This window comes from Spea bombifrons, chromosome 5 (assembly GCF_027358695.1).
Source record: "Spea bombifrons isolate aSpeBom1 chromosome 5, aSpeBom1.2.pri, whole genome shotgun sequence".
Classification (NCBI taxonomy): domain Eukaryota; kingdom Metazoa; phylum Chordata; class Amphibia; order Anura; family Pelobatidae; genus Spea; species Spea bombifrons.
The window spans coordinates 61788972-61911923 of record NC_071091.1 but is presented as its reverse complement, the minus strand read 5'-3'; the positions used below and the strand labels follow the sequence as shown (position 1 = coordinate 61911923).

General features: G+C 37.4%; 1 protein-coding gene across 1 annotated transcript; it reads right to left on the bottom strand.

The window, feature by feature from the left end:
• Window positions 1–9318: 9318 nt before the first annotated feature.
• On the bottom strand, window positions 9319–83997 carry ADAMTS16 (ADAM metallopeptidase with thrombospondin type 1 motif 16). Its single transcript, XM_053468280.1, has 23 exons — window positions 83518–83997; window positions 83279–83384; window positions 76062–76387; window positions 58997–59291; window positions 57474–57673; window positions 55912–55995; window positions 51882–52041; window positions 51229–51334; window positions 49260–49397; window positions 45593–45746; window positions 44884–44979; window positions 40529–40677; window positions 39859–40031; window positions 38502–38632; window positions 37403–37526; window positions 35116–35360; window positions 31041–31179; window positions 24888–25014; window positions 16583–16784; window positions 15566–15760; window positions 14826–15050; window positions 11241–11385; window positions 9319–10541 (listed from the first exon to the last, which is right to left on the bottom strand). The coding sequence occupies exons 1-23, from the start codon at window positions 83569–83571 to the stop codon at window positions 10426–10428; spliced, it is 3690 nt and encodes a 1229-aa protein (XP_053324255.1). The 5' UTR covers window positions 83572–83997; the 3' UTR covers window positions 9319–10425.
• Between the last annotated feature and the right edge of the window lie 38955 nt (window positions 83998–122952).

Sequence of the window (122952 nt, the reverse complement as noted above, 5' to 3'; positions counted from 1 at the left end):
GACCTACATAATATTTTATTTGAAGCACACTGCAGCACTTCTTGATCCCTCCTCATTCACTCACCTGATATATTTAAGTCACATCAATTATCGGGATACAAGGTACTTGTAATAAAAGAATCACAAAAGTAAAGTATAAAATTATATATTTAATTGGTAACTGGGAGGATAGTGCTTAATGCAAGCTTTTTGGACATGGACAGGGCTTACTAGGATACCAAGAAAATTTCCTGGTGTGCTGCCTCACCTGGGGCTGGTCTTGAGGCCATGCATCCATCGACTGGCTGTCCTGGGGTGCAGGAGGACAACTGATCCTCCAGTCGAGGAGGTGGGAACATGGCAGGCTCTTGCAACGTGATGTTACATGACCCTGCGGTGAAAGTGCAGCTGAATGAAGCCTCTGTGAAGGTGAGATGAGTATGTACTGTATGAATGTATGTATGCAAGAATGAATATTTCTGTATATGTGTAAGTGTCTGTTAGCACGAGTGTGTAAGTATGTTTGTGTGCTAGATGGCGTGTGTGTTAGCATGGATGTGTATGTATGAGTGTGCCTGTTAGCATGAGTGTCTCTTCAGACTTTAGTGATCCTGGCGGTGAATCCCTCCATCAGGTGCTTAGGTCACCTATATGGTGGTGCCAACATTGAGGTATATTAAATCTATCCACTTTTGTTCATCAGCATACAATTTGAGTGTTCTTGCATTCTCTAAAGCCAGTTTTGTTGCATTTAGGAGTGATTCCTACCAGGGATTTTTTATTCTTGGGAGGTAACTCAGAAGCATTAAAATGGAGCATACCATCCTATAAATCCTGTAAATTAATTTGTACATAAAAATAAAACACTAAGTAACTTTTACCCAAATGAAACATTAAACACACAGCAGTTGCAATTTAGTGCTTGGCAATAAATCAGAACATTCCTAGGTAATGCCTTTCACCAGTAGTGTGGCTTTATCTAATGCATGGCTTTTCTTTCTGGTGCCAAATATGTGTTCTTTAACGTTTTATCTTAACGATAAAAATGTGTGAAACATCTTTATATGCCAAAAACGATATTGCAATAATAAGGATGTTTGTGCCACTCACATACAGGCAAGTGGAAATTGTCTCTAAGGTCCATAAAATTTTAAAGATATTAATTACAGGATATTAAATAAATATTTTATACACGGATTCAAAATACTGTCCTGTAGATTGTAAAACCTTTCGATGCACGGTTCCAGAACTTTTCTCACAGTGTTTGCAAATTGATAGATGTTGTGGTGAATGCCCTGCAAAAATTCTGGTTGCCCTGGGCCCTGCAACTCCTAGAGAAGAATATTGACTGGCTTGTGTGCATAAGCATTTTTTTGGACAAAATAATTTAGTTGGGGTGGGCTAAGTTGACACTTTAAACTAAATAGTGAACATCTGAAGATACTTTCATCACAATTTGGAGGCCTACTTTGCAAAATCAAAGTCTATAAATGGTTTATCCACTATAATAGTTGGAAAACTCCAGTATAAATAATAGACAATTACCTTATTGACCCCCTTATTGAACCGATATTCCAAACCAAGGGTGCTGGCAACTTTTAGGTAGATGAGAAAAATAAGACAACATTCCTGTTATACACTGTTACGGTACATATTTGGGAGAGTTGTGTAAAAATGCATCAAATAATCTCTGAAAGATCCCAATCATGCTGCCATCTTGCTAGATAATCTTCAGGGAGTGGTCCATAAGGGCAGTTCAGAAAGAAATTGTGCCCTTATTGCAAGCGCACCATTATGTGGATTTAAATAAACAGCTAAGATGAAAAGAAATCCATCAAGTCTTGGAAAATAAAATGAAATCAGCAGAATCCAAAATGATGTCATATAACTAGAGAAGGAGAAAAGTTAGGCAGATCTATCTATAGTTGGAGTAGATATCTTTCACCTGGACACAGAAAATGGAGGGGGCACAACAATGCCACTGCATGTCATTGGAACATATTGCAAACCATGTATCTCGTTTGGTTGGTACTTTAAGGGTTAATGAACTGCCCATAATTTTAAAATGTAATGCTAATTGCAGACATGCTGTATATCTTTATGACTATGCACCCACGCATGGCATTTGTTTATCAGACGAGAGAAGATGAAAGGCTGAAAGATTTGCCAGAGTGAGGAAGCAGTTGCTCAATATTCTGAGTTTAATTTAATTAGTAATCAAAAGTGTCCTCTAGGTCTAGGTCAAATTAGGTTGGGGCTTTAGCGTGCAAATTTAAGGGAGAATGGCATAATTAAAGAGGAACAGTCACCAATGCAGTTTAATAGAATAAATATATAAGTTAAGTAAAATTAACTAAAAATTTTGTTTTTTTGTTGTGACCCGTCAACAAGGGAAATCCCAACTGGCCCTCTGAGCTCCTCTCTTTCCCTTTCTGAATTCCCATCTTTTATTTTTTTATTTTCCTTTCTTTTTTAAATCTAACCACAGTCTCTCTGTTTTATCCTTTTAAGGACAGATGAAACTATGTGCAATCTTAGGAATCTGGACCATAGCTCGTGCTCTGAGTTTAATAAATTGAATAACTAGTTTAAAAGCAAACCTCATGGAAGCGGACGTCAGTGGCAGCCTATGGCAGGGCCGGTGTTATTTGATTAATTTCCTGTCATTGAGTTTTCCCCTTCTCTTATTTCCACCTTTTCGAAGGCTGCCTGACCAAATTAACAACAACCAGCAACTCAGCAATAGAGGAAAGATGAAGGAGACATAATGACCATGAGAAAAGGATGTTAAAGCAGATTTGTCACTTCACCCAATTCCCACCTTTTACACTTTAATACATCATAAAATAAAAATATGTATTATAAAAACCCACTTTACGTTTTTAACATGAAGAAGATATCCGAAGAAGATATCCTCGTTTCCTGGTCAGGGTCTGCGTGTTTATTGTTCACACTATCTCTGTCCTGTTGTTAAGTTGCTGATTGTTTTTAATTGGTTCAGAAAGTGTTTCTCCTTCTGCTTACACTTCATGGTTTCAGCAAAAGCAACCAGGGAGGACATGTATGAGACTTAACTCCAATAATTAAAGAGTTCATATGCCAATTTGCATGCAGTAAAATGCATTGGCATGTAGTCTGTGCAATATTGATTCCAACATGCATTCAAAAATAAAAGTACAATTTTGGGGAGTAAAGTGTATACAAAAAAATCTTGAAACACCATGGACCCTGCTATTACACATTGCCCTGTCCACCAACCATTCCGAATATATATATGGGGGGTTGACAAACAGCTGGTTGACTAGTATAATTCTTCACCACATCTCTATCTAAAGGTCATATCTCCTTGGATTCAGTCTGCCTGTCACAGCACATATACAGGCAAAGAGAGAGGTTGTATGTAACTGCTTTAATTGGTTCACCGCGACCTCCATCAGCCTATCACAGCAGGTTTCATACATTCTTACAGACACTCTGTGGGTGGCGATACGAGGATAGGCCAAGCATTTCAATGGGGGAAGTTGCCCACCTAGCAATCCCAGAGATACCCTTGGTCTTAAAGACAAATATCATTGCCAGCTAAGCAAATTACATTTTAAACGAAAATACTCAATTGTATGCGATGTAGTTTTAACTGTTGTAGCGTTTTACTGATAAATATGTTAACAATGGATTGCGTCTCCAAATAAGGGAACGTAGAATCACACACAGATAACATAATTTAACACTATAAATCGATGTCAGTGCTGATACTGAATATGCTGAGGGTGTAAAGTATAGTAGGTTGAAAAAATCCTTCAGTCCATCAAGTTCATACCTATTTCTAAAGTTGATCGAAAAGAAGGCATAAAAACCTACTTGGGGCAAATACCAATTATGCCACGACAGGGGAAAAAAAATCCTTGCTTGATTCCATAGCAGCAATCATATTACTCCCTGTGAGCGCCACAAAAAAATATTGTTTTTCCTACTGTTAGGTTCAATGAAATACAATAGCATGTTATGACTAAACATTATATCCTTCAACCAGCCCAATGAGTTATAAGGGGGATACATAGAAATATTTCACATTTCTGTCCTCTGCAAGGGTTAAACATGAGATTTTTTGGGTCACAAGCATTTTGTCCTAGTGTTTTAGTTACATAGCAGGAAAACAGTAATGTGATCTGGAAAGACATTCTAAAATACGAAGTGTTATACCCTTTCCAGATGGGGAAACCCTCTATCAACTCATATTTATCATGCAGCTGAAATAATAGAACATAATCTTAGATTTTACAGTTTTCACGAACGAATATAAAAGGAAGCAATCCATATGAGTCAGATAAACACAATGATACCTTTTTATTTCCTTAAGATTACATTTTGTTGGGCACATTCCTACTCCCTTTGGTGTGCATGCATATTGATAATGCACACTTCTAATGGTGCCTGAAATGATTAATTCTGTATAGCTACTGGCTGTATGTTCTTAGAGGTACAAGACTGCTAAATCGCAGTTTCAAATAACTAAACAATAACATGTATGAATGGAGTTCATCTAATTTGAAATGGAAAAACATGTACAAAATAATATTTGTTAATGAGCTAGGAATCTTAAATTAACATTTGTCCTTGGTACAAACACCTTTCTTTCTGAGTGCTTAGATTTGCAAGTCAGAGGTGTAGCTAAGAAACTTAGTTGTCTCCATACGCCTGACCGGAAACTAGCTGCAAATCCATGGAACTGTACGGGGCTAGGAACCACGGAGATGACTGCCGACAATTGAAACTGCTATGGACACCTGTTGTCCCACGACGTGGCTCTTTTGAGGTTACACTATGCTCATGGTGGGCAATACTCAGTGGTGGTTATGGAGAGAAAGCTCATTTGGAAACCCTGTTTTTTTGTTACCAATCTATGGCTAAGGAACTCTGGCCCGGCTTCCACGTGGACTATTTCCGGGGGACGTTTCTGAAGCTGTCAGGGTCCCGAGGTCGGATCAAGTCGCTTTTTGGAACATAACATCCTTGGACCCTGAGCTCTCCTTTGGTATGCCAGGATTGATGCCGCTCCCTTGGGATCACCCCAAAAATAGTGACTTTTTGTTGGGTGGGCGTTGCTTGCCATAGAACTGTATTGAGGCGCCGGGCTGTCTCAAAGTTGATGGAATTATACTCCTGATCCAATTATGTTATCTGTATAAATATCTGTGCTGTTCCCAATAAAGTCAGTTTCTGTTTTACCCCAATACGAGTTCAGGACAATAAAGCACTGTATTGCTATGTTACAGTGCCACCAAGGTTCCTGGGGAGCGGTGTTTCCTGCTGTCTTCAAAGCTATTTCCACCTAACAATTGAAGTTCTGTATTCCTGGTGGATATGGGCAAAAGGAAACAAGGTCTGACGGGTGTACCCAGTCGGGGTACAGGGCGTCCTGTCACAACGTGAAACTGTCATCTGTGAGATATCAGGAATGTGAGGTAGAAGGTGGTGTTCGAACATGGATGAGGAGATGTTGGATAATTTAGAGACAGTACATAGTTGTGAGAAGACAGGCCAATTTGGTGGCCATATCACATTGAGTAGGGGAGGTCAGAGGCAGTTTTTAGGCAGCAGGGGCTGGTGAATTATCAACATGTCTAAGAATTAGTATGTAAATGTTAGAGTAGATAAAGAAAGACAGCCTTGAGAAACAACAATTTTTACATTAGGATGTAGGACTAGATGGTAAGTAAGTCTACAATCAGTTAAAAGGATCGGAAGGAGGGAATTGCTGGTATTTACTAAACATTACAGTGTAAGGAGAGAGGGACTCCAACCCTCTCTCCCTTATATGCCTTTAAGTCTCAAAAGTAGGCCACCATATATGAGTGCAGTAAGAAAGGATATGATGTAAGCCCAGGTTCCTTATAGCAAGGTGGGTGAGGAGTGTAGAAATGAAAAGGTCCTGAATATCTTGAATCATATCCATTCCACTTTTTTGCTCACTCAGAAAAAATGCATCAATTGCTGGTCTGAGCGGGCAGGTTTATGTTCTTTGTTATATACATCCAGTCCAGGAGTAGAAATCTTAATGTCATAATACTTCATATATACAGAAGTATTAAACTACAAAACCGTAATTTACCATTTAGTGTTTAACATAAAAAGCTTCAACGACACTGTACAACATTTACTTGGAACATAGTGTATAGTGTACAAAATGTATCTTCCAGATGTTCAAACAAATGAATTATATTTTTATTATATGCATTTAAGATTGAAGAAGAATTGTTTTCAATGTAATGCTTATTTTTTCTAATAAAATCATGAAGTTGAAATAGGTGCCAAAATGGCTCCCGCTTATGCAAATAATTTATGTGCTAGAATGAAGGATGGCTATTCTTGGACAACACTGAATATAAAGATAAGATCATTTCCTGGCTTAGATTTTTGGATGTGTTTTGACGTGGAGGGTTAGTATTGCTTATTTTAACAGAATCATTTTCATTATGAACATGTTTTAAACCATGAACTGTGTCTATAACTTAATAAAATGATAATTTATCCTACTTGCACTCAGGAACTGCATATTTTTTCTGTTCTATTGTTAAATTCTCTCCCCGATATTGTTAAATTGCTAATTGCTGTTAATTGGCTTAAGCAGCCTTTGTAAGAGTGGGTCGAAGAGAAGGGCACTTATTTTGGCACAGGAAATTGATTAAACAGTTAACGTGGAAGAGCTCATGCTAACTTCCCTGCACAGGGGGCCTGTTTTGTTCAGAGTTCCTCATGCTTGATTACACTTGGCAAATATCTTACTTTATTACTCCATCAGGGGTTGATACCTAGAACGTCTTCCTCAACACAGCATCCGTAAACTTGACTTTGAACGCCATTGCTAGGTGTGGTTTTGCATCTACCACTCATTTCCACAACTTCTCTACCACTAAACGTTTTCAAAATGCATGTTCTCTACATGTGTTCCTACATGTTTTCTAGAACCCACAATGGCATTTATTCAACAAAGCCAGAATTGACAAGAGAGCTGTGGTGTCAACTGCTTGCATTCACCACGGCTTACAAATGACCATCCCTGACACATTTATCTGCAAGAAAGGTTGAATTAAAATATATTAGCTAAGCCCAATGCTTCTTTCCAGTTTCTATTATGCTTTATATTGATATTGGGTGTATTCTCATGGATTGTAGACAGACAATAGATATTCAAATTGTGTTATCTCTGTCCAAAGTGGTTAATGTGCTGGTGTACCAGGAGGAGGCACAAAACTATAATGAATATAGTACCATGATTAAGCTACAAACCAGAAGAGGGCATTTGTACAAAACCCCCCCCAAAAAAGACATCTGCTTTCAACAATTGATGATATCCTGGAGAAAGAGGTGTGGAATAACAGAACAACTATGAACCATCATTTGTCATGGAGAGCAGCAGCCAGAAGATTACTCCAATAAGTAATAAGTATGCAGATACAAAGATGGACTTTTCGCATGAATATGAGGTAAATCTAGCTATAGAAATATTAAAAGTAAATATATATATATCACTATATGTAAATTCCACAATTCTGATGTGGTAAGTTTTTCTTAGTGGAGTGGTTTAGAAGGGTTAACTTGTTTACAATACCCAACAACACCTGCATTTATGGAAACCCCAGTTGCTCTTAACTATGTTTGGTGTTGACAAGAAACTGGATTGTTGCTTTGGAGATCCAGTTGCACACATTGAATGGTTGCTGTAGCAAAATAATTGATTACAGTTTACCAGTTTCTGTGGTTTAGTGGTTTATTTGTAGAGCATTGGTAGTACACATAGAACATACCTTGTGTTTTATTTTGTGGCGTTTTTACACTCTCTGCAACTGCTACAAGTTCCACGTAGTTCATATTGTAGATGGTCCAGTTGCTGATCAAGAAACTTCAAGTGCAGTCATTTACTATTGGGATTCAAGATTTAAAGATATGTTTGGTCTTTCCCTGGCGGGGATATTATATGGACCATTCTGTTAAATTTGTTTGCTTGGATAATTTTGGCAGATTTTACTATCTGGTTCATGCAGTTTCACAATGCGTAAACCTATGTGAATAGAAGCAAAGGAGCCTGTGTGACTTAAAATGGAAACGTAGCTGTGACGGAAGCCTCCATCACTGGGACCACTGGAGAAGCCTGACTGCCAGCCTCCTCCCTATTGACTATGGGCCCTGAGTTTGTAAAGACCTTTGTGGCTGCCCCCAGAAGTATCATCTCCTCACTGGCTGAGGGGATTATCTCCAGCAGACAGCCAGGATCTGCCACCAGGGAGTGACCACCATTCTTTCAGTTTAATGTTGTATAAATCAGTCTCCCCCACCTATTGTATGGTTAATCTCGTTACTGCCCCTGTTGTCTCTGGGAGGCAGATTAAGGGGCCGGTTTGTGTCCCAATATCTTGTTTTATGTAAATGTGTGTTTTGCTGGATATATCCAGCTCTGTGTGTCCAAAATAAATCAGTCTTCGTTTGGTTTTACCCTACACTGAGTCTCGGCTAGTGACTGGGGAACCGGGGAAAGTGTGTTGTCCCAGGCTAAGGGAGCACAAGACATTAATTGTAAAGATCTATGAAATGTTGGTGAATGAAATGCTTGTGGAGGAAACAGGGCAATGAATAATGGGACTGCACATTGTTATGACATCACTTTATGTTGCACTGAAGTATAAACTGCATTATAGTGTTTTGAGTCTTTGTATGTGCATCTGCCATTCTCCCCTTGTATCTCTCTTTAGTAGGTACAGTTTATCTTTGGTAGCCATTTGTCTTTTTCTTTTCCACATCCCCTGAAACAAGCGTCCCTTTTTGACCATTTGAAGCTTTGGGAGGTATTGTTTCTACTCTTGCACAATGGCACAACTTTAAATGTCCATTTCACAGCAGCCAACTCATAATCATCCTCGGCCTCACTTATCGTCCAAAATTAATAGAACCCTCTGCCACATCCACACTTTTCTCACCCCTTTTCTCCAGACAGGTATATTTACAAAAGTGCAGGTGCTTGTAAGTTGGCTATAAATGTGACCGTTAACTCCGCTCAGCTAACATGGTTACTTTGGTAATGGAACCTGTATTTCTCGTTGGGGAGGTCCAGACACATAGTGCAGGACACCCGGGTGTAACACAATCAACCTATTTTGATATCCGGGCCTTACCTCCATACATTCTGTGAATAAGTCTCATTTTGATAATCAAACATATGGAATACCATGGAATTTAGATCAACACTATAATATCAGAAAATGTTACTGTATTATGGTTATTTATTAATTTTCTTAGCGATTGAAGGTCAGAAATAACAAGCACGTAAAAGTTTCATTAAAAAAAGTTTATTAAAAAAAGAGTTCATAAATATATAGCAAAAAACTTTACAAGATTACCCTTTGTAGGGGATCACCAATCAGTAGGAATAATGTGCAATCCCCTTCAACGTAGGTAGGGTTTAATGAATCTATTGCAGCACCAAAAATGAGCTCCAGTTTGTTTCCAGCACCACAATACACAGAGTTTAAACTACAGAACATAATAAATTCACATGAAATTTTTTACTGTTTGGCATATAAGACATTACTATGAAGCTGTTATATATTGTAAAGTTGTAGTACCTTAATGACAACTTGTTAAAATTGCTGTTATAAAGGAAAAATGTAAAAATGCTATTATTTAAGTGAAAGCTGAAGACATTTTTAAATGGAAGCACCTTAAAGTAAAATAGAATATCCCCATTTTTATCTGCACCCAAACTGTGTTTTCTCACTGGGCAGGTCTATGACATTGAGCAAACGTTAACCATGAGACCAAATGTAGAGTATGGAGAGGAAATGCTAACACAATTAGGAATATCTTGTTCTCTCCTTAACTCATCCAATGGACTAAATAAAACCAGTTTTAGAGTCCATTTTTTCAGTGAGATAATGACCTTGAGTATGCTGTTATAACACAGAATTAAGTTTTACAATGGACCGGGGTGTTCCAAGTGTTTAACAGCAGGCAATAAAATCACCAGTGCTGAAACATGCTTACGGCTGCCTGGAACCAGCTGTCGGAAGTGTTCTTTTATTGGCATGCTGGAAAGGGAAACTCACTGGTTTCTCTTAAGTGGAGTCCTTGTAACAGAAGGAGTGAGGTAAAACGAGCCACAAAGCTTGTTCTGCAATTCTTCCATGCGCCGATTTCTTCTTTTTTTTGTGTGATCCAGCAAGAAAGATGCAGTATGTTTTTCCACATAACAAAATAAAATGCATGTGTCCTCTGACAGCATAAATTAGGATATCAAGGGCAGTTCATGGATGATGCGCCTCAATGCTAATACTGTTCAAATAATAAAATGTTTGAGCCTTTGAGAATTTCTCAAGCACAATACTGAAAAAGCACCTTTTAATAGTCATAATGTTTTGTATTTTTCCCTTTTTTTTCTCCTAAATTGACAACTATTTACACGTTTGACTTTGAGCAAGATCTGCAGCACTGCTTGCCATAAAACTTGTGACCACACACTCCATGCTGAGGTACCAAGTAACACCAGTTGAAGTAATCCTTGCAAACAGTGTCTGTATTGAAGAAAGAATAAAAAAGGCAAAATATAAGTTTAAAACTATAAAGAGTTTAGGAACAATCCTCTGCATTATGCATTGACAGTCTTAGTGGGCAGAACTAATTCCAGACAGAAGGCACTGCACCTAGAGGTGTATTATCTTACTATAGGTGATACTGATTATCCTGTCTCTCAGCTGACCAGTGTCTGTGAAGCTTCCAAAATAATACAAAAGGTGAGACAAAACTCCCTTTCTTTCCACCAATGGCACACATTGGGGTTTTTTCAATGGGCATTATGATATGTTCACATTGGGATGAGGGGTGAGGGAGAGGCATGGCTGGAGGTCCACACCTCTAATAGGGGTTTTCAGAAAATGTAAGGGTTAATTACTTCTCACCTCACTTCACATAAGTTGGGAGCAAAAGGGGGCTGTCACTCTCCCAGTTTGTTAAAATTATACATGGAGACGGGATGTAATTTTGTGAGTTGGAAGGGCATGAAAGTTCACATTGAACTGCCTATCACCTGTACTACACAACATTTAAAGCCACACACACAGCTTAGTGAATCTGCTAGTTTTGCAAGTGTTAGCATGCAATTGTACTCAACAGGAGTCTTTGTCAGTCAAGGTGTCTGCTCGACCTCTTAGTGAATAGACCTAATTATAGTTCTGATGTCTCCATAAACAGAAAATTATCGTGATTGAATTTACCTTTCTTCTCTGGAGGACAAAAGTCGGTATTGCAGGCCTGTGACACTGCTGGTTTTTGAACAGGAAGACATCCTGAAGCAGGTCTTCCATTAATAAGACATTGTACTGTACGGACCTGAACTCCTCCTCCACAGGTAACTGAACACTGTAAGAACAAAGTTTGTTAATTTAGAAAAATAAAAAAAAACAAAGTGTAAGCCATCCCTAACATGTCTGAGTACATAATTGGATCATGTTCGAGTTCATGCGTAAAAGATCACTGAAAAAGTATTATAAAAGTATGATAGAAACATTAAGCCTGTCACTTGTTGCTAAGTTCTCATCTTAGTGTCCATCAACAATGGTACTTGCTTCAAGGTGGTGTTGTTGCACAACTCTTGAGTAATTTGAGCCCCAAAGGAGAGTATCCCCCATCACCTTAGGAGTCAAACTAAAAGCTATAATACACCAAGACCAAAGAGGTCCGCTCTCGAATTGTTTTCTTAAATAAAATGCGTATGTTAGTTTGCCAAGAGATTATTGTATAGGCAGCACAGTTCTCAGTATCTGGCAATGAGTAAGCTCTAATTTAGTATAAAGCGTGTTAGGCATGGTCTATTCATGTTTGGTGTATGCTGTGTACTCCAGCATTAACACTTCTATTTTGGAAGCAAATTTTCAAGCTGTGGAGTGTCATTATTTTGCGCCTATTCTTTCGTGGGTCAGTTCTCAGTATCCAGGAGTTAACAAAATTAACAATATAAGCACATGTTGATATGGTACAGTAGAAGAGTATACAGTATACTGTCTGCCTGATAATATTAAGAAAATAACAGCTTGCATGGATTTTGTTCACAGTTATCCAATTCTTTATCTCATGATAAATAAGGTAAACCTGGCCCACTGTGTTCTCAATAACTTCTTCAAACAAATGGTTCATAAGGCACAACTGAAAAATATATCCATAGAAACCATATCTGTTTCTAAACAAAACTCAAACATCAGCAAATTACCAGATAGAGGACAAGACGTTAGAAAATAAACAGAAAAATGATGAGGTTGCTAAAAGTTGTTCGTTTAATTTATTAGACAAGACACAAACAATTAATTACCATTTCTCCACTAGAGCACAATATACTTTACTATTGACAACAACTCCCCAGGGCAGGCTACTCGGAGCTCTCCCTCTTGTGAAGGAGTGACTTTCTGAAGGAGCGCAGCTAGCCACACAAGGGATGGGGTTAGCTGAAACAATGGCAGAGCTAGCCCCAAGAAGCATTTTACGGATTGTGAGTGGTAGTGGAACTGGGTAGGAGAGGGCATGGCATGACACCGCTCCCCTGCCCCGAAACAAAGGGAAGGGAGATCAGGAGACTCCTGAGGTACTCCTGCAGAGAGTACACAGGTATGGTCATTTTATGTCCTTTTATTTATTACGCAGAAAATGTTTCAGGACACTATACATTAAGGACAGAATTGACTGAGTTGTGATAATGCCCTGATGAATTTGTAGGAGGTTGCCTACACAAAAACCAATCTTGGGTATTTGGTAAGATTTGCTTGAGCTGATGAGGATAGCTAATGCCAACAAGGACTTTGGTCTGCTTTGGCTCTGATACACAAGTATAAATCGCTAATTGTCTTAATGCTTCTCAGGTTGAGTACCTAAGATGCACACCATTGAGTAGACCATTAGTTAAAGCTCAATTTTGCCTGGAAACTACTCATTCAAATAGCATCTTGAACAAGTTATCAAAAAACTAAATAAAACCGTCCCTTCCCCAAGGAACAGGACTATCAAATAATGGCATAGTTATAATTAGCACAGCTAAAAAGTTATATATGTATATATATACGTGCAGATGACCAACTACAATCTTATCGGCTGCTCAGTTACCATCGATTTAAATCTTTGTAACGTGTTTCACAGATGCAAGCAAAAGTAAGTAGGGGGAGGTTAACACTAGGGTCCAAACGCAAATGTATTCTACATATATATTCTATACATAACCACCACACAATGTATTAAATATGTGCAGAACACATAGGAAGTTTCTGTAGGTCCTATTTCTCTTTAGTAGTACAATCAATTTAGGGATCCTTACCTCACAAGATTACATTTTTGGATGGCAGTGTTTTTCTCAAAATAATAAACCTTCAAAAATGTTTATTGGTTTACTTAATTGACCCAGGGCTTGATTTTGTGTGTGTGGTGCATGGCTCGCAAATGATCTAACCCCCTAGCGACCCACAAATGTAAGAAACAATCCGAGTAAAAAATGGCATTACAGATTTCAGATTTCTTCAGTACTACAACATTGAACAGGCTTTTTAAAATGACTTGGATTTTATTGGTTTTCCTACACAGTGAAGAAATTGTATAAAAATGATGTAAAACGCCAAACGTACATTTCCAGATCAAGCCAACAATAGGAAAACTGGCAATTGCAAGGTTTATAAATGGGTTTATAGGGTGATTAACCAACTTGAATAAAATCATGGTGGGCAAAGTATTTTGGCTTAAATGCCTTGTGAACTATACAGAGTACCGCAGATATGTATGTAACAGATGTACTTAGCATTGTACACTATAATAAATGAGGTAGTACAATTTCAGCCATATAACAATCGACTACACTTTGATGGGCCATTTGATATTATTCATATGTTCAGGACTATTTCAGCAGCTCTTGTGGTAAGCTCTTGGCCCGTTTTTTGAGTGTTAAGAGATGCTCAGATGGGCAAAGAGCAATCCATCATTGTTTTCTTGAAGACGTTCAAGTGAAAAAGAAAACAGAGCATGCTTAGGAGGTGTAAAACAGAGGGCTAAACTCTAGAAGCTCTGCATACGCAAATTCTGATTCTGTTTGAGGTTTAAAGGATATACATATATATATATATATATATATATATATATATACACATACACACACACACTACTTTTCAAAATGTTTGGAGTTAATTAGCTGTTTTTATGGACAATAGACATTTCTAGCTGTGCTAACATAATAGTGTTTTCTAATGATAAATTAGCCTTTAAAACGTAAACTTGGATTAGCAAACACAACGTGCCATTGGAACACAGGAGTAATTGTTGCTGATAAATGGCCTCTGAACGCCTAAATATTTTATAAAAAATCAGCTGTTTCCAGCTACAACAGTCATTTGCAACATCTGCTCTGCATTTCAGGTTATTTTAAATGGACCGAATTTGCTTTTCTTTTAAAGACAAGGACATTTCTAAGTGAGTTCTATATATAAAAATATATTTATATATATATATATATAATTGTTAGCCTATGTGTTATAGATAGGATAGTGATATCTGCCACATCAATGTTTACACTTTCTTACTACTGAGAGGCCCTTTCATGTTGTACCTATACGCATACTGAAATACATCTAAGATTCAGACTACCTCGTTTCAGATTATCCCGACCCCTCTATGTAGTTCTGGGAAATACGTTTATGTATCACGATGTATGCCATTTACGTATTTCACATGCCAAAGTAGGATTTTATTTCCCCACAGTAAAGGATTTCATGCTGTTGCAAAATACTAGCTGAAGCTATGCTGTACCCCAGTACCTTACATCATAAACCTACCTGAGACCAAGGAGACGTGTACCAGGAACCTCTAAGCTGTTTAATCACGGGGTAATAATTGTATCTTGGGCATTCCGCCTTTTGACATTGTTTTTCAAGATCTAGGTTTGGCTTCTCCAGATGTGAGCATTTTTTGGGGGCAAGATCTCTGTTCTTTCCAGAAGCATACTTTTCTGTACATGTCAGTGTCCTTTTCTGAACTCCTGGTCCACAGGTTGCAGAGCACTGCAAATACAAAGAGTATTCTTTATTATACTTATAACATAACCTATATACACACACACACACATTCATGAGCTGCATTTGATAAAAGGCCTTGCACCTAATAAAAGTATTGCACACATCATCACCTTGTTTATATTATGTGTATATTATACCTTTTCTGGTATAGTTATATCACCATGAGTGGTTGTGCTTTAGTCACAGAGCACGTCAGTCTCCTGATATGACCAGGTGATTGAGTTACTTTACCTTAAAAGCCAAACACTAGCCTTGTAGGTTATAGTACAATCTTTTATTGAACGGTGCCTAATAGTTTGTCTCTAAATAAAGTATAAGGCCTTATAACACAGTTTTCTTCAATAATTACATGTCTGTAAAATACAACCAGTGATCAGGCATTGAAGAGTTCAAGTGGATGCATAAGGGAGATTTAGAATGATTGAGAAAGTGTTTCTATATGAACGTATCAACCTCCTTCTAGTCACATGAGCCATTTAGTATCATATACATTCACACACCTCTGACCAATCCGACACAACCCACTGAAGCTTCTTAGGTTTGTTGCAGCGTTTAACCACACAGGTTTCTTGTGTTTTTGGCTTGAACTCTGATGTGCAGGCTGCATCATTAAGAATGTGAGCACGAGGAGAAGGATTGGTACTCTTGCAAACCACAGACCTTTTTTTCCATCCTCTGCCACAAGTTCGAGAACACTAGAAGAAAAGAAATTCCATTATATCTCCGTGATCTAAGGAATGATACTAAATATAATGATCAATGGATCAACTAAGGTCCTCAGTTTTGTCAAAGTGGTAATCATGTTCTTTTAGCAACAGTTTGAGAACCCAATAACATATCAATCAATGCTTTCATGAGCATGCAGCCATACACAATAGCTGAAAGCCCATTTCCAAGAAAGGCTGCAGAAATTTGGGGGAAAAGAGAGACGGGGAATTCAGTAAACACATTTTTTACTCTAGTTTAGCAATCATAAGTATTGCCCAAGAAGTTATTGTTGCCAGCGTGCCATTTAGTTAAATGTCCTTCGCATGGCTTAATGTTAATGCTGTGGTATTATTACTATTTATCACACAGTGATAAACCTGCGTGCAGGTTTGTGTATCTTACAAATAACCATCTTTTTCAATAGAAAAAAAAAGCTTACAATGTAAGTGGTGTTTAATGTGTGCATATGATGTGTGGTTACAAGGGGTTATAAACACTTCTTAAAGGTAAATGAAACAGTATTCCTCAAAACTCACCATTAGGTGGCAGATTTAGACAAAAAGTCACAGCAAATAAAGAGAAACACACTTGGGAGTTGACTCATACAGTGCTACTGTGTAACCCGGTAAAATTATTTAAAACCCCAATCTAGCCGAGACTACTATCAACAGGAAAATTCAATATTTTAGGCTTTTCAAGGTTCTGCCGATCTCTTTGGCACTGGAAGGTTAAAGATTAAAGTTGTTAAAACTAAAGACAGACCTGATTGCAGACTTCCATCGAAAGTTGCATGCTTTTTTTCAACTTACCTCCGACCAAGGCCCAACACTCCATGCTGGTGGACAACTCTGAGTGTTGCACGCCTGTCGGTGGGCAGGAGCCGGCAAGGGACATAATTTGTTTGCCACCGTTCCCATCTTGTAATTTGCTTTTTGGGTGCAGTGGATCTGACGATATTGCTCTCCAATCCCACAAGTTTGACTGCACTCAGTCCAATTTCCTACTGACCAGCTAAAGACATAGGAAGACAGAGGATGAAGCCAACCATGCAGTCAACTCACATTGAAGCAGAATCTAACATACGCAGATAATCTCTAAAATGATTTTTCATGGGTAATTCTTCAATGACAAAACTTTCCATATCCTTATTAGATTGTGTGCTCATCAAGACAAAATCGCTATGTGATGCAATGTTTATGTCCTGTTCACCTATGGTACACAGCTGTGGAATATGAAGGTGCTATATAAATTAACGGATAATATTAGTAAAAATCAGAGTGGAAATTTTTGCGAAAAGCCTGTTACTACATGATAAATTACTCTTGTTCATTGATTCAACTTTAGGCTACCGTAGCAATTCCTATCTTAAGACAATATATAACATATATAAAAAAATTTTTTAATACTTTTTCTCAAGCTAGGAATTCTATCACAAATGTTTTAGATCTCTTATACCCACTGCTAAAAAGTGAACTTAGAAAAGCGAACTCAGCCATATAATTGAAGAAGAGGATTATCCAATTCATTTTGTAGACATACGACCAGATTACGGTGGTACGCTCATGTGATACAGCTTTAATTCTATGCAGTTTTGTTATCAGTTAAGCATTTCATATTGTGCTTTTCTTGCTAATAAATCATGCTGGGAGCAGTATGAGCCAGCGCTGGGCTACAGCCCCATGCCTGGTTTATTACAAGAGGAGGAACGTCAGCTGAAGCTGGACTAGCCAAGACATCTCCTCCCTTTCATAAGTAAGTTGGTATGTTTTTATTAAAACGAACATTAAATAAATATTGAGGATGACTGAGCAAAATAATTGTAAGATCATGTAATGGAGAGAAACTGACATACACCTCATCACTTATACCAGACAGTCAATAACTATTTGTTGTAGGACCCTACATGTAATATAAATCAACTATATAATCCTAAAACAGTTGTTGCAAATTCTTCAGCTGCATTTTATGTTGTAAAATAACACACATATAACCTAGTCGTCAGCTGTACAGAACAAGTGTCATACAGAGCACATGGCTATTTACTTTAAGAAAAAAAAATCTATTTATTCAATGTAAGATCATTTGTGTCCAATACAAGAAACCTTAATATAAAGTTAGAATAAAAAGTTAACATAACTGTTTTAATTTTAAAGCAATGCATTTTATGCAGTTTTAGAAGCAGTCAGTGATGATCAGCTGTTCCTTTATCATTTTCTCTGATCCACTCCCAAGCAGCTGCAAATACCCCATACCAGCAATCAGAAGAAATCCCTAACAATGAGCTATTTGATTTACGCCTACAAATAGGTATATAAAAAGGAGAGTTTTTACAAATCAATTAATATAAATTGAAGTACCAGCAAAATATATTGCATGCAATTTATCAACAATTAGCCTAGATCTACCTAAGTACCTGCTAACTTACAATATTCACCACCGAGACATTGTAACTATAATTTGAATTTGTATTTTAAAAGGTAAAAATATTTCAAAACGGAGAGGACATATTGTACTAATGTTATCGGATGGCCCTTTAATCAGTTCAATGAATATAACCAAATACCGGTATATTTTGAGTAATGTGGTTTACGTTGCATTTTCTTTGCATTATAGGTATAGAATTACTACATTTAAACCAAGAGTTGCAAACATCTGTGAAGTTTTAAATTCCATGTCAAAGAACCAGTAATCCAGCAGAGTACACCAGGGGATCTGTCATCACAGATTTTATTAACACAAATTTCATGAATTAAAATAAATATAGCTTGTGTTTCACAGTAGCTGATATATGTGGCAGAAGGTAACACAACTACCATGTCTAGGCAATTTCCCGATGTTTTTTTTTTTTCTGCTCCTTACTTTTACAAAGGCTTGTCTGAATCGGAGCAACTTAATAGATAAATAAAACTTAATGGTAAGGAATAATCATTTAAGTTAAGACAGCCGCTCAGATGTGAGGATGATTTAGTTTGTTAATACGTATTAAAAGTAGAAACAAATATTCTGCCAGTAATAAGTTATGAGCCATAAGATCAATTTCTAGATACCGGTTGAAGTCCTAGCACTGTTGTACAAAATGAGAGTCAATGACATCTCGCGTTTCAAAGAGTACTGTATCAGTTACTAGTGGGGTCAATATTTCTACTACTGTTATAAATCAAGTGTATCGGCTTTTTTATGCAACATTGGCCTGAAGACCCAGTAACTACTACTTACATGCTTACGTTAAATGATTCTGAAAAGTATATTCCTTATGCCGTTAAAAAGTTGATTTACCAGTAAGCAGTTAACTTGTATTGATACTATAACATCAATGATCGAGCTACTGTTTGAGTTACCGTATATTCCGGCGTATAAGACGACTGGGCGTATAAGACGACCCCCAACTTTTACAGTCCAAATATAGAGTTTGGACTATACTCGCCGTATAAGACTACCCCTCTACCCAGCGTACAACAACCAGCCAATCACGGCAAGCGATGTACCTTACCGGTGATTTGCTGGTTGATTTGCTGACATATACATACATGCACTGCCCTTACACACACACACACACATATATATAATATATATATCTATATATATATCTACACATATGCCTGTCCATACATACACATTTATACACTGCCCTCACCACACACCCCTGCCTTTACACACACATGTATATGTATATGTATATATATATATATATATATATATATACACACACACACGTATGTATATATATATATACACACACACACACACACACGTGTGTGTGTGTATATATATGTATATATATATTATATATATATATATATATATATATATATATACACACACCAATATATATATATATATATATATATATATATACACACACACCAGTGTATAGATATATAAATACACACACCAGAATATATATATATATATATATATATATATATATATATATATATATATATATATATATATTTCTCCCCCCTTTCTCCCCATCTCTTACCTTATCTTCTGTCTTCTTTCTTCCATCCAGTTGTGGGAGCCCGAGGTCTGGCACTTCAGACCTCGGCTTCCCTGCTCTCTAATCACTAGGCGCCGGGACATGACATCATCCCTGCGCTCGGCATCAATAGCCGGCGCCTAGTGATTAGAGAGCAGGGAAGCCGAGGTCTGAAGTGCCAGACCTCAGGCTTCCCTGCTCCCTCATCACTACGCGCCAGCAATTGATGCCGGGCGCCGGGACATGACGGCATCCCTGCGCTCGGCATCAATAGCCGGCGCGTAGTGATTAGAGAGATTGGTGGCTTCGTGGGAACCTCCGGCTTGGTAAGTACCCGGCGTATAAGACGACCCCCCACTTTTAAGAAGATTTTTTGGGGTTAAAAAGTCGTCTTATACGCCGGAATATACGGTATTTGTATTAATTTAAAAAATGGACAAATAACTACTTATGACTAATAAGAATACAATGTATTTTTAATAAAAAGGTATTTCCTTCTGAGAGCTAGCTATACTATAATACACCCATAAATACCTTCCCCTCCAGGCACGTGCTCGACTGTCAAGCGCTACTTAAACGGGATCCAACACTCACACACACTACATATAGGACACCCGACCATTGCACCAACAGGGACTTTTATGACACTGCATTCTATATACATAGACATTAATATGTAGTTGGTCCCTCCACTGCATCTATAACAGCTTCCACTCTTCAGGGGAGTCTTTCCACAATATTTTGGAGTATTTCTTTGGGTTTTTTTGCCCATTCATCCAGTAGAGCATTTGTAAGGTCAAGCACTGATGCTGGATAAGAAGGTCTGACTCGCAATCTCTGTTGCAGTTCATCCCAAAGGTGTTGAATGGGGTTGAGGTCAGGGCTCTGTGTGGGCCAGTCAAGTTCTTCCACACCAAACTCATCTTGCTTTGTGCACATTGTACACACACACACACACACACACACCTATGTGTGACAGGTGTCTGCTTAAATGCAACCAAGGGAAGGCAAGACACTGCTTCAGATTAGCTGTCCTAATAGACAACTGAGATTAATAGTGTAAGGAGATGCCTAAAACAATTATGTATCTCGGGTAATATCCGTGTCCTGGTTTAAGGCCTCTGGGGCTCCTCACAAGGACAGTAGTCCTGGGAAGCTCCTAAGGTATTCATTCTCATGTAATCCAAGCAGCAGCGGCCCATGTTACCTAAACTGTCAATCTTTAAATTGATTGTTTTATAAGACTTTAACCTGTCAATAATACTGTTATTCCATGCACCACCCAGTGATCTAAAATTTAGCCCTGTCAATTAGAGCATTTAAGCTTTTCAGAACACGTCTTACTAACTTTGAAATACGGTACTAGAGTTATGGATCTCTGTGACTCAAAATGTCCAGAGAGACTCAAAATGTAATTGGAAAAAACTTGTAACTGTGGCCGGTTAATCCTTCTAGTGTTTTAAAGAATCCTGATATTAGTTGTAGTATAACAGTGTACTATTAGTAGTATACTGTAGTTCATCTATTGAAAACATACTACCATACAGTTGCACATAGTAGCAAATTGTAAAACAGTGATGACAAATCATTTATTTTAGATGGCACAAATAGAAAATAATTATCAGTATAAAATAATCACACCACAAAAGTGGCAAATGTTATATAAAAAGTATATAGATAGAATCTGTATTTTTTCCCAAAATCCTATAGCTGAGAATACATTAAAACATCACGGGTCTGTTACATTAGTTATAATTATATGTATTATAAACCTACCTTACGTACATACTGCTGGCCCCCTTTGTTAACATATTCTTACCCTTAGGTTCTGGCACCCCTTTGTAAAGGTAGGCTGGGGAGGGGGAATGATCTCAGAATAGGAAATTAACAAATTGTGATTTGTATTGTCACTTTTTGCCATTTAATGCAGATGTCTCCAAAACAATTACACTGATGGAAAACCAAAAACTGCAGTCACCTGGTAGGCAGCTTTAATAAACAAAATGTAATGAAGCTCAGATATGGTATAAGAAACTGAACGTCTTTAGAATTCACATGGTTAAATAACCCTCATTGAAAGAATCGTGTCCCCATATGATATGGAAAATCTCAGCATACGTCTAAAAGTATATGATTTTCCAAAATCTCACTGCCTTGCCTGAATGTGTTCAGCTTAAGAAAAGTCAGCAGTATGAGGCACTAGAGAAATCATGTTGGTAGCCGAGGGGAATGATGCAGTCATCAGACTCATATCCATTACTGCTTTGGCTGAGCTTTGCAAAGTTTAGACAGTTCTGCTCAGTTTTAAGATTATGACATCAGTTGGATTTATTTAAAAATGACAAATGTATCTGCCTCAGGTGCATTGTAAAATATTCTGTGAAACACTGTTAGAAAAAAATATAGTATAGCTACGGTGTTTCTAAAGGCTACAAAAAGAGTGCTTGCGGATGTGTTATTAGCGACAGTATTTGTCCATTTTGAGATGCCTACTAAAAACCAAAAACACATGCAGCCACTGTTGGCTTATGCTGCCCAAGCAGCTACAGTGAGGGTTTCACAATATATTAGAAATGAGTCCAATACCACTGTTCCGTCTTGTGAAATACTGCATGCCCTTCTTAAAAAGGCAAATGGAAGGGACCACATGAGAGATGTCTGAGGCATAGATGTCATGATGTTGAAAATTAAGTGCTACGGTTAAAACTTTTTATTTCCTTTTTTTGGACACAGCGCCAGCGTGCATTTGTAAACTTTCTTCATCAAAAAAGATGTGCAAATAAAATTTGCAGTAGACAGTCTGCATTATGGCTGGGCATGGGCAAACTGCCCTCTATGAAGCTAAGGCTAAGTGAAGTTGAGCAGATGTTGGCAAACCAGATTGTAGCACATGGTGGCCATAGATGTTTGTTTAATAACCAGAGGTTTTACAGGAAAATTGGGATTTCAAAATGAAGCTATACGGGAGAGTAGACTTATGTGAACAGTAAACTGGTAATAAGCTAGTTGCCCCAGTAATGCTGGAATTTCACAGGGCATTATATATTGAGTTCTGGGCCTTTTACATGAACTATGAACTGGATGACCTCTGTTTGCACTTGAGGAGGTTAAAGTGGGTCATTTAATAATCCAGATTCCAGAAGAATAGTATTTTTTCTGTATGGGATGCTAGTAAGCGAAATGTATAGACTTGTAGAAGTGCTAAGGAAACAAATTATCCATCTTGACTGAGGATCTTTCCATTCAAAAATGTATTTGGCCATGCAGACCAAAGGTACATTTGTCTACTAACAGTAATTGTGCTTGTGGATATTGAGAAACAATAGACAACACAAATAATATTTAAGCACACCCAGTAACAAATTGGTGTTCCCAAATTTGTACCCAGATTTGCTCATCCATATCATAGACTTGCCAAAAACATTAATCTAGTTAAATAACCATTGAAGTTTCTAGGGAAAAAAACATGTTTTCCATCAGTCTATTTATTCCAAAAGGATTGTGGTGAAATGTGATGAAGGACCAGGCAACATATGCCAAGTGTATTTTTGTGTGAGCCATTGTTTGCAGGCTCTTTGGGTCTAGGTTAAACATTTTTTTCTAATTTATGGCATTGCGTAGCCAAATGGACTGACTGCAATACACACTACACCATAAGTATTGGCCATTTCTCACAAAAAGCTGATGCAGTGATGCCCATGGTGAAAATATTGCTGTCAGAGGTCTTAATCTGACAAAGACATTCATCACTCTGTTCACACAGAAACGGCATTGTTTCTTTTTTCCAGAGGAGTATAACACAATCACTAAAAACGTATGATTAATCACATAGAAAGTAAATGTGAACTGAAATTGTACTTAATAGAGCTGGCCACATCTTATGCTCTTGTTGAATCCCTGGCAATACGTTACATCACATGCTCCCCCGCAATGAATTCTTATACTACGACACTCAGCGGATAGTTATTTTAAAAAGGTCTATAAAAAATCACTCATTTTATTGAAAGAGTAGAACATGCTTGGATTAGCGAACACAACAAGCCATTGGAACACAGGAGTGATGGTTGCTGATAAAGGGCCTATGTACGCCTATGAAGATATTTCATTTATATTGAATGCCATTTTAATGGCCAAAATTTGCTTTTCTTTAATAAACAAGGGCATTTCTAAGTGACCTCAAACTTTTGAATGGAGGTGTATTAATGGGGAAATTCTAAGCCTGTCTGCCTACCCTACCTATGGGCATCTTGATCCCTCTGTGATCTTTAGCTTTGGCTATTCTTAAAGGAAAATATTGCAATAGCATTACCCTCTACATTTTTATAGTAGGAAACATTATGCTGCCATGAAAAATCTATATGTTAATGTTTCCTATGAAGTGCGGATTTTAGGTTCATCTCTAATTTTAGGTTCCATCTTAAACATCTAATGGCTTAATTCATAGTGATCCAGTTCACATAATGCTCTATTCTAGTCATGCTAGTACATATATACTAGTACATATAAAATGCTACTATAGGATATATCACATCCATGCAGTAATGCACAAAGTGGCATATTTTAATATGCAAATGATATAATTTTACCGGTAGACATCTTTATTATGGCAATCAAATGAACCTTAGCAGATCTGTCATTGTATTCACACCTTTGAAGGATTATTCACATATAAATCAACAGAGACACTTTTTATAGCAACAATGACATGACAATTAAGTTCCCTGCAAAACTAGAAATTACATTTTTAATACTGCATTTTGTTACGGAAGTGTTAAATTCAGCAGAGTAAGTGGAATGGTACTAGTAAACCTGTTAGCATTAAGGTAGCATTGATACTTATCCAGTGGAAGAATTACTAAGATTATGAAAAATGCATTTTTGTAACCAATTTCCATACATTTCTTTATACCTTTGCCCTAATAATAAATATTGTTTTATGTATATGTACACAAGCAAAATCCCTACACGCAAAAACACAGCAAAACATGACAATCGCTCTGCTCCATCAGTGTAAAATAGTCATGAAACAATAGGTAACATTGGATAAAAATGCTTCCAGAATAAGACATGCTCCTTCATCAAGAATATACCATGCATATTAAATACATTTAAATGTTTTTTTACAGGAACCTTACCTTGGAGGACAAGCTTGCAAATTACAAGGAACAGGTCCTGTAATTGGGCGATTCTTGGCATTACAAAAGGAAGTATTTACTTGGACACGCATGTCTTTGTAACACCCTTCCTTTGTATTCATGTAACCTGCAACCATAATACAAAAAGAATGAAATATGTTCCTCTTGTAATTCCTCTTGTAATTAAGTAATTTGCAAATTGTAAAGATGTTTAGGGTCAATGCCGGGAAGCCAAATCAGTTTAAAGTAGGGGATTTAAGAAGGTTTCTGGATGATACAGTAATGCTAATAAGTAAGGTTGATTAAGAGAAATCCCAAAAAGGACAAGTTGATAATAACAAAATCAGGATTTAATTCCCCAGTCTAAAGCTGATTTGTTGTCCCAAATCAAATGTTTTACACAAAGTAAACCTCTGTGTTCTCAGGATCTGCATGACTGTCGCTTTGTGTTAAGTCACCTCTCCCCAATTAAGCCATTGACTTTCAGGCAGCCGGATTTCTGGAAGTTTAACTGAGGTGAAGAGAGATAACTTCAGGAAAAAAAATTGATTAGCTAGTGATGAGATAGTGCAGCCACTACCCAGCTTCCAAAAGTCCAAGCCATAGGAAGCTTTGATACATTAATGTAGTTATGCCACAAGGCAAAGTGTCATAGAATCAACAAGGGGCAGATTCATGATAGGATATCACATTCAATCTATTTGATTTAGGACTGAGGAAAAACAAAAAAAAAAAACATGACTGCCACACTCACATAAAAATGATTTTAATTATAACAACTAAATTCCTACGTGATGCAAGTCAGCCATTAGCGACCACTCTTTCTGGAATACTTTTGTTTGACTTGATTTCAGCTATTAGGACTTAAGCTGGTCTTTGAAGGAGTGACTGTGGTTTGTTTTCATTCACCACACTCATCAAAAGGTAACCTGTTCTCAAGTGTCTATAAACACCTTCCTTATCACAATTAGATAAACGAGGATGTAATTATGTAAAATTGGGGGTCCTCTCCAAGGCATTCTTTTGTTCTTTTATCATGCAATTATCTGAGTCCCAGCTCTTCAGCTGCTGTGTTTTAGGATCCCTGCTTTTAACACAGCAGAAAACTGATACATATCATCTGTGTCCACAATCACAGTTACTGGTAACAAAGGATTGTTGACAGATTTCAGTATAAAAGAAGCCATCAAAGGTAATTCATTAAACAATACGAGAGCTACAGAAAATACCCTGGACAAATAGGCAAACACAGACTTAAAAAACAACATGCCCATTTCCTGCACTCCAGGGTACCTTATACCAATACTATCAACAAAACCTTCACATACCCATCTTTGCATCTATTTTAGAACTATCACTACTTTAGTTACTTTTAGCTTCAATGTTTTATTAAGACATCCAGAGTTACGCAAAATATATATTTATAATGAAGATGTTGAGCAATTTTATTAGTTATGCCTTTATAAACAACGTCACAAATGATGGTTTAGTGTTGTTAACTGTTTTATTAGAATAATAAACCCAAATTAATAATTATAGGAGTAAGAGGGTGTTAGCGTGCTTGGCAAGTCCTTTTGCATATGGGTTTTATTCTCTATTGTTTAAACAGGCACTGTTCTCTATCAGTTTGCTTTGTATTTGCTTATTTTACCCATTTGGGCATTTTTGATAGATGTGTATATTACTTTGCATTGGTGTTTAGTGTCCCATTAGCAAGTCTGTTTTCCCTAAACACATTTTGGTTTGTAACCACTGTGTAGTTGTTTAATGCGGAACAAGAGGAAAAAGACAAAAAAGTGGATTTGGGATTTATCCAACTCAACTCTACAGGGAGAAAGAACCATTAAATTCCCTTACATTCCCATAATTTTACAGCAGATAAACAACTCCAGAAAATGAGTAATTATATGGCTGTAAAAGCATGGAGAACCACTATAAGTCTCTTTCAGCTGAAGTTAAGATTTATCTTTTACACGGTTGCTTTGTAAGTGTGCATATCATAAATATGAGTCAATGTCTTCATTTATTAACCTTTGGCAGAAGAACATTTCAGTTTGTGATTTTTTTTGTGTGCAATTTGACAGATTTATGATAAAGCACTTAACTAATCCAGCAGGGAGGCGTGTGAACAGAGGTAGGTTTTGATCCATCTAATGCAAATTTCCACACTTGGTCAGATGAAGATTGGTAACACACTGGTTTTTAAATCATTAAACAATTAAAATGCTAAGGCATAGGAAGACATGTAATCCCCCTCTATTTGAAGGACTGAAATTAGATGGAAAAACTGATAATTAAAATATTTTGTCCACATGCCAATTGCAATTTTCTCTATTTCTACTTAGACACACAGCAGTTATAGGATTCTGTTACAGACCTCATCCACTTAAGGTCCTCTGATGCACAACAAACTGACCCACAAGTGTTTATAACAACTTTCCAGCTGCTATTCAAAAAACTAGAACCATTATGGTAGCAGCTGGAGGGTCACCTCGGTCTACTGCTGTAGAGCATTTCCTCTCTGGGTACAACGTAGCTCCATCACCACAAATACACACTTTTAATTAGATCGCACTGATCCAGGCAGGGGTTTTCACTCTTAACACTGATCCATGGCATAGTAGTTAAGTGTGTTGTGGAGAACATTATATATTTAGCTTTAGGTCATTTGGTGCCAATACATACATTCGATTTTCCGAATTGTGCTATACAACTCCAGCACAAAATCCAAGAACCAGTTGAATGATAGTAAAGGGATACTAAATGGAATATAAAATGGGGCAATAACCACTTAAAGTAATAATAATAAAAAAGTTATACTATAAAATATGTGGAGATTTCAATTAAGAGAATACAACTGATTTCCCTTCTAAAGAGCAAATGGATAGTCTGTTTAACTGGAGCGGTGAGGGGTTTGTAAAAAGTAGCATATTTGCGGACCTGTTCGGCCAAGGACAGTTTCCTTAGATAACATGCTTGTTCATTGACACTAGGTAACTTGTGTGTGCCTGCCTTATGAATGTGCAATTGCATGGGCTGCTGCCTTATTTTTTGATAATGTATCTGCTAATTTAAAAAAAAAAAGTTTTTAAAAGTTAAAATGTATCCATCCTATGCTTTCCAATTACCGGTGTCATCCATTTTTGATGCCCCACCAGATCTGTCCACATTACCCTCACTAAAAATCCAACCCAAGGTGTCCCTACTATAGATAAAAGACAACACAGAATGAGCAGTGGAAAAGCTGGGAAGACTGGGATCCAGTCTGGCTGGGATCCAGGAAATGTTTCTTTATACAAAGTACAGACCCACATACGAAGATACAATCCACTATATGTGAATGCAGAGGAACAAGTTAGACACAATGGAACATGCTACGAAATCTTCAGTTCGCCTACCCTATCTCTACATAACTTTTAATAATGTACCGGAGGAGTTTTGTTTTTTTTTACTTCTCAAATATGATCTTCCAGGCTTTACCCTATGGACAAATATGTCATTTTATAACAGAGGTACTTGCCACAAAATTGGACTACAGGTAGTAATAAAACACAAGCATTTAATAGCGATGGAACATAAAGATACAGATGCATATTTGTTAATATGCTAATAAAAGGCCACATTTTATAAAGGATAGATCATTGGTTCCCTCTTTTTTTCTTGTCCTCCCTGTACACTAAGATGAATATGTTCATGTAAAGATTTCCACTTGTGACCACTTAGTATTCGTTGCTCTCAAAATAAGCGTTTCAATCCTGCTTTACACAGAGAACATACTCAGTGTTTTTTTTTTTTTTTTACAAATGTTAATTTTCTATTTTTAACACGTGTTTATGTTTTACTAAAAACAGCAAAGTTTATGAAAATGCTTGATGAACTCATTTCCCAGAAATTCCCCTATGACACAATACAGCAGATGAAACACATTGGTCTAATGAAATATTTTTAGTATTTGAATTTGACCATTTTTCCCAATGCATCCACACCATATCCCTCATAAGCATAAAATTATCACCTTATTGTAAGTTAGGAGGTCACAGTAACCATGCAATAAAATGTTTTATTTTGGCAACTGTGCCAGGCCTGCTAAGGAAGTGTTACAGACATGAATTAAACAGTTCTCTGCTGGCGCAGTGCTATGTTACAACTCTTAGGAAGGCAGCGAATTTCTCTTTGGTGCTGATAATGTACATTGAGCAGAGCAGAAAATTGCTCTACTGCATGTCAACCATTGGTGAAGAGGTGCTCTAAAATGACATGGCTTATTATTATTTATTGATTTACAGAGTGCTATTATACTCCAGAGCACTGCACAATGGGGCTAATACAATACACACACCATTTTCTGCATCCGAGCAGAAAAGTTGTGCTAAGCCCCCTCCATACCTTACTGATGGGTGTCGGGATATGACATCACATCCACGTGTACCACATCTTAAGGATGCACGGCATGGAAGGAGCCGGCAGAGCACTCCATAGCGCTAATTTGCTGGTCGGGAGATCAGGGATCTTTCTTTTAACCGGCTCATTGAGTAGTGGCGTTGCAGAGATGTTATGTCGGAGGCCGGCTGCAGCGCTCCTGGACCCGGCACCCTGGATGAGATATATCTATTTAAACTATTATTTCTGGAATCCACCAGAGTGTTTGCAGTGCCCCTATCAACAGACTCATAAAGGTTACGCATGAGAAGCAATTCCTGTTGAAATTTGATAAGTAAGGTCTAAATATTGTTATATTATTGACCTTCCCATTGGCATACCTTGGTATGGGGTGAAGCAGATATATATTTTTTGTACTGATTTTTTACTTGCTTTTGTTTTATTTGTTAGTGTGAATTACCGGTATTTCAGAAAACAGAAAAAAATAAAGATAGAAAATAATTTTGTTATGGTAATAAGATTAATCATTCCACTGGTTGCTAAGAAGATAATACCACTTTACTAACTTGGTACCACAATCAACATTTCTACGTAACAACTAAAGTCTCTTTTACTAAGTGAAATAATGCCTATTTTGTTACTTTCATATAGTATGGTACGATGTAGAAATCTTCCAGCAAAGGCAAAGAATGAGAGACATTTGGAAGTCTCATTTTTTGACTGGGACATGAAATAGCTTACAGTGGTTTACTTGTGCTCTACAGAAACTCCACTGAGTAGTACACTTTTACTCAGTCTATATCTTAGTGTACTGTATAAAAAAAATATGGACTCTACTGATTAATATCCACCTTTACTGTAGTGCAGTTATAAAGCCAGAAGTATTTCTTGTAAAGGCATAAGCAGTGATTAAGACCAAGAGCACAAATCTATTTTGGAATTCCAGAGTAGGATAAAACTGATAAGTTAGAAATACACATTTTAAGGAAAAAAAAAAAAGTGTCATCCACTGGACATTATAACCCAAGCTCAGTTACAAACCGAAGAGAATTATTTAAGGCACTTTTGCGGTTTCTGTGTGGAACTATTTACAGATGCTCTCAAAAATCCCAAGTGAATAGTCATGGCAACTGTAAAGTGGTATGCGGACTACTGGCAGCAGGTGCAAATAATAGCTTTCACTTCCAGCACATTCCTGGTAGTCACACATGAAGCTAAGGCAAAAAAATGCTTTCATAGGCTTGACATGCTAAGAACAATAAAAAAAAATAATAATTTCTTATTTCTGACACATGTATTTGTTGATATTCCCATTCAAGCAATTCTTTTATAGAACCTCAAAAAAGTAGTATCTAAACAATCAAAATTTCATACCGTCTCTGAGTAAACCATTGACTTTGCGAAAACAGTAGGTGCTTGTACTTTAGATGTATATCTTCATCTTTTATAGCTCGATTATTTGTTAAAACTAGCAAAAGCATATGTTTTTTCTAGTCATTGATTGTTTAAGCTATTTTGTTTAAAAGTATTTTGTCAATAATGTTTTCGGTGGCTAAAGATGACAACATTGTTGTGTCATGAATACAAAAGGTGGAGTGGATTGGAAGGGGGTAGTCTGCAGATCCCGAGAACAGGAAGTTAAGATGGTTGGTTCATATGGCTTACAAATAGTAGGAATTTGCTTTATACACATTTTTAAATCAGTAAAAGACATCACATGGGCTTAGGTAGTATAAAATAATAACATCAACAAATTGCATTAATATACTCTACCTCCTCCACAAGAAGCCGAACACTCAGACCTAATGATAGCCCAGGTGTAGTTGTGTTTTGGGGCTATTTTCTTCTCACTGTCAGATTTGGCCAGCGAGAATTCCCATGTGATTCCAGGGTTTTTACCTTGTAGCAGTATCTAGAGAGAGAGAGAGAGATAGGGGAAAGACTGCATTAAATAGTTAAAAATACGGTAATAGTGTTATGTTTCATTTTAGGTGCTACATTTGATAATTGAAGGTATGTAAGCTAGCTGAATACCAGTGGTTTACTCAGCCCACTGTTGAATTGAGACAAACTGCAGCACATAAACTTCCAATGCCAATAGTGGCTATTTTTTCCTCAATAATGGCGGTCTAATAAGCAAAGAATAAAATGTGAAAGCATATTGTGCCAAAATCAACGCGTTGAACTGTTAGTCTCTATGGATGTATACATGTAAGATTAGGCATTTTCTTTGGAAAATTGAGATTTGCTTGTTGAAAATAAAAAAAATGTGTTCATTACAGTAACACATAGTTCGCTCCAGGACTCATTTATTGAATAGTACTATTTAATTACATTTTAGATACTCCTATATGCATTACTTTTAATTCCTTGTTTTGTCCATACTGTTTCATGCAAAGTATATTTATGGTCTATTCACAAACTTCAAGTTGTGTTGAGTTTGTAGTGAGTCGTAAGGGCTAACTTGACCAAGTTGGCTAAAAGTGAATAAATAGTATACTCAGTAAAGTGAACTCAACTGCTATCTAGAGTTTAACTCTACTGTCAACTATCAGTAAAAAGATAGAATTGCTATTTTTGAGCAACCGAAATACATGATCTTGGCATGGCATACCTTGAAGAATGTTGGTGAGGCATAAAGAGCGGTCAATGTAATTTTCCAACTATCACAGCTTATCGAAAAGTTTGAGTTGCAGTTTCTGAATTGCATTTAATGATGTGCCTTTTACTGGTTATCAACTATTTATATATGATTTTTATTCATCAATGATGACAGGTGTATTACATACAAGTCTTTGCCTTTGCCCTTCCACAATGTAATATGGCTTCCAAGAAACAGATGCATGTTGATAGACGAAGGGCTGTATTGGACTTAAAATTAAAGCAAGGTAAATTTGTGGCCTCGGGGGAAACAATCACATTTTCACTGTTGATCAACTTAGATCTTAAACGCCAGATCAGTTTCCTGAAAAAACATATTCCTAAGTGAAATCTGAGACTAATTTTTGGTGAATGTCAGCCAGATTCCCCTTTAACTCGAAAAACGGGCCAAAGAACATGGCTGTAATGTTTATTGGGTAATTCAGCCGGATATATTGAATCCAACATTTCTAATTATGTTTTGCATTCCACCTGCCAGTCTGCTTCCCCAATAGTTCAATTAAGCGGAAAAGGTTACCTTTAAATGGCATTAAACAAATTAAATTACTTGATCCATATAGCACCTTTTATACTGGGGCAAGGACAGAGTATAAAATGTAAACGATACATGGTAATCCACGATAACACACCTTGTGTGTTCCACCTCATCGGGCAAATGTTCTCCAAATCTCCTGAGCACAGATTTTGCATCAGCACAGCTTTTAAACAATTTAATAGCACGCAGGTCATCAAATCTCTGGCAGCACTAAATGTACCTAATATGCCTAATTCCATGGAAAAATTTACCTTATGTAAGAGCAATGGAAGAAAGTGAAAATTTAATTCCGACTGTATTTGGAAGCTTTTCAGAGCATCATTATTAACATTAATCAAATGTCACCAGAAGTCCAATCCAATACAATTTGGGATAATAAAACATACATTATATACAATATGTTTTCGCCATGTCATTAAAAAATCACTCCGATCTATCAGCTTTGTATATAAAAATGTACACCTCTGAAGCCGTGACCATTCCGTTGTGTAATTTAGGTACCTTAAAATAGGTTTATCTATTTAAAAATTTTCCCTCCTGGCATACCAAGGAGTCGCAATTATATCAGATAACACACATTATGTTGACAAGACTACATGCAATTATATTATTTCCAAAGAAGTGGAGCTGCAGAATCTAGAGAGCATCGCCAAGAGAATGCAAACATATATTTGTTGCTGAAGTTGTCTATTTATAGCCTTTCCTCTCGGTTGTTAAAGAGACACTCCAGTGCCTCATGCAGCCCCCTTCATCGAATAATGCATATTACAGTACTTTGCATTCTGTGAGCTGAAAAAAGAAAAAAGACTGCCCTCCATTTCGCCTGAAGTAGCCAATCAATGTCAGGAAAGCATTCCATTAAAATAAATGGGAATGCTTTCTGTGCATGCATGTAGGAGGTATAGCTATAACACCTAGAACCAGGGCCATGGTCTATGGCAGGGGCGTCCAACATGCGGCCCGCGGGCCAAATGCGGCCCGCGAGACCTCGAGGTGCGGCCCGCGTAAGATCGGCAGTCAGGGCAACCGATCTTACGCGAGCCGCACCTCAAGCCCTGCTACTTACTTGTGGGAGGGTCTTCTGGACTGCACACAGAGGAAGCGGAGTTCACGTGACATCCTACTTCCTCTGTGCTTTAGCAGAGAAGGCAGAGGGAGGCCGCGCCCCCTGCTGAAGTCTGTAAGCGGCATCGAGGAGCTGCCTTGCAGGTAAGGAGGTGGGGAGGGTGTTTGAATGAGTGTGTGTGATTGAGGGAATGAATCTGTGAATGAATGATTATATGAATAAATGAGTGTGTGTGTGTGTGATAGCATGGATGTGTAAGTGCTGGAACCTAGGCATTATGGGACTGTGATTGCTGTTAGCAATCACACTCCTATCATGCCAAGTCAGCCAGTACATGCTGAAACCTGGCCAGCTGCCCCCCTTGTGTATTGATGCTGCCAGCAGTATGGGGTCTGCACTTACAGCCACCCTGTACCAGCATGTACTGGCTGACTTGGCATGATAGGAGTGTGATTGCTAACAGCAATCACAGTCCCATAATGCCTAGGTTCCAGTATTTACTGGATGGATGTGTAAGTGCTGGAACCTAGGCATGATGGGACTGTGACTACTGTTAGCAATCACACTCCTATCATGCCAAGTCAGCCAGTACATGCTGAAACCTAGCTAGCTGCCCCCCTTGTGTAGTGATGCTGCCAGCAGTATGGGGTCTGCACATCACTTACAGCCACCCTGTACCAGCATGTACTGGCTGACTTGGCATGATAGGAGTGTGATTGCTAACAGCAATCACAGCGAGCACAGTCCCATCATGCCTAGGTAACAGCATTTACTGGTTGCCTGGGTTGCCAGCATTTACTGGTTGCCAAGTCATATTGCTAATTTTGTCCAATTGTGTGTTACCTACTTTTATTAAAAATGTGAGTTTTTATTATTATTTTTAAAGGTGGGGGTCATTTTCCGTTTTGGCTAAGTGAACCCTGAATGTTTTGGTCCAGAATTTTCATTTTAGTTCATCCCTAGAATAAATCTAGGGAATCCTGAATTTGTAGTCGCAAAACTTTCTAGGCCCAGAAATCAGTGAGAGGAAGAGTAAAGGTTTTTGTGTCATTTACTTTATTTTAATCTGCATATTTTATTAAAGGCCATATTTTTTGTCACAGTGAAAAATGAGTGCGGCCCGCACACGTATACAATTCTGATGAAGTGGCCCACTGCAGAAAAAACTTGGACACCCCTGGTCTATGGGAACCAGTACTGGAGCAGGCTGGTGGTAAGTATTGTAAGAGTGCATGCTGGTAAGCAGCTGATTTACAATGTGCATTTAAATGTAAGGTAGGATGGAGTATATGTGTTCTGAGCATGTTTTAAGTGATAAAACTGTGGAATGAAAAGTACAGTAACCGAGGGATTAATTCACTAAAGAAAGAGTTTGTAGGAGTTTGAGCTGGCCATATACAATGCATATCTACATCATTATACAATATCAAACTTTGCCTTCAGGAAAAGGTCATTGGGGCTAGCCATGCGTAAGGCAATCGGGGAGTCATGGAGTTGTAACTGCCACTGGACTGTGATAATTATATTGTTGTAAACAAACAACAAAAACGCTCTTCGTGCTCATATCACACCGCATAACCACTTACCTCAACTACTATTGTTTCATTGGTGGGTCCAGGAGAAATTAAACTTTCAGGATTATTATATGGTCTTTTGTAATCAAACACCGTTCCTGCAAACTTGTACTGGCCAGGCCAGTCCACGGTCCAGTAACCATTGAGGTAGTATTTTTTGTGGGTGTTACGTAGAGCAATATAAGAGGTAGAAATGTTCATTTCAGAAACACGAATGCTGCGAGCTCCAGCTGGGATTGTGACGACTGAATAATATTCTAAAAGTGGCATAAAAAAAGTCTATTTAGAAAAGAAAACCAACAAGTTCTGTAAGTGGTTAAAAATACATACTGTACAATTGGAAATGTCGCTGACAGTAAAAATTCCTTTTTGAAGGCACTATTTGGGATTATTCAGTAAAGGGAGCGTGTACAACCTGTATACATTCTATGGGAGCAGCCAAGTTCTTCCTGGAGCAGAAGCTCTTTGGTGTTTGCTCTTCATAATGTATAGTGTAGTCAATGAGAGGAAACCAAACTTCTCCAGCAAAGGCTCCGTTAAAAACATGGACCCCTTTGCATAAAATTTTTTTAACGAGTACAGTAACTTAATTGGATCTGTTCGCCAAAAATGAGAGTCTGCAGAGGTAAACCTGCACAAATGCTACGTGCAAGTTTACTAAAATCAGTTCATATTTGCTTCGAGTACTTGAAGGATGCATGGCATCTTACATCGACTTCAATGGGCTCTAATATGACCAGTTGGCATCTACGTAGGATGCCAAGCATTCTCAAAACACTTGGGGCTCCACATTTTACAATCAGCTGCCATCTGAAACAGATTTTTGTTTCAAACATTCTCACCCCCCCATGGGTTGCACCCTTTGAGTGCCAATGGGTGTACAGTGATTATGAGGGGTACACAGGGCTCTTAATTTTCTTTTACTGATGCTACCCCTCCATCATACAAGCCAGAAAAAGAGGAAAAGGGGAAAAGGTAGAGGGTTGCGTCCATAACGCCTCAAAGGGTATTAGCAACTTCCTCATCCCAATGGCCAGGGGGTGGGGAGCACAGATGCCCCTCAAGGGTTTTTAAATTCATTTTAATCCACCATCACACTAAGAATAGAATGGGGAGGGTAAAGAGAGGGATTGTCTCTCCCCATTTCTTCCATGTTTTTTATTATTGCTTTATTTACCGTATTTATCGGCGTATAACACGCACTTTTTTAACTAAAATTTGAAGCTGAAATCCTACCTGTGTGTTATACGCCGATAAATCCTAGAGCCAGTGGCGGAACTACCGGGGTCGCAACTGCGACCGGGCCCTGGAGTTCTGCCAGTCAGGGGGGGCCCAAGGGGTGCCGAGCGGTTGCTGAAGACGACCGCTCGGCAACTCTCGGGCCCCCCTGACTGACAGAAATCCAGGACTCCTCTGCTGGCGGCCGCCGCCTGCCTCAGCCTCCGCCGCCTGCCTCAGCACTTCAACTCTTGTGTTGGAAGCGTGAGGCGTTTGTCTCGGGTGCCGGCGCTCAGCAGTGAAGCGCCGGCACCCGAGACAAACGCCTCACGCTTCCAACACAGCAGTTGAAGGTAAGTGACCGGGGTGGGGTTAGGGAGAGAGAGGGGAGATCCTGAGAAGGGGGGTTAGGATGTGTGTGTCTGAGTGTGTGTGTGTCTTACTGTGTGTGTGTCTTACTGTGTGTGTGTCTTACTGTGTGTGTGTGGTTTCCCAGATAGCAGTGATTCTGATGAAGTTTTTTTTGTTCAGTTTTTTTGTTCAAAAATGGGGGTGCGTGTTATACACCAGTGCGTGTTATACGCCGATAAATACGGTATTTAATGACAATTTAATTGCAGCGAAGCAATGCCTGCAGTTAATGTTGGTAGTTTAACGTAATAGTAAATATGCAAGTTGTTTTGTATGTGTTGACATGCAATCTCAGTTGATTCTGCTCAGTCAGGCTGACCCTTAACGGACAACTCAACTTCCTAGTAACTGTACCCAAGTGTACTGTATTAATGTCACATTTATGGCTTTGCTTATCCAGAGCTTTTTCAAATGTCAAATAAGGGACTCTTTCTACATTCTTTCTACTATTGCATACATTACTGGATTCAGGTATGTCTTTTTGGACAAAGCTACAAATTATTTTGATCTTGAAATAACTTTACCTCAACTGATTTTTTTTTTTTAATGTACATTCGGGTCACTCTCCAGCTGTTTTGAAACTTTAACATCCTTTATTGTTGATTAGCCTTTAGGCAGCAGATATATATATATGGCACACATTGCGTCTATACATTTGTTGTATACGTACGGTTGGAGTAGTGTTGTTTTGTGTACTGGTTCCTGTAAATCTTGCAGGTGGAATTATCCCCCTTACACACACCACATGTATCCAGGACAGCATTGGACCCAAGGATCTGGTCACATCCAACTGTCTATCATGAAGAGAGCACTTGAAGTCACTGTTCTGTCAACTAAACACACCTCTAGTAATGGTTTATACTTTTTTTATCACACACATAAAATAAATGAATCTCAAAAACCTCTCTTGCATAGCATGAATGGTACTGGAAAAGCAATTACCTCACAAACAAAGCTTTATAGGGCTGGAAAGGTGTTTATTTTTTTATTATTTATGGTTGTTTTAAGAATATAGGCAATACCACATGTTTAACAACATATAATGTAGCATGCTAGTAGCTAGCACTCAAGCCAGGGTTCCTCTCTCAGGACCTCTCTTTGCCCTGTGAGGACAGGGGGAACAACTCCTTCCCTCAGCAATGTCCCAATCTGTAGCTTGAGAGAGTTTAAATGTCCACCTCCTACACCTGTTGCATGCTTCATTAAAGTCTTGGACTGAATCTTAACCTGGCATGGACTTCCAGTCTGTTCAAACTAAAGAGGGTAAAGCATTGGCCCAACCTGTTGTCCAATTGCCCCACCTCAGGGAACCATATACATACAGCGTGGTTCCACTTTTTAAGGGAAAAACATGGCAGAGCAGGGCTCTTCCTCTCACCGCGTGTCACAGTTCCACACTTAGTTGTAATATTTAGGACTAAGCATGAGAGATTGAAAGCCTCCAAACTCTAATGGGAGCCCTTTTTAATCATGTAAATATTCTCAATTTTGCCTGTAATAAAGACTAATCTGTTTTAATATCCTTCTGATTCTTGAAGGGGGTGCACTACTAAAATTCCACTTTATGTATCTTTGGAAACTGGGTCCCCTTTCTTTCGTGTAGCTGTGCACTACGCTACATTTAACTCAGAGGCTGGGTTACAAATTTACACAGAGCTGGAGGATTGTTTCTCTGTGTTTCTATTTTATTACAAAACCTGTGTTGTGCTTAATATTTTGTGTAAAAAAAGGCATGTAAATATGTATAATGAACCTTGTACCACTCTTACCTCACAGTTTCCATCAATACACACGTTGTTACTGTGCTCAGAACACTGAGTGCCATCTTTTACTTTGTTTGACAAGGAAAAGAAAAAGTCAAATCCTTCTGCGATACAGTATAATTTACAATAGTCCTGTTCTGCAAAAATTAGAGCAAAAAATGAAATATTGATGACACAAAAGCATTATGGGCACTCCCTATCATGTCATCATTTAGGTATCAAACAAATGATTATCATCATCACATCTCAACTAGATACTAGGTACATTTCTTCTTTGGAAAATCACGAAGCACATATTTCTTCCTCTGATGTCCCACTTTTCTAACAGCTCAACATGTTTGGTGGTGTATTAGAGCACCATAGTATTCTACAACTATTATAAATGATATTATACACAGATCAGCTATAACATTATGACCACCTGCGTAATAGCGTGTAGGTCCCCCTTTTGCCAAGCAAAGCAGCCCTGACCCGTCGAGACATGGACTCCACTAGGCCTCTGAAGGTGTGCTGTGGTATCTGGCACCAAGAAGTCAGCAGCAGATCCTTTAAATCCTGTAAGTTGCGAGGTGGGACCTACATGGACGGATCCTGGTGCCAGCTATCCACGTCATGTGAAAGAAAATGTGAATCATCAGACCAGACCTCCTTCTTCCATTGCTCCATGGTCCAGTCCTTATGTTCACGTGTCCATTATAGGCGCTTTTGGCAGTGGACACCAGCATTAACTTTTTCAACAATTTTTAGCTACAGTAGCTGGTCTGTTGGATTTGACCACATGGACTAGCCTTCACCCCCCCATGTGCATCAATGAGCCTTGGCCACCCATGACCCTGTCCCTAGTTTCTTACTTTTCCTTCCTTGGACCACTTTTGATAGGCACTGACCACTGCAGACCGGGGACACCACACTGCAGTTTTGGAGATGCTCTGACCTAGTCATCTAGCCATCACAATTTGGCCCTTGTCAAAGTTGCTTAGATCTTTACGTTTGCCCACTTTTCCTGCTTCTAACACATTAACTTTGAGATAGAAATGTTCACTTGCTGCCTAATATATCGCAGCTACTGACAGGTGCCATAATAACAAGATTATCAGTGTTATTTACTTCAGCTGTCAGTGGTCATAATGTTATGGCTGATCAGTGTAAATAGAAAATACGTTTGAGATTCAAAAGCTAGTTTTCCTCCTGTTCAACTACTGTTTAACTCTGAAATTAGTGAACACCCAATAAAAATGTGCTTCAGAAATACCTGATGCTTATTTTATCGACATCTACAAATACCTGGGAAAATGTAAACAAATTGACTAATCAGCTGTGTAGTAGAGTTTATCAACAAAACAAAATACAATCAAATGAATACCTTCCACGCGAGTGTAGGGCTTCCAGTTATAGTACCAGCCTCTAAATGGTTTGCTGTTATACTCTGCACATTGCTGAGCTCTGTAGTCAATGCTGTTCTTAGGACAGCTCTGGCTATTGCAAATTTTAAAGATCCTTGAAGAACCTTCACAGTATTTTCCACCATGCAAGGGGCTGCAACAAGCAGTAAAAACAAACTGTAAATTTAAGATAAATGTATTCATAGATATCATTTTTGTAAAAACATTTTTTGCATACAATATAGAATTAACATAGAATAATAATACAGAATAACAGACAATAATACAGAAAATTTTAACCGTCATCAAAAGCAGTGTATTGTGGGGGTACGTCGGTTCCCTGGAGCCACTAACTCAAGCTCTGGTTAAGTATCTGAATAAACATTTTGCACTTCACTGAATAAAAATGCTTACACACATGTGCCAGCAGACATGAAAATCTGTGGAGGAAATGAATGGCTCTAGCTGTATTGCATAAGCATGTGAAAGTATATTATAATACAGATTCATGTGGCAGATACCTGAATAGTAACCCAGTATTGAAAATAAAGCTCAAGAGCAAAACATAAACCTAAAACTCTATATAAATCTAGTGAGTATATGTACATGTATCTGTAGATATTTCAGGTATTTCAACCAAAAATAAAGTACCGTGGGTTATTACACTGACGCTCTTTGTAAGAGACTCCTCCGCCACATGTCCTTGAACAGGAAGACCACGCTGACCAATCTGACCACTGACCATCTGTGGGTTTGGGTCCTTCATCTCCATGTTTAACACATTGTCCTCTTCGACACCACTGGGAAGTAAGCAAAATCATTTTACACATCAGATGTATTGAGTGCTTATAGTTTACAGTACAAGGGAAGGTACAAAAATTTAAATAATTACACTAGCCTTACAATAGGTTGTACAGTAGAAACAAGTGTTGGGATAACATAGTGCTTATCTAAGACAGAGGGGTCTGAGTTACATATCTGCTTGCCTTGTGTATTCTCACTGCCCCAGCTGACATAAGCAGTTGGTGACAGTACAGGCTCTGGCAGTGTCCATAACACAACATCGGATCAGCACTCTCTAAAGTATCGCATAGCTTGTTATAGATACTGTCTGTGCCTGTTCCGTGGCAGTAAGACAAGTTTTTTTTTTTGTTTTTTGTTTTTTTACTAAAGCCCTAAAGATAACAATTGTATAGCTAATTTTAATACAAACCACGCTTGTGTAAGGATGAAGAACAATAAATTATATTCATAAGGTTCAGAAGCGGGAGAGATAAAAGGTATAAGCTATGAAACATGGTATTTTTTATATTAATTAACAAATACATTTCCATATTGGGAGCCACCGTCCTATTAGTTATGAGATTTGATTATTTATTTCCATTAGTTCATTTCCCATCTTTGACATAATTATATCATAGTGTAGTAGTGCTAGTAGATTATAGGTCCACTCTAACACTGTAAATGCTGGATATGGAATGTAGATGTTAGATTGCTTTTTAAGTAGAAACCAATTGAAGACTGAGGGTATTCTTCGGGTCACTGAAGCTTCAAATGATTTTCCTTCATTACCAAAATGTGCTACAATTCTTAAAGGAAGAAAAACTTTTAGCCTATTATGCTGTCAGCAGAATGTTATTAGAAAGAATCAAAAGATAATGTTAAAAAGAACTTAATGGTTAAGCACAGCATAATAGCACAATGTGGTAACGGAAGCGAAAAGAAAAAAAAAAGGACATCTAAATGGATATACGTTAAGGTGATGATCTATTTCTCCCACAACAACTACACTATGTGAAAACATTTATCTCTGCACTCTGTAATTACAGGTCAGAGGCTTCATTTCCAAAACACCTGGTTGTCAAAGCTAAATTACTGGCATTCAGGATATGGAGGATCGGGGTTTATTTTAAGCCCTTCTGAATTTCAGTTCTCTTCCCCTGAAAAGCTAGACTGATCATCCTTTCCAGTTTTGATGAAACGGCCTTATCAGCATAGCAGGCGTTAATGATAGGGTCATTCCACCAATTCCATCAGAATCCGAGGATTTAAAATTACATATATGAATTTAGAGCATGGTTTTCCTTTTTTTCCCAACTCTTGACAAATTTTAATGGTTGAAAAACGGGGAGCAAGAAGAAGAAACAAAAAATGTCTTTACTACAATTTTGAGGTCACCTGAGATAAAACATTAAAATTAATTTTGTATACCCAACAAAGCAAGAGATCAGGGCGCACCTAGTAAATACTATTTAAAAGAACCCGAGGCATAAATATTGGGTGCCTCATTAATATTGTCCAGAAAAGGATTTAAATTGCATGAGTCTCCTTGGGTTAAAAATGCAATGCAGTCCCATTGACTCGACTCGTTGGTAAGCAATGTAGCCATGGAAAAATTAGATAGGACTCAACAAACTTGAGGTGTACTTTGACACAGTGGTAGGCTAAGTAATATATGGCCATATAGTATGATGGAATTCCCAAAATTTATGCCTCAGATAGCTGCGTTTAAATAGTATTTACTGGATGTGCGCTGATTTCATGCGTTGTTGTGTTTACTTGTTGGTCCTTTCAGCAACACTGCTGAATGTGTATGCTTTTTAGGATGTGCTTTCCTGTATTTTTAATGCATTTTGTACTGGAGTAACATTTCTAAAACAAAGCAAGGTACAATTAATGTATTTTTACACTGGGCAGTAACACTGGCATTATTAATACATACCAAAGGGGGCTAAAAGTTTGAAGCCATTCCGATAGAGCCATAGAAGTTCAGTAAAGTGTGTATATTGGGCATTGTGTATATCCCCAGTTGGACATACACAAACATACGTATGTAACAACCTAATATTACAAACCTACGTATACATCTTAATCCAATATATTGCATTTTAAATAGCTTTACTAACACAAGTTGTATTTTCATCTGGACAACAAAGCAACAAAACAAATCTCAGCGAATATGAATAAAGTTATGTGGAAAGAAAGTCTTTTCTATGGGATTCCTCTAGGACACTAATCTCTGTAGAAAGGTGGTGTTAAGTCTTGGAACATAAGGTGCCCAGAGCACAGAATGATTCCCTGAGAAAGAAAAACATTCCTATTCCCTCTCTCCTAAACACACAATGACCACTTGACAAGGCCTCACATCCTGAAAAACTTGGCAGCCCAAGAGCTGGCAAAGATTTCAAGGAAAGCTGTTACAATTTTAAAACGTAGCCTGCGCAGCATTGTTGTTCTAGTACAATGTTCTGTATCGCTCAAGGCTACATCAGACTTTTCATGGGCAACATTTCAGCACAAAAGATCGCTGGCAGAGACACATGTTTTATGGATACCAGAGTGACCTTCATCTCAGGACATCGAAGCAGGACAGACAGGCAAAAAAAAAAAAAAAAAGGGATTCAGAAAATACGTGATAAACATGAGAAGTGTAGAAATGGCACTGCCTTCTGAATGCTACGGAATAGTCTGCAGAAAATACAATGGGAAATAAAGCCAACTTTACTGCTGTACAAGTATTTTAAGTTAACATATTAAGCAATGGCTACTTGGTAGACATTTATTCCATTTGTATGAAATCACAAAATAAACAGGAAAGCAGATTTTATTTTTAATATCGCTATTCCTTTTCTACGTTCTTTGAGCAAGTACGTCCCAGAGTCAATTTACCACCCGGCTCTCCCCATTACTCATCTGAGACCTCACCCATTAGTCAAATTAAGGTATGCTAAGTGTACAGTATAATGTCCCAGATGGTGCCACTCAATAAAAAATGGGATTTCTATATATGCACACAAGGGGGGCTCATTAAAAGCCCCCACCACATTCGCCGATCAATCGCTGGTGGTTGATTCCTCAGGATTTGCAAGGGGAACAACATGGTCATTTAAAGGGATCTCCTAGCTTTTAAGTGAACATGAGGGCTGGAGTGTGCCTTCAAGGAAAGTTTACTAGAGCCATTCCAGATTCACTGCAAAACAATAATGATTTTATGCACAATGCAATAATGGATGAACAGTGAACTAGAACCGGTTAAGATGGTCCTTCTCAGCTACAGGTTTTAATGTTATTGTCGATTACCTGATGCTGAAAACAGTAGTCTTTCATCATCACTTCTTCACATATGTAATGTCAGTCTAGTATTTTATATATATAACGGGATTCGAATCTTTTGAAGTTTGCACTATTAAGTAGGTGGTAATGATGTTTTGTCAGATTGAAATAATTAGTAGCCATGGCCTGGAGACACCCGATGCATGCCATATCTTTTGTACTCAAAAGTGTATATTTTTTCATATTTTCGATAATAAAAGTTGTGTTTAATGTGTTGTAAATATGACTGGGATTACAGGGGTGCCCGTATTAAAATCTCCGTAGTAGGCACCTTAGGGTAGACCACATCATGTTTGCTTCAGAAAGAACGTGTTTTTATAACCCATTCCAACAACACCTGCGTGAAATGATAGCTGAGCGCTTATAAATGAGGCACATTTCAGATCTGCAGAGAGAAATGCTTGATTACAAATCCCGTGATAACCTAACAATTAGACTGGAAACTTGAGTCAATAATTTCAACAGATGTGCTTGTAGTTTTTTTTTTACACAATGTTTAATCCCTCCTGATACTAAGCTTTTTTGAGAACTGACTTAATATTCTTCTGTTTCCAGTGAACATAATTTCCTGTCCCCATTATATCCTGAAGCGTTTGTTATCTCTGGAGTGATTTCAAAATAATTATCCCTTCTCACTTAATTCATAAGTTAAGGTTATTAAATAAGTACTTTAGTAGAAATACTCAAGAAGGGAAAATGACTAGTGGATGTGTATTTCCATGAATTATGTTGGAAAGGTAGGAAGAGGAAACCATAACATGCGTTCTGTACTACACCATGTTATATTAAGGGATTAATGTTACAATAAAGAAATGACATGTAATGTAACATTTAATATTACTCTATCAGATATTAAAGGCCAATTTGATCAGATATATAGCATTTAGTCTTACCATGTCATGCCCGCATGTTGTGCCCTCAGCTGCTGGCATAAATTTTGTTTCACATTTTCTCCCGACTCTGTGACACCAAAGTGCCTTACATATATCCTGAAAAAAGCAAAATGCAATGTGTTACTAATCTACAGCGCCTACCAATCTTTAACTTCATTGCCCTGATATGGTAAAGGACAGCCCCCTAAACTGATCCTAAAGCAGATCAAACTACGCCTAACCTAATTTGGAGTAAAAAATAAATAATATATATATATAAATATATATACATAAAGGAGACAATGTAAAACAGACATTTTTTGTTTAATTATGGACAAAATGCAGAGTCCAGATAATTCATACATGGCACTTTAACACGGTTGAGTTAAAAGAATGAGTTACATGTACTGAAAATTCGGGATGGGACCAATAAATAGAATACTCTCATCAGTATGTATATTTCATACGCCGGCATCCTAATAATGCCATTAAGTGTATTAAAACTTTATAGCGCTGGCTGAATTTATAGATGCACTATTTTAAATGACCAGTATGGTATGATAATGTTTTATGACCTGAAGGAACATTTTAAGTATTAGATGAAGGTTTGTAAAAATGTAAAGAATACTCCTATCCCAAAATATGTAGTTTCCAGACTCAGAACTGTGCTTTCCAGAGAAACGTACAAGTTGGATTTGTTTGTCAGAAAGAGAAGTTAAAAACGCTTTGCCTTTTTAAAGTCCAACATGCAGAGCTTGGCCTTTTCTCCAAACTGCCACTTGCACTGTGTGTTAGCGTCGTACAGCTCCCCTGGCAGTTTTTCGGGATACTTATATTCTTTCCCAGGTTTGGGGTCATCAGCAAGACATACAGCTTGGGCAGTGCTGTAAGGAAAAAAAAAAGTAGCATAATAATTTGAGTCTATAATTACACAAGAGACTAGGATCCATTGAGAGGCAGGGACACCAGTGTCTCTGCTAACATTTATCTTGTACTATATGTAACAAACAACAAAAAGAAAGAAAGAAAGAAAATGAATCATTATAAGCTAAACGCTACATTGTTTTAATTTTATATACCGCTCTTTACCACGAATAATCTCTCAGTGGGTGGAACCAAAATTTTCTTTTGACTCTGGATTTTAAAGTTTATGGATATACTGGAAAACGTGAATTAAAAAAAAAATGGAAGCATCAATCCAAAATAGTACATTTTGCTGCAAGATGTTGTTTTGTAGAGCAGCCTTTATACAGATTACCTTATTTCCAAAAATGTGCACTATACATAACGATAATAATACTAGAAATACACATAATGTACCCCCCACTAAATAAAATTTTATGTCTTCACTAAACATAACTAGAAAATTCACTTGAGCATCCAGCAGGTGCTTCTAGAGCTGAGCTGCGGTAATAAGTTGTATTATAATTTTTTTTAAATTATATATATATATATATATATATTTGTATGTATGTATGTATATATATATATATACATACATACATACATACAAATGAGGTAAATAGGTGAAATCAGAGTTTTAGCAGGTTCTTTAAGCGAGTATGGCTTAATATAAAAGGATGTTACTTTCACTGCAATTTCGTAAGTATGCATTGTCAGTTATACTTTTTCTAGTATATGTGGATATTTATTCACACGTGGAGAAGTTTTTAATTGTGAGGATTACTGTGTCTAGGATACAAATCCTTCCAGTGTTATGACAAAACTCAAATTACAAGTAAAACACACTTAAAAGGTTTGGGCTTATACAAGGTAATGGCTTCAACCAAACAAATGTGTAAATTTGACAGACTTTTCCTAGCCGGTTTATGAAGTCATTTTATTGGCCTAGAATGTACAGGCGAGTATTCTGTGTTTGGGTAGAATAAAGTGACCACATTCATTTCCAGCTCTATCAGGTTCTCTTATTTCACTCATACCAGACTGTATTAAGTAATATCCATTTACCTTAACAAAGGACGCCCATGCATCAAAAGGCTATTCTCTGAAATATTTGTTGTGAAGAAGAGTCAAATCATTCAGTAGCCAAAAATCAGGGGTTCCCGTATTTTTTACTGTGTAAGGTTGGCTGTTGTAAGGTTGACTGACAAAAATAGAGCAGTGCGCACACTAATCACGCTGTGACTTCTACCACGCTATGAGGGTACTGTCCGCATAGGATAACCAGAATACCTAAAATCACACGCGTGACCTACTGCTATGTAAAAAAAGAAAATGACATCCTTTCAAGATACACCGGTGGTTGATGGAATACCACCACCTCAGATGTGGCGCTTCATTTTGTCAGGTTTTCATATATTTATATGCGAGATGAGCTTTCTGCTTCAGCACTTTTTATTCACAGGTGTACTTTTCAGCCTGATTGTCAATGCAATTTTATTGCAAAACCATATATATATATATTGAGACAACAGCAGTCTTAACTTCCCCACAGTTTGCGCACCTGCAATAAGTAAGGTGCTCATTATCATTATCTATATATTTGTATATACACCCACAATATACTGTGAGTGTTACCATTTTATTTTGTCCTTAAAGGAACACTACAGTCATCATATGCACTTTAATGCATATCATAGCTGCCCTTTGAGATACTTATCTCCTGTCAGCTTTAAGCCGCCAACTGGTGTCAAGAACGGTTCCACCACGGATGTGTAAGGCAGCTGCTGCATTTTTTGTATAGTGGGGTATCTTGGAGATTATACTGTTCCTTTAAACTATGGCACTAGTCATCTCCTCCTTATCTCCCATGCCCTGTGCTTCCCTTCTGATTGTAAGCAAGGACCTTTTTACCTTTTGCATAGATCTGTTTGTCAATTTGCATTTGTTATACCCCATGTACTGTGTAACGTTCTATACAGGTTGCGGATAATATTTAAATAAAATAACAGTCTCAAAAGACTCAAGATTGTAAGCTTGCGAGCAGGGCTCTCTCCACCTAATGAATCGGTTTGTCTTAGTCTGTCAATTCTTGTCTTGTCATTCCCCTTGAATATATGTATTGTATTAAGCGCTGCGTAAACTGTTGGCGCTATATAAATAAAAGATAATTATAATAATAACAACAAACTTTATGGTTGGCAACTCTATTTCTGATGTTTTTGATATGCAGATACTTTTCTACAGAATACCAAATAGCTATATAAGGCTCCAATATCACAAAACGAGGAGGAGAACACCCTTTCCTATTGATCTATACATCTGCAAATGATCCTATAATTTATTTTTTAGCTAAATTATGTTTTAAACCCTTTCCTCATTGTTTGACAGTTTCCTTTCAATTCCTTTTGATTAAGAAAACAACTGGCGTGCTCTCCATTTTAATGCTTTAAAATTGTAATTTGTTGCTCTCTGCATACATGCTTTTTTCCCCAACTACATCTTTTAGCACTCATTACAATAATCCAACCCTCTTCCACACCGAGTAAATTGTGTCCATGTGGCTTTTATTGTCTAAAGCATAATGATGACTTTTCCTACAACACTGGGCAAACATCTGTTTATACAGCTTACTGCATTTGAACGTTTCCTTCAATTATAGTTCTTTGCTGAAATACGAACTTGATTATTGCCCTTATGGCTATCATCATCCTAAATTTTCTGTTGCTAAGACCATTGGCAGTAAAAAGCGACTTGTAATAGGCCCTATAAAGCAATAAAATGCGAATGGGGAAAGGAAGGCATTTCAACCATTGCATAGTGTTAAAATGCCCAAGGGGATATTTGTTAAGGCTTATATATAAGTCACATCAATTAATTCATAGTCATGGGGATTTACTACATGAAATGTATCAGGCAACATGTAAACTTGTGATTACCACTTGAGTGCCAGGGGGCATGCCCCACATACATGAAACATCCATCTGACCCCAGTGAGTACTAAATGATTAAACTTTAAATGTCTAGAATTTATTTAACTTCTGGGAAGAGCTGTGATTTATGTTTAAGCGATGCATTTAGAAAATTGGACGGAGTTTATATAGCATTATCTACTAACACCAGTAAAACATTAAAGCATTAAAGGGAATTCAAAAGAGCAAGTCTATAATGTATATACAATGTGGTACATGATAAATAGAAATACAAAGACAAATTGGTAGCAGGGGATCATTTTATTTGTCAGCTGAACTGCATTGGCGTAAAATATTTTTTGAAGGTGTGCTTTTAAATCTGCCAGTGAAAAACCATAAAATGTATTTTTGTTACCAAATTTATCATTATAAATATAGAAGACATGACCTCTCTTTTTGGCAAGATGCAAAGGTGCACATGTCCATATCTTAAGAGCGGGCCGTAAAACCATTAGGAATGCGGCTTCAATTGAAGACAAGAAACTTCACAGTTTTTTTTTTTTTTCATAGCAAGAAATTACGCACCTTAAAAATTTGTACAAGTATTGCCGGCTACAGGCGGACCAGGAGAAGACACCATTGTGCCCGGCCAGTGTTGGAGACATTATGTTACCTTCTGACTTCTTGCACATGTTACCTTCCCCATCGTGGACCATACCAAAACTAGAATAAAAAGTTACAAGATAAACAATTTCACAATACAGTTTCAATGTAGAGTGTAATCGGCAATAGATGTTGTCAAAATATTCATTTAGCTAATTAGACTTTCAAATTGACTCCTACAAGCTCCGTCTATATGGTTAAACCTCTGTCATATAGTACCACCTCCTGCTGTATATATCCTAAAATGGTGTGTCTTTATAGTCCCCTGTATACATAGAATTAACATTATATGACTACTGCCACTTATTCTGTTTGTATTAGCGTCTCATAGAACTAATCAGTATTATGTGTTGCAGATCTACAATCTATGATGGTTCCCTATAGTTACAAGTATATAACACAAATATGTTAATATATGGCCAACTTTCATTTTTTGGCCATTTGCACACTAATTAATCACAGCTTAAGTGCCAAAATATTTATTTGATGTAATTCAAACTAAATTCTACTCCTTCATTATTGGATAACTGTACTTTAGCAAACATCTGGTTATACAGGGGGTTGTAATTATCAGTACACGTCTCTGTGATTCCAATAAAGAACCAGGAGGTTTAGTACAAAGCATACCAAACATCTCAGTGTTTTGTGGCTATTATGTGAAGGTCTTCTACTAAATATGTTATAGTCTTTCATTAAAGATATGTTGGAATTGACCCAAGTCTGGCTTTAATATGCTTATGATATATGCTTTAACATTTAAATGCTTGCATTTCCTTTGGGTAACAAAGAGGGATGCAATTCTTGCAACTTTTTTTTTAATGTATTGTATCTACTCGTAACTTTCAGCCATCATATAAACTTTATTGCATATGATAGCTGAGTATTTCCTGTTAATTAATGGTTGGTTTTCCCTTTTCCATCTGAATGCCCCTTATGCATTTACTTTCTTTCCCAGCTCCACAGCCCGGTCATGCAAGAGCAGTAGATCTAATAAGACACTTTGTAAGCATGCACAGAAAGTGCTCCCTTCAAGCAGTTTAAACTGAATGAGATACTGAATCCATTCTGTTTCAATAATTATATAATTATTGTTCTTTAGTAATGTACATAAAACCACCATTTAGTCTGTACATAAAAGAACAATTATTCGCCTCACTGTAGACTTATTGAAACCAGAATCTCTTCTGGACTCTGCAAGCGAAACTGGAAAAGTGGCCAATATAATTTATAATATAACCAAGTTTAAGGCGTGTTAGTAGTTAGACAGTTTACTATGGAGCTTCTTCTGGCTTAATTTACAAGTGCCTATAAAGTATTCAGCAGGGTCTGAACACAGAACACTTGATTTGTGGTGAGGTATCTACACAATTCTACCAAAGCTGATCCAGATGGGTACATCTCTCTACCTATCTTAGTTACTCTGATTTAGAGGATCAGAGCATAGGTTCTTTCTACTTTCATACCTTTCCCTTAAACTACATCCTCTCTTGTATGCCTTTCTTTTGGTCACTTGAGTTTTTGTCAAGGTTGACACTTCCTATTTGGGCCAACATTAACAAAATATGAAATAAAATACAGAGCCACCTGAGCTTCCAGGACCTCCGGGAGCTCAACCTTTGATGCAACCTTTTGGAATTTTTCAGACCAACACAATTTTCCTACAAACTTGTACTTGATTCAATAGGTAGCCAACACCTTTTCTAGATGGACAACAAATCAAGAAATCAGCAGATTTTTGAGGCACTACCTCAAAGTACCCCTACTTTGAGTTCTGCTTAATGTTACAAGGCTATATTGCTTACCAAGAGATTGAATCGGTGCGACTGCACTGCCTTTTTAATCAGATATTTCAAATCACTCTTTTGTAATATAGATAAAAAGTAATACTTACTTGTGACCAGACTCATGGGCAATGGTGAAAGCTAGGCCCAACCCAGTGTCCTCATTAACAGTGCAGCTGCGGTATTTACTGCACATACCACTTATTGGAGCAAATCCTGTAAAATGAAAACAGGCATAAATCTTATAACGTATTCACGCTCTTCTTACTTTTACTACTATAGTCAAACACTTTTATCATTCCTTGCTCCGCTTCACTGCATGAGAAGCCCATGTCATACAGCATTATATCCCTTAAAACACCATCAATATATAACCATCCTTGCAAACGCATCCTAATGGTGTATTAAGGAATAGACCAAGATAAAATAAAAGATCCAGAAACTGATCTCTGTAACAAGCACTGAAATCAAAACATGAAATAATCAAACATGTTTATGTTAATAACGCTATTGTTTATACACCGAATAGTAAATAACTTTAATATAACTTTTTCATCTTTTGTTTTTTCAACTTTTAAACATTTGTTCAAAGTCATTACAAAGTCAATTGGGGTTATCTATTAAAAGTAATGTGGGTTCAAAGTGATCTTATTACCCTAGTAACCAATGAAACAAGTTAGCATGGGACATTCTAGTGTTTTTATGGTGATACAATCCACTAGTATAACTTTATAAATGTGTAATGTGCGTTATGAATTTTTACCTAAAGTGTCACATGGCTCATTCTTCCAAGAACATATGTCTAAACCAGTGAGCAGAATAGCATGATCATGCCTGCTTCCATCTTTTCCCACCAGTCCAGACTGCCACTGGCAGAAGCTGCTCAACGTGTGGTCAGCATGATGATTGATAACAAGACCGGGCTACGGCAGAGAAATTACAAATCATGAGATAAATCAAACAATTCCAGAATAAATCCACCAAAACAAACATGTCCTATATACAAGTGAAAATCAAACCATCATTATGAGTGATAAATATAATGTATGCAACAACTGAGTTAAATTAACCTTAGAATGGCAACAGATCCAGCACTAATTTCAAAGTGATCAGTCCCATGGAAAACCAAATATTATTCTTTGTTCATTAAATACAATGCTCTGTAATGCAATTTCCCCCCTGCCCCCTTGTCCAGGCCACCCACTGGAAACCCTCTTTCTCCTTTTGTATCAGTACATATCATATTGTTAGATTGGTTTATTTCCCTATCATAACAAAGCTATGAAATAAAGACACCTTATGTTTGCTCATTAGAAGAAAAAGTGTATTTAAATTTGACTAATATTTTACAGGAATGCTGCTAACTTTGATACATGTATTTAAAAAAATACTGTATTGGACAATACAATTTATTTGGTCATTAAAGATATTCCCTAAAAAGTTGAGCGCTTTGTATTGTTAAAAACTATGATGAGATTGTGGGGAACTAATTCTCAGCAAGTATCACTTTCCCCTGATTGACTTACAAACAATATGAACTTGAGACACAAATTAACTTCTTATACAGACATTTTAGCTAAATCCACTAGGAATCCAGCTGGAGTTAGTTTGTAGCCCCTATATACCAATAAGTTGGTGATAACAACAAGTTTACTGTGCTACTTATTGGCGCCTACGACCATCAGGATCTAGCAGGCAAAGTAAAATATATCAATATAGGCATGTGTAGGCATTCTCTTCTTCCAAGAGAATAATACCGGGGTTGACTGCCATAAACAAACCCAAAAAACATTCAGAACTAAAACATCAATTCCCCTGCATGTTTCCGCTTTAGTTAATGCATGTTTGCCCTCTATATTAAAGTCACTACTTGAGAAGAAAGGCCAGTCAAGCAGACCTCATACTATTCAAGAGAGACATTTAAAAACCTTTGGTGTAAGGCAAGATGCAATTTATTAAAATAAACATTGAGCTCATTTAAACACACTTTATTGAATGTAATACTATTTCTACAAAAAGTCTATCATTACATTTTGTCTCCTCTAAAATTAACACCTACTAAATTGAGTTATTTTACATGTTTCGTCTATGGTGGTGTGGTTATTTACATTACACTCACCAGCAAGCTAGTGGAGCTAGTAACATATTCTCAATGATGTACAATTATTAATTGGTCTTAATTGGTCTTTGGCTTTGGCTCTGATTTCGGATAGCCATTTTTAAACAAGCCTGGTGGATTTGTTTACTGCCCTCTCACTACAGTGTATATATTTAAGTTAGCAATGTCAGATAATTAGTTTCTGAATGAGTACGGTTAAGCATTTTTGTTATGCGTGGAGTATGGTTGTTTAAACATGGCTGCACTGGGGATGGACAATCTAAAACATCAACTGGCTCAACCTTGGTGTACATCTAAGAGGTAACCCTAAACTAAAGTAGGCAGAGCGTTCTCCTCACTAGAAGCATACCTTGAATTCCTTGCCGAGTGATTTCAGAGAAAATTGCATTAATTAAAGTCAACACAGGTGTTTGATCAAAAGATAGTATACTTGTGGTCTTTAGAACCTGGATAGAGTCCAAGTGGTAAAAAAAATGGAGTTTAAATGGAACATAATTAAGCGGTCACAGAAGCACTGATTGTTTCAGCACATGAAGTAAGACATTAAGTTAAAAATAATAATAAACCTGTCTGACCCCACTGACTTTGTTGAGCAAAGGGCAAAAGCTACTTATATACCATTACGGCAGAGATTTCAAATGGCTCTGCAACGCTGGGAACTTGTGTTAACTTGTGACATACTGTAAACCTGAAAGTAACTAATACAGTAATTAGTCACCAGACAGCACTAAGCAGCATTTGATGCATAAGTGCATTCCCCGGCGCCCAAACTGTTAATGGCCTTAATGGCAAAAGGGTTTTGTTACTTTGTAAACAGTGCACATCATCGCTATTGCCTGAAAAAAACACGTTTGCTGAAATCAGGTACTATATTAACCATTACAGATGAACATTTTGTATCTCTATGCCAAATTTTCTGGTGTGTTGATTGCAACAGTTATCAACAAAAGTGGAAAAAAGTAAGAGCAGCTGCAGATGTTTCCTCAGCACTATGCTCAACATATCTCTCCTTTTTTTCCTCTGTGTTTTCTGGAAAATCTGAGAAATTAGTGGAATGTGTTCTTTATGGAATGAGCTATAAGACAAAGTAGAATTGACATATCAGACTGGGTTCACTAGAAGGAACGTGGACACTACTTTCTAAGCATCTAAAATCCTGCTAGTCAGACATGAAAAAGAAATGCATGCATATCTTCCAATGTTGAAGGTGATAAAAGTGTAAAGCTTGGTGTGAGGTTACTGCTGATCTTTCATCATGGTCTACACTAACTTTGAGCAGGCATCTAGTGTATTAAGTCAATGCTGTGGTTGCCCTCAGGGGCTAAATTGACAGGAACACATGATACAGGAATTGTTTTATTGTAGTTAAAATTAGGTTATGTAAAAACAAAAATGCTGTTTATATTGGATTAACTTTAGTTGTAAATTTTAAAGCTTAATGTAAAGTATCCAAGCATGCCCATAAATGTTCCCCACCCTCCATATACACAGACACTGAGGCAGAGCCATCTCCTTCCCACCCAACAGTGTGCATTGAGTTGACCATGGAGGGTGATTATCAAGGCCCACAAGGGCTGGTTCTCCGGTTTTGTTCCAAGCCATAATGTGTCTGTTAAAAACGGGCAGATTAACAGCAGAATAGTATGATGGATGCATTGGTATTCACATTGTTTGTTACTTCATTTCTTTTCGTCAAATGAGTCACAACGTTTTCCCTACCTCCCTGAAACCAGTTTATATTTTGTAGGCACAGTTGCTGGCTTCAAATCATGAATGAGCCTACATTAAGCATCAGCAGTACTTTACCATTATAGCACAAACTTCAGGACTGAAAAAATAATCTAGGAAACATTGCCCATTGTTGTCAGCATCACAGAAGAAATGTGTATATTTTCTGCCCTGACCAGACAGCATCGTGTCCGGGGCGGATTTATCTTCTTGTATATAAAACATAAATACCTACCTAACCATTCCACACTGCAATTAAAATGGAGACAAATAGCTATAATTAAACCTGCTGTGTACTGCACCAAAAGCCAGATCCCATACATTTAGTAAATCAATTGTGAGTGCTCTAATGATTAAATATTGGCACCAAAATGTCAACACTTAGGGTAAAATTGCTTTGATTATACCAAATATCATTTTATTTACTTTTGGTTAAAATGTGAAAACAGACGTGCCCTCTTAAAAGTATTTCAATGTCTTTAAATCAATTAGTAAGAGTAAAATGACCGGATTGTGTAATTTTCATTGATTAGCACGTTAGCCTATGTTTTGTTAAGGCTTTTGTTAAGTTTACTTTCTCAAAGCCGTTGAACAGTACAGGTTTTCAGAATTTCCTAACAAATTCCTTGTGATAGATTACTTCATCAACCATTGCCTCTTCAAGCCAGTCCACAGCCTGTATACTGAAACATAAGGTTATGAATGAAAGGCGGCAGAGAGAGGGAAAATTCCAATATTAAAAACAATTTAGTGATTAACAATACAGACAGGCTGATATATATATATATATATAGATATATAGATATATATATATATCTATATATATATATACACATATACACATACATACATACATATATACACAGAGGAATGTGAGGGGGGAGCAGGACTAAAGGAATAAGAGAGAGGGTGTTTGCTGGTGCAGTCTGACAGATATCACGCTTACCTGTTCATCTTCTAGAAGAATGAGACCAACAATAGCTATGTTAATATTTCCTCCTATAGTTCCATCTTTAAACAATGTTGATACCTAAAAAAAAAAAATGGAATATTGTGGACACTCAGGCATTGTCACATAGCAAAAAACACGAATAGGATAAGATGTTCCATAGCCATCATCACAAACATTCAACTGAGCTGATTCTTTTCTTTTCATGTTGTTCAGATCTAGATATATGTAGCAGACAATGTATGAATCGGCCAGCAAGACCCTCAGCATGTTTAATGGAATGCAGCATATGTTTGGGGTTTCATGTAGCCTAGAATTTGGGCACCATTAATAGTCTGACTGGATTATGTGCCTGTACAGAATCCTGTTTGGTCCTATGAGATTGTGTTAGGTAAGTGCCAGTGCACCGTGTATATGCTGGCTCAGTGCATGTTGTACCAGCTGGTATAATCTGTGAGCAAGAATGTTTTTTTGGGCCGCAATCTATAGCTAGAGCAGTCAACTTGGTCTGCTCCCTTGAAACCCAGCCAAGTGGCTATTATAATAAGTTATATCTAGACTTTACAGTTACTTAGAGAACAAAATCATGTTTCTGCTGATATAGTTAAATATACTAACTTGCTACGAAATAAAACATGAGAATTCATACGCTCATGCAACAGATTATAAAATCACCAGAAAATCTTTAAACTGAATGAAGGTTTACTCAAAACAACCTTAGGATTTTGCTCATGTTTACCCCATCAAATAATTTACATTTTGCTCCCCACTTATGGTATCCCAAGGCAAAAAATAATATTGGGGACACTGTTCTATCAGTGACAGAGGGACTTGACCTTAATTATTTCTGGGGACTTTAAGGTAACCAGACAATGTAATAAAGCATCAAAAAAATAAGCAGGGTGCTGGGTTGTACAGCTAGAGGCATTAGTTGCAGAAAGAGAGAGGTAGTTCTGTCACTTTACAGATCTCTGGTTAGACCTTACCTAGAGTATCATGTACGGTTTATGGTTTGCAGGATAAACATTCAGGCCAGACTAAGGGATTTTAATATGTATAGCTTGGAGGAGAGAAGAAAGAAGGGAAACATTTTAATCCTTAAAGGGGGATTTAACAAAGTACAGGAAGGAAGTTTATTTCAGATGAGAAATGCTAGAACAAAATGCCATAGTCCAAAACTGAAGGATCAGAGGTTTAGATGTAAGGAAGCTTCACTTTACTGAGAGGGAGGTAGACAAATGTAATAGACAAACATCAGAAGTGGTAGTGGCTTATACAATGAGGGGATTTAAACATACATGGAATAGGCATATGCTGAATCTAGGACAAGATCTAGGACCCATTAAGGTCTGCACCAGGAAATATTAGGCCCAAGGTAGGCCAAATGGACACACATGACGTATCATGACACATCTTGAATAGCATTGTCACTGAAGTGCCTCAAACAGATCTGCTAATTTCTGCCTGCATTGTGACATATAAAATAACTTTGGATATTGGATTATCTAAAGATGTCCAAAAACTTTCATTCAACAGACCTCAAAAAAATTCTATCGTACCATATTGAGTATTGTCAGAACATAAGTAGTAATATTTTCATGCCCATGGTTCTGCATCATTTTGTTATCAACAACAACAAGAGTTTCCACATTTAGGGGCTTATTCCTCTGATATTTAGGAAGCGATCGCTTGCCTCGAGCTTGGTATTTATATTCATCAGGCAAAATAAAAATATCATCCTTGGGTGGTTTAGGCATATCTGAAAAAAAGAAAACACTGTTAATGTATGTGAAACACTGATGAGCAGGGGACAAGTAATTCATGTGCATGTCCTTCTTTTCTGTCGTAAGCCCTCATGACCCCGGACGTACACAGCTGGGTAGTCCAGCTTGGCCCATGCACACACTTGGTGAGCTGGACCATGATCTGGCCTATCTCATGCATCACCATTGCCAGATTACATCCCATTACCATATTTCTTTTTATTCTTGTTAGACTTGTGAAATACTTACGTTGACATATTATACTTACTTTGTCATACTTTGATATATTTTACATATATATTATATATCTATTTGCTTAAGACTAAAGTTAAGCAGAGAAATTAATTGAACGGTAGCTGCATAAAATGTGTTTTTAATCCCACTGACACAATTTATGTTGAAACGTACAAAATCAGTCTACTGAGTTTTATGATTCACAGATCAAGGTAGGGAAGTTTTTATAGCCCTTTTAATCAGTCCCTTTAAAAAACAGTAATGGGGAAGAACACAAGGAGGGTATAGATGGTAGGAACAGGTTAAGTGAGCAAGTCTGTCAGCAGTATGAAGACAGAATAAAAAAACAATGAATCGACAAAACAGAAAATTCTTCATAGAACAGGAACAACCCAACTGCACTTTATTGTAGTTAAAAAGCCCTAAAAAATCATTACTAAAAATATATTATGTTATCGATATCTAGGTTTGTACATATGTAAAAAAAATCTAAAATTCTTTATTACAGTAACAAATAAGTGTTTTCTTTTTAGTTCTAGGTTTCTTGTATAACAGTATAAGCTTGACTATTGAAAGAAAAAAAATACTTAAAACGAATATATAAAAGTGTAAAACTGTGCCCTTGAAGTATCATTTAGTAATATTGTAAATCAGTCTGGATGATCACTGGATAAGTACTGTGGGACACAATTAAATGCAATGCACTTATTGACTTAGAAACACGAGTCCAAAATCCTTTTGGGGATCAAGTTTTATTAAACTTAAGTAATGTTATTTGCTCATTATTATAACAATATGATTTTTATCAATGAACACACACACACAAAATATTTTAGCTGTCTCTTGGCTATTGGTCTTCCTGTTTTGAGGAAGTAAAGGTTATTTTGTCAAGTATAGAACGCGATGATAAAGCCCAGAAACGGATATGTCCATTCATTAACAGCCCTTACGGAGACACCTCCTCTGGGACTTCATGCTGAATTATTTTACAAACCTAAAACATGTTTAGATGTTATGAACAAGCAGTATAAATATATAGCCATATAATATGATTTTCTTTTGAATATAAAAAGTCCCTTACATACATTTCTTGCGTCTTCCACAGTAGTGCTGTTTGTCATGTTGCCCGTGTCTTTGGTCCTTTTGGTGGTTGTGCTGATGAGATGAATTCTCTTGGTGAAGATAGTTGTGGTTTTCAAGTTCCTGCTGCCTCTCAACTAGCATTGTTTCTTTGTCCCTGTACAAATGATTCTCAACCGATCGCTTGTATAAAACATGGGGCTGGTGACCGTTTGAAGAAGAGTAATTGTGTTTTAGAGTTATGTGCGTAGGCAGTGGTTTCAAAAAATAATCAGCTTCCGGTGTCCTTATTAAACCTGACTAGAAAGAGAAACATCATGAATTATGTAATGTTCAATATTTAATAAATTGTAGCAATTGTAAATCATTATTATTAATCTATACAGCTTTAACAGCTTTTGTACAAATTTTTTGGTCATTCTTGACCGCTAGTAAAATAAGCCAACCTCCAAACACTTTAAGATTAATTAATATTAAGTATGTCGTACCTCCACCAAAAATACTTCTCTTCTATCTGAAGAGAAAACCTTCACATTTGAAGTAGGTATTTCTTTTTTTTTTTCTTCAATAACAATATATATATACACACACACACATATATATACATACACACATATATATTATACATCCATGTAATATATATATATATATATATATATATATATATATATATATGTATTATATATATATATACACACACACACATAATTCTGTCAGGAGGGGAGAACAGCTCCCATGGTCTGTACACCGTGACAAAGCAATGATGTAACATGTCATTTGGCAAAACCCTCTAAATTCTTACTTCATCATTCATAACAAGTTCATATTTCAGGCCTCGGTTACTAGTGTAGCAATACAAAAGAAAACCAGTAGATGTGTCACTATAATTTATGGTGGGTCTGTGAGCCAAAGGAAATCTCATGACACACATCATGACAGGAATTTCCTTATCTTCCACTTATGTTAAATCATTAATACAAACAGTAGAAAGGCATCACGTGTACTGAAGTTGTAGAACAATATGAAGATAACAATAAAAATTATTTGATCGCATAAGTACCGTAATACCTACGGGTAATGAGGCTGTTCCTCAAGGCAGCAGTTTAATTGATAAAATTACTTAGAGTTGGGACCCCGTGGACAAATTAATTCATCAAAAAAAAGGTGGCACAAGGACCACTAGGACAAAACAGCCAGTGCATGGGAGTTCACGCCTGGGCAGTTCTGATAGATTCTCTGTTTTGTTTTCTGTGCAAACTCTAGTACTCTCAGAACGTGACATGTGGATGGGACATGTGGAAGGCTTTCTGGGTCAACTCGGCATTCGATGGTTTAGCAGTAAAACTACGGATGGAGTTCCTCTTTAGGGACAGTAAAATTATAGTCACTGTAAACACTGTTTTCTCTTTGGAGCACATCACAACATAAACAAAGGATCCAGACTGCCCCCCCACCACCACCAACAACAACAACACTGGAATATTAGCACTAGGATTATTTATTATTTTTTACAGAGAAATACTATCCTGCTGTATCTGGGGAGGTAGAGAGATAAGGTGATATTATGCACCATATACAATTAGATTTGCTTCAAGTAAGGTTGCCAACTAGCCAATATCCGGTTAGGACCAATAATGAACTTAAGGATGCATTATCTTTCCATAAATTTCAACCAATTGACAAGCCTCCTGCTGGCGATTTGAAATGTTGGGAGGTATGTCAAAGGCATCATATTTTCAAGAACAGTTATATATTTAGAAAGTCACTGAAGAAACTGATGGATTTTAGAAAAGGTTGAGGTTTCCAGACACACTAGCTAACAATACCAGTTTTACATATTTTGCAAAAGGCTTTATGCCTGAAGGCATAGGACTTTATGCCTTGAAGGTACAAAATAATAAGGAATATATCTGTCAATGTTTAGCCATTTCAGCAGATTATCAAGAAAGCCCTATAAACCCAGGCCTCCCCACCATAACTTACCCTGCCAGAATTATCCCAGCAGTATCAGTGTAATGTTTGCAAAGATTTATTTAACGCAGGACTACATAATTAGATTTTTTTATTAATGGTTTAATGAATCAACAGCAGTATAACCAAGTCTATCTAAAAAGTAAATATGTTCTAGTCAACATAAGATATAGAGCTAGCAAGAAATTTAGACTCTGTCTCAAGGATAAATATTGATGGTTGCATTAATGAATTAGTTATAAATAAATCCCTTTTTGTCCATTTTCTGCTTGCACGAGTTATATAGCATTTTATTACCATTGCCTCCTTTCATTAAACGAAAACCTTTTTGTAGCTTTGCGAAAACACAATTTTCCACGTGCAGTGCAAACAAGGCAGACAAAGGATTGTCTCCTAACTACACGTAACACATAGCAATGCATTCACAGCTGTTGCCTTTTCATTCCTCCACCTTCTGGGACTATGAGAAATGGGCTTGGTGCCAGGCAAGTCTAGGCTGCAGCAGAAACATTTTCATGACAATTTCTAAGAAATGGCATGCTATTTATCTAGCCTGCAGTTTGAAGATGGGAGGTCAGCCTGGCAACCAGGAGCCTGAGTAGATAATCTAAGGTGGGAAGGCAGGAGGACAAAGTCCATTCGTTTTGTACATAAAAGTCTACAGGAGATTACTTACAGTTTTCCTATGTGTTATAACAAATATAACCCTATGTGACAATTACTTATTTCATGTATTAATAAATACTGTGAATTACAGCATGTGTAATCACTACAACATGTTACACATTTAATCCACAAAATCACCTCTCTCTACAGGGAATAAAATAACAACCCTATTCCCTTGGCATACTTAGTCCAGTTATATGAAATGTATATTTTTTATTTTTTGGAACAAGTTTATAAAGAATGTCAACCTTTCTTTATTAAACCCAAATCTGTCAAACAAAAAAAAAAGATGAGAATCATGAATAGACAAAGATATGGTTCAAATGGTAAAACAGCTCCAGTCACTAGAACGTGAGAATCTCGGTTTCTGAAATGGTTTCTGGCCATCCCAGAAGAGTGGAAGTTGGTATAGATGCAAAAAGGCAATGTCATTAAAGTCCATGTTCATATAATGGTAAGGTGTCCCAATACTTTTGTCCATTTAGTGTGTGTGTGTGTGTATACACTTCACACACACACGCAACAGAACAGCCCCGTAGGGAAAGAATTGGACGGAGGGGCCCCATGAATGAAGTGCTGGACGAGGTACCCCGTTGAATGCCTAGTGTTAAGGGTTAAGGCATGACTAGGCAAAATTTTAGCACCTAGGGTGTTAAGCCTTTGAGGCACGTGCAAGACCAGAAGGGAGGGGGTAATTGCCCTCCCTGAGGGGGTATATTAAAGGGGGGGTTTATGCTATAGGGTCAGCATTTTAAAAAAAAATATTTTCCCGCCCATCCCTCCCTGATTTTTGCATTAGCCGGGGGCTCAGGTTTTTTACGCTGGTACGGTGCAGGAGTTAACCATCTAGGTGTGGTTACTTGTGGTGCACAGAGGTATAAGTGCAGGACTCTCCAGGGGCAGCTGCCCCAGTGAATCGTATGGTCATGTGACTGCCGCGCTGGGGGACGCCGGCAGTTCCAGCAGGGATACAGGTGGATACGCCCATACCAGCAGGTTACTCCATGGTTATGATTGGTTATCATTGTTGTTGTTATTTTGACGGTAAAATGTTTATATACTGGGCCAAAATATGTTTGGCTAATAAACGGTTATTAAGTTATCAATGATGTAAACATTTAATAAAGGTTGAGTGTCGCGGTGCTGTGTTATATGCGGTCCGCACCGCGGACAAATAAAATCCATAGTTGACAATTAATAAAGTTTTTGAAATAAAGAATTGTCTCTTGTTTTATTTAGAAGGGGGGGGGGGGACCGAAACTGGACGCTACTTAATTCATGTATATATAAATCATGTTTATAGGACTACCACTGTTACAACAAATTAAGTGAAATATTTAAAAATAGGCAATATAAAAATAGACAAAATAAAAATGACAATAACTTCATTCACTTTTGTTGATAGCAGGCTACACAGGACCACGAAAGCAGGTTACGTGATATGCTGTTTTTGCCTCCTTTAGTCAGTGACTGCTCAGGCATACCTTTACTACCTTGGGGTTTATTTAAAAAAAAAAAAAGTATAGGTATGGTTTCTTAAGTTTGTTGTTTTTGGCTTTTCTATTAGGGTTTGATTACCCTTCGGAATACCCATGGTATTTAAGAATACAGGTGAGCCATTTTTTGTATGATAAGCATTAAAAAAATAGCCCTATTTGACCTGCAAAAATTAATACACGAAACAACGTAACTTAGAAAGATGCAAATTACAGTTCAACTAATAAACAACAAAGTTCTAAAAAGCTCTTATTTCTGTGTACAAAATAGTCCTGGTAAAGAAGGAGTTATCTCTACCCTACAGAGATTTGTTTTTTTTTTTGGGGGGGGGGTCTTTGTGGGGTAAATATCATGAATCAATTACACTTAACACATAGTACAAACCAATAGTGTGGTTTAATAAATTATATTAAATGCCATGACATTAAAAGTTATGCTTTATTGGTTGAAAATTATCATGCAAAAGAGAAATGTATATGTTTAACTGATTTCGGAACACAGTGTTCCAAAGGGATTATTGAGCTGCTTCTTTATGTGAATATGTGCCTATTATTAGCAACTAAAAGACACCCCAGTAGCACCAGTTCATGTTAAAGAGTATGAATTCTCATCTTTGAAGCTTTTTGGACAGTTTTCCAAATTAACAAAGCCAAGTATTGGCTTTTATTGCCATTGGCTTTTCAGCGATTATCAGTAAATTAAAAACACAGCTTGAGTTGTATATTTTAAGGATTTTTAAGGATTTTGTTTTGCCTCCAGTGTTTAGTCTTGGCAGAAGCCAACAATTGACTATTTCTTAAACCCAAAGGTGTGTCTTTAGCAACGGATAATTGTATCACAGAAATAGAAGTCAGATCTTTGAATTTCTGAATTCCCTGTTTTAACATTAATTATACTCAATCCAAGTTGGCTCAATAAAATTTGTGGTGAAGTACATTACAAACAAAAACTAACCATGAAAGACAATGCAGGCTATGTATTATAGATATGCACCACTCCTAAACCACCGCAATATCACATCTGCCACAGAACATCGCCTCAAGCCCTAGACCAGGCAACAATACCTCAATGGAAGTCATTTCAGATTATCTACCCACCATAGATTAACACAGAGTAGATGTAATCCTAATTGTCTTCCTTTCTTAAGTTTTTATTGCTTAATACCTTTAGCCACAATTGAGAAAAAGTATATTTTGGCAAATTTCAGCAAAAATATTACAATTTTATATAGCTTGGTGTCATCCACCAGACAAGCCAGAAGACATTTTCCCACAGGAATCTCGTAGTTATGCAAGGGATTCTGGGTAGGCATATGCAAACAAGGTTAACAATGATCACCTTTTTTGCCTCTATATCCACTTTATACAGCCAGTATTACAACCTCATGATAATGAGTCCCCTTAAGGATGAAACATCTGTCCATGAGTGATCTGGCTATTGTACCTCCTTCCCGGACCTTGTTTGCACATGCCCACCCAGATTTCAGTGGAAAGAGCAAGTCGTAGATGAGGGGGGATGTTTAATAACACCCAATTTTATATATATATATATATATATATATATATATATATATATATATATATATATATATATATATATATATATATATATATACATATATACATATACACACACACACACACACACACACCAACAATCCTCAGACTCCACTGCAAATTTAGCCCATGTCTCATTTGTATTTGTGGAGGTATGTCCTAAGTTCTGTTTAGGTTTGGGTCTGCAGTCTGTCTTTTTTAGCCTCAATGAGGTACAGAAACTTAGAGGTAGACAAGTAGGCATGGGCATGGAAACAGCCATGCAAAAAACAATCTGGACCCCAGCCAGGCTGGCTGGCAGAGCTGAACTGACTAGATTCCGGATGTTCTGAATATCAGGATTGGCGTACGAACCCACTGCCAGACAGGGAGATCATGCTTTAAACTGGTTCCCACTCTCATCTAGTACACAGTCCTCCTTCTACTAATTAGATGGACAGAAGCAGGCATCTGGCTTGAGCTTGCACCGGCTACCCAGTCAATCTCATAACAGAATAAGCCCAACAGATTTGAAGACAAAATAGTCAGATGAACAGATTCTAAAAGAAATATTAAAAACCCAACTTTCTAGCTAACTTATTTAAAAGCTGCGCAACAATCGAGTCCAGTAATACAGCAGACCAAACCACATGTCCAAATGGCACTGTGTGGCAAATCTACAAAAAAGATAGATTTCTGTGGGAAAAGCAAGTCTTCTGGCTTGTCTGGTGGACGTAGATGAGTGTTTAATAATGCCTGCTATGTGTATGCATAATAGATATATATATATATATATATATATATATATACATACATACATATACATATATATATACACATATATATATATATACATACATACATACACACACACACGCACACACACACACACATGCCCCCCAACTGTCCCGATTTATGCGGGACAGTCCCGATTTCGGGTCTCTGTCCCGCTTTGCAGGGGCAGAGGAAGGGTGAGGCGAGAGCGATGCTCACCTCAGGTGCAGCTGCGGGGGGCACACAGCCACCCGATCAGCAGCTGCAGCCTGCAGACTAGCTGGGAGATTGCAATCTCCCTCTAGTCGGCTCAACATTAGGGAGCGCGAGGTCTGAAAAGACAGACCTCGCACTCCCACCGCAGGATACAGAATGGAAGCAGAAGGAAGAAGGATGAAGGATGGTGGAATAGGTAAGAAATGGGGAGAAAACGGGTGTAAGGGCAGTGTATGTGTATGTATGTGTTTGTAAGCTTGTATGTGTATGGGCCGGTGTGTGTAAGAGCAGTATAGGTATTTGTTAGCTGGTGTGTAAAGGCAGTGTATGTGTATAGATGTGTGTGTAAGGGCAGTGTAAATGTGTTTGTAAGGGCAGTGTACGTGTATGTGTGTGTGTAAGGGCAGTGTATGTGTTTATGTGTGTGTATGTGTAAGGGAAGTATGTGTGTGTGTGTGTGTGTGTGTAAGGGCAGTGAATGTGTATTTGTGTGTGTGTGCGCGTGTGTATAAAGGCAGTGTATGTGTATATATGTGTGTTTATGGGCAGGTGTGTGTAAGGGCAGTGTAAGGTGCATATGTGTGTGTGTAAAGTCAGTGTATGTGTATACGTGTGTTTATGGCCAGGTGTGTGTAAGGGCAGTGTATATGTGTGTGTAAGGGCAGTGTATGTGTATATGTGTGTTTATGGGCAGGTGTGTGTAAGGTCCTGGGAGGGAGGCTTACATTAGCCTTTTTTCATTAAAAAAAAAAATATTTGCTGCTGTTGACTACTCTTCCAATGATACTCAGCCACCATTATGGTGGACACCTGGCTGAGAATCATGGGAATTTTTGTTTACAGCTAGCATCTGCAGCTTTACTGTTGCTGCACTTCCCATGACTCTCAGCCAGCATCATGGAAGTAGTATGTCTGGCTGAGCCTCATGGGAATTCAATTCAATGTATTGGTTATTTTTAATACTCATAACTGCTGATAAAAACAAAGTGTGTTTTAAGTGGCGATGCAAGCGCAACATTGGTGAGTTCCGCAAGATAAAAAAAAAAAAAATAATAAAAAAAAGGTGTCCCTCTTTCACATTTTGAAATGTTGGGAGGTATGATATAGATATACCGTATTGGCTCGGATATAGGCCGCCCCCGTATATAGGCCGCACCCTAAAAGTTTGGTGCTTTTTTAAAGAAAAAGTTTTTTTTCTTTAAAAAAGCACCAAAAAAAACATGCTGCCACTCTGTCCCCCCCCCGAGATACGCTGCCGCTGTCCTCCCTCCCCGTGATATACTGCCGCTGTCCTCCCTCCCCGAGATACGCTGCCGCTGTCCTCCCTCCCCGAGATACGCTGCCGCTGTCCTCCCTCCCCGCGATACGCTGCCGATGTCCTCCCTCCCCGCGATACGCTGCCGCTGTCCTCCCTCGCCGCGATACGCTGCCGCTGTCTTCCCTCCCCGCGATACGCTGCCGCTGTCCTCCTCTGCCCCCCCCTCCTTGACTTACCGGAGCAGACTCCCGGGTGTCTTGCGGGGCCGGCGAGGGACATCTACGCAATGCGCGTATGCAACTTCCGGTACCGGTACCGGAAGTTGCATGCGCGTATTGCGTAGATGTCTCCCGCCGGCCCCGCAAGACACCCGGGAGTCTGCTCCGGTAAGTCGGGGGTGGGCAGAGGTAAAACGCTTAGATAACCTCCCGTGCCGGCACCCCCCCCCGTGGGAAGTGCTGGCAGGGGAGGCTGTCTGAGCGTATCGGGGAGAAGGATGCAGGTCCCCTGCACCGCTGCGGGGGATCTGTATCTTAACCCCGCTGCCTGCCCGGCGCCCGGGACTGCATGTCCCGGGCGTCGGGCGCTAGACCCCGAATATAGGCCGCACCCCCACTTTAAAAACTTAAAGTGGGGGAAAAAAGTGCGGCCTATATTCGAGCCAATACGGTATATTATACACACGCATACATACATATACCAACAAGTTCAGGTGCAACTGCTTTCAGGCACTTTTAAAAGTACTTGATAAAAGACAAAAGTTAAATGTTCCAACCAAGGTTGTTCATGTTACTTCATTATACTGAAACAAGTACTTGTTTACAAACTAAAATGTCATTTTATAACCTACAGTAATATATGCTTCGCACATATGCTTCAAAGGACGTAATATCGCCTACTCTATGCAGCTAATCGCTGTTAGGAAACACTTCAATTGACATAAATGGAAATGTATTCAGCAAGTCTAGAAATCTCATACATCTCAAACCTAGAAATCTCATACAAATCAGCAATACTGTGCAGGACTCCCATCATATAAGTATCACATTAAAATGAGTGATCAGAAATATTGTATTGTTTTGATATGGTAGTAGTTGTTATGTAACACAATACTTTCAGAAAGCTGCGTATTTGTCATGTGTATGTGTTCTCACCTTGTTATTTTAGTCCAGTCTACTAGACAAGCACCCTCGCTCCTAATCATACTACCATAGAATAACTCGGTGTTAATCACTCAGCCGGATCAGCTGAGTGGCATTTGGGCAGGAAAAGTCACCCAAATCATCACATGACCTTCTACAAAGACAGCCTCAAGGTCTACAGAAGAAGAAAGTATGAAACAGACTTAAAAACTTATTCTTGAATGCTAAATTACATTACTGTACCCAGCACTGTACCCAAAAGCTCAAAGAAAATATGTTTTCAACGGACTTCCCCTTGAAAGATTATGCTTTTCAGTGCATACAATGGCTGGAGTGGACCTTTAACATTTTATTTCACTTTACAAAGTCTTAGACAATTATTTGCAGTCAGACATTTTGTGACCCAAACTAATTGATATCAAATGTTTCCAATTATGTAACACCGGGAACTCAAATTAGGAGTATTGTAGTCTTTAATTAGATGGCATACACGGTGAGATTCACATCAGAACTAACAAAACACTGACGTGGTTTAGTTTTAGAGATTTTAAAGTGATAAAGACTTACCCAATAACTAAAAAATAATTAGCAATCCTTTAAAGCAATGTATGTAGAATTAAATGCAAATAAAATATTTCAAATTTGTTTAAAGGTGAGCTGTCACTATCACAACAAATTACGGTAATTTATGTAAACTTCTTGCAGCATGTTTTTTTTTTTGGTCTACCAATTAGTGTAATTGTTTAGGAGATACCTAGGTTCAAAAGTCCCCTCTTGTAAGCGGAGATTGGTTTCTCATTGGAACAACCAGCATTATCTCACAACATTCCTGTCCTGAAGTTACCTCTCTATTCCTTCTCCAAGCTTACAAGGGCAGTCTAAGACAGTATTTTAACAATCAGCATTTAACAGGAGAAGAAACAATCAAGCAAAACCTCTTTTTAAAATCCGAAAACAATTTCTTTGCAAATTTTCATTTAACAGCAACAAAGTTAACAGTATAGAGCTACTTGGACCTGATTATGGAGAGTTAGTTGGTAAGGGCTCTTTTTTTGTCTTTTTGTAATTGGTGATTTTCCCACTTTTCTCCAAATCGAATCACCCCAAAGACTACTTTTAGTCTATCATCAATTGTATCATCTCCAAACAAAATTGTGTGGCGGCCCTTTTGGGTTGCCCCATCCCTCAGATGACTCCAGCGGTCCTCCTCTGCAGGGAAGGACCAAGAAGATCTGGCTCTACCGCAGGCCTTCTGGCAGAGGTCTCATATCTCTCCAGTGAGCAACTGGAACTGTGAAATTGCCTATAGCAAAATGTTAAACTTTATTATTCTGTATTGCTATGCAAACTTTACACATTTAAAATGTCTACTCTATGTTTAAACTAACATTGCCCTCACAGATTTAGCCCAGGAGATGTTCGTTTGAAGCATAAAATAAAAATTGCGTTGTTGATACATTCTAACCTCTCCAGAAACATAATGAATGAAAATGTCTTTAGACACACGCTGGAATTTAAAGTTATTTAGCACAAATTAATCAAAACCAAACTCTCTGGTACAAGCTCTTGAAGAATAAATCTGTCAACCTTGAGGTATGGCAAATATACCTGTCAACCTCGAGGTATGGCAAATATAGTAATAGTATATGCCTGTGTTGAGATTCACGAACACTTTCTAAACCCCATCAAGAACGAAACACAGGGAAAAATCCAAGGCATACGTTTCTAATCGGCCACTTGAAATCCAAGAAAAAGATGGAATGATCCAAATTCTATGTTATTCTTCACCTGCATCAATACTTACATCATAACTCTGATCCACACATACTTGGAACCCAAAACACACCATCCCTATCATAAAGTAGCTGATGAATATGCTAAAGAATTTTATTACTTCATACGATTATTACTGAAATCCGTAAGCAGTTAAATCTAGCATCCATTCCAAGTATAATCTGGAAAGTGGCAGCAAGGGTCTAATGACTATAGAGACATTTGAGAATGTAGATTCCAGGAAAAATGTTAGTAATTAAAGGGACGGTCTACTGTCCTGAACAGCCTCACCAACAATGAATGCATTTTAAACTACTTAGTAGTTTAATATGCATTCTTTATCTGCCCCCCACCTACTTAGCTTGTGAAAATGTCATCTCTCTGAGACTCACAATAGTTTTGGTTGTTTGAAACTGGCAGAAAAGAGCTCCCGCTTAACTGGGAGTAGTTTCTGTGCATTTACACTGGGAATTTCATTAGAAAAGCAAAGGGGCTTGGATTTCTGACGAATGAGTCTATGCGTTAGCATGTAAAAAAAATGTAGCGTGTAAGGTAACACTCAACTACCGTTATAATCATATTTATATAGACCCAACAATGTAAGCAGTGGTTGTTACAGTACATTCAAAGGGTATGACAAAACTAGGACCAACAAAAATAAACCAATACACATACCTGGGAACTTCTCGGCTCCAGCTACCCGGAGCCTTCCCTTGCGGGACGCAGCCAGGACTGCACACTGACGTCGGTGGGCGGTCCCGCTGATGGCAGCGGGAAACAAGCACATTTAAAGAAAAAAATGGGCGGGCGTGTCAAGACCCCGCGACCCGGAGGATTCGGGTCTTGACCCGGAGAACAGGAGGAGCAGCGCTCACCCGGCAATCTCCGGGTCAAACCCGGAAAGTTCCCAGGTATGCCAATACATTAGGCGATGAGGGCCCTACTTGCAAACTTACAATCCAAATGCATTAAAAATGCATATGATCACTGGAGTACACCGTTAAAGATCCAGTAAAGCCTATTTTTCACACATTAGAAAACAATTGAGCAAATCTTATATTAATAGTAAGGTTTGGATCAATATCTCAAGTACTATGAGGATACAGCACGTTTTTTTTGTAATTACAGCTAAAGCACAGAACAATAATCACAATATTGTGGATTACTTTATTTTATGTGAAATAGATGTAACATTAAAATGTAATATCACCATGTCCATCAGGGTATATACAGTCACACTTTTGTGATCTGATGCATTTATACTATGTTGTAACTCTATTGCAGATACTAAGTTTAAATATCTTTCTGTGTTGAAAATGTCAGACTCTCAAAGCGTTTTCTCCAAGTTTGTAAATATACAACCCTAGGAAATGGATGTCAGGAGGACAGTTACCCACTGGATTGCATTTGAATGGATCTTATGTTTTTTTGACAATGTTCTCTGTGCTTTTTGATTTTGTTTTGGCCAGGACTGTCTATTGAGCTTGCTAAGTTGTGCGCCACATGGGTTTTAAGCTACTGCGATTGTGTTGCATTTGGCACTGCTTGCCACTGGGTAATCCTTAAATTAGCACTTGGAAAAGTTTAAACCTTAAAACGCTTTTCTAATAATTAGAATGTTTACATCAACTTTTTTTTAACATTTGTTTTTTAGATCCAGAAAACACCATTGCTTATGGTCTTTGTGAATAAAAATATGTTCCCATGTACCTGTGACTATGACCTTTCTGACAACAATATGTAATCACTGCAACGATGATCAAAGGAGATTGATATATACTCTCGCAAAGTGTGTCCTAAAAATGTAATGTTAATGGTCCAACAAAAAGGTTGTATCAACAGCGCAATACTAGTGTTATGCATTCATACCACCAGACTGATATGGCTATCCTGAACACACACATACCCATTACATTAAATTATATATATATATTTGTTTAACCAGATTTTGTGGGAAAACTGTCAGGAATTATGTCATTCTATAGTTATTGATCCCATACAACATGCCTTATTCCCATAGTGACGCATCAAGAGCCAAGTTCTCTCTGCATGGTATAGGGTGGAGGAATGAGTTCATTTACTGTGTCAATGCCAGACTTTTAAAACTATGAACGGTCTATGAAAGCAGGAATATTCTAGTAATGCACCTGCCAAAAAGATGGCTTCTTGTGAACAAGAGCACACATTTTAAACATAGTCAAACAATTTAACCCTATTTAGTAGTATATTTAAAAAATCTGCATTGAAAAACAGAAATTTGTGAAAGAACGATTAGAGTAAATGTATATACTAACTAAGCCATGTAAGACTACCATACCTAGAAATGCTTCGCCCGGAGATGCCAGATCAAGCACCGCTTCTCTGGTTCTCCTGGATACAGTGGTGAATTTCCGGGTCACAGGAGCAGAATTTAGGCACGCCCACACACTACCCAATTCCCCTTCCACACCCATGCAATTTTATTGTGTTTGAGGCTTGTCCTGCCCACTTATGCAGCTATCCCTGCCCACATATGTAGCTAGCCAAGCCCCCTCATGCATATAACCCCACACCTCAAAGCCACTTCCACAACAAGGGAGGGCTCTGGGTAGCCGAAGCCTGGAAGTTCCAAGGTGTTTAGATTACTTATAATCCAACAGGTTTACACACACACACACACACACTCTCATTTCCATGGTTTTGCTTTTTACTCTTTATTGTTTGTAGTAGGTTGGAGAATGTAGGCCTTAAAACATGTTTTCATTCTCAGAATTTAAATTGGTGCTTACACAATTTATTTTAGCACATATTAAACGCATATTGATTTGGTGTATTGTCTTTATCGTTACATTTACAAATAAACAGGAAATGGACAGTCTTGTATTTCAAATACATATACGCATATATACACGCACTATATGACCAAAAGTATGTGGACACCAATCCCAATTATTACGTTTAGATGTTTCAGCAAACAGGTTTATAAAATCAAGCACAGGCAGCCATCTCACCTACAAACATTGGCAAGGAAATGGGTCGTATTGAAGATTTTAAACATGGCACTGTCATAGGACGCCACCTTTGCCAGAAGTCCGTTTGTGAAATTGCTGCCATGCTAGATGTGCCGCAGTCCACTGTAAGTGTGATGAGTGTGAAGTGGAAGCGGAGTGACAACAGCTCAGCCAGAAAGCAGTAGGCCACGCACACTCACGGAGCTGGGTTCTCAAGTGCTGAATCATGCAGTGCGTTAAAATCATCTGTTCTCTCTAGCATCAATCACTACAAAGTTCCAAACTTCCACTGGAACCAAAATCTGTACAAGCACTGTGCACCAGGAGTTTCATGAAATGGGTTTCTACGGCCAAGCAGCTGCACACAAACTCAAGATCATTATGCACAAGGAGAAGCGTCAGCTGGAGCAGCGTAAAGCACACCGCCACTGGACTGTGGACAGAGGAGAAGTGTTCTCTAGAGTGATTAATCACGTTTCACTATATTGGAGTCTGACGGATGAATCGGAGTTGGGCAGATGCCAGGGGAACCATATCTACTACTGCTGTTTTTCAGGGTTTCGGCTAGTCCCCCTAATATGTGTGGTTGTTCCACTTTTATCATCTTAATATGTATAGTGGGAAGAAAAGAAAAGAGGGGGGTGAAATAGAAACATTGAAATACTTAATGGGATTTAATAAAGTACAGGAGGATCAGAGGCTTAGACGTAATGTAAAGAAGTTCTACTTTAGTGAGAGGGGGGTGTAACAGTCTCCCAGCAGCAGTGGAGAAGGCCAATACAGTGAGGGAATTTAAACAGGCATGTGATAGACATATAGCTCTCTTCACTAAAGGACTTGACCAAAAAGTTACATCAGGAAAAATGGGCAGACTCGATTTGCTGAGTTGTTCTTATATGCTGTCAAATTCTATGTTTCTATGTAATCTTCCACCATCTGAATTACATCTCACGCTTCTCGTCACCAGGCTACACATATGGATATTTCATAGTCATTCTTGATCATTTATGTTCTGAAGCAATTTATCATTTTACTAGCTCTTCTCCGAGTTCTCCCCAAAATGTCTATATCAGTCTGGAGATAGGGTCCGCAACTGTAATCAAAGTGGCGTTACCATCTTCTTCTTTTTTGCTACTAAAGCTTCAAGTTACACAATCCAGCACCCCACTAGCATTCATGAGAACTCTCCGGGTGAAGCGCTGCTTCTCCAGTTCTATATCCTACGGGCCAGGGGTCCTGATATGCCCCACCCATTCCTCTGTTAAATGGGGGTAGTCCTGTCGCATAAGCGTAGGCTCCGGATAGTCGATCCCCACAAGTTCCCAGGTATGCCCACTAGCATTTCCCAGCGCATTGTTGCATTGCCTGCTTACCTTTAAGACTCATATTGTCCTTGACAGCACATCAATCTAATTTTGCCTTTGGATTTTTACATCTCAAGTGCATTACTTTACATAAACCCACATTGTAAAATAAGGCTTTTACTCTGAAGAAAAAAAAGTCTGCATATGTCATAATTACAGAAAAATCCTTAACTTCTGGCAGGCCTCTGTGCATCAGACTAATGTTAGACGATGCCTGTCTTAATGGATAGCATTCACCAAACTAACAAACCACCACCACAGCATGTAACACCCTTGTCTAAAATCACAATATTAATAACCCCCACCCTTCTTATTTATATGTAGGTGCTCTGACCCAAATGAAACCCGCTGGATATTTTTTGCCTATATGAAGTTTGCCTTCCTAATGGAATTTCCATTGTATTTGTAGAAAACCTTAATAAATTAGTATTAAACATGAAAGTTGGGGGAAAAGAAGCAAATTACAAGAAAAAGCCTTCATAAAACAGACACAAATACTGCTTTTTATAGTGATTTTAGACCATTTCAAACAATATTTTGTTTCTTTAAAGCACGACCAGGGACTCCAGCTACTCATTAACAATGTTAAATGATCACTTTGAAGTTAATATGGTATGGTTCACTTACTTGGGTCACGGCATAATTATATTAAGAATGTTAACTAAGAATGTTCATCCATTTCAGTGGTCCGAGGTCCAACAATTAAATCGTTTTGCAGTAAAACTGGTTTGGGTATACTATATAATTTTAGAAAGCTTTTGTTCATCACTTTCAGTGATAGCATTAACTTGCTCTATTTTGATATAATTGCTGATAAGTTAGTTGGCAAGCAAAGCACATTTTTGTTGGTTTTGCTCAGACTCACTACTTCCTAGATCGGCAGCTTAAAAATTTGACATGGAGTTCTGATTTCTGTACCATATTACATTGCAGAAGAAACTGTTCATTGTTAATAAACTGCCTACACTCTTTTCTGAATGCTGAGGATGCCAGAAGGTTTAATAAATAACAGCAAAACAATCTGGCTAAGACTGTATGGATATGCATACGGTAACCAGTTTGATATACTTAGCGTACTCGGAAATCTAAAGATTGTCCATATCCATAACCACCCTTGCATCCTGTCAATTAAGTGAAATTGTCTACTACCAATATTCATTATTAAGATTTATGAATGCTGGTTGTTAACTGATTCTTGATGAAGCGTCCTGATTTAACTCTGCAACAGTTTTCCATTCCTACTTAAGCGACCCTAGCCTGCTGTTTCGGACTTTATCAAATAGACAATCTAGCCATTTTATGCATTTTAATGCAGATGACAGCCAAGTGCCTCCTTTATTTTTTACATATTGTCCCTTGCAAATCTATACTGGGATTCTGCAGAATACACAATATTAGTTTCCCCCTTTTTTCTGCCCCCAGCTGCTTAGCTTGCAGGAGAGTTCGTTTCAACAGACCTCTTGCTACCCGCACCCAGGTGGTATACCCATTGCCAGCGAACTCCAGCGCTGGCTTGGTCAGGGTTCATGGGAAGTCCGTGTGTATTTTTCAGTCGGAGCACTTTCTTGTCACTGATTGGCTGCTGTAAGCAAAGTCAAGACTACAGAGGGACAGTCCCAATGCAGCACAAGACTCTCAACATAGTCTAGTTCTGAGCGTGCAAGATCAGCTCAGCACTCCTAGCTGAGAGGTTAGCCATGGATGGCCCTTTAAAACACAATGAATTCAGGGAGATGGAACCACAACTCTCCAACATCTCTTAACAGCCATCACCTATTCATCTCTACATTATTTACAGATGAATACACAATAAAGTAGAAGTCATCAACCAGTAAACATGCTGTTTGCAATCAATACCTGCGTAATAGAGTTATCCTCACTTACCAAGCCATTGCATGTCGAGAGGGCTACAGATGAGTTCTCATGGGACAGCAGTGACCCTTGGTAGAAGCAAAAGTCTTGAGGAGAGTAAGACTCAGTAGATTTAGTCCTTCCATTTCCAAACGTTTGTATCGCAAATCCAGGTGTCAAAAGGTTCTCGGAAACTTTTAATGACAAAATCATATCCTGCCCAAATCCATGAAGCCTGAGGTGCAGTGGGTCGGTTTCAGTCTTCCCTAAGGATCTTTTCCTTCTCTGGTTATGGCTAATTTCATGAGTGACATACTTGCCATTTCTATCGACTTCATAAGCCACAACAATATTATAATCTGTGGAATGTAATATGGAAATAAATTAAAATTTAAACATTTCACTTCACTGTAGGTCATTAATAATACGAACCACATGGACAATACTAAAAAAGTTATCAGAAAATGACGAGGGACCCCTGACAAGCTCAGAATTTTCATTTTGTTGCTTTCATTGCTCTCTCATCCAGCGTCTTTCTCAATGTCTCCCTGCCTTCTCTGTCGACCGGTTCTGGGTCCTGGTCTCTTTTTCCGAAGCTCCGCTTCTACTCTTTTCTCTTCTTGTTCTTGTGTCTTCTTTAATTGTCTGCGTATTCAGGTACGTCAGCAAAAGGGAGGGGCAACGGCACCCACCATAGGGTCAGCTTCTCCCCGTTCCTCCAATAGGGGGAGAGGATGTGGGCTGTGGCTCCGCCCTTTGCTGAATTACCTGGATAACGGAGCCGACACCGGGGTGAAGTGGACGAAGAAAGAACACAGAAGAAGAGGTAACAGAAGAAGCAGAGCTGTGGAAAAAAAGACTGGGACACAGAGGTAGTTGACTGAGAAAGTAGGGAGAAACATCCCTTTGAATTTCATCTGAATCGAAAGGGCAGAAAACAAAATCTGTTGTCTGAAAACAAATGACCCAAAAACAAAAGAAACAAAAAAAAAACCTAGAATCGTTTCTGGTCCATTTGCACTAGTCTAGTATTTTCCATCAGCTTACACTGCATAAAACTATTCTTACCATGGCTCACTCCTCAGAATCTCCCTGGCACTAGCTCACCAACATTAAACTCAGTATAAGCTCATGTATTGCACACCATGGATACCCATCTGGCTTATTGCATCCTTTTAGTGCTCCTCAATAAGGCTCAAAAAACTTATCTGTGCACCTAAGTAGAGTTGTGAGATTTTCACCTGAAAATGTATCAAATCTCTGATACAACTGAGTCATGTCTGGGTTCAGCAAGGCCCACTCTATGGATCGGTTGGAATATCACTGTATGTTTTGAAGAACTGGTAAAACTTAGATCAGTAAAACTTAAAGTAAAGAAAACACAAGAGAATAAACTTGCTGTCACAGGTTAAATGGTATAACCATGCAAATAATTATAGGGCTTAAAGGATAAAGAACAACGAGGTCTACATGAGGAAATATGGTGATATCTGCAACACAGCAAAGACAGAAGGATCAAATCATTGCGAAAAGCTACTCTGAAGATCTGGTTAAATTATACACTGGTAACCTCTGTGGCTGCATATAGAATTAAAAGTAAAATTAAGAATGACTGCTGACTATAAGTATTTATATTAATTGTTATAGTCTCCAATGACAGCATGGATGAAAGTTTATCACTTAATTTGGCCATATAAATATGCTCTAAAACTTTAACTTTGGGCATAAAGTAACCTTGTTGCATAGTGTTTGCAAGTTTTGTGGAACCTGCAGCGAGCTTTCCACGTGAAGGTTCTGTTCCACACAAAGTGATGTAGTGTGTTTAGGAAATAAACTTTTGGGACAACCAAATTCAATAATTAAAACAACTTTTAGCTTATGCTTCTTGATTGCTTTGGAGATATTCAAGTGATGTTGATCATGAAAGCAGGGCCAGAAACACCTTGTACATTTCCTGCCCTGAATACTTGGCCCATTTGTCACAAAGGTTGTCTGCACCAATCAAAACGAATTACCAAGCAAAAGGCTACAGACATGAAAGGAATATATCCCTTATTTTAACACAATGTTAAATGTAGGGTTTGAGATCTGCACTAAACAGATCTAACACTGCCCATGTATTTCTGCAAGGAAAAGAGCATTGTTTCACTTAGAAACAATCCATGTTTACATTCTCTGGAGCTGCCAGTGCAGCATGACCTCAGGGTATATAAGCATGCATGAACTCATTCACGTGATGTTTCCAAGGCATTCTTGCCCAGTAGCTGGACACGGGGTGGTCTGCCATGGTGCTCCATCCGGCTTTCCACACTTTCTTCCACCACCTCGACTTTCTCGTCTTAAATTGGGCATTCCATAAGAAAACTAATTCATTATGGGAAGGATTTGTGATAGAGGTCTTTCTTTAATCGTAAATTTATTGATTCCAAAAAACAATTTTCCAGATGAGGTAAACTGGAGGAGAAAAAGCATCTTTTTTTAACCATCTTGAATAGGGTTGTGCGTGTACTGCATTTTCATGGTGACTACATCGAAATTTGACACTTAATGACACAGACTACAATGTTAATTAGCCTTAATCCAGATAATTAGTGATGTGGACCTTTTTATCCACTACTGCAGAGCTCATGTTTATTAATAGACTGTACATGATCACAGCTGAAAGCTGAGAACTAGAGATATTTGCAGACAATAGATCAAGTCATCAACCACTGAAATCAAAACGTTTATCTGAAATTACTGATTAAGTACCTTTACAGAATATTTTGATGCGCTGTGTATATTTTAAGTCAACATATTTACAAAATTAAACGCGTATGTGCGTTTTTAAATTTGTAATAAAAAACAAAATACAAAAAGGCCATTTTGGTAATCTTCAATATGTCAATATTCATGAAGAATTAATTAATGGCTAAAGGACACAAGGGGTGATCCCAGCTGGGGTTAACATTACCCAGTGAATATAAATCATGAACCAATTGAGAGTATTTGGTATGTTAGACATTTAAAAAACAAAAACAAAAAAAAAGCGTACAGCTTACATTTAGCTATATTTAAATCTATGAAATACTGAACTTATATTAAAATAAGAAAGTGAAATGTAATTTTTAATTAAGTTTGAAAAGAAAATGTAAAAATATTTTTCATTAGACTTTAGAATGCCAACTCGTTACGTAAACCTGTTTTGCCATTTTTTATACATTTTCTTATGGCTAATAAACCCGTATGGCCATGCTTTAATATAATACAAATAAACAATCTATGAAGTTACATATTTTCTATATTTTGAGGTTTAAACTACTTTGTTCCGTTTGTTGCTCCACTAAATAAAACATCAATGGGTTTTTGTTATTTTTATGTGATGTAATGTCGAAATAAAGTAATAAGAATAACACCCACCAATCCACAGATTATTTGGACATGAATAAATCAACTCATTCCATTACAAAGACAGTCGACAAACTAACCAGATGCTTAATGTGAAGATCTTTACATACAGTTTATGTATTACAAAATATTTGACATACAGCTACACAGAACAACAACAGATTAACATATATTTTAAAGTCATTTATTTTTCTCTCTCCTATCTTTGGCATTTACCCATTCTATCTAGTTAAAATAGAACTTTTCTTGTATAAGACTCTAATACACAGTGATTCTGTGTGAGAATTCTCTGAGCCTTTAAAAAGAAAGAATAGCTGTCAAAGATAATATTTGTTAAGCGAACTAAAGTCGTGTTGACACTCTTGCAAACGTGTCTGATTTATCACCAAACAATGCTCCCGAGGAAGACCATCGCAGAACCTCTCTTATCCTTGGCCAAGTAAGAGCAGGATGAAGATGATGAGAGGATACAAATACAGAAGTTGCAGCGTTTAACATATAAAGGGCTTATGCCATGCTAGGAGCCAGGTAGCCGCGGATACTAAAATTTGAGTTCAGGTACATAACTTTTGTACGTTTTTTTACATAATTATGTCCAGGCTAATGTGTGCAAGTAATCAATGCACGGTTATTGATAATGGATGCTGATGTTTACTCCTAGAGAGTAGTACGCCCTCAAGGGACCTCGTCACACATAGCATGACGCTAGTTTGTGGATTCTTTTCTTCCGGGCTCCTTATCAACATTTCAGGAACTCTGAGCAATTAACTCAAAAGGACACTGATGGACTGGAAAAGGAAGAGATAAGCCATTTCTAAATACACAATAATGATATTGTAATTGTGGGAGATGCCTTCAAAACCTTTTTTTGTGAAATAACAACCTAGGGCTATTTTTGTAAGTACAAAACATATTTACTTTAGCAGGTGTTAACGTAAATATTCACATATATGCATATACTTTTTAACGCACCGATGAAGACTGTGCTGATTTAGCCTTAACATTGACCCTGTGCTTTTCTTTTTTCCAAACTCAAACAGAATATGCAATTTGGCTCGTTATCACTATGGCGTTCATAGCCTTCAGCAAATGTTCATACATGTTTAAATATATATGCCACTAAACCAACCACAAATCTGCCTCGTCTTCTCATTTGGAGAGAAGTTTTTTTTACCCAGGAAGCAGGCAATAACAGGATTATAAATCTAATCTAAATGTTCTATCTGTGTACGTCATATTTATAGTACAATAAGCATTTACATAATAAACTTTCGATAGTTGTGCATAACTGGTATGCATATAAAAATACTACAACAAAAACAAACTATAACAACAAGTTTTCCTCTATGTACTGCACAAAAGCTGTTTGTTGGCTCGTAGCCATCAGAGACATAGTTCTGATACAGCAGACTAAGATAATATGGTACGCATGCTGGTAACCAAGGTCATCCTTCCTTATGGATGCTTTAACATAACCAACATTTCTGACTTGGTTACAGAACTAGGTTGCCATCCTTTGGGCTGCAGCCTAGTCTATTGATAGCAACTGAATAAAGAGCTACTTGCTAATATTCAGTGAAAATGTGTAATATCAAGCCAACCCCCAAAAGAGCATACAGCCTCATCATAAAATAGCGGACACAGAAGTTTTGTGGTGTTTAGGACATAAGACTGAACTTTTAGTTCTTATTATTGTATGAGAATAAGTGCACAAGTGAGGCTCTTTGACTACCAATCTAAGTAGACTTCCAACAACTGGTTAATACAGTAACAGACCCTGCAGAGTGATTAAGTCCCTATTTACATTGAATTACGTTGAGTTGGTCCCCTGGCTAAGGATAAAGCCTTCATATATTCATGTGAATCTTTGTGTTTTGTCATTAATGCATGTTTGTTGAAAAGCCAATACGCCACGCAACTGTTGTCAGCACAAACCTTTTACATAGACCCACAGATATCTTTTATTATTAGGTTAATTTCTATGGGCTGCAGTTTTACGCTGTGTCCAAAATCAACAGACCTGGGCCTTACCCTTAAAGTTGTGTGACAATACCAATGACAAAATTATAAAGATATTTAAAAATGCAATCAAATAAACACAAAACATATGTTTCTTAAATATCTATAACATTGGGTCAATCTTGTGTAAATTATTTTATAAAAATATATATATATATATATTTTTTTAATGTTACCGGTATTTTTAAGGAAATAGTGCTGGAAATCATGATTAGCGAAACTTCCCATTCATTCACACACAATAGCATTATGTTTAACTGCTTATCCCAGTGCTAGACTAAGATGTTAGCAGGTCATGGGCTACCTAGGCAACCTTAGGAATACTGGATTCAATTCACGGCAGAAGGGGCACTTGTAACCCAGTAATATTTACTCTGGACCCTAACAGTTTTTCTATTAGATACACTACCTCCTTAGATCACAGTTTCACAGCAGACCGGAAGGGAATCTCATGATTTTCCTTAACCTGTGTTCTAGGAAGTGAACCCATAAAACAGCTGGGGACGAAAGCAAGTGAAATAAACATGACAGAACTGCCATATAAGTGTTTCGGGGACTCTGCTGCCAAGCATGTCACAAACAGTGGTGAAGCATATCATATGTAAGACTATAGCATATACCTGGGCGAACAAAATCAGATTTTTCATTCACATAAATATGTACACATTCATCTATCGCCCCCTAGTGTAGTTACTGTAAAAAAAAAGTTGTATTGTGCTTGACACCATATGAACTGTATTTAACTCAAATTCTTTTAGCCATCACCAGTGTCACAGGGAAACCTCCCCAGGACAAGACCAGTGAGTGCAACATCATTTCTAGTAACCCAGTTATTAACCCTTTGATTGCACTTACCAATAGCACCAGAAGGGTAAATTATGCGAACCATGTATATAGAAACAAAGGAGTAATATAACAGTCTAATAGCTTTATGTTGTACCTTGACTAGTAAATTAAACCATAATCATCGCTGACTGAGAATACTGTTGAGTTGTTGTCCTTGGGGTGTATGAGAGGAAGCCTATCCTCTACCATAATTCCAGATTGTTAATATGCCTTTATTACACACATTTGTGTGATAAGCAAGTCCTTCCACAGTGACTGCTACATGATTTGGGCACACCTTACAAGGCAAGTAAACATAACCTATTGTTGTACTTTGTTGCCTTTGCTGTTAAGAGGTAGATCAGCAGAACCATTTCCTACTATTAACATGTTAATTGCTGGTTGGGCATAGCTTTCAAGCAGCACTTCTATTGCTCAATATTTAACATTTCACACTAGATATGATAACCATATATGCACTTAGAAAAATGCATCAAAGTCAAACAAAAGGGGTTTTGTACCTGTAACCATGTACATATATATTATGTTTATACAACTTATATTCAGACTTGTCTTTGCATCTAAAACATAAATACCCCTTTGATTATGCAAAAACCTGCTAGTACCACTGGCATTTAACATTATATATATTTTAGAATAGTCATTGACACTAAGCAATGCAATTTAAAGTGCCAATATACTATGTATCCTTGGACGTGTGTGTGTGTGTGTTATGTTTTTATATATACAATATAGACATAATAACAAACACATTCGCAATGTCCAGCAAGGACTAACATGCACCTGATCCCCTATCTGTAGTTAGCACTGAGCAAGCTGTTTTAATTAGCCTTGCTACATATGAATCTGGAGAGGAAACAATGGTACATGTACTATTGAACGCTGCATATTTTTCCCACTGCACTGGGCAACTGCCTCTCATTATAATGGATGATTCTCAAGACTACAACACACACAAAACCTCCTTCCCCCCAAGCAAAGCCTGTACAAGTACTTACCACTGTTATCAGTAAAGTCCAGTATATCAAAGTGCAATTCTGGAGATAGAGAGCCTTGGCTTCCAGCACCTATGGTTCTCCTTAAAGTAGCATATGCAGGTGTGTCCTAAGATTGGGAGCATTTTGGCAATAAAGAAAAATGAATAAATGCATTAATGATAAAATATCTCTCATATATGTATATATATAAAAAATAAACATAGACAATAAATCAGTAACAGATGGGTTGGTAAACTTACCTTATACAGAACTAGTGCAAGCAATAACCAACAGATACCATCTCTCAAATCCATAGCTTCCCTGTCCTCTTGCAGAACAGTCCAGGACAATCATAAGGCAGCTGTCTGTTCTCCAATGCAAAGCAGTTTATAGGATTTGCAATTTAATTTCAGACATCTATGCTATGATGTGCAATTCCAGTCGTTAAATAAACCGGCACATGCTGTGCATGCACTGCACAGACTTTCAGATAACTCTTTGAATTCTAGGGCTTTACTGCTGAATGGTGGGTCCATCCATCATATGTGTGCACCATGGGGTTTAGCTTGTTATTCTCTTCTAGATTGCAATCTGGATTGTGGTGATGCTTCATGCAGTGGAGAGATGTGGCATGGAGTGAGACAGGCAGGTGGAAGCAAAGCTTTCTTGAAGGAGGCTGTCTTTGACTGTGAGTGTCAGGAATCAGGATCCTTATGCTCTCCAAGCACCATGTGTCTGACTGCAGCAGCTTGAACCAACTCTTCCTACTAATTCTGGCCAGCCGGCTTCTGTTGCTGACTGACAGTGCCCTAAAGCCAATCAGTGGGATCTTTTTTCTGTGCAGTGGGCTGGAGATCCCTGCCTTGTGTACTTTAACTCACTATTGTCTTTCTGTATCCTCAAATACACCTTACAGATCATTTATATGTGCTAAGCAGTCACCACCTTCCTTTCATTAGGATTAGTTGTTATAAAAATCAGTATATATTCTCTTCTACTGAGCAGCTACTAAAATGAATGAGACTTATTGCTAACTATTTTGGGTCTAGTCTCTAAATAAACTAAAATATAACTGGTGAGATAATCATAGGACAAAATAGGGAATGATTTGGGGATTGCAAAGAAAAAAGGAAAAATAAACAAAACTGCACCAATGTGGTACAACATTTTATGAAATGCAATAGTCATAATAAATTAAATGAAAAAATATTGATGGTGCTATCAGTACCAATAAGTACGAATAAAGGTTGGTAATGTTTATGCCATAAGTGGAATTGTAGGCATTGCCATTCCACTTTAAAATCTTAATATTTTTCACTTAGTTGCTGTAATAATGGATTTATTACCCGCAGAATGTTATAGATTACATTTTGTGGATAATGCCTGGAAATTGACATAACTGTATAATACGGTAATAATTGTCAAGAAACCTTAACAAATTTTGTGCATTGTGCGCATATTAAACATTGTCATTATAGAGAAAATGTTAATACCTGTTTAATATTTGCCTTATTTACACAGATGTTTGAGCAGAAGTTGCGGTATTTTTGAAAATTAAATATTCCAGACATAGCGTATTTTTTTCAAAACCAAGATCAGAGTGATAAGTCTTTCAATTTCCTGCATATTTATATTTTCTCTTTTAGACCCAAATGTTTCTCTTATTACACTTTACCCCAATTTGTGTCTTTCATTAGTAAGTGCCTTTCCTTACAATTGTCCCTAATAGCTTCTGCACATCTTGAAACTGCCCTGCAGGCTCACTTGACAAAATTCCATGGGGAGAACCTCTAAGCTCTGCAGACTACATGATAATAAAATACCAGTATATATTTTCATGCCTAAATTGCAAAATTTGTTTGTACATAACCTAGTGTCTGACCTCCTCAAACAAACCCAGCGGTGAAAAGACCTCCATATTCTTAAGCTCTATGAGGGTGATGCTATGGACTAGGTGGGTAGCATTCAGACAGAGAATGGGGTGGGGAATTTGCACACTGTCACTCCCAGCGATTTCTGGCCAATAACTTTTCTCCAGTTCTGACTTCGGCTTCGTCTCACGGTTATCCTGACTTCTCCAATCCTTGACCCCAGCTTCGCTTCACGGTTGTCCTGCTTGCTCTGGTTCTGACTTCGGCTTTGTCTCTCGGTTATCCAGACTTCTCTTATCCTTGACCTCGGCTTCGTTTGTGGACTGCTGCACCTGTGTCCTTACGCCTGCTCTAGCTCGTGCCCAGGTTCTGCACTCTGGATCCCCAGCTACTGATCCTGACCATTCCCTGCCTGTTACAGTACCTTGTCCCTCGCAAAATAGTGAAGCTGAACACTATAATGAAATGTCATATACGAGCACGCAGCAGCACTAGACAGAGGAGGTCACGTAGGATTTGCGATTGAGGTCTATGCTTCCACAGCACCAACCTCAAACAATCTACTAGTCAGGGAAGATCAGCGGATTTCACCAAACGACCCATGATCCCCACTGCCCACCTTGGAAGTGAGGAGGAAACTGGAGCATCATTGCACATCATCCAGTTTTCCCTATTTAGGAATGACAGTCCTTATTTTCATCCCAAATCCCTCTGCCCCTCTTTTTTTCCCCTAATCTGGGAGCTCTGAATGTTTGCTGGTTATGTCTGTATCACGGTGTTCTGGAGCACGGAAAGTCACAAAGATATATAAATGATATAGAGTATTATTCTAAATGAGTCAGTTACATTAATAACCATTCATAGGTCAAAATATTACATTAAAGCTTTAGTAAAGCCCCACCTCTAGTCAGAACTCTAGTTACACCACTTAAAACAAAAGTTTTCCGCTTTGGCCATTTGAAATATTGGAGGGGCTGTTGTGGGTGGTCTTCATTCTTATCACAGACAAACAACAACTTTAAAATAAAATGTTTACTTATTTGTGCAATTTGATGATTTTTGTCAATTTGTATAATTTAAATGTTTAAAGGGGGAAACAAGGGTACTTATACCATTACCCATCATGGCTGGTTAAACTGGAAGTTACTTTGGCTACCAAATCATGTCAGATTAGACATAAAAGCTTTATTAGACACATTTGAACACAGGCTAAAGCAATATCTTGTGCATTCAGCAATAAACTTGGCTGGGAATTTTGACTTAATTTGGCAAGGTTGCTCTATGAATTTGGCTGTTAGAAAACAGCATGTAAAGCTGCCACAATTAAATTAGTACATTTTTGGGAAATCTGACACACACTGTTCAATAGATTTATTAACTCTTCCTATTGAAAATTGTTTAGAAACTCATTTTCCCTTTAAATATATTTGTGATTCATGAATGGCATCTCATTGATTATTTAGAGTGACTATTCCATTTTATAAAATTTTGTACCAGATTGGCACAGTTTTATATACCGTATCTGCTCGATTATAAGATGACCCCCCAAAATCTGAATATTAATTTAGGAAAAAAAGAAAACGCCTAAATATAAGACTACCCTATAGGAAAAAAGTTTTACTAGTAAATATTAATTCATGTAAACTATTTTTTCATATTTAATAAAAGTTATGCTTGAGAAAAATAATGTTTTTAGTTCATTTACCAACCTGCCCCCCAGTTATGCACATCTGCCCCAAGGCTTGCCACTCTGCCTCCCTGATATGCCTTATACCCTCCTATATGCCACTCTGCCCCATGATATGCCTTTTAACCCATTTAAAAGGCTTTTCTGGGGGCAGAGTGGCCTAAAGGGGTTAAAAGGCATATCATGGGAAACTCTGCCTTCAGAAAAGCCTTATGCCCCCCCATATAACACCCCCCGACTTACCAGTGCTCCTGACTCCCAGCGAGTGGAGGCCGGCGTTAGTTCCGGCGGGACTTCTATGACTTAGCACCAGAAGGTCTTGTGACGTTGGTGCTCCTTCATAGAAGCCCCGGCGGAAGTGCCAGCAGCAGTGGGGGTTCTCTGCGTCTATCGTGCAGACGTTTGTTGGCTGCCAGAGAGGAGAAATCCCCGCAGCGCTGCAGGGAATTCTCCTCTCTGGCAGCCGGGGAAGGCCTGCGCGATGCACGTAGACAACCTCCGCTGGTGCCAGCACTTTTGTTCGGCGCTCGGTGATAGAAGCCCCGGTGGAAGTGCCGGCAGCAGCAGAGGTTACCAGACAGGAGGATCCAGGTCCCCTGCAGCACTGCAGGGATCTGGATCTTGGTCTTGTAGTCAGACCTCTATTTGAGGTCTGATTAGAAGACGACCTCGATTATAAGACGAGGGACATTTGCTCTGAAAAAACCTTGTCTTATAATCGAGCAAATACAGTATTATTTTTCCTTTTTTTGAACTTGCGATCCCCAAATCATCCCCTATTCATGGCCATACACACAATACATTTATTTCCCTTTATAATTCTTTGTGGAATATTCCAAAAACTATATCTCAATTCTTTTTGTGAAACCATGGCATAACAATTACATCAAATTAAGAGAAGTAACTGCTAAAGATACTGTAGTAGCATTATAATAATACAGATACAAATAATAATGTCCTATAAAATATGTGAGATGTCTCAATGATGTGTATAAATCTGGTGTTACCTCTGCTGACACTGACATTAACACACACCCCCAAACACTCACGCTAACACAACCAAACACTCACACTACCATACATGCACACACTCATTCTAACACTTATTTTATGTAAAGTCTTTGACTAACCTCTTTGTTCCGCAACTATCAATGTTCTCGAGGACAATTACCCCATTTACCCCCCCCTGTAGACGCCCATGGCTGGAGTAGCATAGTGTCTGATTGTGCAAGCTATGGGCCAATATCTCTTTAACAGGCCCATTGGCCACTGCCCAATCTATTGTGATTTCCTAGGTTGCCTATTCACCTTTTTTCTAAAGTGCCACCTGCCTTTTCTCATAAGGGGACCCCCAGCCTTGTTTATTACAATGCAAGATGTCACAGTCACACAGGAAAAGTAAGACAAACAAACCATGTGTCTATTATAGAGTTCTACAGACTAGGTAGACAACATGTTTTAAAACTCCCTTGTGCCTGTGTCTTGCCATTGCTCATTTGGCTAGTTTGTATTTATCCAAAATAGATCAAGAGCTTTTGTTATATTTATATACAGGAATATTTATGTAAAATATGTTTCACTAGTGCAAGTTTGGATGTGAGTTTAAAAGTTCACAAAGGTTTGTGAGAGCATTATTATTACAACGTGAACAAAAAGCTTGGTTCAGTTCTGATATTGTATGCACTGCTCATGATGAGTAGGCTGTTAGCGGAAGAGTCCATACAAAGAGAAATGTACCTTATGTATAAATGGTTTCATTCCCTTTGCGAAACATGATACATCCATCAGAGATGTAACCAGTAAAAAATGGATGTTTTTGTTTCACTTGAATTACCTCGTACAGAAGTGGATAAACATTTTATAGACACAGGGGCTACTGTACTAAAACTAAGTGCATGCCAATGCAAGAGCACTGTTATCACCTGCATCAAAATATAGGAAGACTTCAGTTGCTGCGCTAATGCACAAGGACATGGATTAATTGTACACATATGCCACTTATACTAGTGTGTTTAAGTAACCTTTGACCTGTCACATTTGATTTTATGGTAATATGCCATTTGCCAAGATCTTTTCTGGAGAAAAAATATGTTGTCTTTAAAAACTTAAATCACTAAATTTTGTTGTTGAGTTAAATATATTATCATAATGCAGTGTATGCAAAGTATGAAAAGTACTGATATGTTATTTTTTCACATTTTAAATTCAAAAGAAGAAAAACCAAAATACTAATACAGGAAGCTTAACAAAGACCTTGTCTGGAGGACTTCCAGATTGTTGGGCAAGTGCTCTTAAAGTGGAACTGTCATCTTAATCACTTTTTCATCATTTTTATCACCCACCAGATCGCCAGGTATATTGTAGCCATGCCTGTCTATATATCACATAAAATTGAATATTTCTTGAGTCCAAAAATACATCATCAAGCATACTGACTTGGTAAATATAGTCCATTCTGGCGCTATACAGAGGTACAATATCATGTGGGTTATACTGCTTATGCTGCAGTGTTTTCAAATTTAGAACTATTTTGATACTGATATTTATAGGTAGAAAGAAATACTATAGGATTTCAAAAGCACGGACATAGCTATTAATGAGTGACTTCACACAATGCCATGAAATGCTGCACAGTCAATTTTAATATCCCAAGTCCTAAGAGGCTTAATGAAAAAGTCAAGTGACAGCAATTTCATTTACTGCTGTTATCTCTGCATAAGGCAGTGTTGTGCCAGTGCAGGCACTCAGAAGTGATTTACGTTCACTTTCATCACAAAATCTGTCCATGTTGACTAAAGGACAGCAGCAGTTGGCTGACTGTGTCATTTTAACACCTTTCTTCTCAGCCCCAATAGCCTTCTGTATTGTGTGTTTTCTTTCCTGATCCCTATCTTACTAGTTCAGCAGCTAGATGATGATGGACAGAAAACTGAAAAAGTGTTGCATTTACAGAACAATGCATACATGTAATTTGAATGCAAAATCTCAAACAGAGCACATAACCATGCGACAGAAAAGTTTATCACCAAGTTTAGTCCAAATCACCTTCTTAGTTTGAATAGTGTTTTTTTATAATTTATGGACGCAGGAAGAACACGTACAAGTTTTTTAATGATGACTAAATCCACCATCTAAGTTCCAGTATGAAAATAACAATGGCCACCATCAGAAATTTTGGGGCCCCTTATTGATGACCCCCTCTCATACCTTTTTTGGTGGCAAAAGTTGGCAGAGGCAGGTGTTTGGGGACAAAGATGGTACAGGTAGGCTATTTGGGGATACTGGAAAGCTCTTTGGTGGCAAAGATGGCACCAGTAACCTGTTTGGGGGCACATGCAAGCTGTTCAGTGTCAAAGGTGGCACTGACAAGCTATTTGGGGACACTGACAAGCTGTATGGGCAGAGATAGGACAGACAAGCTATTTGGGGACAAATATGGTACAGACAATCGGTTTGGGGGTACTGACAAGCTGTTTGGGGACACAGAATGCACAGGCAAGCTATTTGGTGGCAAAGATAGGACAGACAAGCTATTTAGGGACAAAGATGGTACAGACAATCGGTTTGGGGGTACTGACAAGCTAAAAACACCTATGCCAGTGAAGGCTTCTCCTCTAGCCACCTCTAATTGGTGGTCCAGTATATGGCATCTTTTAGAAAAAAAAACAGAGGGAGAGCAGGCCCCAGGACAGCCAGGCGCCTTACAACCGTAATAGTTGTCCCCACTGATGGCTACCCTGAAGATAAAAAAATATCACATCAATATGATTATAGAGGCTTTATTTACAGATAAATTTACAGCCTACAAATTAATTCAATGCAAGGGAGTCATAAGGCATTGGGATTGTAGGGTCCTTATGAAAGCCCTTGTTTGTAGGAGGTAATGATATTCTGCATGAAGTCACATCTATTGACCGTGATATCTCAGAGCTTTTAATACAGGCTCCATCATTTATAGTATTACTATTATCTTTTATGTATATAGCGGCAACAATTAAAGTGATATTTTTCACTTTAATTCATACCTATATAACCTCTATACAAACCTGATCATGTTAAACACTTCAAAAGGTCCCACAAATGTTTCAATCTAACATTTTTGCTAAGTTACAGGATATTAGATAAAGTCACTTACCTAAAGAAACATAGTAGCTATAAGTAGTTTAGTTTGTATGCACAACTTCATTAATACATAAAAAAAAAATTAAGAAAATAAAAAAGTATCTTGGAGAAGTGCTGAATGGAGTTACAGGATTATCCTGAAAACCTATATTTTTTGTATATATGACTTGGAATTCCCATTTAGCCACGAGGATACCTAGAGTAATAAATCCTTTCGATAGCATTCACATGGTCACTAAATTCACTAAACATTAGCATGCTTCTTTCCCATGGTAAGTCTTAAATATTATGATTTGTAAAATGTTACAAGGCCACACAAAAAAATCAAATGAAATTAAACAGATGGCTTATCATGGTTTTAATTTCTCTTGTATACTTCCTACTGTTCCCGCATTCATTATTGGTTATACTTTCATGTAAAAGTATTTGTTTGGAATTAAAATAACATCTTTGTTTTGTACCACGCATAGATACAACAATTTATCCCAGGTATTATAAAAGTTCTGTATGCGATTGCAGTGTGGGAAAGATTCCATACTGTTTCCCTTCCCCGACTAGATTGTAAGCTTCTCCTTTTGTACCTGTTTGTTATTGCATGTTAGTTTAAATGATCCCACTGATAACAGTGCTAAATGATCCCACTGTAAAGGATCTGCTGGTGCTATATAAATAAATGTAATGTAAATAACATTAAAACTAGTTGTGATGCTTGTACGATGCAGATACAGGAACTTCCTTTTCACAATTATTTTGTGTTTTGTAGAATTTTTTTTTGTGGAGCGCCATCTGGTGTTATTAATCGCTTTAACCCGTAATCAAGGATGTAAAAAAAAAATGTAATAATATATAAAGTAATACATATGTGTATGTTTTCATTTTATCTACCACAGATAATTTAGAGGTAATATTCTTGTACAGTGGCGTGAAAAAGTATTTGCCCCCTCCCGATTTCTTATTTTTTTGCTTATTTATTACATTTAAATTATTCAGATCATCCAACTAATTTTAATATAAGACATAGACAATGTGACTAAACACAAAAGGCAGCTTTTATTTTATGATTTCATTTATTGAAGGTAAAGCGTTAATGAAAACCTATATCACCCATGTGAAAAATTGCTCCCTAAACTGGTTATGCCACCCTTGTGCCACTTCAATGTGGAGTATGTTTTGCCCACTCTTCTTGGCATAATTGTTTTAATTCAGCTACACTGGAGTGTTTTTTTTTAACTGTCTTCATGACGACACGCAACAGCATCTCAATCTGATTCAAGTCAGGACTTTGACTAGGTCACTCCGAAACCTTCATTCTGTTTCTTTTGACTCATTTATAGGTGGGCTTGCTTGTGTGCTTCAGATAATTTTCCTGCTCCACAATCTGTGCTTGAGCTTTATGAGGGTTTGAGTAGTTTATGGTCAGTACACCTCTTCCTAAGGAGTTGAGATGATTTTCTTAAGTTGGAGTCATTTTGAAACCCCACTTACCAACTCTACTGGAGAACAAGAAGGTGTTGGGTTAAGTCAAGTGAACTTGAAGTTTTGCTGAGTTGGTTGAAGAGTAAACCTTTTCTTTTTTCTTATCTGCTTTTTGCTTCATGTGACTGCAAATACACATAAAAATGTAAAATAATCAATTAATTTTTAATGCATTTTAGACAAAAAGTGGCATATTACTGTTTGTGTTCATGTCTGTCTTTATATCCCACAAAATCAAAGCATTTGGCAAAATAGTATTAAAAAATTAAACTGTGTCTAGTTGTATGATTCCTTGTTGAATAAATTTAATTAGTCTACTAATTACTGAATCATTAGCTCCTTTTCATTGAGATATATAAAACAAAATGTGACACTAATGGAAGTCAAACTGTGCTTTTTATTAAGACTGAGAATAAGTGATTGATCCTTTATAATGGGTATTAAAGAGCAGAAGAGGGATAATCCCCACTAGATCAAACAATTTGATAAATTGTTAGGCACATCTGCAATGCCTCCTTTTAAATGTAGATCGTTCACTGCAAACCCTAAACTAAAAGAAAATAGACATGTAAATTATATATTTGCCTGGGGCATATGCAATTATGTAAATTGTTTCAAAGATGACACAAATGCTGTGCGTTGAAATGTTTAATCTAATTCTGCCATCCAAACGATCTTTAGAAAAAATATGCAATTAAACGAAAAATTTCTAATTTTGACAGTGAAAAATCTTTCCAGCTAATGATCACTATTTTTTGTGCATGTCATTATTATTAGGACTTAAAACTTATTTTAACCACTATCATATAGTTTATATAACTTCTTACGTATATATGAAACATATAAGAAATTAGGTTATTCTGTACCATCTTTGTTTCTAATATTATTTTTATGTCAGATTTTTGTTTTAAAAATATATTTTGTTAAGTGAAAATTATGTTAAACGATAAGGAAATTAAGGTGTCTGTATAAAGTAAAGCATGAAAAGTATAAAAATATTATGAAATAAGAGGTCTGTAACGGGAAATCATTATTTACTGCATTTTGTATCATAAAATTATGTGAAACTGGAATGATCCAATTTCATTATTTCCATAAAATAGATTTGAGAAGGGTTAGCTTTATAACAAATTCTGAATATTTTATTCAAAATGGAAGTATGAATGACTGTTTGCGAATGTAACTATTCAGGTTTCTACATGATGTCTGTACTTCCCATTTTACAGGGAATTATCTATGTACTGTTTCTAGGTGGGGTTTCAGCCCAGAAATGCACTCATATGCAATTATTTTGTACATACGTCTTACTCACTCCTTGATATGTCCCATGGACATAGACAAATAGTGTGCTTGTTGTATTGCTTTAAGGCTCTTGTCGGGTCCTACAGCATAATTATAAATGTGTGATGATGAAAAGCAGTGGAGCGATATCTGCTTGTATGAGATTGATGATCGCTGGGAATAGAATATTGTATGTTGTTGAGTGAAAGTTGTCACTTAACATTTGTAATATCTGTTTTTTTTTTCTTTGATCTCTCTTCCATTCGGTAGTCATCGTCTACTTACTTTCATAGTGAACTGAAGTCCCGTCTGTGTTAATTGTGGCTGGAGAAATATTGTTCTTTTAAGTACTGTTTTCATATAAACATTGCTGCTTTTATAGTCCCGTTGAAATTCCTGGAGCCAACTGGCTCCATCAGAGCTCCCCATATTGCACTGGATATTACATTCCACAACTCAAGCCAAAAAAATGATTGGAACATACAGTATATACCTAGGTTTTAATAAATGAGTTATTTTTTCTCACACTATTTAAAAAGTTCCTTTGTTAATAATCCACAGCCAAGCCTGTCTCATGCAGTTAATAGGATGCTCCTCAGTTGAGCAGGGACTACTGATGTCTAGAGGCAGCCAGAGAGTAATGAAGCATGTACGACGCAGGGCATTGAAGCCAATATGGTTGGTTTCACTATTAGCTACAAATAACTATGGTGGACATGACTGTGTCTTCAACTTTTCTGGCCATGAGACTCTTGAGTTTCATTAGAATATCCAATACTCTGGAAATTGGTTTAACCTGTGCATTAACTGCGTGGTATTCAGTCATTGTGGAGACATGAACAAACCAGACATCGTATCTGGTAGAGTTAATTTTGTTCATGCAAGATTATTATCATCATCAGTAAGAGGACTTTCTCTAGCTGCACTGTTGTCAACTTAATATAGGATAACAAGTCATTGTCTCCAGACTGTGTGTCTAGGAGCTTGCTAATATGTTGCAGCAAAAACTGCAAAAGTTCTTCAAAATAAACAATGCTAGAAGATTTTGGAATATTTAAATATTCAACTGCTATAAATCTGGCGACTTGCATCTCAGTGCCAGCCCAGTCAAATGGTCCAGTAATACAGAAGCCCAAAACATATTTGGCTGACATGGTGTCATTGCTTTTCTGATTCCTGTAATAGGAACTATCCACTTACAAATGTTTTTTTTATTTACTATCCCAGCATGAACCAGCAATCACACACGTAAACACTCTGTTGTTCAGATGTGCCAGCAACATGCCACCCTGCTAGACAAAATATATGTCATTGAATAGAATAGCGAGCAGATCTGCACAGTATTTTTCATAAAAATATTCTACAAGCCACAGGGAAGCTTGGAGAACATTGTTTTCCCCCGTTTACAATATATCAACTCTATAGCAAAGATGAAGGAATCAAAGATGTGGTCAGGCAGTCGGAACAGCACTGCATATTTGGTGGGACTGCTCCCTCATTATCCCATACTGGACTAAAATCCATGGCACATTTTGGAAATTTACAGATTACCCTCCACGTTCCTTCCAGCCTACTTCACCACACACCCATCCCGAGTGGGGTGTATAAAAAATAGGCAATTAAACACCTGCTTAATAATGCCAAGGCTCTGATCCCATTAAATTGTGGAACCACTACACCTCCCTCATTCCGGGAGTGGGTAATGCGTGTGGAGAGGACGAGAGTCATGGAGGAATGATTCTCATGGCTGAGGACCAAACCGACAAATACAACCAGAAATGGTTCTATTGGATGTAGTAGTCGAGGAACCCCAGACCCAAACCTTAATAGCTGATTCTGTTGCCCATTAACTTGGCTTGGCGACTTTGGTGTCTTGGTGACTAATCACATCCTCAGTGTTGTACAGACTGGTAACTCCCCCTACCTTCCCCCAAAGCCACCCCAATTTATCCCCGCCCTTCCTTTACCTCTTAGTCCCCCTCCACCTTGCCTCTCCCTATAGAATCTTTTAATTTTACCCTGACGGTTTACTTCTCAATTTATTGATAATTCATTTTTATGATGATTGAGCATTGTGTTTTTATAACTAATTGTCATATTATTATTTCATTACATTTGAGTCTGCTGCGACAGACTGTGTTCATATTTTTCATTTTAATAAGAAATTCAATAAACATTGATTTTAAATATATATATATATATATATATATATATATTACAAACTTTCAATTATGTTATGTGAAATGGATATACTTATCAAGGCAATTATTATGGGTATATTGTAATAAATTGATCTGTTAGAGAGTAATTGGTTTGGAAATATTTTGCTGTGCTGGTTGTGAATTAGTTTAAGGCATACAAATAAAATACACAGCAGACTTGGTTGGCCAAGTATAAAGTATAGTTTTTTTTTTATAAAGAATGATTGGATTCACTTTAGAATATTAGATCTATGGGACAGGAATGGCTACATGACTGTTTAGTGTGCTGTAGGCTGGATGAATCATACTTTCTATAATTGAAGATACTTATGGAAATTGTACATTGCGGTGCTGCATGGACTTGAATCGTTCCTGACCATCTGCTGTCCTGAGAATGGATAGACTCCCAGCACCTTTTAGTCTGAGCTTCTGTTGTTTTCTATTTCCCTTTGGATTATTCACACTTTTAAATTCCCTTGATCTTGGAAGTACATTTTTTTCTTCTGATGTTTTGTTAAATTACCTTTGTATCTGTGTCCCGGAGGAGCAGTGGACATGTTAATCGAGTAATCCCTTTTGAGCCAGGCATCTTTTAACAACAGATCCTTAAGATAAACACTTCAATACTGACACAATATTCTCGGTTTACTTAATTTGCTAAATGGACTCCGTTGCTCTATTTTTCAATGTACAAGCGAATCTATTTATGGTACAACCTTATTGTTTGGGGTAATATAACCTACCTCACCGTCTTACATATCTTTTATATCACTTTCACCTTGTCCATTTTAGGAAATTATCAGCTCTCATACTCTGAAGTTAGAGTCACAACACATTTGTAACTGACATCTGATTCTTCTACCTGACTATGAAACTTGAGAAAGTCATAAATCACTGTCAAAGCCAAGACTACTTCACATTTCTGACTAGTTACCAACGCTCATGTCTGACACAAAGTCTGACGGGGACTGTCAAGTGTCAATTAGTCAGTATCACAATTAAAACACATATTCCAAGATGTAATCTTTATATTAAACGGTTTACTCGTCAGCTATTGCAGACTTGATGAATAACACCTTTGACTATTTCTATACTTGGAGCAAGGTTATTTTGAAGGCGAATAGGTTATTGTAATATAAAATAAAAATATATTGTTTCATGTAATTATTACTTTTACAAGTAAAGAGAATTCAGAGTGCAGGGTATATGCCATTAGCCCTTTATGGTGGCTTAAAAAGAGATCGGGATTAGGGCTTCCAACACTTATTAGTGCTTTCCTTTGTGTACCACACACTTTATCGTTCAGTTTGTGTTTCTAGTTTTTTTGATTTTAGGTGCCAGTGGGGACAACTCACTAAATAATAGAAACATATAATTACAAAGCAAATAAAAACCATTGTGCCTATTTAGTATGCCTGTTATTTTTCCTGATGTAAAGACTCAGACCTTCATCAGTCCTTGGGATAGCTTAATGCTTATCCCATGTATGTTTAAATACCCTCACTGTATTAGTCTCAACAACTTCTGCTGGCACGCTGTTCCACTTATCTACCATCCTTTCAATAAAGTAAAACTTCCTTATATTATTACAATGCTGTGAGAAAAAGAATGACATGTGTTACAATAAAGGTTTGTCAAGTAAAACAAACAAACAAACAAAAAATAACTCTTACGTTCCTGGTCAGTTGCAGTTGAGTTGAATTCAAGGTAGAAAAGTGTTCCAACTTGTAAATTGAAACTTAAAGTGAAACGAAATTGAAAATTTGCAACTAAAGTGAACTTGACTCACTAGATGTCAGCTAACATGGTTATATAAAAAAAAACACAGCTCAAGAGTATCAAGTTGGATAAGTGCTCCAAGTTGGCAAAGTCAATTCAGTTGTTTAGAATGAGGCTAATTGACCCAGAACACCATTAAATGCATAAGAACCACTGAACTCAATTACCAACTTGACTTATTTACAGACAGACCTTCAGCAGGACTTGACTGTTGACTTGCAAGACCAACTTAACTGACAGACTTGAAGATCATCTTGACTTCTAGTAAATTCTACTTGAAGGCAACTTGATCCAACTCACAATGGCCAACTTAACATTGTTCAACAGTAACTAAATATCTTGTTTGAATATGCTTAGTGGAGCTTCAAGTGTTGCTCTCCAAATCAGCTGATGACTGAAACCATAGTAAATAGACCTGATGAATGTTAAAAATAAAGCAAAGTCAGTGATTTTCAGTTTTCAATATTTGATTTTGATAAGTTGCTATACCTCAGCTCTTTCTTACACTGGTCTTTATTCCCTGAAGAGTCTTACAGTTCTGAACAAAAACAATTTATGAGGATCTTATCTTCTTCTCCCATTCTCTTCATGAACCAATGTTTTTTCTAATGATTTTAATGTCCTCAGCCTGGAATGCAACCATTACATGTTACAGAGCTGAGAAGCTCTTTGCACTCCTATCATACTCCCTTTAGCAACTGCTTGGACATAACGCCTGCTAAAAAAATCCGGTGACAAAAAATGTATTATATTACTGCTCGCAACCTTGATAAAAGGTTACATTTGTGGACCTGCATCCCTTTCATCGCCTATGGAAAAGTTCTCAGTAATACGAGATAAGCTTGTTTCACAGCACACACAAACCTGACCTGAAGATAATATGAAGCCGTGGAGAGGTTGTAAAATTAATGGCTTTAAGAACGCTTTTCTAAGCAATTGATCTTCACATTGAAATATAATTCTAGATTTTCATGAACATTGAGCATTCATTAAAATCATATGGGGTAATTTAAAACACATTTAATAAGCACATGCATTCGGCTTTTTATTAAATATTACTACACATTTCCTTAAGAGTGACAGAAGGAACACAATACTGCCCTCTCTGCAGCAGTGGAAAGCAGCCAGCATCTTCGTAATTGCATCTAATGTTGTTTTTATTTGAATGCAGTAGACTGTAAAGCAATACCAGCTTTAGTGGTTGCCATTTAATTCCAATATTTGTATTTGAAAATTGTATACCAAATCCACTTTGTACATCACTGTAGGGAGTAAAATTGTTCCCATGCTGTCCATGTGCTAAATATCCCATATATATATAACTGTTATTATTATAAAAGCAGCCAATACGACCAGAGGAAAACCATGACTTGAAATATTCCTGGACAAGATGTTATTTAAGCAGACAGTAACCCACATGGGATTTTACAAGGTCTCGCAAATTTGGTTGATTTCAGACATGCCTCTGAAGTCATTCATAGAAGGGCTTGTAACTGTGGAAATTAAGACCTGAAATATAGATATAACATATGCAAGTCCTTGCTTGGTTGAACACAGAAATAATTTATATTATATTCAGTTGGAAAATTTGTTAAAATAGGCATGATCACATATGAATATAGTCACTTTCTTGTTTTTGGCAAACATTTCAGACTTAAAATCTGTACCTCCATTACAAAAAAATGCAGAATGTATCCATAAATCTCTTCTATTTAATTGTTAGCTAAGTTGGTTAAACTTTTTCACAAATAAACTTTTTTTCTAATGACTTTAAAGGTGAAGATCACCAATTATAGAATATGGTTTATAGATAATTACCTGCTGAAGCAAATTAAGATTATCCCTTTACATAAAATAGTGTATTCCCTTTGTATTTTGTAAAATGATATAATGCAGTACCATATCTTAAAATAATATATAAGATATAATCCATTTAAAATGCTTTGGTCATGACAAATTTTTACTTATGGTTTTGTAAATTACTAACCATATATGTAAAATTATTATTATTTAATTTTGTATATCTCTTCTGTTGAGATGTTGTTTATTTAGGTGGTCCAGCCACTCTTTGTCAGGATAAGGGAGATAATATCAAGTCAGAAAATTAATGACATCTGGTAATGTCACATTCCTTGGGGTAATTTCTTCAAAAAATGCACTGATTGGGAACATTGATGTATTTATTGGGGGTGCTGCCTATGGCCTGATCTTCCTGGAATTAAGTTGCTAAGTGTGGGGAGGTTCTATTTCTTGTTCCACATATCCTCCTAGTGACAAGATAAAATGTCATATCCTGGTTCTCTACCTCAGAGGGCAGCACGGCACAATGTATATGACTCAATTTTCTGAATGGGTTGGCTACAAGGGAGATTTCTAATCTACCCAATCAGCCTGCTGAACAACTGTCCACAGAAAGGCACTTCATGTAAAGTAGTAAAAAAAATCCCAGAAGGATGCTACATGTGTACATACATTAGTGCGAATGTCTGTGTGAGTGCCCCTCCCAAGTTCAGACTCTGTATCCGCATGGGAGAAGTCAGACAGGAATAGTAAGACAATGGAGAGATAAAGACAAGATGTAGGGGAGATATAATGAGGAGAAAGAAAAAGAGAGAGAGAGAAGCGGGAGATAATGAGAAAAGGGATGGATAGGGAGAGATAGTGAGAAGGGGGATCATGAAAAATAAGAGACATGGCAATAAAGGGGAGAGATATTGAGAATTGGAGATGGGCAAAAGTTGTAGAGATACAAGAACGGGTAGACATAATGAATAAGGGGAGAAATAAAGAGAAAGAGAAGAGAGAAAGAAAAGGCAGAGTTAAAGAGACAACAAGAAATAGGAGCTGTATACCAGTTGTATATCCAGGGACATAACTAGAAACTAAGGGGCCCTGGTGTGAAAATTGCCCCGAGGCCCCCAACTTCAACACCTAGTCTGTGCCATCATTGCCCCCAAACTACTTGTCTGTGTTTAACCTTTGCTCCCCTTTCCAACATAGAACAAATGTAAACACACTTACAGAAATTACACACTCTTACTCATACTAACACACCCTCCATCTCACCACACTTACACATCCGTGCTCACACACACAGTTACATGTCCATGCTCACACACAATTACACATGCATGCTCACATACACACACTCACACATGCATGCTCACACACACACACATGCTCACACACACGTACACATGTATGCTCACACATACAATACACACACACACAAGTACTCTTCCATGCTCTCAAGTACACAAGTACAGATCTATGTACACATCCATGCTCACATACATATACATCCCACCTCTTACCGCTCCTGCAGCTTCCTCTTGGCTGCTGACACACTGTGCGGGCAGCCTTGGTTTCACCGCAATACGCTCCTGTCTCCCTGTGCCAGTTCACAATAGTTTAGAAAGAGCCCTTTCCTACCTGGATTGGCGCAGTCAAGGTCAGAAGGGCCCTTTCTAAACAATTTTGAAACGGCATAAGAAGACAGGAAGTAAGGGACCCCTGTAGTCACACCAGTGTGTGTACCCATAAGTAAGCTTTCTGATTCATATATATTTCTTTTAATACCATGTGTACAAAACTGTAAAATGTTGTATTAGGGAAAAAATCAGATAGACTTTAAAAATATATTTGGGTTTAACAGCATAGAAATGTTAAAGAGTTAATGTGTGGTAACTACAGCGCTGCTCAGTGCCTTATTTAAATTCCATATTCAAGCTGGCACCCCCCCCAAAAAAAAATACATAAAAGTTGTTCAAAAGTTGCTCAAATATAGAGGTATCCTATGGTCAGAAACTGGTGGATCATGCTCAGGAGCATTCAGAGCTTTGGATAAGTCTCTCCTCTGTTTCCTCTGGCTTTCCCGACACGTGACTACCTTGTCTTAAGAGGACTCATGCCATAGTTCTCCCTGTGTTGGAAAGTGTAAGGAAACAGAGAGTGGCAGAATCTCCAGCCACAAAAAGGTGAAATACTGTATGATGTAGTTCTGTTTTATTCATGCATAGTCTAGCTGTGCTGCAAAAGTGTCCATTGCAGACGACAACACTAATTGTGTCTTAAATACTTCTAGGTATTTAAAACATTTGCCACCATGCCCTGTGTCTGCAAATTCTGGATATTCATATAATTGCATTCTTTTCTATATTTAAGTACACTGGTTCCACTCTGTTGGAGCACTAGCCATGCACTTACCATATTCTCTGGATATTTTTGGTTCTTTGGCAGTGGTTCAAAATAGGAATAGACTACTTTCCAGTTTAGCATCTTGAATGTATTTACAAAAACAAACAGACAAAAAAATATACTTAAATACAAACAGAAAATGAAAAGAAAAGTGAAAGTGTGCCCCTACTATCTGTACAAGTTGATACAGTTCTGCGCATCTGAAGACCGGTTATCTGAGCCTTGAGTTGTGAAATCGCATCAGTAAAATGTGTCAAAAATGCTAATTAAAAAAATTATACCTTACAGATGAATACTGCAAATAGTAAGTTTGTATTACATGCAGGGCCGGCCGAAGACTTAACGCCGCCTGGGGCGAAGTTTAAAACGCCGCCCCCCCCCCCGACGCCGGGGGGGGCGCATTTTAAACTTCGCCGACGCCATAATCTACGATCCCCCCCGGTACTTACCTTTAAACAGTCCTGCGGCGAGTCTCCCTGCTCTGCCACGGTGCCGGCTTGTAATGCTGAGCGCCGGAAATTGACGTCACTTCCGGCGCTCTGCATTACAAGCCGGCACCGGGACCAAACAGGGAGACTCGCCGCAGAGGAGAGAGAGAGAGAGAGGGGCGCGGAGCGAAAACCACTCGGTGCCCCTCTCTCCTCCGCTTCAAAAAAAAAACCCAAAAAAAAGCGCTTGGGGCGGCAAAGTGCCGCCCCTTCTAAAGTGCCGCCTGGGGCAATTGCCTCAGTCTGCCCCATTATAGGGCCGGCCCTGATTACATGCATAGCTGCACATATTCTGCTGAGAAATAGTCAAGGCATACCTAGATTATTTGGCACTTGGGGATGATGTTATTTATCCTCCCCGGATGTTATTTATTTCACAAATTTGTAAACTGTATGTCAACTGGAAAAAACTAGAATTCTGTAAAAAAAAAAGAAAAAAAAAAAGAACTTTTAAATAAATTAAATAAGTTTAAATAAATAACATTTACTGAACAGATATTGTATAGCATAACTCCCATCACTGTACATTGAGCTAGACATTGACGTGGTAGGCCTCTGCCTCTAAAACAGCCTGCCTGTGCCACCACTGTCCCTTTAGCAGCCTGCCTTTTCAACCTTGAAGCAGCCTGCCTGTGCTATCTCTGTCCTTGAAGCAGCCTGCCTGTGCCAACTCTGCCTTTGAAGCAGCTTGCCTGTGCCAACTCTGTCGTGGAAACAGCCTTCCTGTGTCACCTCTGTCCCTAAAACAGCCTGCTTGTGCCACCTCCGCCCCTTTAGCAAACTGCCTGTGCCATCTCTGGCCCCCCCTTAACAGCCTGCCTGTCCCATTTATGCCCCTATTCATTCATTTATTCACTAATTCCATCATTCACTCATTCATTCACCCATTGACTCTCCAGAACCTCTCTTGCCGGCCCGGGGCCAGCCAAACATCACCGACTGCCGTTTAACGCAGGACCCGCCCAGGTTCCTGATCTCCCTGCGGGGGAAAATAGTTTCCTCACACAGTGTGCAAGCTCCACAGTGGTAAGCTGCGGGTCCGTGTTAGGTAGCCACTGTGCAACCCCCTGATGAGTGGCACCGGGGCGGTCCTCCCCCTTGCTCCTCTTTAGGTACGCTACAGGGAATAGTAATAATTTTAGCAGTTTCTATGTCTTGATTATTCCATTATAAATGGAAGAGCTTTCGCCAGATCACATTAGATCCCCTACGGAATGCTATCTGAGAAAGCGCTGGAGCTGACTAGACGTGAGTATATCACGTGATGCAGGCATCAAGATATGTGTTCAGCTAAGGTGAGAGGGAGCATGGTTAGAGGCTCAGACCGTATACTTACCTTACCTCCTCGCAGAGCATTGTAGGGGATGATGCTATATCATGACGCACAGTTTCAGTGTGTCACAAGGAGGCCACATGGGAGCTGTGATTGAATTCTGTTCTATAAAAGAACATATATATACGTATACATGAATGTTCATTATTCGTGTGCTGTAGGTTCTATAGCTTCATTGGAAGCTTTCCAGAAATTGCTATATATTTTTGTTACTAGTGTTAATAAAAATCCTGGCAGTGTTAAAATAATAATTTCAGAGAAATATGTCTTCTTATTGTTCTCTGACTTTTCAACCCTACAAGCACAGATCCAAACATTTACTGTTAACTTCTTCTCCTTCCTTACCTTCTGAACTCCTACTCAGCTTTACATCATGAACTAAAAGACCACACACTCTGATAAATGGGACATTAAAGGTAATGGGAAAATGTATGGAAATCAAATGTTTAATGGTGCGTTTTCAAAAGCAGTTCAAAGGAGTTGAATGTTTCCTAAACAATTACGTTCTGTATCAAAGTGATGAGAGAGGTTATTTCTAGTGGATAGTTCAGAAAATAATAATGATTACAGTGATGTGGCTATAACAAATATCTTCAAAGAGAACAAATTTAAAAGTGAAAAAAATTATGATGCTTACCAATCTTCTCCAACTTTCATTAACTGAGCCTTCATGTATCTGTTACCATAATAAATGGCACAAACACTTAACTGACCTCATGTATATTAAGGAAGGTCTCTCGTTTATTATTTTATTGCTTTTATTGAATTTTTCTTCTTTTTCATTGAAAGATTTCTTCAAAATACATAAAATTTTGACAGAATGCCCTCATCTACTATGTTTTTTTTTCTTACATATAAACATGGGCTTTCAATGATTGTAAATATTTACAGTGTATAATCGGCCATGGTATCTATCACATACATAACCTGGGTATGTCCATTGGACACTTAAATAGTTTGTTGACAAGTGCCCTAATGTATGATATTTTATGTTACATGGCTGTATTAGCAACTTGAGACAATGGTTAAAATGCCACTGCTTATTTTTAGAGATTTGCCACATACAGAAAAAAAATGGTAGGATTCTTCTTTAATGTCTTAACACTGACATCAGGCAGTAAATGTACTCATTAGTAACTGATCTGGCTAGTCTGCCCTGATTTAGGCCCCAATTTCATGTCATTACATGTAGTAGTCCAGTGCAGAGAATGGAGAAAATAACTATAACTGATTACTAAAATGTGCAACGGATGTAGTATGTCAGCCGGCATGTTTTTTTTTATTTTTTATTTTTACATATATGTGCTTTATATGGGTTTGCATGTCGGCCAACTAGGGTGCCTACATTTTTGGCAGCCCCTCTGGCACATAACGGGGATCCTGTGGCACCACGGTTAAATGGGCCAGTTAAAAGGGAAATCACTGATCTCCCCAACTTGCCTATTAATACTATGGATTGCCATATCTGGGGCTATAGAGGCTCTGTCCTGGGTTGGGCCTAAGGCAGCACCGTATGTAAATATGCTAGTCCTAAAGGAAACTATATTTCACAAATGGACGTGTATTTTACTTTTAAAGTCATAAAAGATATCTAAATTTATCTAACATCATTATGTGGGGCCAGGTGAGACCACTCACATACCTTATCCAAAGGGTCACTGTGAGAAAGCTATGTGGGAGCTGCTATGGAGGTATCTGCTCCATCGGTTTCTGGAGATCTCCCCAACCAGCCCATGATATTGATGGGAAAGCAGGATATTGCCTCTGTCTGGACTATCTGGACTGTCCTGAGGAAGTGGGACAGATTGTAAGCATGCAAATGAACACATATTTAAGGCATGTTGCATAATAAGTTTAAGTAATATAGGCAGAGCATATTACATTGCATATTACAGGCCGGGTTATTAAGTTCATTGTTGTGAATCATACAATTGATTCATATGAATCATAACAATTTAAGCACCACAGTACTTAAAATATATTCCATTACTGTGTTTGCAGTGAACTTTAGTAAATTATTATGGGTTGTAGAGAAAAAAAAATACTGATTCTAACAGGTTAACATTTATCATCATTCCAGAATAGGTAACACCAATCCAAAAGTGACATGTTTGATTTGATCACAATCTAAATACCAAACTAATCTATGGAAAATGCTAAATGAAATGAAAAACATAAAATATTTTGCCACGAAAATGTAATGCTAAAAAGGCCCATTCACTGGAATATGCATATGGTCTCAAATAACCTTTGTATTTTTTTAAAAAAAATGTTTGTAACATCTGTTTTTCATATTACAGAAAGAAACTTGGAGATTAGAAATACTGTTAAAGACTTAATCTGAAATGTAAATCCTAAAACTCACATTTATATGTGTGTGGACAACACGTTCACCTCTTGATGCTGTGGACATAGTTTCTATTTCACAGTGTGTAACGTTACCCAAAACAGGAGCGCAGGGTCAGTCAAGATCTTTAATCCCTCTAAAGGGAGCTTTAGACGCTTGTTTTAGCATCTTAAAATATGTTTTATGGGCACAGTGGCAGATTATTTATAACTTTTATTAAGTAACTGTTGCTTTACTTAGAGATGAAGTATGATATGCAGACAGGGCTACTCTACCAAGACACATTACATCATACTCCTATCTTGTCCTCTTGAAATTCCTCCGTGACCTGCTCATATCATACATTACATAGCACAGCCATCAGAACCATCATTTGCTTAATTAACAGAAACATTGTAAGGTGTCAAAGTACTGATTTAATGACAGCAATAGCAGCATTAATTATTACTTAAATATAGAGTTACAATCTCATTCCACACGCATCACTTAAAATATAATTTTACAAATTTCTGTATAACACTGAAAACTGTGCATAAATTATGTATATTCTGATAGAGAATGAGATAGCATGCAGCCATATTATGATTATTTAAATGCATTCAAGTGAAAGAATGGTAAATCAACATGGATGTTCTAATGCTTATATGGGCCCCATACAATTAAGATGGGAATTGGCTGTTGAGCTAACTGGATCAAACATATAACATCAGCGAACATGCATAGTGACTTAACCTGAAAGTTGTAGTATTAGAAAGAACAACAATGGGATCAAACATACCCGGTGTATAAAGAAACCCTTTATATTTACAAATGGAAAAATAAAAATGTCTTTAAAATGTATTATTCATGCTAGGAACCACACCAAAGCAGTAAGTGGTAAGAACCATATCCATTTAAACAACAACCCAACAAGATGTTCCTAAAATTAATATAACTATAATATGTGACAGAGTTAATTAATTCTTGGAAATGATGTGTCTTGTCTTGCAGCAGAAGCTCATTAGGGTCGGTCATTCATGATACATTAACAAGGTCAGTGAGCCGTAACAACAGCTATTCTATAAATTAATTTGCTAACTCTTACAGAGTGTTTGATCAAGTCCTAACATTTTTATGTCTCAACAACAGGTTTTATTATCATTTTTGGGGAGTTTATTGGTTATTACAACAAAATATACAGTATTACAATAATTTCCCTACTACTAATAAGAATTAGGGCAAACTTGCACAATGCCAGGACCAGAAATTACCAATACACTGTTGATCCACTCAGGGCCGGCCCTACAATGGAGCAGAGTGGGGCAATTGCCCCTGGCGGCACTTTTGAAGGGGCGGCACTTTGCTTTTTTTTGATGTGGAGGAGAGAGAGGGGCGCCGAGTGGTTTTCGCTTACCCGCTTGGCGTCCCTCTCTCTCCTCTGCGAGCCCTCTAGCTCAGTCTTGGTGCCGGCTTATAATGCTGAGCGCCGGAAGTGACGTCAATTTCCGGCACTCAACATTACAAGCCGGCACCCTGGCAGAGCAGGGAGACTCGCTGCAGGACTGTTTAAAGGTAAGTACAAAGGGGGGGGGGTAGAGTAGATAACAGGGAGGGAGGGTAGATAATGGCGTTGGCGAAGTTTAAAATGCCGCCCCCCCGGCATCGGCAGGGGGGGGCTGCATTTTAAACTTTGCCCCAGGCGGCATTAAGTCTTGGGCCGGCCCTGGATCCACTATAATCACACATACATTTTGGCTAGATGCCATTCAAGATTCACTTGCATGAACCAATGTAGTTTTTATCCTGAAATGATAAAATCTAAAAAGATAAAAATAGTTGAACGCCAGTGGAGCACTCAGGCTAATGCATTTCCAACCCCATTAGGTGCTCAAAAGGTGTGTCTAAAACATGGGTTATGGATAAAAGACTGATACACCTTGTGTTTTTGCCGTAGCCTTAGACATGTCCATGTCTATGTAAATATCTAACATTATAATTGTCATTTCATCATTGTGAATTAGCATGCTTTAAGTATAACACGGCAAATACAACCTTCAGTAAACATGTCCCTCTGTCAAGTTCTGGTTATAGAACCACAGTGTTTAACCAACCATCCGTCACAAGTTCAGATGATTCATTTCGTGGTTGCAAATTTCACTGCAGTTTGCGTGAAAACTTGAGTCGACAGCATTGTCATTAAAATGTTTTACAATATAATAAAGAAAACAGAAAAAAAAACATTACCAGCAATTACTTAGATTTCCTTTTTTTGTCCATTCTCCAAATTCCTGATGTCCGTGCCTCAGGCACTTTTTTCTACCTATCAATGCAGATTTGAAACTGATACTCTTAAAAGCCAGACTTCTTTTTACTACACTTTTCACCATGGATTGAAATCCAATTTTGTATTATGGAAAAATTAATGTGTTAAGGGACATGACGTTTAAAATATATAGATTAGGTAAACTACACAAGGAGCACTAAGGACAACCCTTTCATTCAAATATTCTGCGTTCAGCAACCACAATACTTGGCTAGGCAGAGGGAATTCCTTGCCAGACCTACAGCAAACATCTCGTAATGAGGTGCTTATTTTCTCTGTTACCTTAATGGTTGTAAATTTGCTGCCATTACAAGATACTGATGGAAAATTTTAGCCATAGAACATGCATAGGAGCAGTTTTATATTTATGATACAAAAGGTCTTAAAGTTGGCTTTGGTATAAATACAGTGCAACAAGGTGTGCATTCCAGAGAATGAGTTAAAAAAGGGAAAGTAGACATAATTAGAATAAATTGGAAAGTTGATTAAAACAGAAAATGTCCCAAAGATTCCCTCGGAAAAAACACAGGCTCAATGGTGCTGTAGGTAATACCTCTTAGGAGGAAAACAACTTGGGACTAAGTATATCTGATGAGGTAGTTAAGTAATGCAACATAGTAAAGAAGATGAAAGCCGTATGATAGGCTATATAACAAGAGGCAACTTTATAGGTCACTTAGCAGTACAATTATTGAAGACCCAATCTCTAAAGAAGGAAATTGATATTTTGGAGAGAGTCCAAAGAAGGGCTGTAAAATGGTACATGGTTCATTGATATTCTGGAAAGAGTTCAAAGAAGATATACTAAAATGGTTCATCATTTACAGAATAAATACCTGAAAGACCAAAAGACCTTAACATCTATATCATCTAGGATATATAAATATATATATGTAGAGTAACATACACTAGGGAATTGACTTACTAACAACTCACAGTTTACATATATTTCTCTATCATGAAAAAGCAGAGATGAAGTATCACTGTTGTGCATGTAACTGAATTTTTTTGATGCTGGGGAGGTCCTACTAGAAGGAGTATTATAGAAAAGATGCATCTGACGTGCTACACATTGGTGATCCAGAACCTTTTGCCAAGCAGTTGCCTATTAAGAAAGTCCACAACTATACTAACCAGTTCTGCAATTGTACCTTTGTAGTACCAATTCAGCTACTAGCATCTTTTATATTCCATTAACCTCCAACATACAGACTAACCCCTCAGGTCATCTTGAAGGGAGACAGAAAGATCTTCATTCATAGGAAAAAATCTCTCTATAGCAAGACCGCCAAGTACCAATTGTAGATACATCTCCTTCCATACACTATAAATAGTATGGGAGTAAAAACATATCATTACCTATGTTTTTTCTGCTGATAAATAATCCATTTTCCGTTTAATGACAGTGGTAAGAGGTCAATGAGAAAGTAGCTGAACAAGTGAAATAGAGTAAAAAAAACAATGAAAATGATGGATGAGGCTTAGGTTATGTGATGATTTTTTGGATAAAATATACTGGATAATATCCAGCGTGAAGCTATTAATGTGTTTAAGACCACAGAATGTGGATAAGTATAGTTGTTGAAAAATAAAATATAAAACAGCCAATTATGCTTAAAGGTAACATGTCGTAGTTCATTTTAAGAAAAAAAAAAAACATCCTGAGGTTTGCTTGCATTAACACGACAAATATTGGTCAGACTTAATCACATGTGTAAAGTGTACATCATTAACTAGCACATATAATATACATGAATGTTGTAAAAGATGAATTTTTAACCCGGCAGGGATTATTTCTATGTTTAGTATGATGTGCCTTTTTGGCTTTTGCATTCAAAATAAAGAAAATGTGACATACCTTTTTTGTCCTTATTTCCGTGACTCCGTAAACAGTGCCCAAACTTTCAAAACGTTGTACTTTTGTGAATTTCTAGCATGACTGTTTAGAACGTACCATGTCTCCTTGCAACTACAAAAAAATCTGGATGTACTATTACATTCACACCTTTTTTTGTAGATGAACATGTATATCCACAGTGGCTTTAAATAATTTGAGAGGGTCAATTTCCTACATTTTAACATATTTAATAGCATTTACAAATAACATTAAGCAATGTATGCAGATCTCTCCTATTTAGTGCATGTGGTAGCTTAGTGTTCCTTCTAAATGAACGCATTTCCCTTTGAAGCTGTAAATTCTCCTAAAGGTAAATGTTTTTTATTAATATTATTTATAGCTAAAGAATGCCTAGAAACGTACTTACAAAGTACTTTAATATGTATTCTTTATTGGTGGTGCTGCATAAGGGCACTAGAGTATCCCATTAAATAACCAAGACATATATATGTGTGTGTGATATTATAGTAGGATAGTTCCAGTCCTATCTACTATATTGTTTTGACCAGCTGTCTGATGCTGTGATATTTGCAAATATATTAAAAAAGACAGATGTGCATTTCTTCATAGCAACTACACAAAACACAGAACAGACATTCTAATAGACTTATAGAAAACATGTGCATTTTGGAAAAAAAAATGCTTCTGGCTGGTTAGTCTTCATAAAAATGACACAAGTCTCTCATTTGGGTCTACATTGACTTTCCAGACAAAGTTCTATCCAAGATTGAAAAACTAAAGCTCAGCATATCACTAAGCACTCAAATATAAAGAATGATTAAACAAGGACTAACATACGGTGACTCACAAAACTGCGTACACATAATACACTAATACATAATACACATGGTAAGGCTATGAAAACATGAAAAAGTATTTTGCACTTAGTTCCCAAAGCTTTGTATCATCTCCTTCCGATACTGTAGCACCTTCACCTGATCAATTAAATCAAATAAAATACTGGCTGGTCTCCCCCCTCTCCCGCCTTTCACCGTCTTCAACACGGCAGCTAAATGAATCTTTCTTTGCTCCAGTAGCTCCCTCAAATGAACAATAACACATGACATATTATTTTCATCAAAAATAAAGCAAAAATGGAGAAGCCTTTAAGACACAAATCCAAGGTGTGCTCTCTTGTGTTAAAAGATGCACCTAGGCATATAACATTTTTTGAGACTGTGCAGGCTATGTACACTGTATATGTGTGTGTATACCTTACATTCCTGGATTAGTTACCTAGCTGGTCTATATGTTATCAGTCTGCGGCATTCCATTTTGGTGTATGTATTGGTTAGGACTTTATAGTTTACATTGAATTATTATTTTGTTTGAACAATGCTGAGGACCAAAGAGGTTAAATAACAGTATTACAGTTTAGATGATTTTGTGCTGCTGTTGTTGAATTATAACTAAATGTTTTGTTGCTATTTAAGCAAATGTTTGGACTGCCATATCAAGAAGGCTTTTAAGGGGTAACTTATTAATGTATTATTTAACTGTATATATTGAATGTATATACCTAGTAATGCTTTGTCATTATTCCTAGACTGGAGCAAGTGGACAATCTTGTTCCTGCAAATAATTGCTTATAAAATAATTGCTGTTGACAGAGATAGTTATGGGATGTGGCATTGATTGGAAAGGGTGAGTGTAGAAAGGAATGGGTGATAAGAGAAGGGGTGGACCATCGCACAAGGGCAGATGCTATAGCCATGCCCACCAATAGAGGTGACAAGGAAATCCTAAACCCAGGCATCAGGGACCTGTGACATGCACCCACATAGACTTACACACATTCACTGTAACATACTTACAAACACATACATGCAGTAACATACTCACACAGTAACACATTTGCACATGGTAAGGTACTTACACATATACACACAAGCATACATAAACACACATACTCACTCACACACAGTAACATACTTACTGGCTGAGCAGGGTAAAGTCTACCGGCTGGTAGCTCTTTCTATTTGCTATAACCTCAGGGTCTGTATTTTATGATTGACATTTAAAAAAAAATTGTGATACAAACACAAATATGGCTTCAAATGTAACAAACATACAATTTAACCTTTTCAATGCTTACACACCTTTAATCCCTTTAATGTGGCATTGAAAGAGTTACACTATGCATGTTAGACTCCTTGGTGTATGTGTTGGCTGTTGAGCCAACTATTTATAATTATTTAAACATAAGGAAAATGGACATAGCAGTAATGGTCCAAACGAAGTCTTTAGTCAAAGCTGATACCTTTTATTGGGCCAACATAGAAAAAAAATGTTTTGGATCTGATTCCATCTGAAGAACAGAGGTCCCAAAGCTTATGTTACGCTACATATTTTCAATCTTGGCCAAATAACATGTATCAACTTTGACAAAGGACTCCTTAATTGTTCAAACATAACTGTGAATAGCTTACGTATTTGTAAATATTACCTATTTTCACTAGCCATGAAAACTCTGAAAAGTGGTTTTATAACCTTTGAAACCAATGGGACCTTCCTGTTTATTTGACCATTTCATTCCAGATCACTTCTGAAATTTTAGACTCACAGTGTGGACATAACCCCCAAGTCAGCTTTTTCTAATGTTATCTGCTATGTGGATTTAAAGGGTTTATATGTCCCCAACCTTACACGTAAACTATGCATGTCTTTTGCGCATGGTTTAAAACAAAAGTGTGTGCATCATTAGTTTACTAACAAACATTTTTTACTGGATTAAGACAAATCCATATGACATTTTATAGGGAGTAGTATACCACTAAATTAAATGCAAGCATCTGAAAACTGTGGACATTAATAATAGTCACATTTAGTTGTTTGAAATTAATACGTCTGTTCTCTTTGCTATAATTTATTCAGAATTATTTTGAAATTGATACAAATTGGATTAGCTTCTTGAAGGTGACTGATGGGAGCCATTTCTAATCCTGGTAGTTGGCTTCAAATACAACTGTAATGACTAGTAGTAACAGCAATAGCGCTTAATTATAACCAATCTGGTGGGATCTTTGTACATTTGAAACTTTAAAAACTATTAAAACAGTGCTTCTTGGTTAAACTGGTCTTGGAAAAATTGTATCATCAACAGTCTTCAACTTAAGAACAAGAGAGCAAGAAAACTTAATAGAAAGAGTCAATCATGAAGATCCTGAGAACAGGAAGTTAGGGTGGCTGACCCCATTCCATATTCATACATTGGGTTTTTAATATATGTTTATTCTATGAAAACACCCTGACATAGGCGTATTGAGTATATTGAATGGCAAAGCACATCATTTGCAAAAAAGTTACTGATCTGCTTGAAAGAGGTTATATGTTATAAATAATATCTTGGTCTAGATTGTTATGCAAAGTCTGCTAAAAGAATCCAAGCGGAATCCAGGAATGTTACAACTTTATATATGTGCTCACAGCAGGAAAATATAAATGTGAATAGCCCAAAAATGAAACATTTACAGAAAACAAGAATAACACACATGACAGAATGTTTTCAGTGCCTGACTCAACTATGTTTTTCTCTGTTGTGAAACTTCCTCTTTAAGCTTTTCTCATTCATTGCTGAGTTGATTTCAAACTGTACATACACCAATCAGCCATAACATTAGGACCACCTGCCTAATATTGTGTAGGCCCCCCTTTTGCCACCAAAACAGCCCTGACCTGTCGGGGCATGGACTCCACTTGACCTCTGAAGGTGCCCTGTGGTTTCTGGCATCAACAAGATAGTAGCAGATCCTTTAATTCCAGTAAATTGTGAAATGGGGCCTCCAAGGATACATCCTGGTGCCATGTGTTCTCCAGGTAAGCCATGCACACACCCAGCTATCCACGTGATGTAAAAGAAAATGTGATTCATCAGACCAGGCCACCTTCTTCCATTGCTCCATAGTCCAGTTATTATGCTAACATGCCCATTGTGGGTGCTTTTGGCACTGGACAGGGGTCAGCATGGGCACCCTGACTGGTCTGTGAATAAGCAGCCCCACACGCAACAAACTACAATAGACCTTTCTATCAGTAACAGCATAAATTTTTTAAGCAATTTGAGCTATAGTACACTTACCTGTTTCTTGTTCCCACGCTGTACTTTCTTCCAAGATCAGGACTTCTCAGCTGAAAAAAGGAAACTGGAAGTGGTATCTTCTATGGGCGCTGCCATCTTGTTGGTAGGTTTTTCTCGATCTACTGTTTAGAGCCAAAACCCCTGGCTTTTACCCCGCAGAACCCAATTGTTGAGCTAGTGAGCATTATCTTTGTTTTGTTGTCTTTTTGGTGGAACCCATGTTCACTGACTCCGGTGAAATACAAACCTCAGCACAATGATGAGGTAAAGAGAACATAGCATATGCCTGTTTGTGTTGGTTCTCCTTGTTGACTGGAAATTTCAAGTGTAGGATATATATAGGGGTAGGAACAGGCATATGTTGATGGAGTTTTTCCTCTGTATAACTCACAAATACATATCTACTCACAAGTGAGGAAACATTTGTTTGAAACATTATTGTGTGATAATTTACTACAGGACAAGCTATAACACTATGCCCATCCATGGTTAAGCCTTTTGTGTAATGTCTAGTGCCTAAGAGTAGTTAGTCCAGATGGTCCATACCCATTTACAAAGATACCAACCACATTTGGGATTATTGATTCTCTTATGCAGAGGAAACATGTCTTTTGTCTTGGAGTTGTGATTACTTGTATAGACTGATTGTGATTTCTAATCTGCAGTGGTTCAAATTGGTAAAAATTGTTTTCCTAAATGGGGATCTATGACTTCAGCCACTTTTCCCAAATATCAGTAGGTTAAGACATACTGTACATAGTATTGGCTTTAAAATATAGAAGTAGAAAAGAAAATAATAAAACAAATAATAAAACACTTGATAAAAATGTCATGTCCACTACGATTATGTTTGAAACAGAGGACATGTACGGTTTACTTCGATAACATTGTGATTATAGCATTGAACATTGTTTAACAGAACAATATTAAGTCAATGCTTTGAACACATCATACAACGCTTACTTTCACAGCATAAAATTAGGTCATCCAACTCATGTGTAATCCTTGTCAAAGTTAATGATCCCTGGTAACTTGATTTAGGCCCACCAACCATTATTTGTTCTTCATCAACCATTATTTGTTCTTTTCTGTCTGTCAAAGCTAAGCTTTAAATGAAAAACAGTGGGAATGTAGCCATGAAGCCAACAAATCTTATACTCAACACAAGGTTTATATAAAGCCAGTACATGACTTTGAAGTCACAGATATTCACAGTTTTATTCTTTTTAGAGATGCTTTGAGATACATGTAGTTTTTTTTTCTTCAATTTCTTTATTTCATTTATAATAAAAGTATAATTACAAGACATCTTCATATTAAATTGATGGAATATTTTATTGCAAATCATTTTTCTATTTTTACACAATTCTTAGTCACATAGTAACTACAATGTACTCAATCACACATCATTCATAATATTGTGCAGCTGGAGGGGAAGGGCGGATTGTATCTCTTAAGCATATTTACATGTTTACATTTCAATATCATTTATCTTACTGATATTATTCATATCTAAATTCACCCATCCTTCCCATATTCTCCAATACATTTTCATTTTCCCTTCTTTGTAGTAAAAACCCCTCCCCATACTCATGTAAAAGTTAATCCGAGTAGTTATTTCATACCAAAGGGGAGATTCTTCTAATCTCCATTTCCTTGAAATGCAGATCTTTCTAGCTGAGCTAAGTTGTACAAATATTCCTTTTTGCTCCTTAGTCCAGGTTGGGAGATCTAAATAAAATAAGAACATTTGGGGAGTAATGGGAGTATCAAATATGATAAGGGAATTCATTACTTTCTGAAACATTGCCTTCAAAGGGTCTAATTTCTCACATTCCCACCAAACATGTTTGACTGTCCCAGTCTCCTTGTGACATCTCCAACATGTACATGGGTTTAAGGGGTTTATCTTATTATGGGACATAATATCTGAAATTCTATTAATTCTGTTATCTTCCCAACTCTTTAAATTTATGTTCCCAAAAATGTTTTTTTTTTTTTTTTTAAAAAACAGATTACATTCTTAGGGATAAATTCCTTCCAAAAGTTTTATTTAATCTGGGTTGCCCCCTGTGTCATGATTGTTATTGTTTATCCATTTAATCCCAATAATTATCTGTTTCTACTCTTTTTTTTAAACTGTTTTAAATGAATCTTTATGTAGCAGAAGGGGAAAACATCCAGGCTTGAATTGGTCTGATAGGCCATTCCCTTTACGCTTCCTAGTTAACATATCAGGAGTCCTATGTAACACTTGAGTACACACAATCCTGTATTCTGCAGTAGTCCGTTATTCTGCAGTTGAGTTATGTAAGACTGTAGTGTGTGGCTGTATTCAGCGGGTAGACACACACACCATTCATTGATTAATTGGCCACTAGCCTTCAAGTGCTAGGGTTGTTTTTTTATCCCCAGTCCAGTCCTGAAGACAATAAAAACTAAATCCACATCATACATTTAAGATGTGTTTCCAGCAAGGCAAGAAAATATTTGCTAAAGAATCTTTTCTTTTCTTCTTCTCATCAAAGGGCGTAGGAAAAAATAAAGTTTATCATGTAAAGGTTTTTCCTTGGGTTGTAAGATGAGAATAGACATAATATTTTAAATGTCATAGGCATGTATGAAATTTCTTTAGTCTTTGAAAAATTGATTAAAAAACTCACTTAATGTATCATATACACTTGCTTCACTTTTTTCCATCTTTCCTCTGATTTTTTTTACACTAGGTGATTTAAAAAAAAGAGATGATGTCATTCTAGACATGTATCCATGAGATGTTACTGGAAATGTGCTCATTTTGGGATTAATACAATATATCATCACAGTGTGCTATCTGTAATGGTCCATTGAGCTTCATAATCATAAAACCATTACGCTAGAGGATAGAAAGCTATTTTATGCATTGTTGCTGCACAAATCTACAAATTCTTAAGAGTTTCCAGTGAAGCCCACACATGCAAAATATCACCAAATTATCACCACTTGGATTTAGAAATCTAGAATAATCGGAAGCTTTGTATCCTGAAGCAGTTACCACAATGCTACTCATTATAGAGTACCAGTCACACTAAAGTTTGGAAGGACAGAATTGATGTTATACAACTATGCATACAATGACAGTTCTGTTAAGTTATGACAAATATCTGTAACTTGTAAATTAACACATATTAATTACTTTTTTAATATTATTTAGCTTTTTTTTAGCATTCCACAGTTCGTGTTTCAAATCCTTGCAAGACGAAGCTAGGAGTAACAAGGTATTTCCTAAGAGTGATATTTTTGAATGTGAAACAGAAGTTAAACAGAAGCTAAAGTATATTTTGTCATTTAAGGAGAATTCAAGTGGAAAGAAGAATATTACAAATCCTTAAAGATTAGAGGAGGAAAAGAAGAGATGGACATAACCTGTCAACAACACAGTGGGAAAGGTAAGAATGTGTGTCTTTACTGTGAAGCCCTATTATTTCAGCTGCAATCACTTTAAAATGCACACATTCTTCAGAGCTACCCTTCCATGACATAATACAAGTTTTATAGATTCCTTGTTTCATGTAGACAGTCCAATGGTTTTCATTTCTGATATTTTTATACCTGTGGATATGTGCCTATAATGGTGCCAGCCCTACCATCATGGTGCTGTGAGTTCTGTGATGTTTGTTAGTAAGCAAGTGAGGTCTTAGGGCACTAGACAAGAAAAGGTAGAACTAATGAGCCAGGGACTGTCTGTTCCCAAGAGCTGCGTGAATATTTACTGACAACATTTGTGAGGACCAGTAGAAGAAAAGAGAGAGACAACTTCAGGGTAAGAAAGTGATTTTTAAAAAAAGCTAGCTCTGCAGACCTCAGCCTCTATGTGCTGAACTAAAACCAATTACACTTACAAAAAACCTGTCACTTAAAGTCTTTTCCAAGTATCAACTACTTTTTTGTCCCCTGGTAAGAGCTTTAGTGCCAGCTATGTCGCAGTTTGAGGCAGGTGTGAAGAAATGAACCTCAATGAACTAAGAATGCTTTCAAAAATAGACATGTTAATGGTTTATTTTTTATCATTTAATGAAATGCAATGTGGGTTAACAGAAGAAAATCAAATCTAATTTGGTGGGACCATCCTTTGCCATCAAAACTGCATCAACTCTTCTAGGTACACTTCCACACAGTTTTTAAACTAACTCAGCAGGTAGGTTGTTCAAAACATCTTGGAGAACTAACCACGGTTCTTCTGTGGATTGAGGCAGCCTCAGTTGCTTCTCTGTCTTTATGTAATCCCAGATAGACTTCATGATGTTGAGATCAGGGCTCTGTGGGGGCTGTACTATAACTTCCAGGACTCCTTGTTTTTCTTTACACTGCAGATAGTTCTTAATGACTTTGGCTGTATATATGGGGTTGTTGTCATGCTGCAGAATAAAATCAGATGCCTTCCTTATGGTATCGCATGGCGAATAGGTATCTGCCTGTCATTGAGGAGACCATTAAGTCTGACAAATCCCTAACTCCATTTTGCAGAAACGCAGCCCCAAACTTGTAAGGGACCTCCACCATGCTTTACGGTTGCCTGCAAGCACTCACTCTTGTACCCCTCTCAACCCTTTGGCAAACATACTGCCTTCTGCTAAAGCCAAAATATTTCATTTTTTTGACTCATCAGTCCAGAGCACCTTTTGCCATTTGTCTGCACCCCAGTTATTTTGTGAATAGTTGAATCGCTTGGCCTTGTTTCCACGTCGGAGGTATGGCTTTTTGGCAGCAAGTCTACGTTCCTCAAAACTGTGCTCATTAGCACATGTTTGGAATAATTGGTTAAGCGTACACCTACAGTGTACTATATGCCTACAAAATCCCTGACTTTGTGCAAGTGTACCTAGAAAGATTAATGTTGTTTTGAAGACAAAGGGGGGTCACTCCAAATATTGATTAGATTTTTCTTCTGTTCACCTTGCATTTTGTTGAATGATAAAAATAAACTATTAACAAGTTTACTTTTGAAAGCATTCTTATTTGAAAGCATTTATTTTCAAACCCGCATATAGCTTTTGTACAGTACTGTATGTAGCAGGCAAAGTGGACTCAGGCGGACAGCTAGTTAGCACCTGTAGTGGCCCTCTGTGTCACCTGCTAAGCAATTGCTCAAATCACTTTTCTTTGGCGGACGTCATACATGTTTAAGTGCACATCATAGATTGATGCCTCATGTTTACACTTTAGCTCTGAGGCTTCATCTAGGAAGAAGATACGCCTTTGATCTGTGGATGATGGGTAGTTTCTTTGTTAATGTAAAAAGTTGAAACAAAAACCTGATCACTGCTAATATGGCTGTTTGGTACCATGGTAACCCATGGTTTTGTACAAATAATTGAAGTGACAGCACGCTGTCAGCTGATCTATTGTGAGATCAGCTGGCCAGTATGCTGGTAACAAAAGCCTAATCCCTGCTATGAAAACATAGATATAAAGATCTGCCTATGTGTTCCAATTATGCTAACCATTTTACAAAACATAAATATTTTATATGGTTTCCTATTATTCAGTGTTTAAATAAAACCTACATTTACAGTTATTCTAATAAATTTTACTAGAATTTCACTTTTTAATCCGTATGTGGCCAACAGACATTGCTCTAAGCTTCATAAGGGATGTTTAACAAATGTTACTCTGGTTACAGAATTGCATACAGTATATAACCATACACTTGAGTCTAGCATAAGTAAAACATGTGCTTTTGTCTTTTTAATGAGATGTTGTGAATCTTTAACACTGTAACAAATGGACAACTAACATCCATGGAGATTGTGTATTTGCCAAAAAAGCTCACTTTTCCTGCAATATATTCTGAAGCTTCTGGAAATGTAATGTGAATTTTTTTCCAAATTCTAGCAAATTTTACACCCTGAAAACAATCTGTTTTCAATTTTATGATATCGTTTAGGGAAGTGTGAATTATCTAGATGATCCCCAGAAGGTCAGGATAATTTGCTTTCCAGCAGATTTTTTTTGTATAGCAACTTCCAGTTGATATGAATTAAATGTAATTTGTTATACACCGAATATGTGCACACGAGCATACTTTATTATTTAACTATTTTCAGAAAGTTTGCAATGCAGTGCTAAAAGCAGGGAATAATGTAAATGTACTTTAGTGAGTTCATCTATCTTAATTATTGGAAAAAAAACTGATTTGTAGAGGTCCAGTCTGCCAAGACTAATGGATCTCTACTACCACCCAAGAATAAATCAGCTTTCAGACTGGAGAACCTAGCCTCATGAACGGCATCATGGAATATCTGGCTCTTGCTGCAATCAGTAAAGTTTGCATTACTTTAATATTCTCTATTTAAAACAGTAATCTAATCAAACGCATTAAAGCATTTTGTTATTGAAACATAACACCTGATTTTGTTTTACACTTTAACAACATCTATGTAAAGAAATGCATTAAATAACTAAGCTATATGCCATATGACTTTCACTTTGATGTACAGTATCTATTTGAATAGATCATAAACTTGCAAAGATTCTGAAGTACTTTAAAGTAAGACTATGCTTAATGTGCAAGTAATAACACACTATAAGTCATTGTGTTATTATTTAACAATTGTTGCACGGCTTTCTTGAATATTTGATTAAAGTACAACAATACAATTCAAAAAGATTTACCTGTAGACAGCTGTTTTAATATTGTTAGGTCTCATCATTATTAGATGGCTAGTTCTCTTATTTGTGTATATATATCGGTTGCATATCGGTTTGTAACAGATTCAGTAAGCTAACGGTGAGCAAAGCAATAAGGGAAACACAGTAAAATGCACTTAAGTCAACATGGTCATGTCTAAAAACAATTTTTTTTCTTAATCCAAATTTTCCAAAGTATATTGAGGATCCTAGGTGTAGAAAAGAAAATGTACCACCTTTTGAGCCCTTATTTGATTTTACTTAACCTGCATACCAAATGTTAAATGTACCTGCATAAGCTATAGATATTCTTCCTGGAGAGGAATTAGTATTATTTATCATATTATGCTGTGAACACATATTATATAACAATTTAACTTACAGAAACAAAAGGTGAGGACGGCCCCGCTCAAAGGAGCTTACAATCTAGGAGGAAGTACTGTATGCGTTTCACAGGTTACAGCAGCGATAGGGTATATTTCTTCTGAATAAATATAGAGATGATTGTCCCATTTTACCTGTTCTAGCCTCTTGGGTAACATTTTTATGTATCATCCAATGGCTGTGGCCATTTTTTTTAAAACTTTTGCCATGTTGCACTGTTCTTGTTCAGATGTGTTCTTTTTTATATTTTTCATGTTTTCATTGTTCTGTATTGAAGTAATATTTGATTTTTGTGAGTGGATAAATGCATTGAAAACATAATAGTGGAGCTGGTTCCATAAATATAAGGAGAAAACCAAACATCCCAAGGAAGGGAATGTAACAAGGTAATAACGCAACCTCATTGTCTAATATATAGATTAGAGAACCCAATTTATGCACAAGGCACAGGGCAAGCTGGTGGTTTTTAATCATTGCACCTAAATATACACCATAAAACACATTAGGGATTTTTTAAGGTTAGGTCAAGAATAGAAACATTAAAAAGTTTATGAACACTAACATGGGGGGGGGGCAAAAAATCCCAGGAAACTCTTACTACAAGAAATATTTGCTCATACAGCAAATGATGACCGATCTACACCCACTTAAGTATTATTGTATCATTCCCTCCCCAGCCGCTTCTTAAAGATATCATGATCCTTGCAGCTGGCTAATTGCTTTCAAAGTGTAATAAAATACATTGCACTAAATGAGTGATCATTAACTAATTTGAATGATTACCAAAAGTTAAGATGCCAAAACAAACCATTTTGTAGCCTTTATGAAGTGATACAATATTGAAAGCATAATTTATTATGTAAACAGTAAAAGCATAAAATCAAAATTGTAGCAGTTTTCAGTCCAATGTAAATTTTGTGGTTTTTTTTTAAATTGTCCTTACTCCATCAATTAATATATTTTGAATATTTTGATGTAGTCATCCCTCTTATTCCTTTAAATTCCTCTAGCATATTTTCTTTTGCATCATTTTTGGATTGATTTTTTCTGGCCCCTTTAAGAGTAGATTTTAGCTCTATAACAAAACAGCTGATTAGCATAATGCTACAATATAATGACAAATTATATATGAAATTAGAAGATGAATTATGAATTAGCTATGTAATTTGGTATATATATTTGGCACTGCCCTAAAATGCCATAGAAGTAAATGCAGAGATAAAATGAATATTCACAATGTCAATATGAATGTAAAATTACATTTTCACAATGTTTCTATGATGAGCAGATTTTATCCAACCTTTCCCCAGAGTTATCTCTACTATAGATAAAAAGTTCCAATGTAAAATGCAGGATTTCAGTTGAAAAAGCTAGTGGGGAAAAGGGGGGCTGGTATAGAAAAATCTTCCTTAAGCCCACCATAAATGCTACCAATTACATAAGGCCTGTATAGAATACTTTTTTTTGGCTAAGGCATTACTGCAATTTAATTATTAATTATTTTCCCTTTCCCCCCTGTACATGTTATTTTTTGATTTTGTCTTTTTCTTGGATTTTTCACATGGATTTGCATGCCCTGGAAA

Excerpts from the sequence above, each read along its gene's own strand:
- ADAMTS16 (XM_053468280.1), bottom strand. The coding sequence starts at position 83,571 with ATGGATTTGAGAGATGGTATCTGTTGGTTATTGCTTGCACTAGTTCTG. Across the intron at positions 49,398-51,228 it reads GCCCATGAGTCTGGTCACAA|TTTTGGTATGGTCCACGATG; the intron begins GTAAGTATTACT and ends TTTTTATTCTAG. Across the intron at positions 31,180-35,115 it reads ATGAAACAATAGTAGTTGAG|ATACTGCTACAAGGTAAAAA; the intron begins GTAAGTGGTTAT and ends CTCTCTCTCTAG.